The sequence below is a fragment of the Ylistrum balloti genome, unplaced genomic scaffold (genome assembly GCF_031769215.1).
Source record: "Ylistrum balloti isolate Yb309-2 unplaced genomic scaffold, AGI_CSIRO_Ybal_v1 Utg370208, whole genome shotgun sequence".
NCBI classification, from domain to species: domain Eukaryota; kingdom Metazoa; phylum Mollusca; class Bivalvia; order Pectinida; family Pectinidae; genus Ylistrum; species Ylistrum balloti.
In genome coordinates, this window is record NW_026782179.1 from 2141561 (window position 1) to 2272398 (window position 130838).

The 130838-nt window shown below is 34.9% G+C and overlaps 11 protein-coding genes across 11 annotated transcripts; 6 read left to right on the forward strand and 5 right to left on the reverse strand.

The window, feature by feature from the left end:
- The first annotated feature begins 1290 nt into the window (after window positions 1-1290).
- On the forward strand, window positions 1291-5781 carry LOC132551653 (uncharacterized). Its single transcript, XM_060215828.1, has one exon. It carries the CDS (start codon window positions 1291-1293, stop codon window positions 5779-5781), a length of 4491 nt encoding a protein of 1496 aa, XP_060071811.1.
- Window positions 5782-11767: 5986 nt separating this feature from the next.
- On the reverse strand, window positions 11768-18774 carry LOC132551598 (enkurin domain-containing protein 1-like). The gene is made up of 7 exons (XM_060215757.1): window positions 18722-18774; window positions 18277-18423; window positions 16373-16533; window positions 15126-15281; window positions 14503-14666; window positions 14150-14286; window positions 11768-13885 (listed from the first exon to the last, which is right to left on the reverse strand). The coding sequence occupies exons 2-7, from the start codon at window positions 18344-18346 to the stop codon at window positions 13728-13730; spliced, it is 846 nt and encodes a 281-aa protein (XP_060071740.1). The 5' UTR covers window positions 18347-18423; window positions 18722-18774; the 3' UTR covers window positions 11768-13727.
- A 219-nt stretch (window positions 18775-18993) lies between these two features.
- On the forward strand, window positions 18994-29962 carry LOC132551617 (uncharacterized protein C2orf81 homolog). Its single transcript, XM_060215794.1, has 11 exons — window positions 18994-19226; window positions 20149-20311; window positions 20694-20763; window positions 21071-21197; window positions 21479-21596; window positions 21781-21978; window positions 22550-22653; window positions 23694-23839; window positions 28297-28349; window positions 28783-28854; window positions 29227-29962. The coding sequence occupies exons 1-11, from the start codon at window positions 19108-19110 to the stop codon at window positions 29419-29421; spliced, it is 1365 nt and encodes a 454-aa protein (XP_060071777.1). The 5' UTR covers window positions 18994-19107; the 3' UTR covers window positions 29422-29962.
- A 1209-nt stretch (window positions 29963-31171) lies between these two features.
- LOC132551590 (mitochondrial import inner membrane translocase subunit Tim23-like) lies at window positions 31172-35679 on the reverse strand. Its single transcript, XM_060215745.1, has 7 exons — window positions 35557-35679; window positions 34932-34996; window positions 34429-34522; window positions 34065-34149; window positions 33737-33795; window positions 32931-33041; window positions 31172-32523 (listed from the first exon to the last, which is right to left on the reverse strand). Exons 1-7 carry the CDS (start codon window positions 35636-35638, stop codon window positions 32417-32419), a joined length of 603 nt encoding a protein of 200 aa, XP_060071728.1. The 5' UTR covers window positions 35639-35679; the 3' UTR covers window positions 31172-32416.
- Window positions 35680-37833: 2154 nt separating this feature from the next.
- Window positions 37834-48463, forward strand: LOC132551605 (H/ACA ribonucleoprotein complex non-core subunit NAF1-like). The gene is made up of 9 exons (XM_060215775.1): window positions 37834-38659; window positions 38894-38972; window positions 39984-40077; window positions 40891-40973; window positions 41310-41470; window positions 44877-44928; window positions 45573-45742; window positions 45980-46038; window positions 46157-48463. The coding sequence occupies exons 1-9, from the start codon at window positions 37887-37889 to the stop codon at window positions 46942-46944; spliced, it is 2259 nt and encodes a 752-aa protein (XP_060071758.1). The 5' UTR covers window positions 37834-37886; the 3' UTR covers window positions 46945-48463.
- A 1721-nt stretch (window positions 48464-50184) lies between these two features.
- On the reverse strand, window positions 50185-69058 carry LOC132551654 (sorting nexin-8-like). The gene is made up of 14 exons (XM_060215829.1): window positions 69037-69058; window positions 68771-68895; window positions 67529-67661; window positions 60940-61133; window positions 60567-60684; window positions 60156-60277; window positions 59498-59578; window positions 59014-59174; window positions 58577-58709; window positions 58241-58309; window positions 57537-57647; window positions 55134-55172; window positions 53834-53983; window positions 50185-53567 (listed from the first exon to the last, which is right to left on the reverse strand). Exons 1-14 carry the CDS (start codon window positions 69056-69058, stop codon window positions 53445-53447), a joined length of 1581 nt encoding a protein of 526 aa, XP_060071812.1. The 3' UTR covers window positions 50185-53444.
- A 264-nt stretch (window positions 69059-69322) lies between these two features.
- On the forward strand, window positions 69323-88019 carry LOC132551584 (IQ domain-containing protein E-like). The gene is made up of 25 exons (XM_060215737.1): window positions 69323-69538; window positions 69967-70023; window positions 70347-70386; window positions 71396-71446; window positions 71563-71670; window positions 71883-71972; window positions 72316-72459; window positions 72812-72885; window positions 73298-73375; window positions 73688-73723; window positions 74028-74149; window positions 74569-74691; window positions 74937-75073; window positions 75672-75730; window positions 75858-75945; window positions 76522-76663; window positions 77373-77450; window positions 78120-78270; window positions 78944-78980; window positions 81030-81124; window positions 82052-82150; window positions 84996-85162; window positions 85413-85594; window positions 85874-85902; window positions 86100-88019. Exons 1-25 carry the CDS (start codon window positions 69518-69520, stop codon window positions 86247-86249), a joined length of 2358 nt encoding a protein of 785 aa, XP_060071720.1. The 5' UTR covers window positions 69323-69517; the 3' UTR covers window positions 86250-88019.
- Window positions 88020-91594: 3575 nt separating this feature from the next.
- Window positions 91595-94370, reverse strand: LOC132551655 (uncharacterized). Its single transcript, XM_060215830.1, has 3 exons — window positions 94339-94370; window positions 93538-94076; window positions 91595-93441 (listed from the first exon to the last, which is right to left on the reverse strand). The coding sequence occupies exons 1-3, from the start codon at window positions 94368-94370 to the stop codon at window positions 91595-91597; spliced, it is 2418 nt and encodes an 805-aa protein (XP_060071813.1).
- On the reverse strand, window positions 94274-98574 carry LOC132551623 (coiled-coil domain-containing protein 166-like). Its single transcript, XM_060215799.1, has 7 exons — window positions 98433-98574; window positions 97577-97630; window positions 97129-97183; window positions 96546-96690; window positions 96279-96358; window positions 95646-95822; window positions 94274-95392 (listed from the first exon to the last, which is right to left on the reverse strand). Exons 1-7 carry the CDS (start codon window positions 98561-98563, stop codon window positions 95099-95101), a joined length of 936 nt encoding a protein of 311 aa, XP_060071782.1. The 5' UTR covers window positions 98564-98574; the 3' UTR covers window positions 94274-95098.
- A 225-nt stretch (window positions 98575-98799) lies between these two features.
- Window positions 98800-101232, forward strand: LOC132551663 (U7 snRNA-associated Sm-like protein LSm11). Its single transcript, XM_060215842.1, has 4 exons — window positions 98800-99157; window positions 99756-99895; window positions 100263-100334; window positions 100588-101232. Exons 1-4 carry the CDS (start codon window positions 98800-98802, stop codon window positions 101197-101199), a joined length of 1182 nt encoding a protein of 393 aa, XP_060071825.1. The 3' UTR covers window positions 101200-101232.
- A 7052-nt stretch (window positions 101233-108284) lies between these two features.
- On the forward strand, window positions 108285-110200 carry LOC132551667 (forkhead box protein J1-B-like). Its single transcript, XM_060215847.1, has 2 exons — window positions 108285-108833; window positions 109216-110200. Exons 1-2 carry the CDS (start codon window positions 108312-108314, stop codon window positions 110047-110049), a joined length of 1356 nt encoding a protein of 451 aa, XP_060071830.1. The 5' UTR covers window positions 108285-108311; the 3' UTR covers window positions 110050-110200.
- Window positions 110201-130838: the final 20638 nt, after the last annotated feature.

Genomic DNA, 130838 nt, shown 5'->3' on the forward strand with positions numbered 1-130838 from the left:
AATTAGTTGAATCCTTATTCTGAATTATTAAAAGGCACCGAAGTAAGATATTTGGCTGAAATGTTTTTAGTACAAGTCTTGACAATGTTTTTGAAAAGAAATGACCTTGACCTATATTCAAGGCCATAGTAATTGAATTTGTTAGCACTTTAAAAAACTTATTTTGATTAACCAAAAAGCACAGAGGCGTTGTATTTGGCTGGTAGGTTCTAAGAATTACTCCCCACAAATACTTTGAAAGGTCATTGACCTATATTTTGACCTTTGACCCCTTCAAAGGAAAGTTTGTTTGGATTCTATCTTTTAAACATCTAGTCATGGAAACTTGATGCTTAGGACATGGGTTAACCTTGGTAAGACAACTTGTTATGTATAAAAAGTAGGCTACTCTGACCTAGTTATATTTGACTTTCAACCTATAGCTACAGCAAAACAGAATTGTCCAGGCTCTATCTCTTACATCACTTGTCACTTGAACTTCATATCTCTTACATCACTTATCACTTGAACTTCATATTTGAAATACAGGTTCGTGATAGTGAATAGCTCTTGTGTATGAAAAGTAGATCACCCTGTCCCACATTTCAACCTTCGACATACTTAAAAAGTTTCTCCTGACTCCTGTCTCCTACACAACTCTTCAATGGAATTTCATACTTGGGGTATGGGTGTATTCTGGTGAGACAGTTTGTCATGTATCAAAAGTAGGTTACTTCGGACTACATTTCGACCTTTGACCTAAAGGAAAGAAAAATTTTGACCTGACTTTATCTCCTATAATACTTGTTACTGGAACTTCATACTTGGATTATGGGTTTGCTTCAGTGAGAAGTAAGTTACTGTGACCAACTGTTTTCTTTCGACTTGCATCAAAGGAAATGTTTGTCATGATTTTATCTCCTACACTGCTAATCTTGAATGTCATACTTTTGGTTTGGTTTTACCTGTGTAGGTCAGTGTGTCTGAAGGAGAGTATACTTTGCCAAAATGTCTTGTTTTGATTTGTTTTATTATGAATGAACTAAATGTCAAAGATGTGATTTGCTTTGGTATCAATTTTCTGAAGTTTGTGTAGATAATGGTGCTTAATGCATTTCTCCTCTCCTCCTTCAGTTTTGGCGATGAAGAAGTAAAGTATCTGAATCTAAAAGAAATCCATAGAGAAAATGTTAAAAATTTTCAGGGTTTTTTCTTGTCTGTGATGTTTAGTTTGAAAGCTTCAAATATAGTACACATTGATATGAGAATTATTTTTGCTTTCTGCTTTCAGGATTGTCCCCCACTGGAACCATGACTCATCCACCTAAGAAGAAGCTTTCATTGTCAGAAAGGTTTGGGACCATTGGACCTTTAGCTGACTATCGCAATAAGGCTCAGAAAAATTCAGAAATGGTCAGCAAGCTACAGCTGCAAATTACAGAGGTAGTGAGGAAACGCTCGGAGGGGTATGACAGAGAGTCACAAGCAAAAATGATAAGTAAGGAAATTTCTGATGTGCAACAAAGGTTTGATGATGCTCCTGTTGCCTGTCAAAAGTTCACACCATTTAAAGTTGAACTTAGAGTAAACATTGATAAAAAGCATGCTGAGCCCCAAAAGGGCAGTAAGATGAATGAAAAGGCATATTACAATGAAAATTTGGATACTCCCTTTAAAAGTCAACCGAATAAGACAAGTCCAAGCAAGGGGAATGAGAGTATAGCCAGCCATGTCTCTGTATTGGAACACCATACTCAAAATGATTCAGTGTCAAATGGCACTGCAGCAATTATGGCTGTCACAGAAAATGAATCTAAGATGAAGATCAATTTGCAGAAATCCTTAATCCCATGTACAAAGACTGAAAAAGATGTGAATATCCAGCCTTTACCTGAATTAAACCAGGACGCTTTATCATCTGAAACACATCAACCTTGTGACGTGAAAGTAAACTCAAATAACGCTTGGCTTCAAGGAAATTCTACACACCATTCACCACAAAACGCAGCTGTCAATCTGATATCAGTTGAGGAACAGCAAAAACAGAACCAAAATAGAACCCAGTGCATCAGAAAGACTCCTCAGTTAGGGAAAGACTGCTGTGATGTAGGAAACTATACAGAACCCAAAAATATGACAAAAGAACCATTTAACAAAGCAATCAGTGCAAAACCCATGCTTAGCTTCAATAATGGATATGGTGGAATGAACATGGCAAATCCAAATTCAATGAGAATTCCTCAGTCAGGGAAAGAGAGCTGTAATGAAGGGAACTATACTGAACCCAAAAATATGGCAAAAGAACCATTTAACAAAGCAATCGGTGCAAAACCCATGCCTAGTTTCAATAATGGGTATGTTGGAATGAACATTGCAAGTCCAAATTCAATGAGAAGGCAAGGTTCCAATACCAGTCCAAATTACAGCAAGGGGAAATATGCAAAGAAGACAAGTCCAATTTTCAAGCATGGAAAAGGTTCTAGTACATGTCCAAACTTTAACAAGGGAAAAGATTCTAATTACAAATCAATTAAAAAATACAATAAGGGTGAAAAATCAAAGACAAGTCCAAATTTTAACCAGGGGAAAGGTTTCAAGGCAGGTCCAAACTTTGACAAGGGGAAAGGATCAAAGACAAGTCCAAATCTTAACCAGGGAAAAGGTTTCAAGGCAGGTCCAAACTTTAACAAGGGGAAAGGATCAAAGACAAGTCCAAATTTTAACCAGGGGAAAGGTTTCAACTCAGGTCCAAACTTTGACAAGGGGAAAGGATCAAAGACCAGTCCAAATTTCAACAAAGGAAAAGGTTATAATTCAACTGCATCATTCAACAATGACAAAAGTAACAATACTAGTCCAATTTTCAACAGTGAAAAAAGGTCTAATACAAGTCCAAAATTTGACCAAGGGTTATTCTTGCAAAGCAGGCAAAATGTCCGTGAAAGACAAGACTGTAAAACAAGTCTATTTTACAGCTGGAAACCAGATTCTCAGACTGCTCCAAACTTCATTAAGGGACAAGACTTCAAGACCAGTCCTAACTACAGCCATATCCACAGTATTGAGACCAATACAAATGTGAGTATATGTTCTGAGTCAAGTCCTAATCTGAACAAAGGACAAGGATTTCAGACTAGTTTAAACTTTGATAAGAAAACAGGATTCCAAACTAGCCCAAATTTCAAACAGAATACTTTAAATTCAATTGGATGCAACACTTTCGGACTAAGTAATCAACTGCCTGGTGGGACTAATTTTCGGCAATATTATGGAGCAAATACTTTCTCCAGTGATGACCCTTGCACAGTTTATGACACTCGGGATAAATTCTACAATTATCAGAGAGGAAACCAGTTTTCAAAAGGTCAACAACAAAGAGACAATTTCCACAACGAACCTGGATTTGGAGGACAGCCAATTAATCAGCAAAGTTCATTTTCATCTATTCCTGCAAATCAAAGTATTGTCAACAAGGCAAGACCAAGTAATCAGGACAAAATTTCACAACCTTTTGTCCACTCTCCAAGTAAACAGTTTGACATAACAGGTGGTTTTGGGAAAAGACATGCATCTCCTGTTGCTTCCAATCAGTACATGGCACCGACAAAGAAAAGGATGTTGACCACTGATCCTTTGTATAAAGATGTTCCTTCTGTTCAAAACAGACTTCCATATGTGCAAGATAAGTTACCCAACACACCTATACAGGAAAATCCTTGCGGTGCTGTCTCCCATGGTAAAGTATATAATGGAAATGGCAATTTCCCTTATGGATATTACCCTGGTCATGTTGCAAATACTTCATTTCAAACACCAGTAATGAGTAATTATGGACTGGCTCTCCATGGCCCTTTCACACCAAAGACTCGAAATGCATCATCCCAGAATTGTTCATTAACCCTTGATAGTACTGATAGCAAATGTTACCATTTGAATGACCCTCAGGATTTGTCTCGAACAAAGCAGTACCTTTTCAACAAGATGTTTGATAAAAGTGATGCAGGAGATGGTACGAAAATCACTGAGGATACTGGAATTCCTGGAATGAATATGAAGCCTACTGGCGATGTTGTTAAACCTACTGGATTTTATAAGGAAATACTAAAGGAAAGTAGAGAAACAAGTCAAAATGAGAAGGAAGAAACTGAGCTTGTTTCCACTCTGCTAACACAATGCCAGGCAATGGCTCAAAAGGATGATGACAAACAAGCATTGCATACAATTTTTAACATTATCCACCAAGAAATGGGACATCAATCTTTTTTACCTCCCTCTGAGAAGAATAAGATTTCAAGCACTGCTCATGTACCATCCCAAACAAGAAGCACTTCTGAGGTATCTTGGGGCAGTGATGAACCTAAATTTAGTCCTGCCTCTTCAAGTCCAGATGCTGCTTCTAGACAGAATGGAAATAATCGGTTTGAGGGAAGAACACTTCTCAAAGGAGGAGTAAAGCCACGTCATATACCCAAAACTTTGATTAACAAACAAGATGATGATCCACCAAAGGATCCCAGATCTGTAAAGGATCTTAAAACAAAATCGGCATTAGCAAGAAAAATGAAGGATCTGCCTTTGCCTCCATTTTTCATTGAATTTGTTGCAACCAAGAAATATGACAAGAAAAAAAGTATTGAAACCAAAGTAAATGAAATGTCGAGACAAAATACTGAGAGTGTAAGTGAAGTCAATTTGGCAAATCCATCCACTGGCTTTGAAACCAAAGATACTAAAATTGGGATGGGAAACATTGACGGCTTGAATCCAGGATCAAATACAAGTGTACAGTATCAGCAAACAGCAAATGAGAAGCCAATTGTAGAAACCAAAACAGATGACTGTGGTCTTGATCCTGTGGAAATGGGAAAATCTGATTCGATATCACCCATCTTACCACGTATTACTGTCAGACTAGAGAAAGATGGGATTGTAACTGATAACAATTTGAACACGGAACAGAGTGATAATATTTGTTCTCGAGACCCTCGATTGAGAGCCACAAGCATTTCAAAGAAAAGAGAGGATAAAGCAATAGTTGATTTACCAGTGCTTAAGTATGAGGAATACACAGTTGAAAAACGTAAATCTTCAGATACTGTTTGTAAGAAGGTTGTTAAAGATTCTGAGCCAATACAATTTCAGGATTACAAAGGATGTACTGGGATGAAAGGAAACAAAGATTGCCTTCAGTCTCAACATAAAAACAGCCCACTTTCTTGTGGAGGTACTAATGGAAGGGAGACAAACATTGCCAGAAGTGCTTTTGAGAGAAATTTGCATCACTCAGATTCCAAGAATCCGAAAGAAGAGTTCTCTAGAAAGTTAACTACACAGCAACATAGGTATTCCATGACTGGCAACTCTCCTCCAAAAAGATACAGTCGATTTTCCAGTGAGCGTTCGTTGAGTAGATCTAGAAGTAGTTCTAGGAGCAGAGATGAAGAATGGACAGGAAAGGAAGTCTCTGTTAGAAGGACAAACAGAATTGACTACTCTTGTGCAAATATTTACTTGTCACATTCCTATAAAAGGGACACTGTTGTGTACAACTGTGACAAACAATGTGAGAGTTATGAAAACCAATTCCTAGAGAGGAATGAGCATGACAGGTGGAACAGAGAGAGACATTCTATGTCACCTGGTACTTGCAGGTATTTGAAAAGGAGAGATTTAGAGAGGAAGAGCTCTCCTCCATCTTCTGGGAATAGAAATGTATCCAGAAATAGGTACCAAGGTAGAAGGAATCGGAACTATTCTGAAGGCAGTGATTATCCAGAATTGTGCTTTTCTCCCTTGCGATAAACCCAAGGAGAGCAGTGTAGAATTGATAGTACATGTCCGAAGCAAGACTGTCACATTCATGTATTTTGTGTATGAGAGTGTCATAACAGACAGACTGCTGCATTTGTTTTCCTGAATGGAGAGATTATCCAGAACCTTGATAACTTTTTTTGCACTGAACTCCTACCCTTTTTTTGTGAATACAAGCAGTTTGGTCCATCTGAGATATCTTTGCTTTTTACTGAATATTTGAGATTAAGAACATTTTTTTCTGAAAGATTAATATTTCAATCAATGTCATATGACTTGGTACCTTTCTCATACTTGCTGTGGCATATTGAACAAATGATAAAACATTGTATGATAAATAGAGGGTAATATAAAACAGTAATTTGGATGAAAACTTTCTGATATTGAATATTCCAACATCTTGTTAAGCATCCCATAATGATTCCAATTTCAAATATAAAGGACTACAGCCTGTTTGTTGTATAGTGTTACCATTTAATTTAGTTTTTGTATAAGGTCAGATTAAATAATTTTCACAGCTCTACTGTATCTGATCATGATCATAATTTTTATGGTCTTCAGACAGAAAACAACAAAATATCCAAATATTATTTGATGTTTTCACGAAAAAATATCTTATCCAGTGAGAAAGCAACAATTTTGCTTTCAGTATTTATTCATTCAAATTTGAGCTTTTGTTATTGTTATTTCTTGAAAAGTATTGGATGGACTTTTAGGAATTTCATGTGTAGATCCCCATTGGTCCTTAGTTGTGTCCAATTGATTTACAACTGATCAGGAAACTAAATGACTGACAGGTGACCATCTTTGATTTTGATTAAAAAGTATGTTAGTGCTATTACTGAGGAGCACTGGATAGAACTTTATCAGAATTTGTATGTACCCCAGTATTTTCCCAAATTGGATATGTGGCATTTAAGAATTATTAAAAACAGGAGTGGGTGGAACTTAGTTCTATTTTGTTTTGATCTGTCTTTCCACAAACTTGTCCAGGATCTGTCTCCTTTTCTACTTGTCATTTGAACTACTTACTTGGGGTATGGGATCACCTTGGCATTGTTTCATGTATCAGGTCATAGGCCACTGACCTACATTTCAACCTTTGAAATACATCAAAAAGCCAAAGTTTGTTTGGCATATAATATCGCATTCATAAGGGTACTGTAATTTTCCCAATTGTCTTGTATTGGTTTAATAGTAGCTGTATTGTACATTTCATTTCCTCTCAAAACTGTATTATATCATCAGATGGGATATTTTCAGCATTTTCATATGTAGGTTATCATCTGTCCCTAGTTGTGCCCATTCAATTTTGAGTTTGATCAGTGAATCAAAATGGCTGATAGGCAACCATCTTGGATTTTGACAGGTGTAGTTTGTTATAGCTATTTCTTGAGGGGCACTTGCAAGATCATTTTTCAAACTTTCTGTATAAGTTCCCCATATTCCCAGGTGCCCATTTAATTTTTTTATGCTCAAGAAAACAAAGTGATCAGTCACAGTTTTTTTATTTTGGTATTTGAAGTTTCTTATTGCTATTTCTCTGAAAAATATTTGCTAGGTGGTTCTTAGATTACATATGTAGATAAAATATCAGTCTTCAATATAAATATATATTCAAATCACTGAACAATCCTGGTGAGCAATGCAGGCCCAATGGGGATCTTGTTCACAATATATTAGTGGTGTATCATGTTTGATATCTCTGATGTTTTTCAGCTATTTTAATTTGAATATTTATTGATTATTATATAGTGTGCATGTGTTGTCATTTTGTAATTTTATAATGATCCAAAATTACAGTGATGCTAAAAAATTCTCAAAAATCAAAAAAATGCTTCATATATTATAGATAGTTTATAAGTTATAAAAACTTGGTAGTATTGATGAATGTACTTATGGATATATTGATGATTGTATTGTTTTTTTTTAAGAAAATTTGATTGTTGTTAACTGCTGAAGTTGCCACCTGATGTTTTTTATTTGAAATTCCTTTGTGACTTACCTGTTAGGATTTTGCAGGAGATTCTTTATCATATGTGACCAAAAAAATTCAAAACTGCAACAGTTTTCTTTTCTCATATGTATACACTTGTTCAAGAATTCTTGTGACCATTGCAGACAAGACATCCTGTATCATTCTTAGGTTACTGTAAATCATTTTTATTTTGCATAGGATTTATTTTTACGTTGATACGCGTCAATTACGGTTTCAAGTCACTCACAATATTTGTACAAAACAAGTCTGGACAGCATTCATTTTATTTTGGTTACTGATATGGGAGTCTCACAGAGTTCTTGTCTCTAATAGCTCATCATTTGTGAATTTAAAGTAGTTTCTAGATAGCTTCATGAAATAATTGATCATAAATATGTCTGAAGGGATCAGTCTGCAAAATAAAGAAATCGCAAAATCTAAGTGATTAACAGTAATCCAGGGTTTATTTCCATGGTCTTTGTTGTACATTCAAAGTATAATAGGAGAGTCTAGAAACATTTCTTTATTATATTTTTGTTATCTTTGTTTATAGATATGTAAGTTCTCTGATAAACAACAGGATAGCCATGTATTTATGTATGGTACATACATCTGTATATACTGAAATACCATCTAAATGACTGTTGCAGGGAGTTAATGCCAAAGCAAACATAGATTTGTATCGGATTCCATTACCAAGTTTTTACTTCAGACATCTGTCAAAGCTGATATATAATGTTATGTTCAGATCAAACAAGAAGATTGAAATGCATAAAGAGTATTTTTCTGAATGTTTTGATATTTGAAATTTTCTAAGTTAAAAACCAATGTCAACCCTGCTTGTGTGCTTAATACATACAGCCATTACCAGTCATTTCACATAGTTGCTCAGATTGTTTTAGAAAGCAACATGAAAATAAATCAGAAAAAAATATTTTTCTATTTTAAGAAATGAGAAGACATTGAATTTAAACTTGTGATGTGAGTGTGTTCTGCCAAATACTGTACAGAGAACAATATTTTAAGAGAAACTTTTTAACATTTTAATATTTTATCATGAGAAGTCTTGTATTTTTTTTCAAACAGTTATGTATATGGTATTCAAATTGTTGAACATTGTGTTGGAATAAAACATGAATACATGGTTGATGAATATATTCTAACATTAAGGTTAGGTTTAGTAATCAGATGATATCAGAGGTAGTTAATTTCATTCCAATCACGTTAACTGTTCTAATGTCAGATATATTAATGTAGAGAATATTTTTATGCTGTTGCTGCTTCGTCCGTCCATTTGTCTCTCCGTCATAATTTTGTCCTGAGCATAACAAAAACATTTTATTAAGGCATCAACATAAAACTTCCTATGTAGATAGATCTCAACAAGAAGTGCTGTGCACAAGAACTGTCTCTCTCTTTTGCATAATTTAGGAGTTACTGCCATTCTCACACATAAATTTTGTCCCAATCAGGGAGCATAACCTTCTGACAGCCCTGTCATTGCTGTTTGCTTAAAAATTGGTGTATTTATATAAACTATGGATATACTCCCCCTAGTCATCTGTTCAAGGTTTTTCTTTTCTAACTGTCTGAAACAAGTTCACAAGATTGTGGTATTACTCTCCTGTGGTTAATGCTGAGAGTATAAATTCATACTTATAAAATATTTGAAGAGATATGATTCTTAAAGGTATCGTATTTATTTGAAGATGTGTAATTCAAAGGGCTAAGTACGTTCATGAGGTTTCATTTGTCATGCGATAGTCTGAAACATTGAATACAATTTGGCTGGACCTGACAACATTTTGTGTAAGTATTGAGGAATCAGTTTTGTTGTTATTGATATATTCACTATGTAGTGATACAAAAAATCATGGTAATGGTTGCTGGTTTATATTTTGAACACAAGTTAGTGCCTAGTTAAACATCATGAGAGAGTGGTATGAATATACAAGTTTTTGTGGCTTTTGATAGTTTTGAAGAGATGACAGATACAATTGTTTATGTAAAGTATTGTAAGCAAGTTCAAAATGTGATTGTTCATTTCTTGAAATTCTTTAGTACAAATGACTACTTTTAATTCTACTAATGTTGATTAAACATTTGTTAACATCAGATTGGCTTTTGGAAATCTTTTAATGGTTCAAGCTACTTGACATAATTGGGACATACATTTCCTTTGTTTCATTGGTTCAAGCTACTTGACATAATTGGGACATACATTTCCTTTGTTTCATACTATAATTCATAAAATATTGATTTGATAAAACTGATTGATACCATTAAGATATACTCTCATTTGAAAAAGTTGTACTTTGCATTCTCAGACATTATCTAGTTTAAAAGATGGAACTGTCTGAGACAGTCTATGTGTTGTGTAGCAAAGGAGGTCATCGTAACCTACATTTTGACCTTTGACCTACCTTGAAGAAAATGTCTGTCAAGGTCCCATCTCTGACACTTCTTGTCTCTGGAAATTCATACTTAGGGTATGGGTTCACTTCAGTGAGGCAGAGTGTCTGTGGGAGGTGATGGTTTGATTAATTTTGGTGCACATGATGTACATGGTCTATTTTTAACCCGCTATTATTCAATGTGCAAATCGCTTAAGTCTTTCAGTATTTCCTTAACAGCTCTTGTTATTGCCATTTCTGGAGAAGTACTGGATTGATTTTTAGACATCAAAGATATGCCTTATAAGATACACCTTGAACTATGAAACATACTTTGACACAAATATTCTTTTATTCCCTCACTAAAATTACCCAAATACAATAATATCCCCACTTCATTGAGTGCTTAACAACAGGTTGTTAATTATTTCCTTCAGTTCATGGAAATATTGGTACAATATGATATCAGTATCGTGAATTGGATGGATTAAAATCTTATATCATGACTTAAAACTCTTAAATATTACCTTACATTGGCAAACTTGTATTTATTTCCTGTCTGACAAATCAACACCATCCTCCAGATGAGCTATAAACTAACTGAATCAGATGTCCAGTTAAGCCTGTACTCTTTATGATGGTTGTTTTGATGCACTGTAAAATCTTATGAACATTTTATGACTACCCTTAGAAATAACCAGAATAAATAGACCTTTTAATGAAGTACAAGTAGGAGAGAGTTTATTTTTCATATAATTCATGTGAACTTTGATAAAAAGGTCAAGTTATGATTGAATTAAGGGTCAATGGCCCCCATGTATTCAGTTTTGTGGAATCAAGTCTACATTCTTTTGTCACTCCATATGAATTATCTTGACAATATGGAACTCAAATCAAGATGAAACCATTAACAAATTTCACCACTTGACATGACAGACCAAAATCCAATACAGCTGTACCTATTCTATCCAAAACAACAACTTCTGCAGTCTATGTTTAAGATCATTGGATTTAAAGCTTTTTTTTTCAGCCAAAATATCTCATTTTTAGCTCACCTGGCCCAAAGGGCCAAATGAGCTTATGCCATAGCGCGTCGTCCGTCTGTTTGTCCGTCGTCCATCAACTTTTCATTTAAACAACTTCTTCAGAAATACCGAAAGGCATAGAGTTATCATATTTGGCTGGAAAGTTCCTTCGATGAAGCCAAACAAAGTTTGCAAAAAGAAATGACCTGGACCCATATTCAAGGTCACAGAGGTCAAATGTGTAAGAACCTTTAAACGACTTCTTCCAAAATACCAGAAGGCCTAGAATCATTATATTTGGCTAGAAGGTTCCTTTGATGAAGCCCAACAAAGTTTGCAAAATAAATTACCTTTACTCATATTCAAGGTCACAGAGGTCAAATGTGTTAAAACCTTTAAATGACTTCTTCCAAAATACTGGAAGGCCTAGAATCATTATATTTGGCCAGTATGTTCCTTTTATGAAGTCCAAGAAAGTAAAAGAAATGACCTTGACCCATTGTCAAGGTCACAGGGGTCAACTGAAGAAATTTATATAGATAAATCTCAGCAAACAAAGAACAATACAAAGGAAGCCTGGTTTCTCTACTTATAATATCATTTATTTCATATGAAATGTTTATGAAATAGATTTGCTGTAAGTAAGTCAACAATACAAAACATGTTAAAATTCGTTGGTCTCTGTCAACAACCAATGAATACAAGATTCTGAAAAATATACAAAAAAATAAGAGACTCTGGAATGAATTCAGAAGTAAGTTCAGTAAAGCATAACAATGATACAAGTTCATTTTGTCCAGAAATGTACATCAAATGGTTTGTAATTACCACTGTTACTGTGGATTATATACAAATTCTCTCACCAAGATATACATGTCCAAAATTAATTTTGTTGATTCATCAGCAAGGACCAATTTTTAAACATCTGCTGTACAGATCCTTTTGAATCAGTATTGTGTATGTAAGTAAACTAGACAATCTGTCAACCAATCACATGCTTACCTCATTCCTTGGTGTACATGTAATATGTATTAATAGAATACAAAAGTTTGAATGCAACTGATTGAAGATCACTATTAAAACTGACTTTTTGGTCAAACTTCAAATACTGACATTTTTATTGTATAGTTTAACATCATTATTAACAAGGCAATTAAACAATACTAGAACAATGTTCATCCAATCAACATCAGGACGGTTCAATCAGCATACTTTGTATTGATAACATGTAATATTGATAAAGGAAGATACATTTTCCATTTCCCCCAACCCTAGTAGTACCTAACAATTTAGTTAATTTATTCCTTTCAGGGTTTTTCCCCCAAAAGATGTTTTGATGTTGAGCTACAACTACCCATGCCATGTAAGAATAGTTACAGTGTATACTATTTTGTTTATGTCTACAAAGGAGAGCTACAATAACAGGCACATTATACGTATGTCTGGGGGACATATCTATACATACTGGTACTCATCCAAAATCAGTACAGCATCAAAAATAAAGGTCATTATCATTCATTCAATACATTTATAGAACAATGTAATGTCAGGAAATGATTACAACATGATTCAATTAAAAAGAGAGACACTAAAATATCAAAATATTACATCAACTATTCTCCAAACCAAAGATGTTGGTCTTCATCAGAGCCTGGAAGTATTAAAAAAGTCTTATTTTATCCTTTCAAACAAAAAGTTTGTCTTTTATCTGTAACTTAAAACAACTTTTACTAAGTTTCACCGACTAAATTTGAAATGGGCAAAAAAAAAATTAATGCAACTAATGCAAGGTGACAAAAACCAAAACAATAACGAGCATGCCACCTAGGGACTCCCACAAGATATTGGCACTGCTACCATTTACCTCCTATATGGATTTTTTAAGGATGTTACCCTTTTGTATTATGGAAAAGAAATCAAAAGTACATGGTATAAAATCACGTTTTAACAGATTTAATACAAAATCAATAACGCCCAAAAGTTTAAGGTTAGTACTTCCACAGACATTTTGATATGCAACATGCGTCAGAAGGTAAAAGAAGAGTAATTATTTTGTAGGCATGAGGAAAAAATCCTGACAAACAAAAGAACTTTTGTAAAACTTCTACAATCAAAGGGCGAGGAAAAAAAAAGCGTGGGATGTCGAATAAGATACTGTAACTTGTTAATAACCAGCCATATACTTAATTCTAGCTAAGTATCTTGAGCCATGACAAAACGATATTAAGTAAAACCTCAGGAAGATTTGACAGACAGTACATCTACAGCCTGCCTGGTCCTTCAAATTTTAACGGACGGAATGCTAAATTAATTAAGACTTGTACTAACTAAAGTGAATGCATATCTGATAGGAGGTCTACAAGCATTTTTAGCAAGTGATTAGCCATCCACTTGGTATGTCTGATCTAGAAAATAAACTGTGAGTACGAAATAAAATCTAACAATGTCAAGTTTATCTACAAAATAAATACATGTATCTACACAGAATTCTGGCTTCAATAACACTGAAGTACAAAACAAATTGATTCCAAAAACCTGCTATCAGTCCACTTTCACAAACACCTTTGATCTGGAAAATATCTTTTTTGCCTCGTCTACTTCTGCAAGTTTTTTCTCAATTTCTTGTTTTTGTGAACGTATTCTAAAAGTGTCCATTCTTAAAGGCAATGCCGACATTTCACGCACTAGTTCTTCTTCCTCTGCAAATTAATGAAATAAACTTAGTGTTGATGACTCTTTGTCAAGTTCACAAAAATCGTTATCTCTTACTGTACTGGTTTATATATATATATATTTTTTTTTTCAGATTTCTTAACTAGACAATTTAACAGGTACCTCTACTCAGTAGGACCTAATCCAAATTTATGGAGCAAATATTTCTCTTTAACATCTGAAACATCATGTCTCATTGGTCACTATGACAATAAATCCAATTTTATAAAAGAAAATATCAAATGACCTACTTTTTATCAGCAGATTCAGTGTTGTACGCCTCTCAGTCTCTGGTAACTGTCTATGACCAGGGGGCATTTCTGGGTCTGGTATGTTAGCTATACGATCCTCCTCCTCTTTTTTCCATTGTGTTTTGCGTGATTGAAGGCTGAAGTAGTAAATTACCAGTTATCAGATTTTAAAAAAGCCCACATATTTGAGGATGACTCATTGACTACTGGAAACAACGAAAAAAATTTGGACAGAATGAAAAGTTGCCATAGTTAATATTATAAAAGGATAGGATAAAACTCACAAAGTTTAATTTACAGTGACTTTTTCTAATTATAACTCGAATAAATATTTTTTTTTAAACAAAACATACTATTTAGGAACCTCTCCAAATTTGTGATTCTGTGTAAATTGTTCATCTCTGCTCTTCTTAAGGTCGTCTAATGCTGTGAGGCTTGGACTCCTCACTATAGGAACCCTTTTGGCATTCATACCATTAATTTTTATGAAGTCAAAGTTATTCCTTGTCATCTTGACCTGAGAGAATAAGATGATGGTTAAGTATGTAAAATTCCCAAAATATTTACCATGCAGTTATGATTCAATCTTTGTAATACAGAAAACTAATGTATACCAAGGTAGCTATATGCCTGCATACTTATGTCATTACAATGGCACTTTTAAACAAAAGCATGATTTTTAATGCTTTGTTGTAGTCTATGGATATTGATTAAAAATTGTTTAGTGCAAACTCTGCCATCATCTGTCAATATTTACAAAGCAAATGCTAATGTGTACAATGTCGTACTATCAGGGCTCTCGATCTGTCAGATTTTGGGCTGAATATCCCAATGCAAAATAGTATCTTTTTTTCCCAATTTAGACCCCAAGTTTTCCCAATTCTAAGGAAAACACCATTATTTTCCCAATTCTAAGGGCCCCGGGCCCCAGTCCTAAAATGGGGTGTGAGAGCCCTGACTATACATATAAACCTACATCAACAGCTGAATTAGCACGAGGAACTGTCAGTTTTTCATCAGGTACATTAACTTCTGGAGTGCTAGGACGAGATGGAAACTTAACCGATGGGCCTGACCGAGAATGAGCTCTGGTGAAACAAGCAGAGTGTGGTCTAGGTGCATCTGGTTCACGCTGAAACAAGCAAACGTCATGTGTTATTATTGATAGAATGAATTTTTATTATTTCACCGGTCACACAGGCTGTTTGCTGTACAAATCAACCAGTGATACATTTAGGGAGTCTCCACTCTACACTTGTCACACACACACAAACAAAAACTGGATTTTGGCAAAGAAAATTATACTACATTATTTTTATATTCTAATATCAATGTTTAATTGAACCAAAGATAGGGACACTTCCACCATTTAGTGACTCACTAGGTCTCACAGTATGTGTCATTACATTGTTAAATACAAAAAGTTTGCAAAGGCTTATATAGATGAGGTGTTCCTCCCAATCTCAGATGCCAACTTTTTTATTTTCTATAATATTAGTTGTGGGGGCATAACTTGTGTAACAGTTTTTACAATGGGGATCAAATGCAAGCAATGACCTTTGAAATCTGTCAATGACCACCAAAATCTATTCAGGTGTAGAAGTCCTATGATGTGAATATGAGGTTCATTTCATCTCTTTTACACAAGCTTTCCATTTCAAAAGTCAATAGTAACCTTTCACTTTGACTGGTGACCTCTAATATCAAAACGGGTGTGATATCATATTGTGAATATACACTAAATCTGGTGTTAGGGATGGATTGATACAGTAATTTATGTAGGAATTTTTACTAGTGAGTCAAGAGCACCAATTCAAAACTTTTGATGAGATATAGCTATTAGGTTCTCAAAATCTGAGCGAATCTCACAGGAAAATCAAAACCAATGACTCCAATACTTGAGTTCCAAAAATCACTAGGATGGACACAAAGACAAAGTCATTACTTTATATCCATCCTTTATTAATGGGAAGTGTAATGAGAAAGTATAAAGGGAATTTGAAAATGCAAAGTGCGAGTTTGTAATTATTTTGTATCGGCAAATAACTTAGCATCACTTTCCTAAAGCATACCTAAGTAAATCATATCAATTCCCTGATATCTAGAATCAGATCAATTATGGTAGACACAAAGTATTTATCCTGTAGTAAATTCTTCAAACAGACCAGTTAAATTATCTAAACAATTTGTTTGTAAAAAGGTTCTTATCTTAGGCTTACATACCTCAATGTCACCCTTCACACGGGACTGAATATCACGATATTTATCAGACTTCCACAATGCCTTTACTGGTTTGTTGCTTTCTGCTTCTCGTTCCTTACTTTTTCTTTGTATTTGTCTCATTCGCCGTACATTGTCCATATAATGATTTTTTGATTTTGTATCTGTAACAAATGATTAATAAAAAGCTTGAATCGAAAATACATGTATATAGATAAGTATATTTTTGTGTGCTTTTTCTTCTACCCGGTAGGGGCATGTTATACAGTGATCATGATGGAGGACCCAAATCACATCAATTTCCCAAATCTCATTATTCAATAACTTCAGAGTACATAAACATACCTATGCAAAATATTTGTGTATACCTTATAATACATGGTAAAAACCAAAGAACAGTATCCGTTTACATATAATCATTGTTTTAAAAACAGATCTCAAAAGGATCTTGTTGCCCCTGTTGTGTGATCTTTATTCGTTATTTACAAGTTAGAACTTTTCCCTTGTTTTCTCTTCTTTCCTCTATTTTTGCTCTTAATGAAATTTAATTTTTTGTTTTTCTAACCAGAGCTTATATATGAAATTTCAAAAAGGTCAGTCAAGTACTTATTAAGAAACAGCGATAGCAATCTTTCACTCAAAATCCAAGAGAGTTACTTCAGGAATTTTATTTTCTGATCAGTCCCAAAATTGGATGGGCAAAACAAGGGACCAAGGAAGCCTACATAGGAAATTTGAGAAAGAGCAATCCAGCACATTTCAAGAAAAAGCGATATCAAACTTTTATTGTCAAAAATCAGATAGCCGTCTCTGGGCCATTTTGTTTTTCTAATCAGTCCTAACATAAAATGGGCACAACTAGGGCCCATGGGTAACCTACACAGGGAAGATCAAATCATCAATAATTCTCAAGAAATAGTGATAACAAACTGTCATTGTCAAATTCCAAATAGCTGATTGCCAATCAATCTGTTTTTCTAAGCAGTCCCAAAATCAAATGGGCACAACTAGAGACAAAGGGGAACTGACTTTTGAAATATGAGAAAGATCCATCCAGTACTTATAAAAGGATCTGTGTGTACAACTTCTTTTTTGGCCAAAGAAAGTAAACCTATAACTAGCCAAGGTTTTCTTCTCAGCCTTTCACACTATACATCAAAACAAATTTAAGACCTTTTTATGGATGTTGTCTCAGATGTACTTTTTGACTTATAAACTTTGTGGCAGACAACTTTGACTAACATGACCAGTGCTCGAATCGTAAAAGTGATTTAAACACTTGTTAGATTTTGGTTCTCATTCCAAAATTCAAATTAGAAAAGCTCTCCAACTACCAAGATAATCAGAATCCGACAAAAAAATGCTACCTTTGTAATATTGAAGAGATTTGAATATCATTATAAAGAGCAACACCACAATAACACTGTAAATATTTGCTATTCTTAGGGGGTGTTTGAGCAAAGGTTCTGATGTTAATCAATATCTGCTGATGTCATTTGACCAACTGCCAATAACTAAACAAGTGTATGTGATTATAATATAGTTGAAAATGTACATAACATGTTCCTTCTAAGCTTAAACAACAATAACTGAAATTGTTGAGAAGTATTCAGATTAAAACAACGAAAAAACTTGTTTTGTGTTCAAGCAATGGTAAGGTGAATATTTCAAAATGATTAATAAAAACCTGAGTACACTCATCAAAGTAATTGTTCTGTCTCTTTAAATTGTAAATCATCTTGTTTGATGTAGTTGTGAAACGACGAGGTTTCGAAATGTGCTGGGAATGAAAAGTTTTGGCATTCAGAATCTCTATGTTTTATCTTCTGTGTCCAGTGGTGATTGACTTGTCTAGGTCTGGACATAATGGTGAAAGTAGTGATAATATAATCAATTCCATTCCAAACCTGCTCCATATTTCTTTGTTGAACCGTATCCCTGTCCATTAACAAGCATCATTCCGCCTCCACCATGCATGATGACGCCTTCTGTCAGTTCTTAATTTATAAATAAATGTTTAAGTCTTCTCTGATCATATCACTCTGTCAATCTGTCTGAAATAAATATTACCAAAAACAATAAGCGTGAAAGAATTTAAGAAATCCTTATTGTGATGTATGCTATGTTTATTTGTCCATGAAGAAATCTATTTGTTTACATATCAGTCATCTCGAGTCGGACTGGAGATCACGACTCAAGTCCTAACACATTAACTACATGTGATCATATTTGTTTCTGAAACTTACTGTGAAGAAGCCACTTAGGTTGAAATAAAAAATAATATTGCAATGCAAAGGCTACATGTACGATACGCGCATGTCTTAGTCACAACGAATAGGAATAATAACAAACCGATGTTTTCAGTTCCAAGCGCAACGTCTGCCGTCCTCCATGTTGAATTCTACTTGGTAGTCACGTGATAAGCTAAGTTTTTTCCAAAATTCAATCAAAACACCAATATAAGGCAATATTTTGGTGATTTTTAAAGTATTAGAATGTATGCCATCCATGATGTCATTGCAAAGCAGTAATATATTGTTTTTAATTCAATTCTCGCGGAAACGGGAGGAAGTGTCGTCATGGATACGCAAACATCCGCTATCATGGACGACAGCGAGAAAACTAGTTGGGAAATTTAGCAATCATGTAGCGATGAATGGAATGGCTATTTTTCTTTAACAGCCACTAATGTTTGAGCTGATCAATTTATTCTGACTTACGTTTACTAACCCAGCATAATGTCGAGAGCAGCCGTTTCAAAATCGAGGGCCGACAAGGGTGCAAAGCCCGGACCACCTGCACACACACCTGTGGTAGCCCATGAAATCGTGCCTGGAAAATTTAATGATCAAGACTGGTACGTTCATTTAGAGTGGATATATATACATACACAATATACTGACTATTTATTGTCACTGTTTTCGTTGGATGACGTATAGGAAGGTTTAACGATCCCTCTCTCTTTTTAAGAATAAGACGTATTCTAATTTGTATTTGAAAGGACAAAAATCACATTCATACCTGTGGCTGTACACCAAGTCCGGTGGAGATAATGGGTAACTCCGAAATGTTTATGATAGGTTCCATATACAGTGTATCATTTGCATAGTCTTTCGTTACCAAACACAGGCGAATGAAGGTGTAATTTTTAAACGCTTATTTCAAGCTTAGAGGTTACTTTATAACAACGTCCCTTTTATTCACCAAGGTAACAAGAGTTTTGTCAAAGTTGCCATACATCCTCTCAACGGAAAGGATGCTCATGAATTGACTTGTACGTTGCGTAATGACAAATAACATTTCAGAAACATAGCACCTGTCTGCTACTTAAATCACAGTAGTCTGACATTCTATCAATTATGACGTGTAATAATCCACATAGGAATTCCATGTATTCTAATATTTTTATGATTGTATTCAGAAATTTAAAAAAAAAAAAAGATTATATATTATTTATACAGAATGTCAGAAATTTAGGAGATGCCCTTTAGTACTTAAAAAAGGAATTTCCTCATACGGTGTGTCTATTTTTTCCTATCCCTTTTATATGAACATCTGAAATACCAACCAGATTCCTTCAACTCATTGAAATAGGTCAAGATGAGATAGATCAGATAGTAGAATAATTTCAATGAAAAACCTTAATGTTAATTTTCCCAAACCCCATCAATCTGATACATTATTGCCAAAAATCAAGTAACTGCTTTTACAGGCAATATTTAGATATGGCTATGAGTGTTTATAAAGAAGATCATGTTTTGTTTTTTTGTTTTTTGCAGGACATTTATGGTGGAAAAAGATGGTTCTGAGGAATTTGTAGAGGATATAATTGATGAACTTGTGGATAATACTTTAGATGTTATATATGATAATTATGTTGGTCAACAGTTACTTCCTTTCACAGTCACTATGGCCAAGGATGCAATTTTACAAATAATAGAAGTAAGAATTCAATTTGCATGGGTCAAAGTTACAGAGAAAAAAAGGCAGAATTTAAATTAATGCAAGCTAAGATGACTGTTAGTATGACTGTTGTGTTGTGATTGCAAAAATTTCTTATTCAAAGACATGTTTTAGTCAACCTTCAAGTATTTCCCTTAGAGAGAATGAATCCAGATTTTGTGACTTTTATAAGTTTCATTTTGATACATCACAGTGATAATCTATAGCTAACATGTTGGCAACTTCTGATTAAAAAGTGTAACAATGGTTAATTAGTATATGAACGTTGAAATACAATCCATCTCAATTCTGATATCATTTCTGCTAGTTTTAGTGGATGTAACATGTCTCAGAAGGTACAGAAATGTTGATTTTTTTACAGTGGCAATTTTTATCACGAGACGAAGGTGAGCAAGATGTAGAAACAGATCAAGGATGGATGGAAGATGAAGGTAATTTTGTACTTCAGCATGTAAATACTGTAACATACAAAGGTAAAACACTCTATATGAGGGCTTATTTTACCACATTATTTTTTAATTTTGATATTAGAAATAAGGCAAAATTGTTTTTTGATGTCCCCTTTCTCTATATAAGGAATTTTGAATTCATTGTTTTTTTTATGTTTGGATAACTTATTCTAGAAACATAGATTGAACTTCTTTTATTTCTGATGGACAATTCTTCAAATTTTGCTATGAATTTTATGATTATGAAGAAATTGTGTCCTTTTGGTTATAAAATCAATTTGTTTTATAGAGCCTGATCCTGCTGTAACAGATTGTTGGGCACAGGGTTCTGTACCTAAAGCACTTGTTCCTGAAAAACCAATGACACCTGTTGAAGAAACAATTGAAGAAAATGTGGAAGAAGAGGCTGCAGCAGAGTATGTATATTTCATGTCTTCACAAGAACGAATATAATTCCTGCTGCGCATTAATGTTATTACATTAAATTTAAGTTAACAAAGTTAATTGATATTGATAAAAATGTATTTGTGTTTTCAATTCAGAACTTTTTTCACTTTTTAATTGGACTTTTAATATTATTTGTGAAATATTTTCATGTCAATTACAATACAACATAGATTCTTCATGTAATGACATACACTTCAAGATGAAAAAGGTGAAAGAAAAGGATTCAAGTCAATTGATTTTATACACACAGAGAAGTAGAAGAGGCACAGGTGGAAGAAGAAGAACCTCCAGAGCTGGCTGATAAAGTGTCTGATACAGAGGAGGGGCCAAATCAAGAGGAAGTCCAAAAAACCAAAGAAGAAGAAAAGGTTTGCTTCACCATATCATAACTGGTACAAAATTTAGAGCATTTGTACAAATAGTTGGTAATTTACTTCTCATTATGACAAAGCAGGGGATAGCTACACAAATACATGTTTACAAATTCACTTTGGAACTCTGCCAAATGAATATTGTTTATATTAACTTGCATCCATTTGAATATTTATTTAGAAGAAGAAGAGGACAAAATATAAGCCATACACAGGGCGAGTAAAGGCAGGGAAAGGCTTAAACCAGATGACTGAGTCTTTGGAGCAAACAGAAATGGCTATGATGTATGAGGAGTATGTGAAATCACAGGAGTATGAAGCTGCAGAGAAGGCCAGTGGACTTCTCAACATGCCAGTCTCATGCCACTCCATACTTAAGGTAAATCTGATTATCCTATCTGAATAAAAATGTATATACGACACATATGTTACCAGATTATAGTAACAAGTAAGTTACCACATTATAGTAACAAATAAGTTAACACATTATAGTAACAAGTAAGTTACCACAGTATAGTAACAAGTAAGTTACCACAATAGAGTAGCAAGTAAATTATCACATTATAGTAACAAGTTTACTATCATATTATAGTAACAAGTAAGTTACCACAATATAGTAACAAGTAAGTTACCACAATAGAGTAGCAAGTAAATTATCACATTATAGTAACAAGTTTACTATCATATTATAGTAACAAGTAAGTTACCACATTATAGTTACACGTAAACTACCACAATATAGTAACAAGTAAACTTCCAGACTGTAGTAACAAGTCAATTACCAAACTGTAGTAACAAGTAAAATACAAAATTGTTGTAATTAGTCAACTACTAACTTATGATAACCTGAATAAAGTAAATGAGCAGAGTTAGTGTTAATGTTTAGGGTACATATATATCTTTATTTGTTTTTTTAAGGTATTTTTAAAATAATATTCTTTCATTTCCAGGTCCAAGCTGGTCGGCCACCAGGAAACAAAGATGTCATGTATGATGATATGGGCAATGTTCTGGCGGTGATCAAACTAAATCCTGAAAAACTACCATCTCACAGGTATAACTTGTCATAATATAGACATCTCACAGGTATAACTTGTCATAATATAGACATCTCACAGGTATAACTTGTCATAATATAGATATCACACAGGTATAACTTGTCATAATATAGATATCACACAGGTATAACTTGTCATAATATAGACATCTCATAGGTATAACTTGTCATAATATAGACATCTCACAGGTATAACTTGTCATAATATAGACATCTCATAGGTATAACTTGTCATAATATAGATATCACAAAGGTATAACTTGTCATAATATGGATATCACACAGGTATAACTTGTCATAATATAGACATCTCACAGGTATAACTTGTCATAATATAGACATCTCACAGGTATAACTTGTCATAATATAGACATCTCACAGGTATAACTTGTCATAATATAGACATCTCACAGGTATAACTTGTCATAATATAGATATCACACAGGTATAACTTGTCATAATATAGACATCACACAGGTATAACTTGTCATAATATAGACATCTCACAGGTATAACTTGTCATAATATAGATATCACACAGGTATAACTTGTCATAATATAGATATCTCACAGGTATAACTTGTCATAATATAGACATCTCACAGGTATAACTTGTCATAATATAGACATCTCACAGGTATAACTTGTCATAATATAGACATCTCACAGGAATAACTTGTCATAACATGACATCTCACAGGGATGACTTGTCATAACATGACATCTCATGGGTATAACTACATAGATTTAAAAACAGTCATTACATGTTATGTGGACTTATAAGTAACTCGCATGGCATGCTGTCTCATGGTCATTAATTCTGTGAAGAGTCATGTTAATTTTTTGTACTCACTGTATTTCTCCCTGTCCTTTTGTCTGCCTGCAAACACCTAATTACAAAGTAAATGCCTTTTGTTAAAATTTTGTGTCCAAAGTGTAAGTTTTCTTGCATTTAATATAGGAAAATGATACTTTTGTTTGTATTTTGATCGACTCTGATGTATTTGTATGCTGATCAGTTGTTTTGTGTTCTTTAGAGTGAAGGTGAAATACCAAGTGGTAGATCCTGCTGTGGAGGCTGCCCAGGCTAGACTAGAGGCCATGAGGCATGGTCGGTACATGAGTAGAGCAATCCAGCGTAGACTTAAACGCAACAAAGTCGAGGAAATCAGGCCAGATGAAGGTAACTGTACAAGATGTGCTGGCGAGTGCCATATTTTAAAGAGGAGGATCTTGAATGAGCTTCCATTTCATGGGGTATTTATGAAAATTTTAAAATGGTTTCAATTTAGTGAGCTGTAGCGAACTAGATGGAAACCAATTGAGAAAATTCATAAATATTATATGATTATATAGCTCATTTGATATTCTTTTTATCATATGACACTGTAGACACCATTACCAGCAAAAATCCAGAATGACCAATCCCAAAATTTAGTCCTGCATGCTTTTGTCGCTATTCAGTCAGGATGGTATTAAACGTATTGTTTGTATTGACGTCACAATCAAAGTTGTTCAGGCCTGTCAGAATGTCACAGTGTTGTTACACATCAAAGTTAATGTGATGGTGTTATACAATGATATAACACAGTAGTCGTATGATAAAAAAATGAAGACAAAACACAACATGATAGTATTATACATAACAGTATTTGGATAATATATCAAAAACCTCACTGTACAGATGAGAAATTTTTCCATTTTTATAATATGTACACTAATTATTTTTCTTAAATCGCATGATAACTTTGAAACATTTTGTATCCAGTTTCACATGTCATTAGAAAATATATTTCTCAGAAAATTATTCAGTACTTGAAATATTATTTTAGATGTCATACAGAATGAACAATTTTGACTTATCATTCATTATAATTTGTGACATTCTGATTGGACTGGACTTTGATTGTGACATCATAATAGAATCAGCTGTATGACATCATGATGTCTAGTGAGAAGCCAGGACACAATTTTTAGATTGGTTATCAACCTGTTTTAGAATATTTACCAAATGTAGAATTCTAAAGCAGGAATCTAGGGGTCTTTTATTGATTCACTTGTTTTGTCTTTTTTTCTGCCATGAAAACCATCTTGGTGTAGGAAAAAGTCTTCAGGTGTGGACATACCAAGAATTGCTAGCAATTGAAATGTGTCAAAATCCCATCAAAGGAAATTATGGTGCTGTCTCTATACTCCCAACCTGCCACAGGCTAAACTACCATTCTGGTTCTTCTGCTAGTCAAGCAGTTCCCTTCGCATCAATAAGGGACAGCATTCCAGCAAGGCCTTGTGCAGAACTGGAAGATGAAGAACAGAAGGAATGTCTAATACACACACATAACAATTCAAATACTACACACACTCAAAATAGTTGTGATTTACAAACATATAACAATGCTGCCGAAAAAGATCACACAGGTATCATTGGGGGTGAAAATCACAGTATTCATGATCTTGTATCTATGATCATAGAACTTAAAGCTGATGTCAAAAAACTACATTCAAAGTTAGATGAAATGAGAAACTTACCAAAAGAAAAACTACAAACGGTGGACTGTGGTACACAAACTGGCCAATCAAAATGCTGTGGGAAAGGTGAAACAGAACACAGTGAGAAGCTTTACAGGGAATATGGCGAGAAAGGACAAATAGAATGTAGTGAGAAAGGTTATACAGAATCTGATGTGAACAGCCAAACAGAACTTGGTGAGAAACTTGTTATGACTTATGCTGAAGTTGTGTCACAGCGTTCAGTTACAGTGAGACAAAAACAGCAAAAGTAGCCTTCCATTTAAATCATCAGGGAACTATACCGCATCTTCAGTTCCACCATCAGTGGTGAGAAAGAGAATCATTTCATCGTCGCCCACACAATTGAACATGGAGAGTCCCTGTGAGGATATTGGAGTGGAAGGTAGAAGTAGCCCATATTGTACACTACTTGTTGGATCCTCTATTCTCAGATTGGTAGAGAGAAAGAAACTTCAGTTTAATATGGATGTCAGGACATACCGTGGTGCTAAGATTAACACTGTCAGGGAGAGATTGCTAACAATGACACTGTCGAACTATCGGCGTTTGATCATTCATGTAGGTGGAGATGACATCTCTAGTGGTCGTAGTGAACAGGACATACAGAGCGACTTTACTCATCTAACATCTTCCATTCATTCTACAAGCCCAGACATACAGATAGTATACGTGGCAATCACCCCACGGACAGACTGTGATGTTATTCCCACAAACAGAAATCTCCAGGAAATGTGCAATAAACAACACTTGGATTTCATTCCAAGCTACAGAGTATTTGTTGACAATGATAACTTTCAGAGAAATGGACTCTACAGTAGAGATGGTATTCATCTCACTAAATATGGAACGGCATTGTTTCTGAAAAACATTGATCGATCCTTATCTCACAGTATACTGAGAAGAAATCCTTCTGAGTCTTCAAATCATGAAAATGTATCTTAATTTCTCACAGACTTTGGGTAGAAATCAAAGCGAATGTGTCAATGTTTTTACATGTATTAAAGACAATCAGAACCAGATTTCCTAAATCATTGTTTATGTTTTAATGAAGCATTTGGGAAACTGAATTCAGTTTATTCTTGCAAAGTTAAACATATTTCATGTCAAAGATGAATTAAGACACCAGCAAAGACCATAAAGAGACCTAGCCATAGAACATTGGTCAGTAAAACAGTATGATGCTTTTATACAACATGATTCATGTAAATCAGATTTCTTACAATGAAGAGAGACAGAGAAAGCTATGTATACACCCAATGTTCCAGGTACACCTAATATTCCAGATATTGTTTATTTGTTTCTATGACTATGGCCAAGGGTCACTTTGATTTTAAAATACAATGTATTAACATGTTAGTAACAGATACTGGGTATGAGGGTGGAAGTGACACAGTTGGTCCTAACTTGGTTAGGAGATAAGATATTGAGAAAGAGGAAATGTCAGGTATTAAGGACATGTAGACAAATCAAAGTTTATAAGAATCAGCATGGTTTAGAGATGGAGAAAATCAGGGTTGTTGAAGCATGGTTTAGAGATAAATCAAATCAAAGGTAGTGAAATTTCACATTTTTAGAAGATATGAGGAAAATGAGTGGTGAGATACAGAATGGTTAGGAGATAAAGACAAAGACATAGTGGTGAGATACAGAATGGTTAGGAGATAAAGACAAAGACAGAGTGGTGAGATACAGAATGGTTAGGAGATAAAGACAAAGACAGAGTGGTGAGATACAGAATGGTTAGGAGATAAAGACAAAGACATAGTGGTGAGATACAGAATGGTTAGGAGATAAAGACAAAGACAGAGTGGTGAGATACAGAATGGTTAGGAGATAAAGTCAAAGACAGAATGGTGAGATACAGCATGGTTAGGAGATAAAGACAAAGACATAGTGGTGAGATACAGAATGGTTAGGAGATAAAGACAAAGACAGAGTGGTGAGATACAGAATGGTTAGGAGATAAAGACAAAGACAGAGTGGTGAGATACAGAATGGTTAGGAGATAAAGACAAAGACAGAGTGGTGAGATACAGAATGGTTAGGAGATAAAGACAAAGACAGAGTGGTGAGATACAGAATGGTTAGGAGATAAAGACAAAGACAGAGTGGTAAGATTAGCATTGTTAAGGCTGATTATAATGAATTGTGATCACAAGGAAATAATAAGACACTACTGTATTGATGGGAAGTAACACAAAACCCTGAGAAACAAGGAAGGATAGCTTGTGTAATGCAACAGAGGATAAAACATTGTGGTCTTTAATGCATGGATGGATGCCTCTGTGATAGGGCACAGGATTCCGTGCCAAATGCTCTTTGCTTCAAGGAAACCAATGGACAAAGCTAGAATCAGGATAAGAAATCGGGATCAATGTCACATTGTACCCATTAAATAATATTTTATTGAAATGACACCATGAAAATGGTGAACATGTTGGCCTCATTCATATAGGAACCATTCTTTTGAATTACCTTGGTGTGTTGTTGTGAATAGTTGGAGTAATCCTGGAAGGCTTGGTTCATTTAATTCTCATTTGGTAATGGTGTCATAAAAGTGTTACATGATAAGCTAATGTCACCTTTGGTGACCATTTGACTTATCAAGAATATTAACCAACTGATTACCGTAATATTGTGATTTTATAAGGTACACGTATAAGGTCAACAAATTCCAATGTATTTTACTTCATGATTGAATATAATGAACATCTTGTCAGTATTTAGAGAAATTCAATTTTAGATAATGCTACCAGTTTATAAGATGCATCAAATGGCATATAACAAATTCCTTTATATTCTGGATTTATACATCTGTTACTGATCCTCTGATAATAGTTTCTACATTCAAGTAGTGAAGTATTAACAACATAGTACACAAATACATTGTAACTAAAGCTAGTGTACTATATAAACATCATTTAATATTAATCCTTCATGGCTTCCAAGTAACTGTATATACATCAAATTACTCTAAAGTTATTTTATTTTGTAATTTACAGAGAGTAGCCAGGTTATACATATATAACAGTGTACATGATGTACACCTAGCCATTGTCACTATCAGATAAAGGCTTGTTGTTTAACATACAGTATTTTGTTTTCCAGATTTAGAAAATGGCTTTCAGAAAGATATGAAAACACCACTGCCTCCTCCACTGGTAAGTCTGCCCCCTCCTATGATATTGATGCAGTCTGTCATTTCACCTTCAAATACTGAGACTCTTTGCAAAATCAGAATATTATTGAATTTGACCTATACATTAATAACTTATGGAAAATATATTCCATAAAAAAACACAAAAAAGTTTGTTTTTCCTTTTAATAGACTCAGTATAAATCATAGTTATAAGTACAGGAATAGGTCTAGTCTGGAGATGCTAAAAATAGAAATTTCCAAGTCATTATCAGTTTTAGGTTCTGTTGAAAGGTCACAATTTTTTTCATACTAGGTATCAATATAATATTAACTTCAATGTTTGTCAGTGTTTGTAGCCACATTAGTAAGAGTTGGTAAGACTGGTTACAAAATAAAACAGCTCTAGTTTACAGTTATGTTCTCACTAATAAACAAATGTTTATTTAACATTGAAGACGGAAACCATGGAGATATCCCCTGGAGTTACAGTACGTGAGGGCGGCAGAGTAAGGAGAGGGCCAGCACGAGTGAGTTCATTCATTATTCTTTTCCTGTGTTAATTAGCCTTCATTGTTGGAACATGTGTTAAAGGAATCTTATGATGCCTGTGACTGCTAAAGTTAAAAAGATAATTGAATGTTCATTTGATGACAATGAATACCATCAAAATGTGAAGTTATAGATATTTAGTAGAAAACAACATTGCCAGTGTTATGTTGTATTCCAATATATCGTTCAATAATCTTTTTTAGGTTGGTGATGTACAAGTATTGAGTTAGTCATAATCCATTTGTTATGAATCTATAAAGAATGACAACAACAGAAGAGGGAAATTTCTAGATTCCTGTGGAAAGTAATGAACATCACACTGAAGTAATTTCTTGTTTCTTGTTTTTCAGTATGTACGAAAGGTTGATAAATTCACAGAGAGCCAACAATCCTTACGGCCAGTGGCTACCCGAACCACTGCTCCTTCTCTGGAGGTGGCTGACCTGTTAGATCGACAAACACCAATTCTTCGTGTGATGCGGGACTCGCCACCACTCCCACCCATTGTACCACACCCACCAGCACAATCAAGAATCCCAACGTAGTGTGCAGCCTTAAAACATCAACATAGAAATACAGAACTGATCATACAAAATAATTAAATGGAATGGCATGTAAGAAAATGTTATCATAGCTTTGTGTAGCAGCAGTATCATAGTCGATGGTGATTTTCAGAGACTTTGTTATTGCTAGATATATCTATCAGACATTTTCTCTTATAACTTCCAAAAATCTGGTGATCAGTCATTTAGATAAAAGTATATATAAGTAATGATATGAAATTGTATGGAAAAATGTACATATTTGTAAATAAAATACTTGTAAGATAAAGCTGTTGTCATGCAGTTAATTATACGGCTCATTATACTGTACATTGTATTTTATATATAAAGTCCAGTACACTTACATAATTATGTTCAGAATGTTAACTACATTGTATTCTTGCAGATGTGCTATATTTACATAGCAGATAATTCTTTACAACTATTAATAGTTTATATTACCTCTCTGTGATATTTTAATACCTTATCAAGTTGAATGTGCTGATATTAGCTGCAAGTGTCATGTTATTTTATGTTTTGATAATGTCAGAAGTTTTTTTTTTTATTTATAAGGGCCTATTCGGCTTTGTTTCTTTTAGAAGTTCTAATGTGAACCAAAGTAAGGCCTTTCTCTCTCAGAAAATCATTTCTACTTCCTGATTTATCATTCTAAACTTTCAAATTAAATGGACATATATTACATATTGATTTTTCTTTTCTTTTTTTTGGCTAATAAAGATTGAAGTAATTAATGTAGGCTATAATTCATGCAAATTTTACATGTTCTGCGAAATATTCTCAACTGATGCAACGGTTTGTTTAGATAATAAAACATGTGAGAAAATATCCAGTATCTTATTTATTTTTTGCTAGACACTGGGCCAAGTATTCCTAGTGTTTTATACCAGATTACAGAGGCAATCCCTCCAGGTCACCATTGATGTATGTAGGTTTGTAATGACTTGACAGACACATCAGATATACGTTACCTAAACTGTACAGTAATATTACTATTGAAAAAACATGGAAGATTACACAGTGTATGTTGAATATTACTCAAGTATCTGGGTCTCGAGAAGCTTGTTGAAGTTCAAGTGATTTTACTCATTTTGAGTCCCTTCCCTCCGAGTTCCTGGGAGCAAAGACCATATTATTAACAACTTTTGTGCATTTTTGACCAAGAATAATTCCAACAAAATTCTATTAAGAAATTTCTGAGATGTGGAAAATGTAAATTTCTTCAGATGCACGACCGACAAACCATAATGGAATGGTCACTTGAGACGTCTCCAGCAACCTTTTTATACGCCACCGGAGGCGGTCGTATACTGGCGTCATCTTCTCTATTCGTCCATTTCTTGTGAACGCAACTTCTCCTAAACTAATCATCAGATTTTAATGAAACTTGCTCAATGTCACTACTACAATGGGTAGATGTGCATAAAGGGGCGATTTTTTGGTTCGTTGATTTTTATAAGATTTATGCCATTTTCAACCTTGTATCTGTAGCTAGCTCATAGTGGAGCCTTGTGAATGCAACTCCTAAACTAATCCTCAGATTTTCACGAAACTTGCCCAATGTCACTACTACAATGGGTAGATGTGCATGAAGGGGTGATTTTTCGGTTATTTGATTTTTGGAAGATTTATGCCATTTTATTTTGATCTTTATATTTTGTGGCAGCGTATATTGTGTCCATGGCACTCTTGTTAATGGAATGACAGAATGCGCTAAATATAATTCGAAATACAATTATCACTTGCAAATTTATTACCAACAAACATGACAAAAATTCAAATAAATCAATATTTCAAATCTATACTTCAACTTTATTCCGAAATGTTTTAGTCAGAATTTCAAAGTTAAAAAAATTCTCAAAAGCTTCTCTATTATATTATATAATAATCTTTGATTTAAAACATTAAAGTGTAGTATCATCAGACCCACATGTTCGATTTCAAATCAGTGGGAGTCAATAAAATCCTGCATCTGATTCACAAATATCACATGTGTGAAGCCATTCAATAATGTTATGAAAACAAAGATATAGGAATGAATATTTAACTGAACTAGCCAGAGAATATCCAGACTTAAACCTGGTCAGGAACTATGTGAATAATGTATGTACCGGTACATAAAGGTATCATTTCTGAAGTTATTATAGTACAAGAAGGTCTTTCTGCAGGCCTTAGCTTTAAATCATGTCATACAGCAGGAAACAGAATGTGTTTGTACACATACTCAAGAAACAATGTTAATGTGAATTTTTCCAAACTATAGTGTAACGACATGAACATTTGCACACAAATAAAATGTCCATTTTATAACAGTTATAAAATGGCATATCTATACTAAAATTACAAATCATATTTATACAACCAATTGCTTGCTCACATGTCAAAACATCCACACACATCAACACCTTACATCTCATTAATCATTGTTTAACCATATGGTCCATACAACATTCTATCTACATTTACACACACGTGCACCACTCTCTCTCTCTCTCATTCTTACACTTCATTCAAATGTGTGATCTAATACATTTCTGACATACACACCCATTTCCTTATACATTGTATCAAAAATGTACTGAAAGGCATACATTGGGGATGATTTCTCACATAACATCCTCAACTGGCAATATGTTGCCTTCATATCTGAAGTAATATACATTAATTGATTGGTAATATCTCCTTTTTTAATATGACTAAGGTATAATGATAAGTTAAAAATAGGAAATGACTTATCCATGTGTTGTTTAACAGATTGGGCTTTCCTACTGTATTTTCAAGTCATTTTCAAAATTAAATTCAAATAGGAACTATAAGTGGAAGTGCTAAACTGCAGTTTAGTCTTCAGGGCATATCTTTACTGCAGAAATATATCAATCACAGAAGTTGTTCCATAAATAATAAACTAGAACCTGGGCAGTTTCTATCACACCAAATGCTAAAATGATATTGAATATTTGTCCATTTCAGTGTTGTGCACTCATCCATCCAGCATATAGCGTATTTTGTCAGTATTTTTCCATAAACAGAAAAGAGAAGCAAGTCCAAATCCAATAGCACCTCCCCTTAGCAGTTTTTTATGACCATCTGTGATTGAAAAAAAATATATTATCACTGATAAAAGTATGGTGTATAAACAAATTACCAAAGTACAGTAAAACCTTGTAGTTGGTGAGAAAACAAATTATTTACATCCAATGAAACCTCCTTGTTTGAATGTCATTATTTCAATAACTTAATTAATTATTGCTGACAGTTTTCAAATATTCATTTTCCTCAATTTTTAACAATGATATTAGCATATTTTTAACCTCAATTTTTAACCTGAAGTATAATACAGACATTTAATCCACATAAACATTGTTCAGTTATTGTTCTGGTTTCTGTTTTCCCATTATAAAATTGGATAAACTTAAACCAGGGCTGTTGTTTAAAGATTCAAATAGTGAAGCTCAGGCACAACATTTAAGATCTATCTTTGGAATGGAACTTACCAGCCATTCTGTAGAGAGCCCCTGTGGCGGTGGCAGATGTAAGGATATTCACCTCTCCTTCTACTCCTGTGGATTTAGCCACCACTATTCCAATTATACTGTATAGTACAGCTGTAACACATCAATACTTTTATTATCAAATGGACCTAATATAGTGTAAAAGTTAGTTTTTTAGTTACTTTCCAAACACTGTCTGTTTTACATTCCATATATTGTCTGTTTTACATTCATACACTGTCTGTTTTACAATCCTTATACTGTCTGTTTCACACTCCATAAATTATATTGTCTTGTTTTATACTCCATATATTGTCTATGTTACACTACATATACTGTCTGATTTACACTTCATATACTGCCTGTTTTACAGTCCATATACTGACTGTCTTACACTATAAATATTGTCTATTTTACACTCCATATACTGTCTGATTATTTCAGGTCAAACAACGCCGTTCTAGATAAGATATGAGGAGAAATATAGGATTTTTATGTACATGTATACAATTTAATTGATCTTTCACTGCTATATTTTGCCTAGCAAGTTACTTTAAAATGTCATACCAAAATTGTATCAATGATTCTATGTTATATAATGAGTTTTTATACCAAAATATTATATCAATGATTCTTTTTACACCAAAATGAATTATTAATGATTCCATGCAATATATTGAGCTTTAACCTATAATTCTAGTACAATGCCATATATTGAGCTTTTACACCTATAATTCTAGTACAATCTTTTCATAGAACTGTTATGACCAGACTGCTGCATCTTACATAAATACATAGAGGTGCCTTACCAATTGTTCCCAAGGCCTGTCCATGGAATGCTGCCCTCTTGCCAACTGTGTTTGCCCAGCTGTATATAAGAAGAATCAGATTTCAGTATGTTGTGAATCTCACAAATGAAATCCTTATATTGTTTCAGCAAGATATTTTTCTGAGCAAATAATCAAGTAAATAAACATTTATTGTAATTAATTCACTATATCCAGGCAATAAAGGAATCTGTTTGACTTTGAAAGTTTTTGAAGTAGAAAGTTTTATCTAGTTGATGACAGTTTTGATGTGATATTACAAATAAAAATCCACACAATTATGTCTTGACTTGAATGAGCAATCACTTACTCTGTATATCTAATCCTAGCTGTCACATCAGTCTGTCCATGTTTCTTCCACAGGTATGTTGCGTTCAAAGTTCCATATAAACCACCTGCACATTAAAAATCTCTTTCAATATACAAGATATTTTAAAATGATCAGGCAATTCATAAATACTGTTTTTCATTATAATGTTAAATTGATGATTTTCCTCCAAAAGAATACAATGATTTTACTCTATGTCGCTGTTTGAGGATATTGGTATCTTAAAAACAAGTGCTGAATAAACCACATCATTTTATCACTATTTTGCATGTGATATGGTATTTATTCTTTGTTACATGATGAGCCAAAGTTTTCTGAACATGATGAGTTAAATAAGATGTATTACCAGCGAGAACTGCACCACCTATTTGTGAAAAAGCTACTTCAAATCGGCCTCTCTGCTTATCAGCTCCTTCAGGAAATATGAATTCAGCTTCCCCCTGCAATATTGTTGATTAATTTTGAAAACATTACTTAAAAGAAAGCACTGTATATTAGTCCCAATGTGAGCATTGAAGTAAATAGAATGTGAATTCTCGTTTTACTGAAATATTGAAAATGTTTCACCTCAAAAGGCATGCTGCTTTTTTATGTTCATTTTCTTTATCTATAATTTAATTTCTGAACAGTCACTTCAGTTTTGTGATTACTATCTTATCAGTTAATACATCAAACTGATTCTGAAAGATATCATTTTTTAGCATGGAATATCAAGGTAGAAATGTGAATATTAGTGGTTACTGTTAAAGATTTATATTTAGAAATGCTTCATCTTAATGTAATTTTAGTTTAAACGATAACACAGGGGGTTTTCATTGAGATGTTTTGAATAAATACATAAATACTTACCGTTTTAATGTAATTGGGGTCAAAGTTCATATAAGGGGACATAACCCCAGCTTGGCCTGCAGTAACTGAAATAAAACATCAGAATACAATTTTTACACTAAAATTTTTTATGCCTTAGCTATAACTATATGATGCAGCAAGTCTCTATCCTGAACAAAATGAGCCTGTCCTTAACTAACAGACTGTCTAAAAAATCTCCATCTTTCTATTAATTTTGCAAGAAAACATTTGACTTAACAAGATGTTTGTAATTAGTATTTGAAATAAGTTCCTATAAGTTGTGCATCTCCTCCAAAAAATACTTTAGTCCTGCGTGGACATCAATGCTCATTTGAGTCATGTGGAACATCTGCTATAGGTAAAGAGTAAATTTACATTTTCTAGTCTGTGATCAAAAACAGTTACATTCATCCAACCCTTGTTGAGATAAATAACCGTTGTGTTGTCCTACATTGACTACCTAATCAAAATTAGACCTGAATAGCCCAAATTAAAATCTGATGAAATGATTATAAAACAATTACATTTACGTTGAACTTGGTGACATTGCTCAAAGACGGAGTTCTAACAGAAAGTCAGAATGTTGATTTGAACTTTGCCAAGTACATTTCTTATCAAAAATTACCTGGCACATTTAAAGTTGGGTCTCCTGATGAATATGGGGTGAAAAACCCTGGCCTGTTCGCTTTGCTTCGTTCTTGATCCATTTTAATTTACGTAAAACCACTCTTAGTGACAAGCATGTGGGCACTTACACCGGAAGCTAGCTTATTACGGAATCACTCGGATGTTTTCTAATAAATGAATCTACACAACCGATCAATACCGAATAACCTAAATATAATTTGGGATTTTTTTCGAATAAAATAAACTAATATGTCCTTAAAGCAGGCTACTTTATATTATATAAAGTAATTTCCGAACTTAAAATTAAAGTTAGAAAAAATATAACATTTCAAGTAATTTCTTGTTTGTAAGGTCAAGGGTTAAGGGTTCAAGGTTGACAAATCTCCACATGGTTCCGGTGAATGTTGTGTACAGCGTGATGCTTCAGGTAAAAATAACTTCTTTTACACCGAATGTCAAAAGCAAATACATTGTGAAAAATTAACAGTCATTTAAAAAAAATTCTATGCAGAATATTATTACTCTTATAATCTCAAAAACTGATGTACAAAGGTAGTCAGGCAGTTGTAAACATTATATGTTGACATACAGTCAGTGTTCAGATTTGGAAAACTGTTCATATGGACACTCTAATTTAGGCTAATTATACAAGTTGTTCAAGTGGACACCCTTCTTATAAGTTTCTGGTTACCATTTATTCAATAACGAATCTAATACATAAAGAATATCACATGTCTTCGTTTCTTTACTCATTTTCATGTCCTTCTCATAATTCAGTTTTATAAATCTTACAGGTAATAAGTAAATAAAAACGGGTGATGGAAAATGGTAAATGAAAAGTATCTAATCCCTTTTGTGAAAAATGTTCTGCCTCAGGAGCTCGCGGAGCTCACATTATTAACATCTAGGTCTCTAGCCATACGCTCTACCGCTCATCAAAATGCTAATAAGGCGACATGTGCTCTCAGCTTTTACACAATTTTCCTTAACATGTCTTTGCCATGTCAGTTTCAGATCCCATGTCAATAAGAATTATGTCTACTTAATGAGTGCCCTGGGAGGAATGAGTGTCCAGTGAGATTCAGATTGCAGGGGCCAATGTGTTTAAATTGTTTACCAACATTTTTATAGCCAGGAGACAGGATCATGATATATAGCCACAAACGTGCTATGCCAGCTTTATTAGAAATGAATGTCCATGATCTACCTTCACAGGAGTCAGACTTGGAAAAAAGCAAACTTGTAAACTACTTCACCCTGGTTATTAGACACAGCTAGAGTCATGATATTGTGTTCAAGATTGCAGATGGTATACACTGCTGGTGGACTATTATAGTCCCAGAGGTTTGCCATAACCTGTATACCACATTTTAATTCATACATATAATGGCATGGTTCAGAATATACACATTTAGTAGATTTTGACATTTCTTTAAATCACTTTGAATTTCCTCAGTCGCCTCCCAGTTTTAAAATTTAGGCCCTTAGCATCACTGATGAGTCCTAGAAGGACAAAGCAGCTGTATGATGCAATTTCAGGGTTTTCCATAAGAGCCGGCTACTTCGATCATTTGGCCGCCTACACCAATCCAGTTCCCTAATAATGGCTACACGTACACGACAGGCCAGCCTCCTACTTTCACTACACAGCCTACTACTAATAAAATTATGGAAAACCCTGAATTTAATTCATTGTTTGGCTCAGCTCTATCTTATCTGATCAAAATTTGTATTCAAAGGTACTATTTACTTGTGTCTTTTGTACAGTCTTCGTAGCATGTTGAAATGCAAGGTCACAGAGCTCAAATGTTTTAAAATAGAGTCATGATACTGAACTGGTAGCATGTTGGGATGAGGCAAAGGACTAACATGTTTGTTCAAGTAAATGACCTAGACCTACAAATTGTACTTTTAAGATCACATTAGCAAAATGTGCTAAAGTCTTCAGATGAATTGTTTTTAATAACCAAGAGTGAAAAAAAAGGCCTCTGGATTAGTAGCCAGTAGTATGCTTGTAGAAATGGCTATCTGTTTTGTTAACATCCAAATTCAAGGTTACAATAGTCATATATGTAAAAGTCTTCGAATGATCTCTCTTTGATACCAAGAGTTTATTTCACCTGCAACATGGTCGACTTGGTAGCACATGTACAAAATGTATGTTACTAATAGTAAAAATATCGATATCAGTGCACAAAATGTTTTCACCAGTCAAAAATTTTGTTTTTAATTTCTCTTTCAGATTTATGCTTAACCAAATGCACTGAGATACAAGTATACTGAGGTTAACTAATGCGAAACACTATTTAGACAACATTTTTTCACAATATGGAAGTGGTTGATGCCAAAGGAAACATTGGTGAAGATGCTGATGAAATGAACTGCAAAAACACCATTACCAATCACTCACCTTGTTCCATTCCTACTACAGACATTAGTGAAGTACTTACAGAAGGTGATGACAGCCAGATGATTGCAGAGGATACAAAACAAAACAAAGATATCTCTTCTGCTATGGAAAACAAGCTTGATGAGAAATCTGAAGGAGACAACCACAACACCCATGTCTGTGTAGATAGTACAGAATCTGGCATTGAAACAGCAGTAAATAACACAGAGAAAATTATGACTGAAAACCAGAATTCTGGGACAGTACAAGTGGACACAACATCGGGAACGCCAGTGGAAGGAGGGATGCCCCAATTGAATGGGGACAATGAAGCAAACAGGGTAGAAAATTTGGAAACCGCAGAAAATTTAGATAAAAAGGTTGAGACAATAGATGTGGAAATGCAAAATGAAATTGGGAAGTCATCAATGAATGAAGACATTACAGCAGAAACAGTAGAAAGCCTGGTAACTGCTAGTACTGAAAATGAAAATACAGAGACATCTACAGTGACGAGTTTAAAAGATGATTTCTTAGTAAATGGGCAGCACAGCAAAGAGACCACAAAACTAGCAGATGATGTATTGATGAATAAAGAGACAGATTACAGAGAACAGGAGAGTTCTGACAGTGACTCTGACAGCAGTAGTAGCAGTTCTAGCAGCAGCAGCAGTAGTGATGAAGAAGAACAAAACATATCTTCTCCAAAGAGGTATTCGAATGTTCTTGTGTTTTGATTGAGGTGTATTTCATTATACATACCACACAAAGTACATCTATACATATATGTGTGTATGGGGTTTCAGAATCAAACTTGTTTCTGTGCATGTTTTTCAACTCTTGCTTAGAACAGTAAAAAAACTTTAAGCTAATTGATAATGAGAAAGCAAGCATTGATGAAGTTATCTATATACATTGATTGATTCTAACCTGATCGTTATTTCAGACCAAATTCTGTAACAGAAAAGGGAAACAATAAATTCCTCTTTGAAGATCTCAAAACTGAAGGAGAAATCAGTCTAGAGGTAAGTTAACCATTGTTAGTTTACTAGTGTTAACTTGGGATCAATCTAGAGGTATGTTTACTAGTGTTAATTTGAATCAGTCTAGATATATGTTTACTAGTGTTAACTAAGGATCATCAGTTTACTAGTGTTAATTTGAATCAGTCTAGATATATGTTTACTAGTGTTAATTTGAATCAGTCTAGATATATGTTTACTAGTGTTAACTAAGGATTAGTCTAGAGGTATGTTTACTAGTGTTAACTAAGGATCAGTCTAGAGGTAAGTTTACTAGTGTTAACTTAGGATCAGTCTAGAGATATGTTTACTAGTGTTAATTTGAATCAGTCTAGATATATGTTTACTAGTGTTAACTAAGGATCAGTCTAGAGGTATGTTTACTAGTGTTAACTAAGGATCAGTCTAGAGGTAAGTTTACTAGTGTTAACTTAGGATCAGTCTAGAGATATGTTTACTAGTGTTAACTTAGGATCAGTATAGATGTATGTTTACTAGTGTTAACTTAGGATCAGTCTAGAGATATATATACTGGTGTTAACTTAGGATCAGTCTAGAGATATATATACTAGTGTTAACTTAGGATCAGTATAGATGTATGTTTACTGGTGATAACATAGGATCAGTCGAGATGTATGTTTACTGGTGATAACATAGGATCAGTATAGAGGTATGTTTACTGGTGATAACATAGGATCAGTCTAGAGGTATATATACTGGTGATAACATAGGATCAGTATAGATGTATGTTTACTGGTGATAACATAGGATCAGTATAGATGTATGTTTACTGGTGATAACTAAGGATCAGTCTAGAGGTATATATACTAGTGTCAACTTAAGATGTTTCTGTTGTCTATATGTTTGTGAATAGATACAACTTATTATGGATTACCTTAATCATACTATTTACATTTATTTGCAAATAGCTTGGTTGATTGAATGCATGCATTATTTATACTTTTTAATTGGTTTGCCAAGGCTAACATCTTTTGTTGACATTTTTCTGACCAGAACCTGCCACCTATAGAGGAGTTGTCCCTGGATATTGAGGAAGGACTGGAAATGGTGCCAGTGGGAACTGTATCAAGCGTACTTGGGGTTCTTGGTAAGTATTGTGATGCCATTTTTATGTCACATTTTATGGTATGATACAGAGATAATTTTAAAAAGACTAGGGTTCATTTCTTGTATTGCATGTTCACCCAGGGAAACTCCATTACTTCTGAGATCTGTACTCCAATTTTAAAAAGAAGGCTGGGTTTAGTATTAATTATCTCTTTGTAGTACTGCCATTCATCAATTTGTTCAAATCTTCACTACCATATTTCTTTTAACATCTCTGGAAGACAATGTCTTGTTAAGAAGTATTTTACTGGGACCTTTATTTTGGTAGCTTGTCAGCAATTTTCTTTTCCTGACCAGTCCCAAAATCAAAAGAGCACAACTATGGATCAAGGGTAACCAGCATATTAAATATGGGAAAGTTCCATGCTGTACTTCTTAAGAAATAGGATGATAAACTTTCATTGACAAAATCCAAGATGTCTGCCCAGCAACCGTTTTGTTTCCCAAAATTAAAACATCGCGAAAAAGGACCAACAGGAACATGTGAGGAGAAAAATCCATCCAGTGCTTCTGAAGAAATAGCAATAACAAGAGTTGTTAAAGGATGACAAAGGATGCAAGTCAATTTTAACAGCCCACCATCTGATGATATTGGGCTATTAAAAGCACATATAGAAAATTACTCGCAAAACTTGGGCCTCAAACTGGTTTCAAAGTGAATGTCCCACCTCTAGTCTAAAAGATTATTTGTACCAGACTAGCTGGTAAGATGAGTCAATCTTTCAACTTTTGTAGATGAAAAAGTTACAGTGCAATGTATATGTTTACCTTTATTTTTTGTTGTACACTTCAGCCATAATTCAGTCTGCAGTTGGAGTGCCTCCTCTTAATGATGACACCATTTTGTTCACTGAAGGGCCAAAGGTTTTAGGCAGGGTAGGTTCTTACTAACAGTTGTCAGTATATTATACTGGAGAACCTGGAGAGACCATACATTTATACCTGACATTAAATCATAGAATTCAAAATAGAAATAGTCTCAAGAATGACATAAAAAAAATCACATGGTACAAAAATAATCATTTGACCATTTTGAATAATAAGATTTCTTTTTGAAGAGGCAATTATCCAACCACTTTTTTTGATAAATTCATGATATTTAATATTTGATGTACTGTAAATACACGGATTCATGCTGTGTTTTCCAGATTATAAGTGACAACATTCTATTCTCTTGATAGTTGATTCTGTATGCTGCCATGTTATTTTCAGGTATTTGAAGTTTTTGGTCCTGTTAGTACCCCATGGTACTCTGTGAGATTTAACACCAAGGCCGATATCGAAGCAAAAGGAATTAAAACAGGGATGTCGGTATTCTATGCACCACAGAAAGAGGATTACACTAAATATGTGTTTGTCAGTTATCTGAAAAGGTAAGAGAAAATTTCAGTATCATCATAAGAAATTAGTGGATGCTTTGCATTGTTTCAGTCATATAAAACATTGTGTTTCTAGTGCTGCTAGTAACATCCATTCAGTTTGTAGTGACTTTTTATAAATTTCTTGTAGTTTCATTAGTTGAGGTTTTCTTATTTTTAGAGAAATACAATTTCAAAAGTGTGGCATGAAGAAGCCTGATACCAACTACAATAATCACTACTGTCAAATGATGTCATTAAAAAGCCACAATTAAACCATCATTATTGTTTATCATGAATTAAGAACATTATCCCTGGCAAAATGAAAACATTGATAATCAATGATATTTAATTTATTGACCATTAAATATGTTCTCTGAGAAGTAAAAAAAATCAAGTATTAAACTTTTGTACTGGTGATGATTTTTTTTTTTTTTTTGAAAGGTTATATTTGAGTAAGTCGGTTAAAATTTTCAAGGATATTTTCCTGAGTAAAGAGGGGTCGTGTGCTCCAATTTTTGTAATTTTCACCCAAGCAGAGATTTTTCAAGATCAAGAACAAGTATTTGTTTTTGTGTCCTGAAAACATAATACAATAATAATTAAAGTATTACTTTTTAGGTCATCTGACCCGAAGGGTCCGATGACCTATAGTCATCATGCTTCGTCCGTCGTCGTCCGCCGTGCGCCGTCCGCCGTGCGCCGTCCGTAAACTTTTCATTCAAACGACTTCTTCTCAAATACTAGAAGGTCTAGGGGGCTAATACTTGGCACAGAGGATACTGGCATGGAGCTCTACCAAGTTTGTTCAAATGAATGACCTTGACCCACTTTAAAGGTCACAGGGGTCAAATATGTTAAAATCTTTAAACAACTTCTTCTCATTAACCAAAAGGCTCAGAGTGTAGATATTGGGCCTGTGACATGCTGGGATGAAGGACTACCAAGTTTGTTCAAATGAATGACCTTGAACAACTTTCAAGGTCACAGGGGTCAAATATGTCAAAATCTTTAAATAACTTCTTCTCAAATACTAGAAGGCCTAGGGGGCTAATACTTGGCCCATAGCATGCTGGCATGGAGCCCTACAAAGTTTGTTCAAATGAATGACCTTGGCCCACTTTCAAGGTCACAGGGGTCAAATATGTTAAAATATACAAAGGACTTCATCTCAATAAGCAAAAGTCTATGAGTGCCGATATTGGGTCTGTAGCATGCTGGGAGGAAAGGCTACCAAGTTTATTTAAATGAATGACCTTGAACAACTTTCAAGGTCGCAGGGGTCAAATATGTCAAAATCTTTAAATAACTTCTTCTCAAATACTAGAAGGCCTAGGGGGCTAATACTTGGCCCATAGCATGCTGGCATGGAGCCCTACAAAGTTTGTTCAAATGAATGACCTTGGCCCACTTTCAAGGTCACAGGGGTCAAATATGTTAAAATATACAAAGGACTTCATCTCAATAAGCAAAAGTCTATGAGTGTAGATATTGGGTCTGTAGCATGCTGGGAGGAAAGGCTACCAAGTTTATTCAAAAGAATGACCTCAACCCACTTTCAAGGTCACAGGGGTCAAATATGTTAAAATATTTAAACAACTTCTTCTCATTAACCAAAAGGCTCAGAGTGTAGATATTGGGCCTGTGACATGCTGGGATGAAGGACTACCAAGTTTGTTCAAATGAATAACCTTGACCCACTTTAAAGGTCACAGGGGTCAAATATGTTAAAATCTTTAAACAACTTCTTCTCAATAACCAAAAGGCTCAGATTGCTGATATTGTGCCTGTGGCATGCTGGGATGAAGGGCTATCAAGTTTGTTTAAATGAATGACCTTGAACAACTTTCGAGGTCACAGGGGTCAAATATGTCAAAATCTTTAAATAACTTCTTCTCAAATACTAGAAGGCCTAGGGGGCTAATACTTGGCCCATAGCATGCTGGCATGGAGCCCTACAAAGTTTGTTCAAATGAATGACCTTGGCCCACTTTCAAGGTCACAGGGGTCAAATATGTTAAAATATACAAAGGACTTCATCTCAATAAGCATCTATGAGTGCCGATATTGGGTCTGTGGCATGCTGGGAGGAAAGGCTACCAAGTTTATTCAAATGAATGACCTCAACCCACTTTCAAGGTCACAGGGGTCAAATATGTTAAAATCTTTAAACAACTTCTTCTCATTAACCAAAAGGCTCAGAGTGTAGATATTGGGCCTGTGACATGCTGGGATGAAGGACTACCAAGTTTGTTCAAATGAATGACCTTGACCCACTTTAAAGGTCACAGGGGTCAAATATGTTAAAATCTTTAAACAACTTCTTCTCAATAACCAAAAGGCTCAGATTGCTGATATTGTGCCTGTGGCATGCTGGGATGAAGGGCTATCAAGTTTGTTTAAATGAATGACCTTGAACAACTTTCAAGGTCACAGGGGTCAAATATGTCAAAATCTTTAAATAACTTCTTCTCAAATACTAGAAGGCCTAGGGGGCTAATACTTGGCCCATAGCATGCTGGCATGGAGCCCTACAAAGTTTGTTCAAATGAATGACCTTGGCCCACTTTCAAGGTCACAGGGGTCAAATATGTTAAAATATACAAAGGACTTCATCTCAATAAGCAAAAGTCTATGAGTGCCGATATTGGGTCTGTAGCATGCTGGGAGGAAAGGCTACCAAGTTTATTCAAATGAATGACCTCAACCCACTTTCAAGGTCACAGGGGTCAAATATGTTAAAATATACAAACGACTTCTTCTCAACAAGCAAAAGTCCATGAGTGCTGATATTGGGCCTGTAAGATGCTTGGAGGAGAGGCTACCAAGTTTGTTCAAATGAATGACCTCAACCCACTTTCTAGGTTTGGCTTGCTTTTTGTCAGATGACCGTTAAGGCCCATGGGCCTCTTGTTAATGAATGTTACAACGGCTCGTTATTGATAATTAAAATATTTTTATTAATGAATAACAATATTATTAATGAACATTCATGATTTCATGAACTTCGTCTTATAGCGGATCATTTTGATGGTCATCATTTCCAGGACTGGCATTATGTGTGGTCAAATTGTGTATCATATCAAATTTTGATGGTTATTAATAATCTACCATTTTGTTGGTCATTATTTTAAGGACATATCATTTTGATTGCCATTATTATCATAAAGATATTGATATATATGTTGTAACATTGTAATTATTGTCATATTTTTCACTTCACAGTCTGAAGGCATTGTTTCATGATTGTTGATTTTAATGGAAATTACATGAAAAATGATAAGTACTTAATAAAATAATGGTGGATTTTAATGATGAATTTAATGGCTTTATTCAGTTCACTTTCACAAAAACAGATTAAATATTTTTAAAATATCTCAAATTTATGTAGCCTGATGAAAAAACTATTTGTATTTTCTAGCCTGAAAGGATCGGATGCGTCATGGAAAGATGACAATGAACCCCCAGAGAAGGTCATTACTCATTATTACATATAGTGTATATTCTTGTATTACCTGATCCAATGTAGGATGATATAAAGTTTTCTTATCACCTATACAAAGACAGATGTAATGTTGTTAATGTTGATATTAAAAACCATAATCACATTCACAGAATTTTGAGGTTTGTATAATCATATGAATATTAATGTAAAATATTATTTTAGTTGGTACATTAGCCAATACATAAGGGTATTCATAATGTTTTCAGTGAAGCTGTACTAAAGGTGACTAAAAAAACATTTTATTAGTACAATGGAGATGGCCAAACTTTTTATAATGATAATATGATAAACATTTATCAAAATGTCTTCAACATTTTAGAATGGTAGATATTTCTGAACAAGGTTAATATTTTTAAGTCAACTCTCAAGCATTTGACATTATTTCTTTAGTTTAAAATCATTTTTTTCAAGAAATTCAATCAAAACAAGTATTCTAACAGTATCTGCACTAATAGCAGAAGTTTTTTGATAATCTTAGAAAGCCATTGTACCATAGTCTCATAAATGCAGAATATTTTGCCATAATATGATAAACATATTATTATATTTTATTTGGGTAAATGTTTTTTCAATTATGTAACATAATGCAATTGATATTTGTTTTATCTTCAGTATATGGAATATTCTGATGACGAGGAGGAGAGAGCATCAAAGTCCAAATCAAGAGCTAAAGATCGATCCAAATTTAAAGATGAGGCTGATGGCAATGAAGGGGATCAGTTACCTGGTGCTAAGATAAGAAGGACCTCAGTGAGGGGAACTGGCAAGCCACAAAAATACTGGTAATTTCACTCTTCTTGAAAATATAGGACCTAGAAAACTATTTATATTTTTTCATTGTGATTCTACGTTTTCTAGCGGCCAGTAAGGATATATGTGTTAAAGTATAAAAGTTGTTTAGCATGCGACAAAAACATTGTAAACCTGGTGGTACAAGTTAGGTCAGATACAAGTGACAAATGATTACTGGCTTACTGTATGTTCATATCTATTAATGATTTGATATTGTTTCATTTCAGGAGAGACACTGAACAGCATGGGCAAACTGACAAAATGCAAAATAGCTGGAATAATGCAGGTTGGTTTGTGATACACATGCAACACTTCTCTAAGTGTCAAAAACTTAATCTTTTTTAATGCTTGGTAGTAAAAAATTTGTCCTGGACTCTGTATTCCTAATTTCCTGTTTTTACCAGGTGACAACAGGAGAGGTGCACACATTGGTTACAGTAACCAGCCAGTCCGAGGAACAGGCCCCAGATATGCTGGTCAAACATACAGCAGAGGAGGAGGTGGAACATCCCAACGCTTCCATTTCCCCAGACCTAGAGGTCAAGGGCCTTTTGGTGGACCAGCCAACTTCCATTCGGAGTCTCCCTATACCAGGAAAACAGGCCCTGGCCAATTTTATGAAAGCAGTAACAGAATTATCTCTCCTGGTAGATTTGGTTCTCCCAACACACAGAGAGTGCAAAACCCACCTGTTGGAAACACAAACTTTGGATCAAATTTCACAACTGGTGTTAATGCCTGGAACAACTCAGAGAGTTACAAACCGTTCCCATTGCCTGCACAAATCATTACTGACAACAGGCTAGTTAGAAACGAAGATAGTCAAATATCGAACTTTTCAACCCCTCCACCAGTTCACCACTCCAGTTACAACCAAAGTTGTGGGTTTGATATGAATCAGACACGTTTTCCACCACCACCACCACCACAATCTACACAACACATCACATTTCAACCACCTCCCCCTTCTTTAAATACTAACCCAAACCAAATTAATATACCACCTCCATTTTTACCTTCTTCCAATAATACGAAGAACAACACTTTTATTCACAATCCTTCAGTTCCTCCACCACCCCTACATCCAATACCCATGGGTAACCAGCAGTATATGAGACCCCCCTATCCCCAACAACCTCCAGTGTTTGGAGGACAGCCTCACTTTACCCAAGGTCCAAGTGGAAGACAATAGATAGGAAGTCTAGGTTTAATATTAATACACAGGTATGTTTAGTAGATACACATATTACGAACCTGGTTTAATTTGGATTATATTTTTCAGAAGATATATTATCCAAATGTAAGACGCTTTCTCAGTATAATGTGATGTTAATAGATGCACATAGACTTTATCAGCTGCTGGAAATGATCAGATTTATAAAGATAATGAAATAAAGTGAAATTGGGCTAGTGCACCTCCACATCTAGGATTTGACATTTCTTTTGATCACTTCTGATTTTCCTCATTCAATTTCAAGATTTAGGCCATACCATCACTGACGAGTCCTAGAAGGATGAAAAGCTACATGATGCCGTTTCATTTCTTATTCAACGCCACTGTATGGTATTCTTAATGAGTACAAGGATTGAGGTGCTATTCATATGTATGTCTTTTGTACAATCTTCTAATTCATTATTTTTTAAACAGCACATTTATTCATTTTATCCCACAGACCGACATGTAGTTTTTGACACCATTTAAAGAGCCAGACCCACTCCTTGACCGATATTGTTTTATATAAAAAAAAATCATGATTTTCTATTTTTCTTGGGTAGCAAAAGTTCTGACTAACCCTGTAATACCGCAATTTTAAAGTAAATTGCTACCAATCTAACGTAATAAATAGTTTTAAGAAACAATTCGAAATGACTCATTGCTAATTCATAATTATGCGGAAAGTCCTGCCCTCTGACACATGCGCAAAGAACTGTAAATAAATCTGCCGTCTTCCAACATGGCAGAAAGCGTGCGAGGGAAGCGGGGAAGAAAACGTGTTTTGACAGACTCTGAGGCGAAAAGAAGGAAGATGGCTAGTTCATAATCTGTGTCGCTCTCTGTTTAGCTCTCTCGTGTAGTATCACTCAAAAATCATATTCATAAATACAATTATCATCGAATATTCGCTTTAGATAGATCCATTTCGCGATGTTCTATATGTTTGATACCATATTGTAGCCCCCATTTGAGGGCCTCTTTGCAATTAATTGTAGTTTTTCTCGTATTCTGCACATTTTTGTGTCATATCTAAGCATTGAAAGATGTGATCAATACACATCTATTTACAAGTGATATAACATTGACGTACTACTCATCTCCTCCTCCAATTTTTGTTTTGGTTCTGCACATATCACGTGACTTTTCCTCATCAATATTCATATCCTGGTGTTGATTAAGGAGACTAATTCCAGCACCGATATCTCTGGTACCCTTTCAATTTCAAGTTCGAAACTTTATATATTATCTAATAGTATACAACAACATTTCCAGTTAGTAAAATATGATAAAATATCTATAACGAAGTGGGTCTGGCTCTTTAATAACTGTACATTGTACATCATTTTTGTCTCCATAGTTTACCAGTTGATGGCTCTAATGACCTTTTTATGTGTTGACGGGCCGTTAAGAATGTCATAATAATAATTGTCTCCATAGATTTTCATTTACCTGTTGTATAATTTGATAACCTCCAATAAAAGTCTATATCAAATCATTTTAATTTTTTTCATCTATTCAGATTAGTTCACCCCTGCTATGCAAACTTAACTAATTCTACAGCACTGCACTATGCCACACCACGCTTTGCCTCGCCATGTAAACCAACATAATTGTAAGGTACTACGCTACACTACACTACACTACACTACACCAAGCAAACCAACTTATTTCTAAGTGACTATGTTATTCTATACCACAATGGATTATCAATACTGAGGATTCCATTAGAGAGAAGTTTTATTCAATTTTCATTTTTGTGACCAGCCTTCATTAGCATCCTGAAGAAAAAATAAGGAAAAATTCAACTAGCCTGTTTTAAGTAGATCTTTAGACAAGCTTGACAAGACTTATCCCTAGCACATTAATGCAATTTCATTAAAAGGGTGTGTATACATTGGACATTTTATCTGCAATTGAACATTTTATTGAAAGGAACATAGTTTATTTAGTATACATGTATATCATTAAAATCAGAATCTGCCACTATTTTCACGTTGAGAAAAAGGAAAAGGTCACTTTATCTTGAATAGAAGAAGTTGGTCACATCTATCAGTTGTTTTCGTTTCCTAAACTAGGAGTCAGGAACATCTGAAGTGCATTCTATGCTATTTAGTAAAAGCGAGAAGCCCTCAACACACACTTGACTGATTAATACTCACAATGCATTCTATTGCATCAGATATTTACTTGGCTATTGATATGCAGAGATTTTGTTTTACATAGTCAATTTAACATCGATCGGTATCAGGTATATCCAAGTTCAAATTAAGTGGGCTCAACTGTATGGCCAACAGAAATATTAAAACCTTTTTGATTTTTTCATACTAAATGAATAATGTTGGCCACTATATCTACTTTTGGAAGGGAGAACTGAAGTACTATTGAGATTAAGATTACCTAGATAACAGTTTACGGAATGAAGATAAATGTGATTTAGAATTATCAGTGACAAAAAAATAAGACATCACTTCAAAGAAGTTTTATGCAGTTTGTTTATTATTTTAAAAACATAGTATATATATATATGTATGTATGTATGTATATTTGCCAGAATCAATTAGCTTCAGTAACGCATTTCAGAAATTAACAATCTTTCACTTACTTTTCTCATAAGAACAGGCCTCAGTTTCATTCAGTACACTTGCATTCATAATCTCTCTTACAATTAACATGTTGCCATTTTGGTACATATTCAGATACTCAGTCTTTCTTCATGTTACACATACAACAAACAGAATATGCATTTGATTATTTAACTATCACCCTTTTAACTCAAATCAATAAACAGTAAATGGAACTAAATCATTAGACTTGTCAGTATACAAATGTAGATGTGAACCTAATCTACTGTTGACAGACAGCATTGATTTTGATGCTAAAATTTCACAAAACGTAACTCTAAGATGAGGAAAAACAATCGGATGTTAATTATTTCTTTCCCTAAAACCGTTTTAATTGTTTTCGGGAGTTCATTCTTTCTTTTTTTTTTGCACAGATGATTTAGTTTATGTAATTGTCAACAAGTCAACGGCAATGATAGTTAGTTCTCGTACTTCCCATATTTGTAAATATTGGTTATTGTGAAATCCTGTAAGAACATCTGCACCATAATTTCTTACTGCCTATTATAAATACTTGGTCGTTACAACTCTATTTGTTTAAAGTACATGTAGTTTGATACTTGATACATTTTTGGAGGTTTTTTTTCACGAGAGAAAAAAAAAATTACATCCAATGTACTGTCACAACTGTATAATTTCTGCTAAACCTTGATAACACAAATTAAAAAAAATATATATCATACATCTATATTTCAAACTTAAGTGATTTCAGTGGCACATACTTATTATACAGGAAAGTAATTTTGATGAAATTATACCCAGGACTAGAACACATGGGGTTACAATTAGTGAGGGGCGAGTATTGAGAAGTATTGCGAAGGAAGAGAAAGGTTGCAGTGATGTGGGTGGACAAGAGCATTATACATCAATTGAATTTTACTTCTGAGGGCCTTAGCAGATGTGTTAACTCTACCGTAACATTCTTCTCTCCCTATTAGGCCAAGAACACTACATTTAAGGGACATTTAGGTAACTATGGGTGGAAAAGCAAAAAAAATTTAAAAAAAAAAGAAGGAAAATTAGAAGCAAAACAGAGCTCCATATATATGTATTTGTTTCTACAACATGTTTCTTGTATATATATATATATATAACATGGTTACTACAGTAACACTAAACGAACACTCCAGGTACTGGATCAGAGGTGGCAAAAAGAAAGGTATTTTGATCTTATGGTATTTTGCAACACTCTACAACAACAACTAAAGCACTTATTTATGATACATAATCATTTCTACAACATATTTGTCATAATCATTTCCTGGAGTGCACCACAAACCCACTGTCATGGTGGAATGACACATAACACCTGATGTTAGGTGTGATATCCGTTGCAAAGTATGACAAATGTCATGAGGTGGGACACCCGTCATGAAGTATGACATCTATCATGAGTTCTGACACCTGATACAAGGTTTGACTACTCCTGTCTCCTGTTGTGAGGTATGACATCTGTCATTAGGCTAGACATCTGCTTTGAGGTTTGACAAATACCTGGAGGTATGACACATGCCATGAGACATCGGAAATGCTGTGAGATAGTATACAACTGCTACGAGGTATGACACCGATCATGAGGTATGATTTTAACTGTGAGATATGAAACCTCTGGAGGGATGGGAGTTGTCTACTCTCCTGGACTTTTTACATTCTAATCTATTGTTAATATTGCCTCTAATGTCCATCATTTAACATGAATCAATGCTTGCTCATATTGTTTCAGAAATTCAATCATAACAGAGGGATGTTTTGGTTTTTATTAAATGGAGACAATTTAGAGGATTGATGACAATAATGTGAAAGAAACAGTTGTAAAAGTTCTGTAAACCACCATGATGATGGCGAGGTAAAGGTGATCATATCAATATAGACATGATGACCACATTGCTGTTACTTATTGCATTACCATCAAGCTTTTACCATCTAAGGAATAGGTCAATCATGGACTAATGTCTTGCTCAAACAAATGAAAACAGGTTTATATGTAGACCATGCACTCTGATTAACAATTCCTTATGATAGGAAAATGTGTTGCTTCACTGAAGCTGTGTCAGCTTCTATTTTTAAAGGTGTCTGAACTTACAGCAATCCTATGTATGTCGCACCTGATTCAGGGGATGTTACCCTTTCTACGAAAATTCAACACAATTTGCCATGCCATCTCGTGGCATGAATTAGTCACTGGCATAAAATCCATGCTATTTAGGATATCTTTGTCAAATAACAGTTATCTCCATCTCAAAATGTATTTTAAACTTTTCTTGTGAAGGAATTAAGCAATAATGAATTTTCATGTAAAATAATTTGGCTTTCACTGAAGTGATGAAAAAAACATCAGTTCTTAGATTAACAGAGCAGTAGATAATAACAAGGATCCTAGGAGTTTAAAAGTTTGTCACCAGGTATATTTAAAAAATGGAACAGTTTTTCATCAGAAACATATCTTCAGTTCTTTCATAAATTGTTGGATTGTCCAATTATATGCATTTGTGTTATAACATACTCTGGCCATTCTCACATTAATTTCTATGTTCATTAATATTCTAATTCATTGCATTATCAAGAACATATGCTACAAATAAATGAGCTATGTGGCTGGCCCACAGTATATAATAAACACAAACCTCACTATGTAAGTACAGTGAAGTCCTGACATAGAAAATCATTATACTTATAAGTTAAGCTTTGTTTCAAATTTTTCTAACATTACAACAGTATAAAATTTTACAACATGCAAATGCAAAAGAAAATGAAAATGATAATTAAATCTGCATTAACAATGCATGCATCCAATAACAGCTCTCTGGATAGAAGCAACAGTGTCACAAAGGAAAAAACAGGTCATTTATGGAAAATAAAGTTCAAATGAGAAAAAAATTAAAAAAAAAGGTAAAAGCCAAAAAAAAAAAAAAAAAAAACATGCACATTTGTCAGAAAAGTTCTCTGATTACTGGGGATATATAAAATGGGTGAAGCTGGTAATCTTAACATGGACATGCTACTTATGGAAATAATTCACATGCCAATGACTACTCACAAGGGATGGACTTATGTCTGACTAGCCAGTTTGTGTATTGATACAGGAGGGTGAGTGGAACTGATTCCATTACTCCTGTTACTATCATCATGTCATAATTATATCTATAGAGATGGTGTCAGTGCACTGACAATACAAAAGTCAGTAGTAACCAACTGATTTTAGTTAAAATTGTCCTAGGATGTACAAAACTGCGAAAAAGTACAGGAAATATAAAGTAAGCAATTACTGATCTGTCTTGATACGGCATTTATATCCCTTCTAAATGCTCTGCAGGTAAACTTACCATTTTGTTTTACCAAACAGTTTGCCTGTTAAGCATAATCATTCACAAAAAAAAAAAAAAGCTTTTATCAAGACAGTTCAATGCTTTAATGGTAGACCATGGGTCGATAATGGGCTGAGCTAGTGACAGTCTGTAGTGTCAGGTTTTCTACTGTACATACATTATGTATAATGGTAACCCTGGCCAGCCCGATAATCCCTACTGACCACGCTCCATCAACTGAGTTTATTAAATCTCATCTTAACAAGGCAGCAGAGACATATGTAATGTTTTAAACAGAATGAGGACATAACATCAATGACCTGTAGGGATCACATTGAGACATTAGGCTTAACACATCGTTTGTCTTTTCACACACAGACACCATCACTTCTGTTCATTACTAAGGATGGATTTGAAATGGAGTTGTAAGATCACAGTGATCCAGGGTGACCTTGAGAGATGTAGGGGCTCGGTATTGCTTGGCTGGATACACTGCCCCCTCATAATTTGATACAGTCTAGGAAACATTTCACACAAGTATTGCTTGTTTTCATAAGGTAATGCCTGCGTGGTTGTTGTTTAATGGTGTACCAACTGGAGAAGTCCGTGAGGATATTTCTTTGCCTATAACATTCTCTATGATAGGTCGAATCTCATTCCATACTCTGCTGAGCTGTAAGACATCAAACAAAAGCTAGTAATGTATGGCTTGGTCAATCAAAGTTATGGTCTGTACATTTTCTGAAGAAATGAATTTTACCATCTTCATTCAATATCCAATAAATTTTACTACAGAACATTTTTTCACTCCTACTTGAAATTTGGTTTTTCGATATACTGCGTACTTTTATACAAAACTCTACATCAAATCACCATATCTTGTAGAAGATATAGAAAACAGTTCAACAAATAAGGATGGGGTATGAAAGTTGAGTCTACCTCTGTGTGTGATTTTGCCTGTGTTTCAGCCATTGCACCAAGAACATCATAGAGTATCTCCACGTTTGCATAAATTAGCTGAGTCTCCATTTGCAGACAATGTAGACTGTAATAGTTCCTATTTTCCATGTTGGCAATCTGACTTTCTTGCTGAAAGTAAAATAATTGTCACTGATAGGAAATGAGCATTGAATACTGGTAGTTGTAACACTGAAGGTGTACTTTGTATAAAGTGAGCTGAAAATAACGACTACCCTCCATGGTAAGTGGTAACCTTCTACATCCATTGATAGCCATCAAAATCAAAAACCTTGATCAATGACCACCAGAATCTTAAATAGATATAGAATATGATTAAAAGCTTCACCAATGACCACTGCAATCGGATATAGATTGTGATTTAATAAGTCTATAAGGCGAAAATAAATCAAACTAGAAAATATCAGCAAGACATGAATGCCCAGCCCTAATGCATTTAAGTTATCAATGTGTGATGAATTTGCTGTGTGATGATCATCATAATATTTTGCGGTGTGACCTCGCTGCCATAAAAGCTTTTTAAATATCTTTTTCTGAATGAAAATTTCATTTAAACTGCATACAAAAGAAAGATATATTTACCTCAAACTTTTAATTACAACTACATAGTTGTCAAAGTAGTAGTTTGCGTAAATACATATATCTACAGGGGTTGCTGAATTAGAGAAAGCAAGATCTAGCTTGGAGCCATAAACAGTGACTGCTTGATGAATTGTGGTCTTTCTTTGTACGAAGTTTCATTAAAATCTTCCGAAGGGTTTATGAGGAATTGCTAAGACAAAATATTTGGCATAGAAAAATCTGAGTTCAAGGGCCATAAGTCATTTAAAAAAATTGAACAACATTCCCCTTGCAATATGCATATCTACACACTGTGACTTTTCTTTGTACTAAGTTTTATTAAAATCTCAAGAGGGTTCAGGATGAGTCACGAAGACAAAGTAACAGGGGACAGACCAAATGACCAGGATGACGGAAATGTGCCACACTATATGCCTTCGGCAGTGTATGACTTCATAATACTAGGGGGTAAATATGAACCAAATGTGATGAGACGTTCACAAAATATGACATTGATTTGAAATGAAACAGGTCACAATAGGGTAGAAAGACATGGTATGTTCCCCATAATATGGTAGGAGCATATTAAATTGTGTGGTTCACAAGATATTTTATACTGTTATGAAATATCACACACAATTTAGATATATACCATATTTACTAAGGAAGATATAAAGAAGATAGAGAAACTCAAACTCACTTGTAGTATTTTCTGCTCCAGCTGTTCAACTGCTCCTACCTACAAGGTAATACAGAAGATAGATACAGATTAATTTTATAAAGTCCTGCAAAATCTACCGTTATATATATTATTATTTATTACAAGAGAATCTGTTTATATAAATCAGCAAAGCCTTCAAGAGGAATCAAATATATCCAGATAAAATGGGAATCAGAGACATCCAGATAAAACAGGAATCAGGGATAGCCAGATAAAATGTGAATCAGAGACATCCAGATAAAACAGGAATCAGAGATGTCCAGATAAAATGTGAATCAGAGACATCCAGATAAAACAGGAATCAGAGATATCCAGATAAAATGTGAATCAGAGACATCCAGAAAAAACAGGATTCAGAGACATTCAGATAAAATGAGAATCAGAGACATCCAGATAAAACAGAAATCAGAGATATTCAGAAAAGATGGGAATCAGAGACATCCAGATAAAACAGGAATCAGAGATATTCAGATAAAATGGGAATCAGAGACATCCAGATAAAATGGGAATCAGAGACACCCAGATAAAACAGAAATCAGAGATATTCAGAAAAGATGGGAATCAGAGACATCCAGATAAAATGGGAATCAGAGATATTCAGATAAAATGGGAATCAGGGATAGCCAGATAAAATGTGAATCAGAGACATCCAGATAAAACAGGAATCAGAGATGTCCAGATAAAATGTGAATCAGAGACATCCAGATAAAACAGGAATCAGAGATATCCAGATAAAATGTGAATCAGAGACATCCAGAAAAAACAGGATTCAGAGACATTCAGATAAAATGAGAATCAGAGACATCCAGATAAAACAGAAATCAGAGATATTCAGAAAAGATGGGAATCAGAGACATCCAGATAAAATGGGAATCAGAGATATTCAGATAAAATGGGAATCAGAGACATCCAGATAAAATGGGAATCAGAGACATCCAGATAAAATGGGAATCAGAGACATCCAGATAAAATGGGAATCAGAGACATCCAGATAAAACAGAAATCAGAGATATTCAGAAAAGATGGGAATCAGAGACATCCAGATAAAATGGGAATCAGAGATATTCATATAAAATGGGAATCAGAGACATCCAGATAAAATGGGAATCAGAGACATCCAGATAAAATGGGAATCAGAGACACAAAAACAAAAGAAACAAAATAAAAAATATCAAGTTACACTGGGTATTTGAGATATCCACATAAAATGGGAGTCAGAGATATCAAGTTACACTGGGTATTTGAGATATCCACATAAAATGGGAGTCAGAGATATCAAGTTACACTGGGTATTTGAGATATCCACATAAAATGGGAGTCAGAGATATCAAGTTACACTGGGTATTTGAGATATCCACATAAAATGGGAGTCAGAGATATCAAGTAACACTGGGTATTTGAGATATCCACATAAAATGGGAGTCAGAGATATCAAGTTACACTGGGTATTTGAGATATCCACATAAAATGGGAGTCAGAGATATCAAGTTACACTGGGTATTTGAGATATCCACATAAAATGGGAGTCAGAGATATCAAGTAACACTGGGTATTTGAGATATCCACATAAAATGGGAGTCAGAGATATCAAGTTACACTGGGTATTTGAGATATCCACATAAAATGGGAGTCAGAGATATCAAGTTACACTGGGTATTTGAGATATCCACATAAATGGGAGTCAGAGATATCAAGTTACACTGGGTATTTGAGATATCCACATAAAATGGGAGTCAGAGATATCAAGTTACACTGGGTATTTGAGATATCCACATAAAATGGGAGTCCGAGATATCAAGTTACACTGGGTATTTGAGATATCCACATAAAATGGGAGTCAGAGATATCAAGTTACACTGGGTATTTGAGATATCCACATAAAATGGGAGTCAGAGATATCAAGTTACACTGGGTATTTGAGATATCCACATAAAATGGGAGTCAGAGATATCAAGTTACACTGGGTATTTGAGATATCCACATAAAATGGGAGTCAGAGATATCAAGTTACACTGGGTATTTGAGATATCCACATAAAATGGGAGTCAGAGATATCAAGTTACACTGGGTATTTGAGATATCCACATAAAATGGGAGTCAGAGATATCAAGTTACACTGGGTATTTGAGATATCCACATAAAATGGGAGTCAGAGATATCAAGTTACACTTGGTATTTGAGATTTCCTTATCAACTGGATTTTAAGACATCCAAATAAAGACATTTGAAATATTCAAATAAACTTGATATTTCTAAAATGAAATACAATTACTAATACTGAAATCATTACTTATCCCCAAACCTTACATAAATACATGATAAATTGTGAAAACCATCACAGTTTGAAACAAATTTTTGATTCGGCACTAAAATCCATCCTACCTCGGATGTTCCTACGGTGGCTGACATCTTCTTTTTCTTGTATTGACCCATCTTTTGGATGGCCCTCTGATGATCATGAAGTACACCTTTTTCATGTCTCTCACAGAGTTCCTACACATACAAAATACTCGTAAATTAAACTCAAAAATTTTAATACAAAACACTTGGTAGTAAATTAGTCACAAAACTTAGATACAAAATACTTGCAACAAAGGCTTACACAGAGCATGCTAAAAAATATTACTTGTGAAGCATAGGTTCTTGCTGTCATTTTAATAAAACTAAATATTATGTTTAATTTAATGTTGAATTTAAGTTTTAAAAAAAAAACCAGAAATATGTTATGATACATATTCCGCCCCCCATGCATGCACAAAAACCATTTTTAATCCACTGAACAAGAAGCAGTTATCTATGTAAAGATTAACCAAAGTGTGACAGAATTTCATACAGTCTAAGCACCTAGCCTTTTCTTATCATAGTTATCTATAGTAAAATTCCAGAGAAAAGGTTAATGGAATATCAATACATCAAGTAATACATAAATTAATTTTACTGCTAGAATATCACATGATATATTGTCAAAGTTAAGAATTACTTGAGATATCAGAAGAGTACACATGTACACAGAAGACAACTGCCAGACTGGGAAAATATTACCAAAATCCAGTAATATATACAACATATTTACAAACAACACTTACCTTGTATGACAAAAGTAAATCCTGAAAGAGCGCTAATTTTTCTACCACTCTCTCTGCTTCATCTGCAGCCTACAGTAAAATATAGAAAGTATTGATGTAGAAATTAATTCCCAATGAAATTTTGAAGCTGAATAAGATCAAAATATAACCAACATTTGTGGTATATAGCTTAATGACATTTATTGACAGTGAATGACTACAAAATGTCACAACGTGTAAAGGGAGATAACTCTCATGCAAAAAATGGTTAAACATGTATGGTTGTATATGACTTAATGTTGACATATTACTCTGCTAGCAGCTGCCTTTACCAACGAAAGGACTTGGTGTGTTTACCTCTTGAGAAGCTTTGTCTCCTAGACTGGCATACTCTACAGACAGGTGTTTAAACCCTTTCTTTAAACTTTCCCATGAGTCATTGGAACCTGTAGCCCATGTTGTCACAGATGTTGAGTCATTGCTCAATGAACTGAAACAGATTATTAACAAACCTTAAACATCCTCTGTGATCAATAACAGAAAAAAATGTTTTATTAATGTAGTATGGAAATGGATCCTAGTATGTGCTGTGTACAGATCCTTAGCCAATCAGTTCAAATGTAGTTCTAGATTGAAGCTTCAATACAAAAAATTCTCTATGTATGCCTTAAAACCTCATAAAAATTTCATCAACTGCAACCAATTAATGAGAATCTGAAATTTCATATCAATATTAGATAAATTTCAGGTCTACCTCTACAGAAATGATGGGAAACTTGGCCGATGGAAATTACCTTAATTCCTGTCCAAACTGTAACATATCACAAGCATAGCTGGTTGCTCTCATCACCATTCTCTCTGCGATGTCCTTCAGCTTAGAGACACTGTTACTCAGTATGCGTATATGCTCTTTACTGTTGCCAAGCTGGATCTGTGTATCCATAGGAACCAGGTCCTAACAATGAAAACATAATAAAATTGATCATTTCTAAAAAAAATTCATAATGAAATTCAGAATCTATTTTGTCAACCAGTTATCACAAGAAGTTATCAGGAGTTTTTTTTATTTACTTTCATGACTACAACAAAACTGAATAACAGACTACAACATGGAACAGATAAAATTCTATTTTTATTTTACATTCAAAAACATAATCAAAAAATTACAAACATTTTTTTACCAACTGAAATTCAAGAAAATAATTTTAGAAGTTTGTTAAACACATTGTATAGATATTTTGATATGAGAAGTCCTTATAAAAAAAATGTGATGCTCACCTTGGCCTGACTAGCTAAATTACTGGTCATAAATTCATCAGGGATTCCTCGGAAGGCTTCTTTTATCTTGTGTTGCATATCCTTAAAGTAAGCAAAAGAAACCAATTACAGCTTTAATCAACCAAAAACAGGACAAAACATTACTAAATCTCAGACGGACATTTGACAACAATTGTGATGTCTAACTATATCTACCATAAATAAAGAAAACAAGCGGTATTTGTCAGTTTACTTCTGCAGATATCACTGACACTTTCATAGCTGTATCCTGAGACATTCCAACCTTATAACTAGTATACAAACCACACATATGGGTCATACCTGTCCTCATAAGATGTTAACCACATCATAATTGATACATATTTTTCTCAAGTGAATGCTAAATATTTTGTATACACATTTATTCACATTGATAGTAATATTATTATTCCTAAAAATGAATAAAACCGGGTGGTTCTTGTTAGATGATAAAAGGAGAATGAATCTTGTTTTCATGAATGACAGATGAAGTGAGCATAGTCTAAAGGCTGGTAGATGAAAAGGGTACATGATTAAGGCTGACAGAAGAAATAGGTATAGTTTCAGGGCTTATAAATGAAATGGGTACAGGTTCAAGGCTGATAGATAAAATGGGTATGGGTTAACTACTTTTACTTACCGATCCATTGAAGGTAAAGAAGAACAAGACTAATTTGTCATCATAAATCTGTGGATGCCGGGCAATTAAGTTTAAAAATCTTCTCAGTGATTTTCTTCTTTGTTCAATAAACTCTCTGCTGGCTGTGAATGTAATTAATTTTATTAGTTGCCTGTACATACTGGGAAATTTTGGTATAAAGATCTGATCTCATCACACTTCAAATTAGAATAAAGCATCAGAACACATGGATAGATTTTTCTTTTGAAATGCAATGTGCATCAGAAATAACACAATTTGATTATGAGAGACAAATTACTTCATATTTTAAGTATGTACACTATTGTTTGTATTAAACTGATGTTATTTTAAATCCATTTTGGTTAAAAAGGTTCTGCATATTTTGTCTCTATCAACCATATGTATTCTTACCTCCCATCATTTTTTTAGGCGGAAGACTAGGGATCATTCTGTATGGGAATCGTGTCATTAACAGCTCATAAAAGGACACAAAGTCGTTGTATCTTCTGAGGACGGTTGCCTTACAATTCTGAGGGAAAGTTTTATATAGAATGAGGTCTAACACTTGTATCAAGAAATAAAATCAAATCACTTGTACAACTGTATTTATCAATCCCTCATTGCAGTGCTCATGAGTGAAAAACATTTTGCCCTTATTTGCATATCTGCTAAAGTTCTTAATATCTGATATTTCTTTATCTTCTGAAAAATACCAATTGAATTCATCTGATAATACTATACAGTTGTGGTAATGATAAGTCAGTGTTCTACTACAGACACGTACCTGGCTAGTTACTTCATATTCAACATGTTTTAAGATGAGGCCCTTTTTCTCTGGAACCAGTTCCACTTTCACAGTATCTAACTCACACAACTCTCGGAATGTAAATCCCAACACGGTGGGGGTTTTGGACCGTCTCATCTTTACACTAGTAGCTCGTAGGTCTCCTAGGTCTCCTAAACTAGGTTTTGGAAGCTCTGAAAGAAATGATGTCATGGTTGAAATACATTATATATACCACCAAGTTCCAGTGAGAATTCAAGAAACCTAAACAATATGAAAGTATGCCAGGCTGTCATATAATGAGTTCTCAGCAATCTGGTGTTTATCTGACAATTGGATGTGTAAGGATAAATCTCATTTAAGCTTGCTTTAGTCTTTGTAACTTCACAAATAAAAAATTAATGAATATGAATATAAAAGTAACCTTCTGATCAAGATAAACTTGTGACTGTCTGAATATGTCACAACACAATTGGATGCTGACAATCAATTCCGTAACCAAGCACTGGTCAAAAACAAGAAATATCTAAGATATGTATGTATTATGATTCTTAAACATAGTGCCACTGATGCAAGAGAGAATTCAAAATCACACCCATCCCACATCCCAAACATGTTTGTGACTGATGGGGGTGGGAGGGGGAGTGTCAGTTGAACACCATCTTTGCAAAAAGGTGTCAAGAGAATGATTTTGGTCTGTATTTGCAACAGGGTACTAGTACTTCTGGCAATTCTTTGCAATGAAAACATGAGTGCAATCATTATGGAGATGTTGGAGCATTTTTTCTTAGCTAAAACATTGGAAAAATGTTAGGTTCAGTAGCAAAAAATAAGGAAGGTCAGAGAAACAGAAACACTGATATTTCTTTAAATTCTTGGCCTAACCATTTTACAAATAGCTTAAAGGGACATTCCTTCACTCAAACTGCAGAAATTTGGTGTGCTATTATTTTATGCCTAAAAGAGTATCATATTGCCTATCAGCAATGATAATAGCATGGAACTGTAAATAGATGTATCATGTATCAACACTTCCTACGTAATCCAGTAATTATTATACTTCTGGCTGAAATAGAAATTTCACATGAATTTGTAATTTAATAACTTAGGTTATTTTGAGGCTTTGACTGCCATATTAAAGTTATTAACCTTCACTACTCCAGAAAAATCAATGTTTTCCATTAAATTTTACTTTGATAAACTAAAATAGCTTAAATGAAGGAGTGCCCCTTAAACATTGCAATTTATGACATGGGAATCTTCAAATAGCTTAGAATATCCATCAAATCTAAAAAGAGTAGGCCAAAAGCTGTAGGACTCAAAGTAAACACCAAATCTAAAGAGTAGGCCAAAAGCTGTAGGACTCATAGTAAACACCAAATCTAAAAAGAGTAGGCCAAAAGCTGTAGGACTCCTGGTATACATCAAATCTCAAATGAGTTGGCCAAAAGTTGTAGGATGAGGAAATGATATGGACAGACAGCATTGAAGCATGCCCTATCATGTTGAAACTTTTACATATCTATCAACAGCAATTACTTAAGATAAGAATGACATTATCAACACAGTGTTTTGTTTGTTATTATCATGCACTGATAACTATAATGTCAAACAACATTATATTATCTGAGAGTATCATATCACAGTCAAGCTAAACTGTTATGTATTCCTGGTGTCTGTAGAATATGTGTGTATATACTTATAAACCAATAGAGTTCCTCCAATGAAAAGAGCCTTGATATGCAAACTCTCCAGAATATCTGTGACCAAACTAGCATGTATCAAGCTTTTCTGAGTAGCATGCTTGTATCCAACTGATTCACAGGTAAAACTCTTCATGAGTACCAATTCTTGATAAAAGTTATTGGCATGGAAAAAAAACTTGGCTAGAATAGGTTGTTGTCCAGTAGTGTTTACTTCAAGTGATACAAATATTTTTCAGAGTACAATGTGCCAAAGTGATATGGATATTGAAAACTCTAAATTGAAAATGTTACTTAAGCTATTTAGAATGAAATGGGCTTAGTGATGCTCTGATCTACAAACCTTAGTTTTAGGGTGAAAATGGTACATGGAAGCTTTCAAGAAGACCGAGATCTGAGGTATTTTTGTTCACAGTAACGGAGACAAAGATGTTTTATATGCTTTTCATGGTGACAGTAATCTATATTGGTCTATTGCTCTTCAGAACATATAAGTTGACACTAAAAATGGGACAATATTAAGTTGGTTTGCATGGCCAACAATTATGGTAAAATGATCATACATTGTGTAAATCCTCTCTAGAATAAAACCCAGCTGAATCCACTTAACTAAATAAAGCAGTTTACAATAGTACTTCAAGTTACACACGAGAACTAAGGTACTTCAACTTTGTACCACAAACCTGTTTACTTCATGTAGGATAACTACTGTATACATTATACATAGATAATTCTTATATCCTTACCTACGGAGGCAGTTTATCAGTTAGTGGGCTGTCTTATGATCACCTCATATACACCATGACAGTGTTAACCTACTGAGGTGGTTATGTCAGTCAGAGGGATATCTTGTGATCACCTCACATACACCATGATGGTGTTTACGTACTGAGGTGGTTATGTCAGTCAGAGGGATATCTTGTGATCACCTCATATACACCATGACAGTGTTAACCTACTGAGGTGGTGATGTCAGTCAGAGGGATATCTTATGATCACCTCATATACACCATGATGGTGTTTACCTACTGAGGCAGTAATGTCAGTCAGAGGGATATCATATGATCACCTCGCATACACCATGATGGTGTTTACCTACTGAGGTGGTGATGTCAGTCGGAGGGATATCTTGTGATCACCTCACATACACCATGACAGTGTTAACCTACTGAGGTGGTGATGTCAGTCAGAGGGATATCTTGTGATCACCTCACATACACCATGATGGTGTTTACCTACTGAGGTGGTTATGTCAGTCGGAGGGATATCTTGTGATCACCTCATATACACCATGATGGTGTTACTTACTGAGGCAGTAATGTCAGTCAGAGGGATATCATATGATCACCTCGCATACACCATGATGGTGTTTACCTACTGAGGTGGTGATGTCAGTTTTATGACCATCTCAATCTTAAATTATATAATTTCCATATACTTAAAAATATACAAGGATATACACTGTATTTTGCAGTTTTATTGGAAGATCCTATATTGAATGGCATATGAAATATGAAAATGATAAACATTCTCTAATCTATCTTCTGATCTCACATCACAAATCACTAAATCACAAAATTAAAACATTGACAGGTCAGCAAGAGCTGTGTCATGTGGATATATATTCTCATAATCATCAAGAAGCTATTTCCTGATATCACTAAGGCTGGCATTAGACGTTTGGACTTCAAAAACAATCACAAGAAAAAAAAGGTAAAACCCTGTTCCTTGATCTTTAGTCAGGTGAGTTCTTGTCAAAGTTTAATTCTGACCAACTTTGACAGTTGACTTTTGATAGTGGTAGATTTCGACCTTTGATCAACTGATTCCTTGCTTAATTCTGACCAACAATGCTTCATAATGTTGTAACAAAATGTTCATCAGTAAAAATATATAAAATCTTACCTTGACCTTTGAACCCACTGACATAGACCTATGACCTTGTGACCTTGGCTTCTAGTCAACTGACATATTAATGCCAACCAACTTTTCTTACGGTGCCCTAATAAGTGTAGGACTATTTTAAGTGATCTCACTGAATATTTATAACTGGCTGTAAGTGTTTGTAAACAAACCCAGTTGTATACTACATGATGACTGATGAGTAGAATTGTATCTTTATCTGTACATATCTTATCACAGTCCAAACAACGCACTTGATAAGTATAGCCATGTCCATATACGTACACAGCATCTTATCTTAGTCATACACAGCTAGATATCATTGTACCGGTATGTATGAATGAGCAATTTTCCAATATATATACATGTACTACAAGAGTGCCATTCAAACTCCTTAACCATCACAGAATAAGTAGCTCATCAACCAATACACCAATGTTATCCACCACTGATCTATCTCAGTACCTGTGTAACATTCCTTTTGGCTTGTAATAAGTATTTCTACCTCTCTTGAACACAACGTATGTATAATAGACTTACATAACTTATCACAAACATCAGGTGGTTACAGGATACTATTACTAAAAATGTGAACTGCACAACCACCCTTTACCATGACATACCTGGTACATATATTAAAATCAGGTACATTAGTGTGACAATTCTTAATCTGATATCATGCACCTAGTTGCTATCTATGAGGATTTGTAATTCTGAATTTCAGAACACATAAAACCTCTCTCATTACATCAATATATTGTAAATGTTACTCTCAATCAGTTTCTAATTACAAATTTTAAGGAAACCTAAAACCTGTTTCTAGTTTTGTACAAAATCAAACAGTTAGCATTACCTCACCACTCCATCTCTAAACACAAACATGAATCTTTTTATAAAGCAGACTATCAACAAACATGTTTCATCAGTAATCTATCTTAGCACAATTCATGCTGAAAATATTGCTCAACTACATGACTATATGCTAATGGCACTTTCTTTATGCTCCTTATAAAGTAATTACTTGAAATGCACAAATTTATAATTGCACTAATTTAAATTTCACATGAAATTTAACTTTCAAGACAGATTTTATTTATGAAAAAGTTACCTAGACAAGTTAACTGAATACTGGAGGTATTTTTTTGAATATTACACACACAATGTCCCTTTTTGTCTTGTATTATCAAGATGTACCAGCAAATGTTAACAGATTTTTTCATCTTTAAACTTTAAACTGATATACATGTGTGTATGTACCATCTTGCCTAGCTAATAAGTGTTACTTTTGACCATTTTATCTAGACAAAAGACATCTAAAACCTAATCAAGTGTAGATAAACCATGATGGTGTCATCTTGTACTTATTTTTTAAATTTTAACTAGGTTTGCTTTATTGTTGCTTTATGTCCTATTTACATATCAATAGCCAGAGTCATTTACGGACAAACCAGGTCTGGGTGGTGGAGGAAAGCCAGAGTATGCGGAGAAAAACCAGCAACCTCCAACCAGTGCTTGGCAACTGCATTATGTTTACCTCAAACTCACAACCCAGAGGTGTAGGGTTAAAAACAGTCAGGCAACAAATCCATCATCGCAGCCCCTTTTTATTTCAAAATTTGTCAAATGAGACCTTTGACCTTAATCAATAACCCTTTCAACCTAATCAAGCAAGAAAAAGGATAGCAAAGATAGTATTTTTACTGAACTGTTTTACTGTGCTTGCCTTGTGATGTTCATATATATAAATAAATCTGGGGTCATAAGACAATTTATTTTTCAAAAATCACCTACAATAACAATGAAAATGATGGAGGTAACTCTACCACAGAGATAGGTTGATTTTAAACCATTTTTCATGTATAAAAAATTCAGTGCCTTTTTTAATAAAACCATTGCCATCCACTTGCTATTTCTGAATTAAGGGAGATAACTCATTTTATGCCCAATTGAGGGACTAAAACATGCAGGAATGCCTTACCCCTCTACCTATTCACCTCTGCTTTGAATCTTATTATTTTTTGGCTCATAATCATAAAATGAACATGTTATTTCTTGAACACCTTTTCCACTGAGAAGTATATCTTATATAGAGTCGACCACATGTAGTATATGGATGTGCCAACCAAATGTATAAAGTTAGTTTCAGAACCAAGACTTTCTCAAGGTTCTGAATCTAAATTCTACACCCGAGGTTAAAACATCCATTATCCCAAATATCAATATAGGCTTATTTTTCTCCCACCACATATGGGAATGTTGAGCAAGCAACAGCATTGCTGAATATAACACAATTTTTAGATTTCATACATATTTATGATTATTATTATTCATACTAAAAAAAAAGACCAGAAGAAAAGTATGGCATACCTAACATTATACATCAAATCTTAAGAGCAAGCTTGTGTAATAATTTCTATTGTTTGTGAAATTTAGTCAGTTGTTGATGGCAAGATTGTTGTGAGCAGGCAGGCAATGTAATGATGAGTTTTTGATTGTGACTTTACAAAGATGTCATCATCCCATTGTCATGTCATAATAGTAAGGATTATATATATGGAATCATGTAGGGTAGAATCATCCCACATGGGTGGGATAATTGTATACTTGTATAGGATAGAAATAGGTTATGATCAGACCTAGGAAGGTTCCTTGACATTCTAAATGGACAGCTAGCATGATGGATTCCTCAGATTGCCTGCAGTATATGAAGGCTATAGGGATGAAAATGTCACCAGACAACTGGATACCTGACTTTGTTCTTGGTCCATTCGCCAAATAGTGAACATTTTTCACATTCAGCCATTTGCACTCTTTGCTTGATAAAAGAAACAGGTGTTTTTGAAAACTTATAATTGCTCTTTGTGCTTCAGAAAATCAATGCCTTAAAACGTTACTATATACAAAAATGATTGATATCATTCCAAACATTTGCAGGTTTCTTTTACCTAGATGTTTAATAAGTAGCAATAAATTCTAAGGCTTACCTTGTCCTGAAAATGTTTCCAGAAGTTTTTCGTTGACTGATTTTCCTTGTTGGGCTAATGCTGTTAAAGCCAAAGCCTTGTATAGTCCTGTTCTAGACACTGATCCCTGTTTATTGTCCACTATATCCCAGATCTGCAATATTATCATTTTTTTCTAAGAAGTTCAGCTAAAAATGAGTCTGAATTTTCAAACATTTTTCTTTCTGATTTCACTTTGGAATCACAATATTTGACATAAAGAGTCTTTAATTTACAAAAAAAAAAAAAAAAACAATTATTTATTATTGATTATTCATTATGGAGAGAAATTATCCATGGTCAGTGCTACATTATAAAACTACCTGTATTGGGTTAATATTCTGGAAACATCTCTGATCATATAAAGGACAGGAAAGCACAAGAAAGAGAGAAAGTAATTCTTGAAAAAAGCAAAATAGGTGCAGTACATGTATATACGTTTTAGATAAAATGGTGAAAGGAAAATGATGACCTGTTTATAAACAGTCCATAAAAGCCTAGATTGAAGATGTGTTTTAATCAGAAAATGCATAAAAGATAGTGTTAAAATTCTTGTGATTCTTTTGACTGCTTATGGTCAGAGGCATTCCATGTTTGTCTTTGTTTACCCTCATCAAAACCTAGCTTATATTTTAAGACACTGGCCATGTATTATATTTTTCCTGTAACATTTTTTGGAAAATTCAGTCTATTGAAACTTCCAACAGTTTGTTGTTCAATCTTTGGTTACCAGTTCTGATTGTGTCCTTATCCTTTAAAAAGTTATTTATGTTTCTGATATTTCAGAAAGCAATTCTGTCGTATTAATGGACATGCTTTAAACAGTTGTTTTCCATCACTGCCAATACAGCATGAATATCTGTGACAGCTGTGTTCCAATAATGGCAACTTCAGTAGTATAAATACATATTATGACCATATGCCGTCAAGTACCTGTTAGTACTAAAAACATGCATTTCAAATCCATATCCACTTAATCCAAACAATAAAGAAATGTTATAGGGCACTTAAACACACGAATACACTTCCGGACGTGCTATAACCCTCACTAATTAGCTATCAGTGTGACACAGTTTTCTGTCACATCTCGTTAGAAACGACAGGGGCTCCGCCCACCACTTTCGCTTCAAGGCAAATAAGCCATGTGTCAGTCGACAGTTATTTGTATCACTGATGCATAAGAAACATTTAATTGATCAGTAAAGTTGAAATTAACTGAATTACCTGCGAAATAGTCTGTCTTGGCAAATTTGATTTTAACAAAAGTTGTACAAACAAGTCTTCGTTCACCTGTTCTCCATGCGGACACAATATTTCGTAAACTTCACGATAATAGGGCGGCACAGACCCTGCAAAGAAAAGAACGAGCAATTAAACATGTCATTAAATAAAGAAGGTTACCAATATATATTTATCAAATGTCATTTTGTGTCATTCCAAATATATCAGCGTAAATTTATGAAAACATCATTAAAATATAGCATCCTTACCGAACGACAGGTCGGCCGACATTTTGGCCTAATCATGTGACCAAAATGTTTTACTCTCTAAGCCATATTCGATATTATACATAAAACACTAAAAACTAAAACATTTTATACATACTTTAAACCTCCCCTTTGAATTTTGTTTTCTTATATAGCAAAGGTGTATACGTAGAAAAAAACTACGTTCTTTAAATGACAGGATATTGGTTTGAGATTATTTCTTATTTTCATTGGATGCAATGTTTACAAGGCAAATACCGCTCAACCTTGAACATGTACTCGTTTTCTATGGAATAATGTGATTATCAGAACAGTGGCATTGTTTTTGGCTAGTGTAACATCAAGTGATATTTTGGGAACATTTTAAAGTATATATGACTTGCGGATATGTCTTTTAATTGGAAAACCGGCTTGTTGGGAACTTGACATCAAGTTCAGGCACGAGGATTTCTGTCTGGCAACAGACCAATTGTGAAAGATTGTTATGGATAAGAAGAAATTAAAGGTATAATCAACAAATGCGTTGTATATATTAATGTTGCATATCATCAAATATATCATTGTCAGCGAAATGTTTCTTTTGTAAGGCAATTATTTCAAAATATACTTCTGATTTAGACCCCCCCCCGCCCGCCTTATTACGTCAACCATCGACTGCATGCTCTTCTCATCCTTGTATATCAGCAATAACGAATGTATCATTTATTGTATCACAGTTCATTTGAAAGGGGAATATCTTATTTACACAGAGTACCCCATCAGCGAATGAAACCTCCATTTGTAACTAAGTAAGTAAGTAGATGTATTTCATTAATGGGATCGTTCTGTATCTTTAGAATGGCATATTCATGAAAATAGTTGGCAACACTAGGATACTCAGTCCTTTGCAAATTTCACTTTTAAATTTAAGTTATAATTACTTTCTTTTGATAGAATTACTATGCAGATGAATATGATTCTGCAGATGATGATGAACTCCTTGAAACACTGGTAAATATATTTTATTGTATTTATACCACACAAATTAATTGATATGATAGTGTGTAATCATAAATGAATGACATGAAAAATTGATTTGCTTTTGGTAAATTTAATCATCGGTCCATTAATAAGCTTGGAAATTGATACTAAAGTTATCATTGTGGTTAACAATCTTTTCAATCGTAAGCAGTATAGATAACCTAACTCAACAGTGAGTTTGATTTCATAATGATAACTACTTTCATTATTAGATTGTAGATCACTTATATCTTATTTACATAAATACATTATACATGTGGAGATTGTTTAACCATAAGAATTTACTGTTTCAGATTGGAAGAAATCGCTCAAGTCCTAACAAGAAAAAACAAGGTAAATTTGTTTAAAACTCACTAAATATTTTCCAAGTAAATCTTGTTACATAAAAACATATCATATGGAAGCCTCTAGATTTTTAAATGCCACTCTTAAGGTTAACCTATTCGTAATTTGAGCACTTTTGGTCTTCTACCTATTAAATACAAGGTCAAAGATTAAGGTCTTTTATTATGAGTTGAAAATATACATATGATAACTTAAGCTTCACACACTTAAACTTTATACAGTGTTTTCTAAATGAAATGGAGGCTTATTATACATGTTAGTGTGTATGAAGTTAATGATCATCTGAGTGGAACTTTGCACAGTGCACCATAACTGAAACGAAAGTGACAACACTTACTTTACATAACATATTTAAGTCTTCAGCTAGTAAGTATCAAGGAACAAATCATGTTAATGTACTAAACAAAAGATGTGTTTTTCTTAAGTGAACATTTAGCTTTCCTTAATAAAAGTGTTCTTTAGTCATAGTTTTTCATGTCTTAAACATCACTGTCTCTTTGGTCAATCAAACATCACTAAATGCATTTTTTACAGAAACAAATATTGCTAGGGAATTTTATGTACAGCATCTGGAATTTTATATGACTGCCATTGACTTTGTTAGGTTTTGTCACCTGAAATGAATTCATTGCCATGATGACTGTTAAAGGGAATCCTGCTTTGACTTCAACAGGAAACTGCCTCAAAATATTAGATCATCGACTGATTACATTCAGAGTATGAGTTTAAGCTGGATCTGAATTCACTTTGATAACTATTTTTTTTTCAAAAACCGAAAGTGCATATGTCTCTTTATAATCCCTCTCTTCTCATGGCCATGGCATGTCCAGTTCTGTAGAATGCTTACAATATGATCTAGCATATGATATTGCAATGATGTAAAATTATATCATGAAGTATGGACATCCAGGAACTTAAGTCTGGAGAGACTATACTTACATGCATTTAGAAATTTGATTCAATGATTTCATAGTTTTCAAAACATTTTTTCTTTCAGCTCAAAATAAGAAAAATCTTAGGTCCCAGACACCAAAACCGAAGAAATCGGGTAAGTTTTGTACAATTTTAAGATTGATGAACTTTTTGTGATCGGTTTTCATGGTGAAGTGAATTTTTCATATATAAGTTGTAACCTGTATTCATTACCAGTGTTTCTGTTTACAGCTACTCCAAGAAACAATAAAAAAAAGACTAGAGATAGGGCACACAGTTGTCCTCCAGGTAAAACAGGGAGGGAACTCTGGTTATCTGCTATCAAAAACAGACATACTGGTAGGTACAAACATCAAGTGATATTACTTGTCAAAAGCAGAAATACTGCTTAAGTACAGTCATACTTCTACTTTTGAAATAAGCATTCAAATATATTATTGTATATGAATATAAGAACAATGTTTTTAAAAGAAAAATTTTTATCCTTTCACAGATTTTTTAAATAGCATATAAGTAACAAAATTTTAGACTTTTGTTCTAACTTTTGTCAGCTGGTCTTGTGAATTCCCGACACCCAGAAAGTCCTCGACACAAGACATCCACAGAATATTGGGTGGATACATTGCGTAAGACAGGCATTGGTGAGTACCATCATTAACAATTTTATGGCTACGCCCATAATTGATTATATTAGACCTCTGTTAATAGCTGATTACTCAAATTTAATGTGTCATTGTGCCGCCATTTTTAATCCTTTTTGGCTTGGAACTGAACTTAAAAAAAGTGTCAATCCAAAAAGTTTTTGAATGGGCTAAATGAATAGTCCAATTCTGTTGATAAAAAGAAATAATTGCAATCCATGAAACATGACAGACAATGGAATTCTTTATTACAAAATAAGTAAACAAAATAAATAAATAAAGAGGTCTGTGACTAATTTCTATTTAATCAGATACAACTTCATTGACAATTTGTTTTGGATAGGGCGCAGTACAGAGAGTACTGGTATGAACACATTCTCTGGCCTGAAAAAACCTAAAGAGAGAGACATGCCTTACCTTAGTACATCTTCCTATCTACGCCAGATTGTTGGTACAGAAAAGCCAAAGAAACATGATAACCCAACAAGTGAGTTCAAACGATTTCTGTAGTGTTGAGAAGCAACTCTTGAATTGATATTTATATTGTGGCTTGGTGGCTTATTTGTTGCACACATACCTTCTAAGGTTTAAGATTAAAGTTACTTTATATTTTCATAAAGTTATATGGAAGATATAGTGGAGACAAACTTCATATACGTTGAATTACATTTTTCTTCAAGACTAAGTTGTATCAATTAAGTCTCCTCCATTAGAAGGTCAATGCCTTTGTTCACACTAAACAACATACATGGAGGGAAGTTAATGCTACTAAGAAAGGAAGATTTTTTGATAATTATCTGAATACTTTTTGGTGTCTGTAAATTAATTTTCTTTTCCAGCAAAACCGCCTATAGGTACTCCTGCATATCGAACTCCTGAAGAATACTATGAGCAGATCCTTGAATTAAAGAAAGTAAGGTTTTTAAGGCCAAGAAAAAATTCAAAACATGTTTTCCATTGTGATATACCAGTGTGCATGTTCTGTTACAAATTACATATTGCTTTGCTATTTCATTTATTGGTATGCATATATACAGGCATGGCAGATATTTGCTGAGATAATAATTTATTGTATAAATGTTTTATGGATATTTAACTTCATGCCATCTTCATTCAATGACAACAGTAATTGCAAAATTAATTCTTCAACATATGAAATTGATATACAATATATCAATATTCATGAAATCCCTTGTGTATGTTACCATTTATATACAGTATACAAATGTATTCTTATAATAAAAAAAAAAAAATTTAAATTTCTGCAAAAAATGTTACACATTATTGTAATAAGTTAATATGTGAGAAAACTTACCTTTTTCCAGCAAATTCAAAATTTGACTCAGGACAATGGTACATTGAAGGCAAAAGCACGAAGGGCGGAAGAAGATAACATAAAAAAAGTAAGTGAACAATATGTTATCTGGAGATTTGATATCAATACACATAGCTAATTATCATTCTTCTTGGTAGAAGTGTGTTTGATTATAAAACAACAGAACACTCAGACCAGTCAATACACTTATTGTTTGAAGACATTTTATGCCAAAATTTCTTTCATTCAAGGTGAAAATACAATATTGATAAATATCTTACATGTTATCAGTGAATAGTGTGTGGGGTTTGAAAGCTTCATCATAATGCTTATCTGGTTGAATGTTTTGTGTGAGGATCTTTCAAGGAATTCATGCAATTTAAATGTGATTTTTTAATAGGAAAAAGAAATAGATGGTCTTCTTAACCCAACTAAGGTGAGATGAGTACTGCTTAATTGTTTGTACAGCAAATGTTGATATATTACTCCTTATTGTAACTGTTACCTTGCTAAGCTTCAACTTATCTCAACACAAATATTTCCTCTTTTTTGGTTTTTGGTATAATGAAATTGTTATATTGAAGTGTTGTAATCTGTTCTTGTATATGATATACAGCAACACAAAAGTCACTAAATCATGGTACAGAGTTACATTGATTTCTAGTAAAACAACAAAGGAATGTAAGAAGAGTATGATAAGTCTGATGATGTGATCATGAAATTGTGTTTGTGATAAACAGAGTGAAGAGATGAGACGAACATTGGGTGACAAGCGACCAGACTCTGGTGCGATGGTTCACAGCCTGAAACAGAAAATCTTAAAGCTGGAGACACAGCTCAGAGACAGAGAAGCAGCTTATACGTAAGATTACTGGAATGTGCTATCATTATTTTAAATGAATATGATCAAGAAAATGTTATCATTTTAAATAAAAAGAATCATAACAGACATTTTAGAATATCCTGCACTAATACTTATTAGTTAGAAAATACAACTTATTCAAATGGTTATTATACATATATCCTGATAAAGGCATTTCAATTATTTAACTACTACTGATTTTTTTGTTTTGTTTTTTTTTTGTTTTTTTTTTTTTTTTACAAAAATGTAGATTTGTTAGTACCAAAAATCTTATGAGATCTGGAAAAAACATAATGTAAGGAGATGCGTCACAATGCTTGAATTCACACTCTTTTGTGAAAGATTTCAGACTATAGAAATAACAGCTTACGGTTTGGGCTTAATGTATAATACTAAACATTTTCATATTTTTATTTCAGAAAACTGCAAGCTGATCTGAAAACTACTAAGATTGAGGAAATGAAAGTCCAGTTAGAAGCATGCTTTCATGAGATTGTTAGACTCCGACAGTCCAAGGATACAGGCTTAGAAAAATCAATCAAGTAATTCACATAGATACTTTTTGTATAACATTTTCTGATTTTAAATAAAGGTATTGGACAACAGACACTTTTTTTTTCTTTAGTACATGTATCTTACTTAAACTTTTGGAAATGATCAAAAACTAATTTTATCATACACTTTGAATTATTGAGTTTTGAAATCAATCCTAATATTTTAACTAAGCTATGAAAAAACAAAAATGAAGAGATGAAATTTCAAATTTTTGTATTTCTGTTTTATATAGACAAAAGACTGAAGGTGGAAAGATGGACAAAGCTGTGAAGGACACAATAATCCGACTAAATAAACAGATTGAGCAGCTTCGTTCTGAGAATAAAGGTCTGAAACAGGACCTGGAGCGGGACCTGGCTGGTACAACAGGTAGCATTTAGATGTAGTCATACATTCAACAAAACAAGTAGAGTGAGAGCAATTTTATAGGAAATAGTTCCAATTCTTATACATTTTAAACTTAGCAACTTCATTGGATAAGGCATGTATCATATGCACAAATATTATGTCATCATCATCTAGTTTGATAAACTTATACATGGAAATCATAACTCACACTGAAGTCTTATACATCCCTCAGTATGTGATACAAATATTCTGTCCTATAAGGAAATCATTAGAATCCCCTCTCATAGTTCTCAATGTAATAAGAATTGTTTGCAGTATTTTCCAATGGTCCTTAGAATCTCATGTCATATCTGAGCGTTTTTCCAATAAGTCTTCAGAATCTCCTATCACATCTCCAACAATTTGTTGACATCTTAATAATTCTTATGAATGGTTTATTTCAAGACAGTACATCTATAAAGCTTTTATAAATTAAATCACATCTTTGATATTATTTGTCCCATGATCCCTCTAATCATCATATCTCTGAATAGGCTTCCATTTAGAACAATATATGATCAGGACTTAATGATCATTTTAAATTGATTAAATACTGAAGTTTATGTTTTCATTGTTTCAGGTGATTTTGAAGACATGGACAGAAAGCAGCTCTTAAGTGCAATTAAAAAATTAGAAAAGGTAAAACAAATATGTGAATGTTTTAATTTTCAATGCATTTATAAATGTATTCAAACCTTTTGATGTACATGTATGTATAAAGCATATGTTACATTATTCATCTACAACAAAAAATTTCCGTCCTCAGAAATCAAAGAAAAGATATGATGATGATGACGACGATGATGATGAATCAATATACTCTACAGGCACAAGGAAAGTTGACATAAAGAAAGGTAAAGGTTACTTAGAAATCCATATTTGGCATGTTGTCATGTTCCTTTTTATGTCACCTCGTGACAAAATTTCAAGTGAAGTGTTGCGATCACCTTTGATTTGGTGTTGTGTTTAAATAAAATCCATTCGTCATCCCTGACCCTGAGATACTAGAATCAAACACTCCCATTTTATACCTGTAATCATTATATGCAATATATATTAGTTATATTGTGTCCAACTCTGGAATATATAAATGTGATCTTACACTAATGTCTGTTTCATGGCAAATATATATTTGCATTTCATGTTGTACTAGTAATCTTGCTTTGTTTATAAGGTTTTCATGTCACAAACACAACAATGAATATACTATATCCGATTTTTTAATGGCTATGAGGGTCAAATTTTTAACTGTTATAACGATATCTAATATTGCAGTTTTTTTTCCAAATAGAAACTTAGTATCTTAAATCTAGAGGATTATTTATAAAAAAAAAGTTAATAAAAAATCAATCGTTCAATACCTAATACAAAACACATTACTTTGAAAGTTTTGATATCTTCTGTGATAAATTGTGATTTGGTCCTTTTAGGGAAAATCACTCTAAAAGGAAATTTGGAGGAGCGACTAGACCAATTGGACAAGAGAGAAACCGAGTTATTAGATACTATCGGTAAACAGGCAGAGACCATCAAACGTCTCAAAATCTATCGCAAACGCTGTGAAGAAAAGGAGTAAGTTTTTGGCACTTTTTGGTTTTTATACTATTTAGATCATGTGGTTGTGTTGTTGTGACTGTTTTGCATTTAAAAGAAAAAAGATGATAATCTTCTGATAACACTGAATATGCAGATTTTTTTAATTGATTATTGTATTGTCATGTTAATTGATAAAAAAAAAAATCTCAACAGGCTACAGGTGGATTCTTCAAAATTTTATTACTTAGTCTGTCTACCTGTAGCCTCTAACCTGTTGAGATTGATTCTACTTGATTTAAGCTCACCCTTACTAATAAATCCCCTGCCTAACCTCAGGTATTGAAGTAAAAGGCAAAGGACCCTTTCATTCACCTTTCATAGTAACGACGGCATTGGCTCTAATTCTAATTAAAAATCATAATAGGAGATTCTCTTTTTAGGATTTTGTGTTTGTTTTATGATTGTTCGAGTATTGAAAGAATTGCTTAATGATATATTAATAGTTTTCTGGTGATGTCCTGAAGAAAAAAAACAATAGCAAAAAAAAACAAGAAAAGTTTTGAATTGTTATCATTTCTAGGTTATCATTTCACTGAATATCTTCATGGTTTTCCTGTTTTTTGTTTCCTTTAGCCCCACCGGATTATCATAGTTGATATGTACCCACATTCTCTACTCTTTTATAAACTTATATCCCATTTGTAGCTACCACCACTGAAATACTCCTGTTTGTTTTTCTTTTCAGCAAAGATATAAAGGCTCTTGAAGAAGAGCTCGGAGGTAGTGGTGGAATATCATCTCGACGGTCACCTACTCCTAGAACGTTTGTATTTTAGTTTCATACCATCTTTGTTCTAGATAAGATCAAAGTCATTTAAGGCTATAACCATAAAAGGAGGGGTAACAATTTGGTCAAAACTTCAGGAGTCAAAGCAGAAGGGTGTAAAATGAAAATTTCTTTGTTAAAATTCTTAAAAATTTGATATTAGAGTGAAAATTGTAGTTTTTGTATTTTCTGTGAAGAAAGTATAAATTCTTTAAAATCAACCTGATAGAAATTATCAGTTTCTGATAAAGTAAGTCACCATCTCATAATTTATGACATCTATTTTTCACATCAAATTGCTTTAAACTTATCTAAAAAAGTTCCATTATTGGTAACTAACCCTAAGATATCTTGACAACGATGAATACCACAAGAAGCGAACCATAATCTATACTGGACAAATTGCTGTCCCAACATGACCCAGGAGGGCCTGGTCAGAGCACCCAAAACATGTCACATTATGCATTTTCATTTTCAGTCAACTTTTTCTAGGCGACATGTGTGATTAAGAACAAATATACCAGAAGTGATCCCACTCAGTTTGGGATAAGAATGCGTTATGAAGATGTTAAGAAAATTTACATTATGGATTGGACAAGAACATTCTGACATCATAACTTTATAATGTTTTTCAATATTTAACTGATGACATATTTTATTGTGTAGTAGTCGTCCACCCTCTGGACGACGAGCGTCCATGGACAGCACAATGTCTGATGACCGTCGAAGCAGAAAGAAGAGTACTGATATTTCTCAGGACAATGCAGCACGCAAGATTCAACAAGGCTGGAAAAAGAAACAGGCTGATAGAGAAGAGGTAAAAACTTTTCCTAAAAAATACAACCTACTTAGATATCACGCTAAACCTTCATAATAGGGCCAATATTGTTGTGTTTTATTTAGATCTAGAGATAGTTTTACTGTAAATTGTTACTTAAAAGGAGAATAGACTCTTAAATATACAGTGCTTACTCAATGAAATAAAATACTGGTCTTAGTATTAACATCAAATCAAATGATAATACTGTTTGGTTGTCATACTGTTCATTGTGTGAATTTAGTTTATATATAATCATGTAAGTAAATTCTATGGTGTTAATCTTTTGTTTTGTCAATTTGCAATGTACCAAATTAAACTTCAGGTATGTTACAGGTCATCGATTTGTATTTTACCCATGTTATCTTTCTTTTGTTCTGTACAATTGAATTTGTCAAAGCTAACATCATAGGCATTTAGGATATCTAGAATGACTTGATCTGATTGCCATATACAGAGTACATTTTACACATTAAACAGCATATCTGTGAAATTTCTGTGACAGATATTATTCCTGTAGAATTGCATTTTTTAAATGAACTTTAATTTTCAAGAATTGAAACATCAAAATTATTTACTTGTTAATATATAGAGATTTAGAATAACTTAAGCCTGAATTCTATTCTGAGAGAAAACTGCATCCTGAACATTTGTTACACCTGTCTTTTTTTAGCAAGAGAAGGCAGATTACGAAAGGCGACTGAAGGCAGGTTTTATAATGCATTAAGTGTTTGGCTTAAAGGAACTTAACATTAAGTTCGATTGCAATGTTCTAACCCTGCATGTTCAGATAAGATGGTTTGTTCGCATGGTGTTATTTCTTGTGTGCAGCACTGGCATGTTTGTAATCACGTCTGATTGAAATGACAGGTTTAGTTTGTTTATAAAGTCTCTAAAGATGGTGGAGTAATAGACTAGGAAGTCCAAATGAAAAGTTTTAAGATATTTGTTTTGTGCATTGTAAATATATACATTTCATAAACGCGAAATCAAAACTCAAATGTATTTTAAGCAAAGATAATGATGTGATATTTAGTTAGAAATGATAAATCTGAATAACAGCATGTAATTAAACCTGTATATTCTATACTTAGTTGTGGATGTATGTGAAGATATTAGTGTTGTAACATACTACCTAGACAATAGATAAACTCCCAGTTTATATTAAATTGTTTTATGTGATAGAAGATTCTTTTACATTAGGACAGGACAGATAGCAGGGTCATTTCAGCTTTCCTTTAGACTGCCTGCTTACCTTCCAAAGCTTTATTTAGTATATCTTTCAGTTAGAATACTTTGTGCTGATATTTTACTCCAAGACATATGTATTTAGAAAAATTGCTAGCAATTAAAACTATTTGTCTGTGTTTCATTTGTATCTGTTACAGCAATTCAACAATGAGAATTACTTTCCTGTTAGAACTACTGTAAACATTCTTATTTTAGCACAGTCAAATTTTAACGTAACATCAATTTGAACATGTTAGTGCAATAAATCTTTACACTCACAAAATTTGCTGCATACATACATCACAGCAGTTAGTGCAGTATGTTAATGCAGAATCGTTAGTGAAGAAGTGGTAAATAAGATATCTGCCAAAATATGAATGTTTACAGTACTTTCTAACTTAGAAGACAGGTTTTGATATTAATCAGAAATGGCATTAATTTCTTAAAGCGACCAATATATGATATAAACTATAAGTTTTGGCTTGAAGGTTTGACAGGTTAATTTGTTTGTTATTGGTTGAAACCAGGTTTGTCACATCGGAAATGTATAAGGTACAGAGAGTAACTGCTACTGAAATTAGTGCAAAAAAGGGGCTTGTGTATGTACAGGCCAGTAATGTGTGCTATCACTTCATGACATTCAGTCTTCTTCTGTTTGATATCTAATTGAAACTGGAGTAGATAACTTCATGCTTTTCTTTGACATCAGTCGGTACCAGGCGTTTAAACAAATCTGTTCATACAGTTGTAGACTGTCTTTGATATAAAGCACCATACATGGTACCTCAGAGATGAAGAAAGTTATTCTACATCAGTAGTACACTTACATTTTTATTGTCTGAAATATTCACATTTGAATCACTCCAGTAACTTTTGGATTAAGAATTAGCACATTTGCTCAGTGAACTTTTGATACAATTCAGTACCTAACAGGTATAACTTGGTCAGTGGTGCTAAATACAGATGTTCTTCATTAAGTCACTTCAAAAAAGTCGGGAGTGGGGTGGGGGTCGGAATTATTTTTATTGTTCTGTTTATTACTTTCTATTTACATTGTTGTTCCTTTACATTGATACTTGTATTACATTATCGTACTATTTTGTGTTTGAAGTGGAGATTATAAAAAAAATTAAGGTATAGACAATTGTCTTGCATGCTTGAAATGTATGTTATGGTAATGTAGCTTGGTCTGCTGTTCTTTGTTGGAACCTTGTGTAAATTCCTCTGTGTGTTCATTTGTATCTTTCTGTATCTTTCTCCCATCATTAACAGAAAAATCATCAAATCCAACAGAGAATGGTTAGGAATATGATTCAAGAATGTTAACATTAACACTTTACTTAGAAAACAATCATTCTTATAACTCTCAGTCTGTGTTATTGTGCTGATTTGTGTGTGTGTGTAATATGACAAGGACTTTCATTGTTAATAAGAAAAAACATCATTTAGAGGGTAGATATGGGGAATTTATCCCATAAACATGTTTGTTGTAAAAAGAATTAAAAATGTCTTTTTTTTATTTTAGGCAGCTGAGCGACTACAAGAAAAACATGCAGTGCGCACCATAGAAAAGAACTGGACAAATTACAGAACTACAAAGAAAAGGAAAGATGAGGAGCAAGCAGTACGTTATGTTTTTTTCTACTTATAAAAATCTATCATAATATTGAAAGCATGTGAAACCAATGTTGACACTGACATTGAAATAAAAGTGAGTAAAGTACAGCACTACACTAGATAATAGTACTTTAGTGACTATTTTTAAGAAATGTACAGTGTTTCCCGTTTGTAAAGATCTGAGGTAATCCCCATTGCACTTTGACAATATTGAAAATACTGTTCTACAATATATACTTTGTTTATATTATGCATGAGTTACACAATTTTATATAACAAGAAGGAATTTCATTTCCTCTTTTATACGTTGCACTTTCTTTTCATTTAATTTGTTTGTCTATTTTTCAAACTAAATGAATAATGAGTTATTTTTTCCAAAAGAAGGATTATTAGGGAAGGTGTTATTGTGACATAAAAAAAATATTCGGTGATTTTACATGAAAGCTTGTCTTCAAAAATCTAGATAACAGGTATGCTTTGATACCAAAGTCTCCATTTCTTCATTTAATTAAAGCAGTTCTGATGGGTCTGACAAAATATTACAAACTTTGAATTCCAATAAGGATTAGTTGAAAAATTTGTATTCTAAATACCAACCAATGTTGTAATACATTCATTTCTTATTTACATTTTGTAATTTCTGGATTGCTGGACAATCAACATATTATTCTATCAGAAAATATGATCAAAAGACAGTTTTTGAGTTGTTGTTACATACTGGTTAGGTCCTTACAAAATGAGTGTATTTCTTGAGATACTCTAACTAAATGTTTCACAGTGTAATATGTGTACCACAAAATATGTTTGAAGCCAAACCATGCATGCTATGTATTTCTGAACCAGCACAATGATGTAAGTATTCTTAAAGCCTACTGTGGTTCTATCGCTTTGATTGTAAATTCCTCTCTCTCTATGCACTTGCAAATGCACACAGGTAAAAGTACAGAACTTCCGAGAAGAAAGAGCAGCAAAGAGAATCCAAAGAGAGTGGCTTGACCACAAAAAGCGTCAGTATGATGATGAACTGGAAAGTGTAGGTATCCAAAGAGTCATGTTACTATAGGGCAAGGGCAAAATGATACAATCTTGTTATAGATCTATAAAAACTATGTCAGAAGATGTATGCTTACATATTCATACCTATAAGATCTATGTCAGAAGATGTATGCTTACATATTCATACCTATAAGATCTATGTCAGAAGATGTATGCTTACATATTCATACCTATAAGATCTATGTCAGAAGATGAACGCTTACATATTCAGACCTATAAAATCTATGTAAGTATTTCTACTCTTACAAAGATCAACAAAACCTATGTGGGAAATTGAATCATTTTGCCAAAGTTTTGGTTATATAATTACACCTGCACCAACTCTACAATGATTGATTATGTTAATTACTTTTGCACATTGTCACAATAGATATTTCTAATTATTCATTTCACAGAAGAAAAAAATAATGCATGGTATATTGGTTGTTTTCAAATCACTTAGTGTTCAATTTGTCTTCACAGTCCTTATATTTTTCACTATAGTGTATAAGCAACTCTTGAATATTTCATAATATTCCACTGTAAAATATTATAAAAGTACTTCATGTTTTTCATTCTTGCAGCTGAGACTTAAGTCTTAATACTGAAAACTGGTTATTGACTTTAAAAAATATATGCATCGTTTTTTTAGTTATGTACAATAAGGCAACTGTTGTTTCTGTTTAGTCCTTATGAAAGAATGTAACAAGGTGTTATTTTTTCTATTTGCATCAACTTCAGCATCTGCATCATTATTGTATACCTACTTTTAAGGAAGTTGTGCTTTATGTGTGATAGATCAGGTTCTCAGAAAGTTTAAGTACTATACACTTAAGTCCACATCTGACCTGTAGTGAGATTATATGGTGTACATATTAATTCAAGATATCTTATTTTTGGATGAACAACATTAAAATTATTATTTCAACTTCTTCAGTAGTTCTGAAGTTGACTTACAACTGTGTATGTATCTTCAATGAAAAGTGCACAATTGATAAATAAAATAAAATAGGATTTAGTCTTATTCAGTCATAAATCTTTATACCCCAACTTCATCAAATTTTTGGATTCAATTTTGCTCCATCAATGAATCCACCCATCTGTCCAACAGTTTTGGTAACATATCTTAGCCAGCATTCAATGTATGGGCTTACAACTTGGTATGGACTCTGGTCAACAGTTTCCATAGCTTTTCTTGGTCAATGTTTACTGTCTAGATCCAAAACTTGGTATGGACTCCATCAGTCCAACAGTTTCCATAGCATGCATGAGCCAGCATTCATTGTATGGACTTAAGACGGTATGAATGTACATGACAAGAAGGCACTGCATTATGAACACTAAATGAAATTTCTATGACCTTGCATGATCATTGATCTCAGGCTGGACAGATCTCTGATTTTCACACTTTATGTATTTCAAAGACACTTAAGGGTCTATGTCATGTGTAAGAATGCAGGTATTTTGATGTCATTTTACCTTTTAATCCTTGATCCCATTTACAGATACAATATATTCCAAACTACTGTCAATTTTTATATTTAATTCATATCTTGACCATTATTTCATGCGTACATGATTTGGTATATAGGTACATTTGCAGAGCACTGTTACATACCAAACTGATGAATACCCTGACCTCTAATGAACTTTGACATTTGATCTGGAGTCTTTATGGCATTATCATCTTTGACCTTCATTAGTAGAAAAAAATTTTCAATATCGAAGGAAAGGATCTTAAAATTTATTTGATACATTAGTTATGTGTCATATACCAGATGTAGGCCACTGCAACCTATATAATGATAGCTGATGTTAATAAGGTAGACTTAGTTTCTGGGTCATATCTAAGGTAAACATTGTTTCTGGGTCATATCTAAGGTAAACATTGTTTTTGGGCCATATCTAAGGTAGACTTCATTTCTGGGTCATATATAAGGTAGACATTGTTTCTGGGTCATATATAAGGTAGACATTGTTTCTGGGTCATATCTAAGGTAAATAGTGTTTCTGAGTCATATATAAGGTAAATATTGTTTCTGGGTCATATCTAAGGTAAATATTGTTTCTGGGTCATATATAAGGTAAATATTGTTTCTGGGTCTTATCAAATGAAGACTTTGTTTCTGGGTCATATCTAAGGTAAACATGTTTCTGAGCCATATCTAAGGTAAACATTTTTTCTAGGTCATATCTGTTAAGCCTTATCATATAGAATCTCACAGATATGTATGGGAGTACATCTTGAGAAGTTAATGTGTTCTTGTTTGTCTGCTGGGTTTGTTACCCAATGAACAGGTAGGGCCATTTTGAGGCAGGTTGTGTCCCTCTCTTTAGACTTTTGATCCTCTGATAAGAAATGCTTCTGTAGTATTCTCGTGTGCTATTTTGCATTGGATAAAGATATGAGAGCATTTCATTGGATCCATCTAAACTATATAGAACATCTAGTTATCATCACAAGTAGAAAAACTCAACAAAATTTGCTGTGTATGAAATGTTAACTTTTTTTTAATTTTATATTTGCATATATTCATGATCTAGAAGACAAGGTTGCTTTCATTATCATTAAGCTACATTGATGTGGTCTTGATTTTCATGTATAGATTGTGAGGGGATAGGGGTTCTTGACAAGTAGATATTTGTAAAGCGAGTTTATTGAAGCAGGGACACTCAAGACAGAGAATATATAACAAAAGAATCAGAGTATCTATTGAGTTTTTTAAAATTATTTCTACTTTTCTGATTTTTCATGTCTTTTGGGACTTAGTCAAAGTAATAATGGCAAAATGAACATTTTCCTGGAATTCGCATAATTATTTTCTATATGACAATCTCCCCAGGCTACAGAGTTGATACAGGCATCCATGCGCGGTCATAAAGCCAGGAAGGGACGTATGCGACAGATGCGAGAATATGATGATGAGTACTCCGATGAATATGATGATGCTGTGAACTTGATTCAGTCCAGTTTTAAAGGTCATCTGGGTCGGAAGAAGAAACTGAAGAGGTAAAAGTTTGCCTTTATTGTTTGTTTGTTGGCAGTTATTTGCTTTTTTACAAGGCAAAATATTAAGATGGCTATTCTTGTTTGATCTTGTTTACAACAAAGTCATTGAATCAACTTGTGTTTAGTCTCATTTTGTTTTTTAAATTTTAAACTTGATTATGATGAACTTTTTTGTGATATCAATAAAACAAGAAACAACACTTATTAGATGTACTTTGTGATATGTTAACTGAAATGTTTTGCCTTACAGGTACGAGTATGATGATGACACCGGTGATGACTATGAACAGCTGTATTCAGGACGTCCAAGCTCAGCAAGTTACAAAAACCATTCCAGCTCCATGGACAGAGTTCGACCAGGTTCAGGGGAAAGGATTCGACCAGGTTCAGGGGAAAGGATTCGACCAGGTTCAGGAAGTCGCCCAAGCTCAGGTATAAAAGCTAATAAAACTTGTTGGATGTTACAGTAATCACAGCTCTCTGATGTAACTGAATTTTGCCAAATCAGAGAATTAGGTATTTCTGTATTCCCAGCACTGTGTAATGTGCAATATGTGTAGTATATTCTGTTTTATTAAGGAAAATAATATGTAACAAATTTAGTTTAAACACAATATACTAGATTTAAATCATTTTTATACATATATATTTTTAGAATTTTTAAAATTTATATAGTATTTAATTAACTGGTACATCTTTTTCTATTTCCAGCAATGTCAAGAGGAAGTATTTCCTCCAAGGTAAGCATAGAAGCAACATTTTTTTTTTTTTTATCTCATATCAATTTTTTAATAATTCATTGTTTAGATGAAAGATAGTATAATATATGTTAATTAGGACTGTTCATTAACTATTAAATTCATAATGCTGTTCTATGGATATAAATTACAGTTTTAATTGCTGATCGTTATTTTGAATGTTCGTTGTTTTGTTGTAGCGGAGTTTTACTGGAAGTGTTGGGAGAACAACAACAGCAAGCTATCATCAGAGAATGCCTGACCACAGTTCTGGTAGGACCACACCTACCGGTAGACTGCCATACCAACGAGCATCAGATTATGATGATGATGATGACATAGAATTTTAGTAGAATGATACTTCCTGATATGACATTTTACGGGCCTTTCAAAAGAGATGCCATCAGTGACATGTGAGAATGTAGGTCTGTAGAGGCCTTCATCAGGGTGATGGTTTTCTCTGTCTCATCTTATCATCCGTCCCAATCTTCTGCATATTCCATTTCCCAGTCTGTGATATTTCAATATATTGTACTTGTCCTCTTTATAGTGTAACAATGAATTTATGTTTATTTTAATGTTGTGACCATTTTGTATACAAAATAAATCTTGTGTAGGTAGTCAAATAGTCAGAATCATAAGAATGCTTGTTTAAACTTAAATAGATCTTTGTATTTCGTCACTTTAATTATGGACGTTTCTTAGAAAAGTGCTTCAACATACAATTTGTTAATTTAACAGTTGTAGACATTTTGTGGGACTTATTGTACTGAAATTATTGAAATTAACTACATGTATTACGATATTATCTGTCATGTTTTCTTGCTGTCATAGGTTCTCACAAAGGTACCTGGTATGTACTAAGATATATATGATATGTCATAGGTCCTTACAAAGGTTTCTTTATACAGAATTTTGCATTCCTATCAATGTTGTTTAACTTTATTATGAAAGAAGAATATGACAGATCTGTAGTTGCAGTGAGACAAGGGCATTCTGATAGAGACTGATACCTTTAAAATGTTTGTAGAAGTGTAGTGTTAACAATTAGCCTCATCTCCTTGGTTTATGTGACTCACTGGATCTAATGGAATAAGCACAAATTTTACTATACTAGTTGCATATATATAGTTAGAAATATTTCTTTAATAATGGTCTCATATTGAGAGTTCTACATATAAGTAGAAAGAACGATGAACCATACAGTGTTTGTTTCTACCTGCTGTTTGAGTAGGGATTTGGCTGTAGCTGTTTAGCAGGTTGTGATTCTTTTGTAGATCTATCTTGAATTTTAGCAATTGTTTCTATTGAAGTAAAAAGAAGAAAAAATAGCTTTATGTACAACTTCCTTAACCCTAGTGTGACCTCATATTCAGTAATTAAAAATAGAGATATTCCCAGGAATGAAATTTTTTCGGTTATGTCCTATTTTACTTTGAAAGTTACTGTATTTGTAAGTATCTTACAAGTATATTGACAGGTACCAGTTATATAAACAGAGAAGTTAAGTTGCCAAGTTCTGCGTTTTGTGAAGTTCCTTTTCTGCTTTCTCCACAACAATTTTCCCAGGTATTGCTTTAATAGGCTTTTTATCTCAATATTTCACTTATATATATATCACCTTAGTCAGAAACTTTGAAACTGTTTGCAGATTTTTGATATTTTTGACTATTTAAATATTCACTGCAATGAAAGAAATGTAGTCATGGTATTCATAAACATTTATACACTGACAACCAATACATTTATACACTGACAACCAATACATTTATACACTGACAACCAATACATTTATACACTGACAACCAATACATTTATACACTGACAACCAATACATTTATACACTGACAACCAATACATTTATACACTGACAACCAATACATTTATACACTGACAACCAATACATTTATACACTGACAACCAATACATTTATACACTGACAACCAATACATTTATACACTGACAACCAATACATTTATACACTGACAACCAATACATTTATACACTGACAACCAATACATTTATACACTGACAACCAATACATTTATACACTGACAACCAATACATTTATACACTGACAACCAATACATTTATACACTGACAACCAATACATTTATACACTGACAGTTGTTTGTATGAACCAATACATTTATACACTGACAACCAATACATTTATACACTGACAACCAATACATTTATACACTGACAACCAATACATTTATACACTGACAACCAATACATTTATACACTGACAACCAATACATTTATACACTGACAACCAATACATTTATACACTGACAACCAATACATTTATACACTGACAACCAATACATTTATACACTGACAACCAATACATTTAAATTCTGTCAACCAATCAAACAATTTAATTAATTTTATACAGAAATTGATATGGTTATGCTATTGTTAGTAATTCATCAGACAATATCAGGGTGCCTGAAAGGTTGGAACCATGATTCATCATTAACATGACTTTCACTTGTTTAGCAAGCAATTCATCATGAATTTACTATAGAATTTATTAAGGTATTTATTAATGTATAGACATTTTTGCATTAAGCTCAACCGTCCAGCTCATTCCTTCTGTATAACATAGACAAAATCCATAAGTAGTTTTAAGGATTAGCAATAAGTAGCAAAGTACTGAATATTCAGTTTGATGTGGTCAGTTTTGATTCATTTAGGTTAATCAAAACAGCAATTCCTATTTACAACAATACAAGTAGGATTTGATTGGTATTTAGATTTGAATGAGTATGCTGGTATACACTGGAGCTAAATAAGGGTAAGAAAGTATTACTTACTGTTAGATCTTGTATCTTTAAATATATTTATGACATTTTCTAAACAAATATTTTCTGAATGTTACAGAAAACTTCTAATAAAACAACTTTTTTACATCAACAGTTGTTTGTATTATTGAGCATTATTGTGTAATGTTTGGTTGACCTTGGCATGTCTACTGAAATATCATCTCTGTAGCATTGGCACAGAAGGTGAGGGAACTTAAACTCAGTAGAAGTCAGTGTTAAATTGAGCCAATATGAATCAGTATCACTGCTTAGTCGAACTGAAGATGTTTCTCAAATGACAGTTTTACTGAACAGTTTAAATACAGGAATCCATGTATTGTCATACTTGTAAATTGGTGACTTCTATGCTTTCAACATACACATATACATGTTACAACAAATGTAGTATGCAACTGATATTTATCATCAGCTTTTGACAGTTTATTATAGGTACACCAGTTAAATATATTTTGGCTGTTGTCAGGAGTTTGATGTACAAAAACCACCCGTAGAAAATTCCTCCACAAGAGAACATACTGGTTTTACTATGTATAAAGGAGTACAGATACCATCCTTAGAAAATTCTTTCACAAGACAACATCCTTAGAAAATTCCTTCATAAGACAACATCCTTAGAAAATTCCTTCATAATCGAACATATTGGTTTTACTATGTATAAAGGAGTACCAGTTTTACTTTGTATAAATTAGTACATACCACATGAAAAAGGAAAGTACATTATAAAACAAGTAACATGTATGGACCATGTGGTTATTCTGGACTGTGTGACTGAACTACACAGTGGTTGACTTGATGTGTGTGGCTATACTGAACTGTGTGCTATACTAGACTGTGTGGCTGTCCTGCAATGTGGCTGCTCTTGTCTCTGGCTATATATGGTAGTACTGGACTGTGTGGCAATACTGCATTGTGGATATACTAGGCTGTATCACTGCACTGAACTGTGTGACTGTACTAGACTGCGTGACTGTACTAGACTGCATGACTGTACTGGACTGTGTGGCTGTATTGGACTGAGTGACTGTATTGGACTGTGTGGCTGTACTTGTCTGCGTGACTGTATTGGACTGAGTGACTGTATTGGACTGAGTGACTGTATTGGACTGTGTGGCTGTACTAGTCTGCGTGACTGTATTGGACTGAGTGACTCTACTGGACTGAGTGACTCTACTGGACTGAGTGACTGTACTGGATAGAGTGACTGTATTGAACTGAGTGACTGTTTTGGACTGAAGGACTGTACTGGACTGAGTGACTGTATTGGACTGAGTGACTGAACTGAACTGTGTGGCAGTACTAGACTGCGTGACTGTACTGGACTGAGTGACTCTAATGGGCCGAGTGACTGTACTAGACTGTGTGGCTGTACTGAACTGTGGCTGTACTGGACTGTGTGACTGTACTAGACTGCGTGACTGTACTGAACTGTGTGGCTGTATTGAACTGAGTGACTGTATTGGAATGTGTGGCTATACTAGACTGTGTGGCTGTATTGGACTGTGTTGCTGTACTGAACTGTATGGCTGTATTGGACTGTGTTGCTGTACAGGACTGTGCGGCTGTATTGGACTGTGTGGCAGTACTAGACTGTGGCTGTATTGGACTGTCTGGCTGTACTAGACTGTCACTAGACTGTCTGGCTGTACTAGACTGTGTGGCTGATTTTGGACTGTGTGGCTGTACTAGACTGTGTGGCTGGACTGGACTGTTTCACTGTATTGGACTGTGTGGCTGTACTAGACTGTGTGGCTGTATTGGATTGTGTGGCTGTACTGGACTGTGTGGCAGTACTTGACTGTATAACTGTAGTGAACTGTGTGGCTGTACTGGATTGTGTGGCTATCAAGGACTGAGTCACAGTATTGGACTGAGCGACTGTACTGGACAGAGTGACTATTGAACTGAGTGACTGTACTAGACTGTGTGGCTGTATTGGACTGTGTGGCTGTACTAGATTGTGTGGCTGTATTGGACTGTGTTGCTGTACTGGACTGTGCGGCTGTATTGGACTGTGTGGCTGTACTAGACTGTGGCTGTATTGGACTGTGTGGCTGTACTGGACTGTGTGACTGTATTGGATTGTGTGGCTATACTGGACTGTGTGGCTGTACTGGACTGTGTAGCTGTACTAGACTGTGTGGCTGTATTGGACTGTGTTGCTGTACTGGACTGTGCGGCTGTATTGGACTGTGTGGCTGTACTTGTCTGCGTGACTGTATTGGACTGAGTGACTGTACTGGACTGTGTGGCTTTATTGGACTGAGTGACTGTATTGGACTGTGTGGCTGTACTAGTCTGCGTGACTGTATTGGACTGAGTGACTCTACTGGACTGAGTGACTCTACTGGACTGAGTGACTGTACTGGATAGAGTGACTGTATTGAACTGAGTGACTGTTTTGGACTGAAGGACTGTACTGGACTGAGTGACTGTATTGGACTGAGTGACTGAACTGAACTGTGTGGCAGTACTAGACTGCGTGACTGTACTGAAATGCATGACTGTAATGGACTGAGTGACTGTACTAGACTGTGTGGCTGTACTGAACTGTGGCTGTACTGGACTGTGTGACTGTACTAGACTGCGTGACTGTACTGAACTGTGTGGCTGTATTGAACTGAGTGACTGTATTGGAATGTGTGGCTATACTAGACTGTGTGGCTGTATTGGACTGTGTTACTGTACTGGACTGTACGGCTGTATTGGACTGTGTTGCTGTACTGAATTGTGTGGCTGTATTGGACTGTGTGGCTGTACTAGACTGTGTGGCTGTACTGGACTGTGTGACTGTACTGGACTGTGTGGCTCTACTGGACTGTATGGCTGTACTGGACTGTGTGACTGTATTGAACTGTGTGGTTGTACTAGACTGTGTGGCTGTATTGGACTGTGTGACTACTGGACTGTGTGGCTGTATTGGACTGAGTGACTGTATTGGACTGTGTGGCTGTACTGGACTGGGTAACTGTACTGAACTGGGTGACTGTACTAGACTGCGTGACTGAACTGAACTGTGTGGCTGTACTAGACTGTGTCGCTGTATTGGACTGTGTGGCTGTATTGGACTGAGTGACTATATTGGACTGTGTGACTGTCCTAGACTGTGTGGCTGTATTGGACTGTGTTGCTGTACTGGACTGTGCGGCTGTATTGGACTGTGTTGCTGTACTGGACTGTGCGGCTGTATTGGACTGTTTGACTGTACTAGACTGTGTGGCTGTATTGGACTGTTTGGCTGTACTAGACTGTGTGGCTGTATTGGACTGTGTTGCTGTACTGGACTGTGCGGCTGTACTAGACTGTGTGGCTGTATTGGACTGTCTGGCTGTACTGAATTGTGTGGCTGTATTGGACTGTATGGCTGTACTAGACTGTGTGGCTGTACTGGACTGTGTGGCTGTATTGGACTGAGTGACTGTATTGGCCTGTGTGACTGCACTAGACTTTGTGGTTGTATTGGACTGTGTGGCTGTACTAGATTGTGTGGCTGTACTGGACTGTGTGGGTGTACTGGACTGTGTGGCTGTATTGGACTGTGTGGCTGTACTGGACAGTGTGGCTGTACTAGACTGTGTGACTGTATTGGAATGTGTGGCTGTACTAGACTGTGTGACTGTACTAGACTGTGTGGCTGTATTGGACTGTGTTGCTGTATTGGACTGAGTGACTGTATTGGAATGTGCGGCTGTATTGGACTGTGTGGCTATACTAGACTGTGTGGCTGTATTGGACTGTCTGGCTGTACTGAATTGTGTGGCTGTATTGGACTGTGTGGCTGTACTAGACTGTGTGGCTGTACTGGACTGTGTGACTGTATTGGACTGTGTTGCTGTACTGGACTGTGCGGCTGTACTAGACTGTGTGGCTGTATTGGACTGTCTGGCTGTACTGAATTGTGTGGCTGTATTGGACTGTATGGCTGTACTAGACTGTGTGGCTGTACTGGACTGTGTGGCTGTACTAGACTGCGTGACTATACTGGACTGTGTGGCTGTATTGGACTGAGTGACTCTATTGGCCTGTGTGACTGCACTAGACTTTGTGGCTGTATTGGACTGTGTGGCTGTACTAGATTGTGTGGCTGTACTGGACTGTGTGGCTGTACTGGACTGTGTGGCTGTATTGGATTGTGTGGCTGTATTGGACTGTGTGGCTGTACTAGACTGTGTGGCTGTATTGGACTGTGTGGCTGTACTGGACTGTGTGGCTGTACTAGACTGTGTGACTGTATTGGAATGTGTGGCTGTACTAGACTGTGTGACTGTACTGGACTGTGTGACTGTATTGGAATGTGTGACTGTACTAGACTGTGTGACTGTACTAGACTGTGTGGCTGTATTGGACTGTGTGGCTGTATTGGAATGTGCGGCTGTATTGGACTGTGTGACTGTATTGGCCTGTGTGACTGTACTAGACTGTGTGGCTGTATTGGACTGAGTGACTCTACTGGACTGAGTGACTCTAATGGGCTGAGTGACTGTACTGGACTGAGTGACTATACTGGACTGAGTGACTGTACTGGATAGAGTGACTGTATTGAACTGAGTGACTGTTTTGGACTGAAGGACTGTACTGGACTGAGTGACTGTATTGGACTGAGTGACTGTATTGGACTGAGTGACTGTACTGGACTGGGTAACTGTACTGAACTGTGTGACTGTACTAGATTGTGTGACTGAACTGAACTGTGTGGCTGTACTAGACTGTGTCGCTGTATTGGACTGTGTGGCTGTATTGGACTGAGTGACTATATTGGACTGTGTGACTGTCCTAGACTATGTGGCTGTATTGGACTGTGTTGCTGTACTGGACTGTGCGGCTGTATTGGACTGTGTTGCTGTACTGGACTGTGCGGCTGTATTGGACTGTTTGACTGTACTAGACTGTGTGACTGTACTAGACTGTGTGGCTGTATTGGACTGTGTGACTGTACTGGACTGTGCGGCTGTATTGGACTGTGTTGCTGTACTGGACTGTGCGGCTGTATTGGACTGTTTGACTGTACTAGACTGTGTGACTGTACTAGACTGTGTGGCTGTATTGGACTGTGTTGCTGTACTAGACTGTGTGACTGTACTAGACTGTGTGGCTGTATTGGAATGTGTGACTGTACTAGACTGTGTGACTGTACTAGACTGTGTGGCTGTATTGGAATGTGTGACTGTACTAGACTGTGTGACTGTACTAGACTGTGTGGCTGTATTGGACTGTGTTGCTGTACTAGACTGTGTGACTGTACTAGACTGTGTGGCTGTATTGGACTGTGTTGCTGTACTAGACTGTGTGACTGTACTAGACTGTGTGGCTGTATTGGACTGTGTTGCTGTATTGGACTGTGTGGCTGTACTGAACTGAGTGACTCACAAACCTTAGTTTGTTGTAACCTGGTCAAAACAAGTATAGGTAATGTATGAAAATACATATTGTGCTACCTAAATCTGCAGAGTTACTCATGGATCATGGAAAACACTGAACAATATAAAACCTTTCTAAAATGATTTGTTTTATTCCTTTTTTCTAACATATTTCATGTACACTAATCTTCATGTTTTTTCAACTCTTAACAAAATATGTCCTTCTAAATTTTAATTTTTATAAGTATACCTACCATTTCTTGTGGATAAAAGTAAGCTGCTTCATTATAACTGTTAATCATCATGCACATAACATTGTATTATGCACATCCAGTTATGTCCAGTCTTTTTATACAGACAATCATTTGATGTAATTCACCCGACGTTTGATTATATCCTTGAACAAAACCAGATGATGTGCTATAATTATCTCTCACTGTCATATTTATTGCAATTATTGCAAATAGTAATTAAAACCAAATTACTTAGAATTATTGAAATCAGTTTCCGTTTGGAAATATTAGGAGCTTCCACTGCCAAGGATATTGGTATATCCAACACAACATTTTTATGACACCAATTTCAATGTAATACACATGAATGATCATCAATGACAAATTGTGAAATATCTTTTGTGTCCAGTGGAACGTCATTAATCTAGGCCTGAAAAGGCCAATAATTTCACTGCCTTCTGACATACGTGCAGAAATCTCACTTTCAGGCATACGTACAGTGATGCAAAAATCCTCAGCTCTAATCATTTGAAAAGAAATCTCGACACATAAACATATATGGAAATTACACTATCCAGACCTGTGCAGAAATCTCATTTTTAGAGTGCTGAAATTTAACTGCCTGTACTCATGTGCAGAAATATCACTGCCTGGAAAGATGATATGCAGAATTATCCTTTTCTAGGCAACCAGACTAACAAGGATCCACTGTTAAATTGATCAAGGTGTTGGATGGAGCCTGTCCGGAATAATGCACTTTAAGATAAGCTGACCACTGCGGTCACCCAGTTCCTACTGATGTCTGCAGATCAGGTTTTTGGTGTTCCTTCACAGGTTCGCCCTCTGTTACAAGTCCAAATGATTTGAGAACCTTATGTTGGCGTGTATTTCTCAGCTTTTTTAAGTCCTCAGAATACTGTTGTTCACGCAGTAATTGTTTCCTTTGCTCCTCCAGCTCACGTTTGTGCTCCTGATAGGCTCGAGTTGTCTTGATTAATTCTAGTAACTCCCTCCGTAGATTGCGGTTTTCCAGTTTGATTGCATTTGTATGGTCTGTGAGACACTGTATGGCCTCCTGAAATAGATTCCATTAAAGTATATATAAGTACTATTAGATAATACATACACATCTTATTAGCCTCTGATAATAATAGTTTTAATTTTCTGAAGAAGTTCTATGTTATTACCAGTATACTAGAGTTCGGGCAAGACTCTCCAAAGAAATAAAAACAGCACTGTCAACAGACTGCAGAAAGTATGGAAGAAAAGCTACCTGTCTCAAAAGTAACAAAACAGAATGGGAAAGGAAATGAAAAATATTAACTTACCTTGTTGGCCTTTTTCTGAAGAGTGGCAATTCTATTTTCAGAATCATTTTGGAATTCCTTTTTGTCTCTAAGGAAAGTGGACTTGAGTGACTGTATGGTTTCTGAGTGTTTTGTCCTCATCTGCATCACCTCTTTCTCCAGCTCCTTGATCTTGTTAAGTTGTTCTGTTTGTAAGGTCTGATGAAGAAATAGGCAAAGCGTCATAGAAAAACAGATGGTACATTTATACCAGTTAAAACAAATATCAATGTCTGCACTTGCTGGTGTCTTACCCAAATTCTGCATTGAACTGACTAAGCATCAGCTCTACACTGTAAAATGAGTCTCATCTGTAATTTCATCCAGGATCATTTTAAAATAATTTCAAGTTGTTACCGCCAAAGATTTGCCTTTTGGAGTCCTTGTTGTCATATGTACATGGCAAATATGTTGGCAACTATAAGACTTCCTGTTTATTCTTTTCTATATATAGTACTTTTTTTGTGTGAAATTGTAATTCCTGCACACTTTGTTTGATGAAATCAATTTAGGACTGGCTGACTGACCATTCACAAGTGTTTAACATTAGGTACTGATTGCCCTTGGAAAATAAGGAAACAGATGAAGTTTCCACAATTAGTAAAAGACACATACCTTAAGTGGTGTAAGGTCTGCTAATTCATCCTTTGTCTTTTTTAAAGAATTCTCTTTTTCCAGCAGCAAGAGTTGGAGAGCTGTCCAAGAGATTAAAGGTACTCTTAGTTGACACAAATGTATTCCTAAAGCCATGTCATTATTGTAAAGAAAATGAAAGAAAAGTAACATAAGTTAATTCTCTATACTGATGATCACAAAAAATGCTTCAATCCAGAATCTTAGTATACTGTTCCTATATTATGATAAAAATAAGACAAATCTTACCTTGTTTTTTCTCATCAAATTCCTTTTCCATGATTTCTTTTTCTAGAAGGATATTGCGGATTTGGTGTTTGTTATGATCACTTAGTGTGATGATGGTCGTCTGCCTCTTACTGGTCTTCTTCTCCATGTAACTCATGTATTCATGCTGTAATTAAAAGAATGGAATGGGGAATACTACAAAATGTACATACAGTGAAACCTCACCTAACGACCACCTCAAAATTACGACCACCCCGCTATTACGGGTACTTTTTATCAGTCCCTTTTTTTTCACTATATATCTTTGTATTGGTCGCTTCAGTATTACGACCACCCATGCTATTCCATACTACAACCACTTCTTACAGTCCCAACGACCACTAATTAACAATAATTGACCTCACAATAACAACCAAGTTCTGACCAGTGATTAAAGTTTATTATATATTAGATATATCTGAAACTAATTTACAAATTTCTGTGTATGCTGGTAAATTGTGCTGAGGGAGAAATAGATATAGACATTTTTTATAAGAATTCTTAGTACCATCCAATTCTTCTCAGCAAAAAGATTTGCAATGAAGAGTTGATGTGTTTTACTTACACTCTCATTGCGGACTCTGTTAGCTTCTTGCTGTAACCAATCATTCTCCTTTCGTCTGGATGTTTTGTTAAGGATCAGACAGTTCATTTATTTCAAATTCTAACTGCAGGTTAGAACTCTAAGCATATAAAAATTTACATTACTGATTAAAGTCAACCCATTATCACCAGAAAATAATTGATTATGCCAGTAATTTTACATATTACCTTTAATATCCCCGTTAAATTATAACTAGTTAGTATGCTCCTGACTGAAATCAGATTTTAAATCATATTTTATTCAAAACCTGATTCTTGGATTTTAGTATCCTATATTGATATATGTCCACCACATGGAAAGGGTCCCTGGTGAATAACATTGAGTATCTTCCCAGGAACATTACTCCATTCAGACACTTCAAGAGTATTGGTTCTCTCATTATAGACCTAATTATGAATAAAAAGGATACAGATCTTCTACTTTTTTTCGTGCATTTTCCAAATCTGATGTCACCTTGACCAACCTGAAAGTAAATAATGTATGCATGTAAACGATAAAAAATATAAAAAGGATAAGAAAGACCATCCAATTTCCCATTCCATGCACAATAGATGGATAAACAACTACATATTCACTATGATTGTTTGATGGGTGTAACCATAGTCTTCTTGCAGTAGTTTGTGGCTACTTGAACAACACAGGTGAGGTCTGTCAAATGCCATCCAGAACAAGTGGGGTGAAATATCCTACCAAAGGAAACAATTACAACAGCACAGACCAGTCAACTTCTCAGCTTACTGAGACACACAAACCACCATGGCTAAGGACTTTCCATCAACACTCTTATGATCTTCACCTGAGATTTTATATGCCAACTCTGTGTTACCCGAGCTATCACAGAGTTATAACATATAAACAATATCTAAAGGTAAGTTTTATTGAGCAATATTATGCACGCTGGATATCAAGTGATCAACAAAGTAAACTTTCAGAATAATCTAAAGCCATGTTTCGGTAGTAATATGACACGATCTGATGAAAAAGCTGTGGGTTGACATGACTTATGACCTAGAATAGATCTACTGCAGTAAGCCTGGCTTTAAAAATACCCACCCCTAAAAAGGGTTTCAAGTCAGAATAAGAATATTTCATCGTGATTGCTTAGACTAATTATAAATGCATATATGTCATGTCATTTTAGCCGTCTTACACGTGAATGCGGAAAAATCTCCACCATCCATACTACAGTATAAGTAGATTCGAGCTCAGATGACGGATGGTGCATAGAATGAACCAGGAAATCGCATCTTTAATACCATACTCACTCTTGTTGAAGAATAAGTTCTTTCTCAGTAGGTTCTGGGGTTGCTGGCTTTTGTTTCGGTTCATCGCCATCGTCATCTTTGCCACCCTTTCCTTTCTTCCCTTTCTTCCCACCTTTTTTCTTTGGAGGCATTTTAAAACCAACTACAAGAAATGGCGTCCTTGGTGACTACGGCAACAGGTGCTAGCTTTCGTTTTAGTTTCGTAATTCTCGTTTTCTTTTTTAATCATGAAAATATTTTGACTTATTTTATCTTCAATCCGTTAGATTATATTCGTTAGCAATAGTAACTATATAAATAATATGACAGATCAACTCAGAAAAATAAGTAATACGAAACCAAATGGTAAACTGTTCATTTTTAAAACATGGCGGCGCCCATGGACGAAAAACCGTCAAGAAGTAAACCCACTAAATTACCACCAGAAATTGATCTAACGTCTCCTCATTTTGATGCAGCGAAAGCCCTATTCTCAAGTCATGTACTTTTGCCATTTTCATCTGCAAAACCACTTGACAATTTAGCAAAATTTGAGAGTTGGTCTAAACAGTCTTCGAAAAAAGAGGCCTCTTTCAGTCATGGAAATCCACCAAGTCCACGCAAGCCGATACGAGCTGTGCCGGTGAGTCGGAAACCCCAGCAGCAACCAGCTTCCACTGAATTATCCAAACATTCTGGAAGACACAGGAATAAACTCAACAGAAATGTGATTACACGAATGAATGGTAAGCACGTGGTTGGGAACATCCACCTATTTAAAAAATAGTTGAAGATAGACTAGAACTCAATGCATGAAATTACGGGTTAAATCTGCTCTCGAGTAAAACATATGTTTGAATGTATAAAATAACTCCGAAGTCAAGTAATGTTACTCTCATGTCCATAGACCATGATTCATGTAAATATATATACACATTCAATATTTTTCAACTCTATTTGTGAATAAATATTTCCTACACTTTTCCCTGCAAAATAAAGGCAGCTTAATTTTTAATCTAAAAAGAATAGGCCTACGTATTATTTGCATATTGTCAACTTTATAAAAATATTGAATATAATGATGTATGTTTTAGTAAAGTTTTGTGCAATTGTATCCAATCATACAGAAACACGGTAACGGCTGGAACAAATTTCAAATTGTTATTGATCTTACTTTGAAAGATATTCTGTAAGTTAAAAGCAACACAGGATATATGAATGATTAATTTAGGTGTCAAGTTTCATGGATTTATCTTAAAAATTGGTAATAACTGTTCACTGTAAGTTCTATTATTCTTTCACTATAGCTGCTCAGAAGGATACACATATTTTTTTTCCTTGAAGCATATCAAAAGGGACCTTTAAATTTCCTGAGGGAGTGTGTGGAAAAGCGACATGTTGTGAAAGTTTGGACAAGAGGTGCATGTGAACTTAGAGGTTTCTGCACTGGTTATCTTGTGGCATTTGACAAATACTTCAACCTGGTAAAACATGTTCAAGTTTTGTATATAAAAATTAATTAATTTGAAAAGATATTATAATATAAAGAAATGGGTGTCATATTAACAACCTTTTTTCAATATAAAATGAAAACCACAATTTTGTTTACATAAAAAGTCACCAATAATCATTTGCTTACACAACAATGTAACAAGGGTTATCTCCCTTCAGTCCAATATTGATTTTTATATACATTAACTGATTGGGATGATAAAAGCTTTTCAGCTGAATTATTCAATATCATATACTTACAAAGAATAATTGCAAACCAAACAAAGAATATGATGGATGGAACTAGGCATCAGGAATCCCTTCTTATTGGAAAATCATGCATACAGATTTTTTTTCCAGGCATTGATGGATGTGGACGAAACCTACAGAAAACCAGTGAGTCGTGATAATCGCATACAAAAACATACAGAGGTAGGTAATTTGACAAATTAAAGATAAATGTACTTTATATATTGTATATAGAAATATGTGCTCAGATTAATAAAAACTAGTCAACATGTTACTAAATGCTATTTCTTATTTTGTTCTTAGCAAAATGCCCCAGCACTTGAAATGATATAAGACCTGGTAACAATGTCAGGTATAGTCAGTTATATGTATGTATCTGTATGATATATGTGTATTTTAACTTTAAATAACCCTTTTATTATTTCTGTATTGGTAGAAAGTACAACTGCTGGATGTTCCTGATCCTCAGAAGGGAAAGCTGCTTGCTTACACCGAGGAACCAAGTATTACACAGATTACCTTCACCTCTCAGCAACAATCAGTCAGTGATTCCGTAGACAGTAATGTGAATGCTATGGAAAATCTGAAAATCACAAATAAGGGAAAGTCACAAAAAACTCCCAACTCATCAGAAGAAAAGGACAGTATATCTTCTGTCAGCCATTGTGTAGCTAGTACCACAACTGATCGTGAAAAGTTAATGCAGACCAAGTGTTCTCAGGACATGCACCAAGAAAACGAAGAAAACAAAAAAGTTCCTGGGCATTTAGATAAGCTCTCTACCGATTTAAGTGAGAGACAAAATGATGAAAGTAGGTCAGATAAACAGACAAAGAAAGAAAATAAATTTTGTAAGAAAACAGAAATCCAGAGTAAAGATAAGGACAAGATATTATCATCATTTGATGCTGCCAAGGTGGCAAAGGTGTGGCAGGACACAGTGGCTAGAGATAAATCAAAACCTCCACTCAAACTCAAGTTCAGACATGTTAATCAGGTGTTTATCAGAGGAGATAATGTAGTGTCTGTTAGCCTTGTGTACAAATAATTCTTCCTGTTAATAAATTGTTATGTTTACACACATGCTTGTTGATGTGATAATTTTTCATCCTTAAGGGCAGGGAGTTGATGCAACTGCAATATACAGAACAGAATCATTGTTTCCTGTTGTCTATTCATTGCTTCAAGACCACATGACCAAATGCACTTCAGTCTGAAAACTGAATTCATGAAAACATCCAAACAGAGACAGCTACTGATTTATTTGTCCCCGACTGGGGGTTTACACTTTTGCATTGTGTCCTTGTGTCTATCTGTCCTTGTGCTGGCTTTTCTGTGCTCTATCTCCTACATTACTTGTCACTTCAACTTCATACTAAAAGTATGGGTTCACCTAGTCATGGCAGTGTGTCTTGTGTCAAAGGTAGGTTATTCTGACCTACAATTTGAGCTTTGACCTACATAATAGAAAAGGATTGTCTGAGCTCTATGCCATGTACATTGTTCTTTTTCATTTCAGGTGTGACATGATAATGTGGACAATGAAGGGTTCATGGTACAGTATCATCCAATAAACACTCATGTTTGGTCTTATGGATAATTACATTTATCGCTCGTCTTTTCACATTTGTTTTTTAGAAGGAGAAAAATTTTCAACACTTAAGCCATGAATATGAAAATGTAGCTGAAATCATAATGTTTAGAACAAGAGATCCAGCCATGATTTCTTTCTACCATCTCTGAACTAGACCTCGAAATTCAAGAAAAATTCTTTCTTTAAAAATATGGTCACTTTCTTGAAAACTCAACACCTATAATGTAAATCAGATTAAAGACCGAAGTTTCTCTTACTCTGGACAGGTGAATCAACACAGGATTGATTTCTGACCCCAAATAATGATGAAAACTGATTTTGATATGTAACAAAAATGGACTGTTTGCTATATATGAATGGAAGTTAGCAGATTTCATGCACTTATAAAAGGAGACATGCTAGAATAAGTTTGATTCAATGTCATGTCTCTGAAATGACTGACCTGATGTTATAACAGCTATAAATTATATGACTCCAAATGTCCTTGACAATCAACCCTGCTGATATTGGTCTACATTGAAGTGATTTCTTATATGATCGTAATAACTGACTTTTGATTCACATGGCTCATAGTGAACTTGATTTCTGACTCCTGTCTCTGAAAATCAGTAGGATTTATCATGTACTGAAGTAGAACTAACAATGTTAAGTTTGATTCTGATTTTTCATTCAGTTTTCTGGTACTTTGCCAATTTGCTGTCCAAAAAACTAAATCATGATATAGCATGTATTGATCTTAACCTTTGACCTTATGTCTTAGAAAATCAGTATAGTTCCTCACCTCTTGAAATGTTTCCATTTTGTAAATGTTTTTTTGGTTAATCATGAGAACATGTTCTACCAAAAATCACACAGACTACCCAACAGACAAATGACTACAATGTCATGTAACTGCAATTTATTACATAAAGATAACAAAGATAGATGTGTATCTGTTTAGAATAAAGAATGACCTTTCAACTGCAATGATCAGTAATTCCACCATCTAAAAAAATGTTTCGTAAATTATCCACCAGTAAATGGATAGAAAATCTGAGACCTTGACCTTTGACCAAGTACTTACCAGTATTCATTTTGTTCTGGTCACTTTTTGAAATCTCAAAACAAAATATTTACCCGTAAGAATAATTGAAATCTTACCTTTAACCCATTGGTCTATAGTAGCGTTAGTCAAGTGACTGTTGATAAACTTTGCCACATAATGCTATAACAAAGTTAATTTCAGAAATATATCTAAACCTTGACCTCTGACCTGGTGACCTTGGGCAGTTTCAGGTGTCTTTCCATTACTGTTTATTTTTTTTATTTATATCTAAATAAAATATTTATCAGGAGAAATATTTGATGAAAATCTACTTTTCGTGATGGCGATCATCGGCTGACAGCCGCAGTTTCTTTATTACATTACAATAAACAACGCAAGTTGGTGGTGTTTCAGTAAGATAACTTTCTGCAAAAGCTGTAGGTTTGGAAGAAGAAGTTGTATTGTAAATTGTGCCTTTACGTAATCTTTGATCTTGAGGTGAAAGTCACAGCGACCTACTTTCAGGGCACTTCACATTGCTGACGATGAACAGTTTTTACTGTCATTAGAACTTTTTACACAGTTCATAAGTTATTGACCGGACAGGTATGTTCTGAAAATTGTGCACTTTCTCCTTCTTGACCTTTGACTGACCTAATTTCAGTTAAAACAATATAGCCTGTGAGAGATGAAGATGCAGTTGTATAAAATTTCATCAAAATATATTTTGACGGTTCAAAAATGATGACCCAGACAAAAGTGTTCGGAAAAAATTGCACTTATGTGACTTTGAGATGAAGAATTTCAATTCACTGCACATCTGGTGTGTGGGCGTTAATTTGTGTTTCAATTTTTATCAAAATAATGTGTCTATATCATTAGTGAATGTAACCAGTCATGATATATGACACGAGAACACAGGACTCATATCTTGTATTCAAGTTCAATCTCGAAATAGATGCGATGAAATAATGATTTAATAAATAAATAGAGACAATAAGTCAAGGATGATAAAACCAGGAGTTCCGGAAGGTGGTAGCCTCTCATTTGCTCGATATAGAGACAGCAATGCATTATCATTCACCTATTGTCCCAATCATTCTAACCCCAGATATTCAACCCGGGAGATCCATGCCCAAATTGTTTTTTCTGAATGTTACTCTGCCTACTTCTGGCAATTATGATCCATCACCTCAAACAAAATAATTTTATTGTCTGAAGTAGATAAGTCTATTGCTAGTTTCTAATAGATTATGATATTTAATTACTCAATTACAAGTGTATGTGTTTGTCGTCATCTCTTAACAATACACATAAATATGCTATACATTTTATTATGAATAAACAATCAACAAAGTGTTTATACACATTACAGAGGGAAAAAACTCCGCACATCCCATATTCAAAATTCTATTATATAATTTGCAATTGAACATTGCTGAAGTGTAAAATATTGAAACATCATATCAGAGGTCAAATAATATTAATGAGACACAGTTGTATTACGTATCTGTGTAAAAGAAATGTACAGAAAATGGGAAAGCGAAATTTTTCCTGAAAGCATAACGGTGAAAAGAAAGATTTTTAAGTTATAAACTGAAAAGTTTCCTTAATAGGCATAAAAATTATGTTAGGCTAAAAAAAAGTCCATAAAAAAAACATCGTTCTTGTCGTCGCTTTCCATGTAATCATATTTTATTTGAGACTGGTCGGAGATAATTTAAAGCTGGGTTCGCTTCTCCAGTCAATATCATAAACGTTTAAATGTTCTTCCGTGAAATGCAGCGGAAAATAGTGATAATTCGTATGAACTCGTTTGAATTTTATAAATTCGTCCCGAATTCAATGTACACGACTGGTGTCTTTGTGATATTGATGCACCCCTCAGTCCGAAGTTCAGTAGCCTATGAAAGTTTATAAAATAGAATGAAGAAAGTCACTATTAAAAGAGTTTGTGACAATTGGAATTCAATGTAAAACAATGTTCCATAAACCATGCCTGTCAAGTAAAGCAACACAAAACAATTAAAAATTAAAATGTAATAACAAACTGATAAAGGTGAAAATTGAAAGGACATTTTAGAATTTTTACCGGAACTTAAACAGTATACGAGTCTGAAAAAAACTAAAATTCATCTGTTGCACTTAAGTTTGCTGTCACTGTATTATGTTTTTGTGTGAAAATTCGATTCGAAATCCTCCACGAGATTTTTACTAAGTTTTGTCTCACGGTAATATTAACGGCGAAAATGTAGGTAGGTGTGTATGTGTTCGGGTGACAACGAAAGTAGAGACGTTGAAATGAGATGAAAAATTAAAAAGATAAGGTTTAATTTATGGCTCCTGACAATGGAGCAACGGCGGGAAAGTAGTGGTTTTTAACACAAAATTTCACGAAATCTAGATTAGTGTTGTAATAGAAAAATCGCAATGAATATCGTTATATTCTTTTAATAAACGCAAACAAAATCCATTCATCACTGGTTACAATAAAGAATGTCCTTTATCTCAAAGCATACAGTAAAAGTATGCCAACGTGGACTAACTTTATTGCTGTACAATCTCTTGGGCATTGTCAGTAATTATGTGACGTGACAATAGTCGTCCTGATTTCCACTTTGTTACGAGTGCAATTAATATTGCCTTGTGAAGTTCATTTCTGTGTTGAATTCTAACTCACTTCATTAGTTTGTTTAATTTCATTACACTGTCCAACTCTAAACAATCGCGCTATTAATCCCCTGCGGTTATCGGTCACGCCTAATTAATAACTGCGTTTGATTACTGTAGGATAATTTATTATGTATAGACTAAGTCTTAAAAAGCTTAATACAAAATATGACAAAGAAAAAGGAAAATATCGACATGTTACTGAAACTAATCCAAACTCAGATGTGATGAAAATAACGTAAAATTCGAGGAAAAAAATTACATGGAGGCTCCTGAAAATGTACAAACGGGCTAAAACTAGGACGTTAAGCATCGTATGCTTCATTGACGACACCCACTTACGAGGATATTTATTCAAAAGTAATGAAAAACGTAAGAGATAGATGACTTCTTCATAAACAACATTGGTCTTATTCGACGTTATTTTCGTTCGATCTTGCTAATCGTAAAGTGATAAATGAAAGAACGCGCAAATATCTTTTGAATGGTTTCACAAAGAGGCACTGTACCAAATGCAATGACAAAAATTTAAATGCTCTAATGCTCGACTTCTTATCTTTAAAAAGCCCCGCGAAGATTTTCCCTTGAGGAGGTTCACTTTGACATACCGCGGGAAAACCCTCGCGGCCTTACAGACTACTACGCACATGGTAAACTGTTATGTGTGTCTTGGTTCCCGACTACAAAGCTTTGAAAAACAACACCCAAACAATACCTTCATATGCAAATTGTTATCGATTTGTATGTAAATTTTCTGAGATTGACCCATTTACTAAATTGTTAGTCCAATCAGTAGTATGATTAATGGCTTTGGCGTGGTAAGCTTGGCCAATCAAATAAAACGATAGATCGGAGCAGAACGTGTTTATTCCCGCTACCATAGCCGAATACACAACAATGCTGTAAGCCAATCAAAAACGAGATAATATTTACAAGCGTTTACCATGTTGCTACGATGTTTTGATTCATCCATCGAGTGCACAGGTAAAATCTTCATTCTGCAATGTGTACTGCCCGGGCACAGTAGCAGGTATCGGGGTAGAGACAAGCAGGGTAGCAATGGATATATGTAATTAGGCACATTGTGGATGTATGCAGTGTTACGTCCTTTGAAAGAATCGGCTCTTTTCATTTATGATCAGATTTAGCGGTTCTTCAACTGACAAGCTTGGACCTATCACCTTCATCACAGCACAGGTGAAAACGGTTTAGCGGGAAATAGCTACTCGTGAGCTGTTTTATCGGGCTCAAAAGTCACCCAGAGGTAAGTTTTAAGTGACCAATCATTTTTTTTTCAAGAAGTGAAAACAATGAGTGTAATATAAACAATTCCTTGTCGGAAGCAGAGCGTCTATATATCCCGTTTACCTGCCGTTAGGCGGTAACGGTACCGGTATTTAATAACACGTGTCATTACGTCTATAAATAGAGGTAAACACACAGGTACATGGCCATTCATATGTTAATACCATAGGTTGACGCTCTTTTCCAAGCATGTTCGTTCGCATTATCGGTTGTCCAAACTTGCTCTCGAGGTGACATTCTCATTAATGTCAGAGCTGGCCATACTTCAGTCACAGGGAATCATAGCAGTAGGCCAGTCTGAAATTTGTTTATTTTTATTTTTTTTTGGGGATATCTCTTAAATTGGAGTTACCGGAGCAATATTTACAAACAGGTAAGGTAATATTGATATGATAATATACTGATTATTTTTTCACATGAAAAAGTAAAGTAATGGTTAAATATATATTTTTCACAACATTCCAAACATTTTTAATTTGATGATTTTAATCTTTTATTTTTCTAAACAATTAAACACTGACAGTAAACTATTTTTTCTGTTATTATATTTTCAAAATATTTAAGATGAAACAAATTTCTAGTGTGCTTCATTCAATATAAATAAAGTAGATTTTTATATGACAAGAGACATGCAAGATATTTTTAATGCAGAAAAGCTGACATACAAGAAGAGATGGGAAAAGAAACTAAGTGCCTATTGATTTTTCATATAAGTATCATCAACAAGCAGGCTTGATATTTCACTCCTTCAGATGTGTTTATCATGTTAAGACTTGGCACTTTCCCATCAATTATGAATATTCAATCACAAATTAAAGATAAAACTCTTAAGAATGAAATAATGAGAATGCTATATTGTACCGGTCTAGTTTTCCTCACTTCTACCAACTTCAATTTTCGCAAAACAAAATAAATTGTAGTTACGGTATGTGAAGGTCAGGCAAAGATTTTGAAGTGTATTCAGCATTTAGAAATGAAATGAAAGGACTTTTCTTTCTTATGATGTTATATGATAATAAAATTTACAGAATTGTCAAATTCTACCAACAATCATCTCTAAATTACAAAAATGCCAGGGTTGACATATGTACCAACAAAATAAAAAAAAATTCATCTAAATTTTTATAAAGTTTTCGTGTATGAAATTGAGCAAAATAATACAATTCCATTTATTCATAAAGGAATTATTGTGACCTGAACAATTTTGTTTAAAATGGGCCTCTTTGTCAGAAAAGACCTTGATCCAGAGAATGCTGGAGTGTAAAGTACTACTAAAATGTACTTTGTGTTGTAAGAGTGCTCCTCATGTTATTGGGTGTTGTTTGTATTGTAGCTAATTATCTCATCAACTTGCGTACATGTTATGTTATACAAATTATTATATGTGCATGTAAAATGCCAAAGTAGATTTGAAATGATTTGTTTTCCAATGTATTTATAGTATGTTAAATTTTGTTTTTGTAGGTTTTAAACCTAAAATTGCTATAAGAAACGTCACACCCCCACCGCCAAGACGAAGTACCCACAAGCTTACACAGTCCAGCGGCACCAGCAGCTGACTGTCAAGATGCCGGCCAACAAGCGGGACACTCTGGCTGTCAAGTTCAGACAAAACTGGATGAACAAGTACCCATTGGATACATGCAGCAATGGGGGACTTAATCTGGACGATAGCCTCACTAGTCTTAACTGGTTGCAGAATCTCAACATCATGAAAATCACGACACCCACCCCACCCCCAAGTCCTGGTCCAGCACCTATATTGATGACAGAGAGCAACAACAACAATAACTTCAAAAATCTAAAAGTGAATCCCAATGCAGTGCTCAATGTATCCTGTGCACCACCGCAATGCAAATTAGAGACCAAGTTTCACCTTACAGACTCCGCCCCATCCACACCCACTTCCCTGGGTGGGGACACAATTGACTACAAAACAAATCCGTATGTAAAACCACCATACTCCTATGCTACTCTCATTTGTATGGCCATGAAGGAGACCAAGAAAAGCAAAATCACACTGTCAGCAATTTACAACTGGATCACAGACAACTTCATGTACTACAGATTAGCAGATCCAAGCTGGCAGGTAAGCTAGTTGTATTACCTATGTGTGTGCCTTTATATCGAAGACAATGGAATCACAGTCAACCCTCAGTGGCCTTAGGCATTTATGGTATTATGCATTTAAGTTGGAGATATGTGAAATCATCATTAATCTTACGGTTGACTTAGCTTTAAAAATTAGATCAGGTACAAATCTTTGTAATCGTATAAAACCGTTCAAACAATAGCATACTTAGAGATACTATTCATGATCCAGCTTAGTACCTGTTCAGATTACCACACAGTCAGTCAATCTAAATGGTGACTACTGATGCATCAGATCCTTAAATCAATGCTCAAATTAAACTTTTAAAATTTTTTCATGCTTAGGCCAGTTATTAATCAATGTGACAATTCTCTTACAGAATTCCATCCGACACAATTTGTCCTTGAATAAATGTTTCCAAAAAGTGCCACGAAGAAAGGATGAGCCTGGAAAGGGAGGTTTCTGGAGAATCAACCCAGATTACAATGACATGATTGAAAATGGCATTTTCAAAAAGCGAAGGAACAGTCGGGATGCTGCCTGTCCTCCCCCTCTCAAAAAAGTGAAGCGAGAGGATGATGATAGCTTGTCTAGCTGTAACAGTCTTGTCAACTTCAGTAAAGCTTCTAGAAAAGGTGGACAAAATGGACTCAGTATTCTGTTTCCGGGTCAGGAGGATGATTCCCTCAAAGGAGATTTCAACTGGACTTCTATATTAAATCAAGATATAGAGATTGGTGGTGTACGAGTGAAAACTGAGGATTTATTAGACAATACAAGTGAACAGGATCTTAGTCCATCTGCAGCAATGAGTCCTCCATCATCAGAGGCTAACTCTGATGACTTTAGTATAGAAGACTTGTTTGGTCAAGCTGACCTAAGTTCAGATGTTCCACTTGATTTCACTACAGAAAACCCATTAGATCTCACAGTTACAGGACAACCTATTAAAGCTCCTCAGTGGTGGGAGGAGAGTTTTAACCTCAGTGACCATCAAGGTGCATTAAAAGCAGCAGCTGAAGCCAGTAGTGGTCTTCATACACCTATCCACAATACCCCCTCGCCAGTTTCAATCAAGGATGACTTGGATGATGACCTAGCACATCCATGGGCAGAATCAGGGGGTTTTGCAGACATTGGCGAGGCCTTTGATGTAGACAATTTGTTTGACATTGGAAACATCCCTAGTCCACGTGTAAATTATCAGGAATGATGTTTGATTAAACTGGCCAGATTTGGGACATTTTAGTGCATATTTGCCCACAGTCTCCTCATTATGGGAAAAATGGAGTTAAATATGACATGTAATAAATTGTTTGACCTGAGGAACAGAATGTCTGTCAGGTCACACTGAGGCAGTACTGTGATATAGCTGTGTTTCACGAGTTGAGTGAGCTAGATTTAACCTTGAAAAGGGCTTTGTCACCCATGTGTTTGTAGCCGGCCAAGTGTGAACATAACGGGGTGTTTAAAATGATATTCTTCAAAATGGGAAGGTCTTTAAAAATGATTTAATACAAACAGTTTTCATTTTTATTGGTACAGATGAAGACTGCCTTTGTTCTGGGGGCTATTTACTAGTATACGGGGGAATTGATCAGTACTTAAATTTCTTTGAAGTAAAGAATGTTTGTTTCAAATTACTGATAGAGCTGTCCCAGGTACTTGGTGCTGTACATTCATAATGCATAATCGTTTCACATACGGATGAGTGTTGGGTAGTGAGGAAACTGGATGTGAGGATGGATGTTTGTGTATTTATTAAACGTGTGGCTAGTGTGAACGTGTGTGTTCTCTTTCACCCTCACGGTAGAATGCTTGTGTGTGGTTAATTTATTTCTTTATCAATGCATCTAAACATGTTTTATTCACCTGCCTCCTCTGAAAGTGCTATATATATACATATATATGTGGAACATTGGTTTGTATTTGTTTTGAAAGCATTTTCACCAGTACAAACTTGTATCGATAAATCAAGGAAAAAAAAAACGTTATTAAAGAAATTTTAAAAATGTGATATTCAAGAATATAAACTAGAACAGAAAAAAAATTCCTGAAGTTTTGAAATAACAGATGAAGTTTGAGGTAGTAATCACATCCATGTTGCCAGTATTACTATTGTCACAGTATTGATCGTGAAATACATCTTGTTTTTTGTTATCTGTAATCATGATCTGTAAAGTTTACAGGAAAAAAGTCTTTGATTCCGTCCCATTGTTATGTTAAAACTATAAATTGACATTTATGTTTACTTTTGGAAGTCAAATTTTATCTGAATTTGTCCAAATTGCCCTTGTCAGGAATCCGTCCAAGTATTTTTTCCTTTGACAGGACAAATATGGTGAATTCATATTTTTCTAAGAATATATTTTTAACATATGTTTACATAAATTTGTGTACATTTTTGAGAATGGAATACCTTTATAAATATTATTCCATCTTCTTTCATCTTTGTCAATTGATTGACTCAAGTCACATCCAATTTGGCTTGGTGAAATGAGCTATATTTTAAGGACTGATTTTTAATTGACTGAAGAAAATAATCTGATTACACTGCCAGATATAATACTTAACGTTGTAAATTTTGTGTGAGTTATATTTCAGTCAGAAGAAATTCCTTGTGTACATAAATGTATATTAAGTTGCCAAGCTTTATTTATCTGGTGTGAACACCTACTAAATGATCATCTGTGATACTGTTGCACATTCATTGTCCTACATTAGTCTCATGTTTGAAATATAGCTCTTGTCTGTGGTCTTAGGATGACAGAAACAGAATTAATGATCAGTCAGTCAAAAAAATATTCAATTACCTCTTTTTTTTTTTAATCACTATATTTCATTTCGAAGTTTTTTTTCAGGCAGAATTTAACGAAAAAAAAAAACTAATAAAATACAAACAAAGATTGCAATTTTAACTCCATATACCACTTGTATTCACCTCCTAGACTGACAGACAAGAGGTTGCTGGACGTTCCAGAATACCCTCAGTATTCCAACATTTATCAGTCATGTCACCTGTGATCATCCATACATCTGTGTTTACGTGTTGGTCTCTGCACTTCAGGGTTGTATTGAACTATTCATATTTATTGAAAATTAACAAAAAATAAAATGTTTTGTAAAAACAATACAATAGCTTTGTTGTTGATTTGCCTTGTTGACCTTCCATAGAATGACAAAGGAACAGAAATATGACCAGTCTTCAGTATTTTTCATTACAGTGCAGCCATAAAAAACTAATTTTATGACCATTTTTTTGTGATCAGGATTACCAAATTTCATCACTCATTTATATATGTTGCAGTTTCAAGAAAACATGAAGCACAAAATTGAAGTCAATGCACAAAATTTGGTTCCAATGAGAAAGTGTCCTATGATTACATTTGATAAGCATGTAACGGGCACATCTATATACATTTATACAGCAAAAATTTGACATACTTTGTAATAAGATCCTGTGGAACATGAAGAAAAATGATATCACTACAATGGGTTGTGTCATGACACTGGTTTATAATATCATGATGCCACACTATCACCTTACTGCAGTGGATGACTATGCCACATTGATGCGATATTATCACCTTATGCAGTGGATGATGTTGCAACATGATAATATATATAAACTTAATTTATTTTACAACAATTGCAAAAAAAGTATTTCCACATAGACTAATCACTCTTGCTGTCATGAATGCAAGCAAGTAAGGGTTCTTACAGTAATAAAAATTATATGATGGAGTCTCAATGACGATATTCCTATTGTGAAATACTTCCTTACTGTGGAAATTTTTTATTATTTTCTTACTGTCATTTGTATTTTCATATTTTGGTTTAAGGAACATTTTGGACAATATTGCAGTGCAAAAAAAGCCTTTAAAATCAACATGACCTTGGGGAACACAACACATAGTTTATTTTCTTTCTTTATTCATTATAAAGAAAAGATGACATTCAATATTTCCAGAGTTGAAAAACATTCATGTTGGACTCGTAAGAACATGATGAGAACCTACACCATTACATGATTGTGTTCATTTAACCCAGAGTACTAAGCATAATTCCACATCACCCTATGTTGGCAGTGTGTTGATCATATTAAGACTTATAGTCATAAATACATATAATCCTATTTACACTAATACCAGCTCTACCCACACCGGACACTACCCGATAAACATCTACAAGTTCACCTTGATATGGTCTGTTAGACACTGCAACAACGGAACACATGCCAAGACCTGCTTCATATTTTAATTACTAGTCGGTAAACAATGAAAAAACATAGATGTATATACATGTGACCTTTTTATACACTAAATATGCAATATATAAGTGGGTCATGTTTTGTCAACCATGTAGGACCATGTCCTGTTATTCAGTATTCCATTCAGTAGACAAACTGGTGTGTGAAAATTGATCTATAGATATCATGACACCACTACAAAAAGTGCAGGCATGTCCCACTCAGTGTAATAGATCAAGCCAAAATTGTCAGACCTCATGTAACCAATATCTACAGGATATTCAATACCATCCTGTAAATATTGATTCAAACAATGTGTAGGAATACATTTTTCATTATTACATTTGAAATAGCAGTGACTTGTTCACAGACATGATATAAACAAAGATATCACCAAACAGATTAATGTGTTTTACACAGGTGTCACTGAATAGAAAAGTGTGCATTTCTCATGCATCACCTAACAGAAAAGTGTGCATTTCTCATGCATCACCTAACAGAAAAGTGTGCATTTCTCATGCATCACCTAATAGAAAAGTGAGCTTTACCTGCACATGTGTCTCACAAACATGTGGAGCAGATATAATACATTGCTATGAATCGATGAAAAAAGATCACATTGATTCACTCAATTCACCAGTATGTTAATGAAATATGTGTCACACAACTGACTGATGAGTTAATGAAATATGTGTCACACAACTGACTGATGAGTTAATGAAATATGTGTCACACAACTGACTGATGAGTTAATGAAATATGTGTCACACAACTGACTGATGAGTTAATGAAATTTGTGTCACACAACTGGCTGATGAGTTTATGAAATTTGTGTCACACAACTGACTGATGAGTTTATGAAATTTGTGTCACAACTGACTGATGAGTTAAGGAAATATGTGTCACACAACTGACTGATGAGTTAATGAAATATGTGTCACACAACTGACTGATGAGTTAATGAAATATGTGTCACACAACTGACTGATGAGTTAATGAAATATGTGTCACACAACTGACTGATGAGTTAATGAAATATGTGTCACACAACTGACTGATGAGTTAATGAAATTTGTGTCACACAACTGACTGATGAGTTAATGAAATTTGTGTCACTTAATTCACTGGTGAGATTTTGGGATATGTATCACATAACATGCCATTATTTATCACTGATTTAAAGGATCAGGGTCTTTTTTTATGAGCGTGCCATTACAAAGGGTGATACAATGCCAATCAAATGCCATATTGATTACATTGGTGAAACCTGATACCTAGGTAGGTCAAATGTGTGCCCCCCCACTAAATATGCACATTATGCCTACATTCTTCTACATTTTTAATTAGTTAGCAAAAACCACTGGGATAGAACCATTAACAGTTAGTCTCATAAAACTATAAATTAATACATGATGCATGAAGTACCTGTATATATATATTTTGTTTCTGAGTATAGTTTAATGTGTTGGTGTTCAGGCAACTCGTAACTGCCTGGTGTGGATGCCATGTCCTTCAAACAATCCTTTTTTTACACGGCTGATTTTGTACAACGCAGTATTTATTCCTAGACAGATAAAAAACAACAGATGCAGGAAATTATCGTAAAGTACAATGTCATTGTTCAAAGCCAGGTTCTCTTGTTAATTAAATTCACAATTCACAAGACCATCAGTTAATACACAGGAAACACTATCTCCTGTTACATCTCTAATGAAGATACAAGAGAATATTGACTTGTGATGCTCATTTAGAAAATAGAATGGTACTGATAACAAGCAGCTAACAAATACCTGTCTATACTGAACACTGCCGAATCAGCAGAAGATCGCTACTTGCCATTAATTATGGATAGTCTACACTGCTCTGTGATTTTATCCCTAGTCAATCCTTACAAAGGACTAACTAGAGATAATCACCGCATTCAACCCTTGATACATCCTGCAGTCATGGGCTTGTTTACTGCTGAAGTTTTCTTCACTACCTGTAAAAAAAATAACTTTTCAAAATAAACCATAAAGGTATGTTTATAGCACTCATGAAGCAAATCAAAATTTACATCTGCAGACGAGGCAATTTGTACCTGTCTTAAAAGTTGATACAAAAACCATCCCTGAAACGCTGTAGAGATCATCTATTTACGACAGATTACTAAACCGACTGGAATCAATAATCCAATAAAGTTATCATATACTCAGTTTGACCTTGGTTGTACAGTTTGACCTTGGTTGTACAGTTTTACTTTGGTTGTGTAGTATGACTTTGGTTGTACTGTATGACTTTGGTTGTACAGTTTGACCTTGGATGTACAGTTTGACTTTGGTTGTACAGTTTGACCTTGGTTGTACAGTTTGACTCTGGTTGTACAGTTTGACCTAGGTTGTACAGTTTGACTTTGGTTGTACAGTTTAACTTTGGTTGTACAGTTTGACCTTGGTTGTGAAGTTTGACTTTGGTTGTACAGTTTGACCTTGGTTGTACAGTTTGACTTTGGTTGTACAGTCTGACCTTGGTTGTACAGTTTGACCTTGGTTGTGTAGTTTGACTTTGGTTGTACAGTTTGACTTTGGTTGTGTAGTTTGACTTTGGTTGTATAGTTTGACCTTGGTTGTGTAGTTTGACCTTGGTTGTACAGTTTGACTTTGGTTGTACAGTTTGACCTTGGTTGTACAGTTTGACTTTGGTTGTACAGTTTGACTTTTGTTGTACAGTTTGACTTTGATTGTACAGTTTGACCTTGGTTGTACAGTTTGACCTTGGTTGTACATTTTATCCTCGTTTGTTGACATCCTATTTTCTATTAAAAAAAGTATATATGTACTAAAGAGGAGCTATTTTTGGTGATTAACTTTTTACCATACTAGTTGAAATAGCTTAAATCTGAGTTGTTTATTCAATTCATGTATTTTACCAGAGGCTTTCTGTCATATCCTTCCTAGTGATCACATACATACATCAAAGTCAACCAATCATAATTTACCATCTTAATGATGCCTTTTCCCCTTAATTACAAAATTTGCATGTCAACCAATCACTGGCAACCATCTTAAAGATATTGTATAAGTTTCCTTTCTATTTTTGTATATCTTGCTTGAAATTCAGCCTTCATCAAACCTAGAACCTCTCGTTTAATATAGACCCACTCCCCATTGAATGAGATAAATAGACTCCCAAGCCAAAATCTCTACTTTGACCTAATTTTCATGGGCGTAGGTGAATGGAGAGAAATCAATTCAATGGGATGAACTTATATTAATTTCATATTGTGTTCAGAATTTTCTTTGGAATAGAACAAACCTAACAGGTTAACAGACTTTAGTAAGAGTGTCACGTACTCTTGTATAAACACTTGTACCGCATGACATGCCATAGCCACTACAGTACAACATGCCGTTCCCTATTTCTGAGAGACATCTGATAGAGGCTGACAGTACAATACAGGGTTGTTCTCCTGTATTTTCGTGACTTTGAACACTACACAATTGAAGTTACTAAATGATTCACTAACAGGGCCAAGTCTACGTCAAAGAATCACTGAATAAGTTAGGGTTTCCTTTGTACATCAAGAGAAAGTCCTATTAGGGTGTATTCTGATACAGAGGTGAAACTGCGGGGGATATGATCACGTATGTAACTGTATGCTATATATAGGTGTGCTGTCCCTGATGTATATCAACACCCATCATGGTTACAGAACCTTTGTATATCAAGCTTCATTCACTCACACAAAACAATATCTAAATCCATCCTTTTGCTTAACCCTTGAAACTGAAACAAAATAGGTACACTGTGAAATTTAAGTGACCACCCACAAATAGGTTACTCAAAATACCTGTCTTGAAAATGTCTTATTTAAAATCTTCCACTACAAGCTTTATGCTTATAAAGTTCAAACATCTTGATAATCCAGGCAATAACATGATTGAAAGATGCCCACCTCAGTCTGATCTAGAAAATGAAATAAATGCGATGTCAGGACAGGAAAACAAGGAAAAAATTTAAACTTTATTTTGTCTGTATCGTTTGTTTTCTATCTGTTAAAGAATAGAACAGAGGACAGACTGTCACAGAGAAAGGAGACATATCTCTTATAGTATCACACAGGAGACATACTGTCACAGAGAAAGGAGACCCATCTCTTACAGTATCACACAGGAGACAGACTGCCACAGAGAAAGGAGACCCATCTCTTACAGTATCACACAGGAGACAGACTGCCACAGAGAAAGGAGACCCATCTCTTACAGTATCACACAGGAGACAGACTGTCACATTGAAAGGAGACATATCTCTTACAGTATAACACAGGAGACAGACTGTCACAGAGAAAGGAGACCAGTCTCTTACAGTATAACACAGGAGTGTCATGAAGGAAACAGACAACTATTTATTCTGCTGATGGATATACTTGTGTTGGAATGATTAATCCATAATATATAACAGATTACTTGAGAAAATCAATACCCCTCGGTATAGTGTCTGTATGAATAACTCACCAGGTCTAATTTCCCTGACAAACATCTGAAGAGGCAAAGCAACTATGAAGCTATTTAATTCTCTTTGCTTTTCTTTATATATTTTACCATCACAAGAACAAGCTTCTTACGTTTAATTGAACAGGATATTTATTTTTTTGTGTTAAATTCAATAGGTATTGAACAAAGTAGAGAAAAAAAAACTGATATGTGGTTCTGATGATTACTATGTAAAACAACTAGTATTTTTACATCAATATTTCAAAATTTCCACAATGATATTACCAATACGAAATCATCAAAGAAGTTACAGAATTATTATAATTCTACCATTTTCTTCCATCAGTTAAAATGAATTGTTTACAAATCTGTTATCTATTGTCTGGTTTTATTACAAGTAGTAAACAAACAGTATAGAGTATGTGGCATATGACTGGAGATTCTTCATTTAGGACTTTCCCTGTTAACCTGGGCCCAAGAAAGTTGTATTGTTAGGATGTTCCCTGTTAACCTGAGCCCAAGAAAGTTGTATTGTTAGGATGTTCCCTGTTAACCTGGGCCCAAGAAAGTTGTATTGTTAGGATGTTCCCTGTTAACCTGGGCCCAAGCCCAAGAAAGGTTTATTGTAAAGGTGTTCCATGTTAACCTGGGCCCAAGAAAGGTGTATTGTAAGGGTGTTCCCTGTTAACCTGGGCCCAAGAAAGGTGTATTGTTAGGATGTTCCCTGTTAACCTGGGCCCAAGAAAGGTGTATTGTTAGTGAGTTCTGTGTTAACCTGGGCCCAAGAAAGGTTTATTGTAAGGGTGTTCCATGTTAACCTGGGCCAAAGAAAGGTGTATTGTTAGGGTGTTCCCTGTTAACCTGGGCACAAGAAAGGTGTATTTTTAGGGTGTTCCCTGTTAACCTGGGCCCAAGAAAGGTGTATTGTTAGGATGTTCACTGTTAACCTGGGCCCAAGAAAGGTGTATTGTTAGTGAGTTCTGTGTTAACCTGGGCCCAAGAAAGGTTTATTGTAAGGGTGTTCCCTGTTAACCTGGGCCAAAGAATGGTGTATTGTTAGGATGTTCACTGTTAACCTGGGCACAAGAAAGGTGTATTGTTAGGATGTTCACTGTTAACCTGGGCCCAAGAAAGGTGTATTGTTAGTGAGTTCTGTGTTAACCTGGGCCCAAGAAAGGTGTATTGTAAGGGTGTTCCATGTTAACCTGGGCCAAAGAATGGTGTATTGTTAGGGTGTTCCCTGTTAACCTGGGCACAAGAAAGGTGTATTTTAGACCTAGACCTAGGAAAGGCCAACTGTTTGAGGGTTTTGGTGTTACCTGTTCACCTAGACAGTGGAAAGGCCAACTGTTAGAGGGTTTGGGTGTTACCTGTTTACCTAGACCTAGGAAAGGCCAACTGTTTGGGTGTTTCCCATTAACTTCCATCTAAGAAACATATATATTGTTAAGGTGTTCCCAAGTCCCCACTCTCTTTTATAATAAATCTATGAATCATCAGTACAATACATTAAGTATAATTCTATAAATTAAAAAATGCCTTTGTATGTATTCATGTTAAACCGTTTACAAGTAAAGGGATTCCATGTATAGAAATCTCTCTGGCCAATTTCTATGTTGACATAATCTAAATCCTGTAGGATTTTCACCATACATTTCGTCAATACTCTCTGTTTATATGGCATTGCATAAGCAGCTTATATGTATCCTGAACAGGTCTTGACAGGAATGTGGCGGGTATCTTGTTTGCAGGAGGTACCTGCTGACGTGGTTTACCATTTAAATACCCTACAATAATGCTTCTCATATTCAACTCCTGATATCCAGAGTAGGTGAATAACAATGATATGTACCAGCAGGTATTTAATAATATAAAAGTGTTAACTCCAGGAGTGCTGAAATAATGAACCAAGTGACCTACATGATGTAACTTTAACATATATTTTTTCATTCTCTGTGTAAGACTATAGGATGATGACAGGAAAACACTACAGGCACTCCCACTCATCTTTTGATGAAATAGGAGTGATTGTATGACCAGCATGCCACACAGATGGACTACTGCTGGATAAACATTCAACACACCAGCGATTAAAAATACCTGTAATCCTGGAGTTGAATCAAAATATAACAGTATACCATTAGTTAGTTCCAAACATTCTAAAGTCCCTAGACAAGCTAATGGCAGTGCTGTTTTTTTTACCTTCAGGGATATTATTATCTATACAGTATCACATGACTTTGTTTCTTTTCTGTTACATATAAAACAGTAAACATCAAATAAACAATCGATATTTCAATCACTATTTTTTTATACCATATTCTTTTATCAAACTCTGAATACGTCATTGATCTACATATGTTACTACTTCCTACCACACTACAAGTTAATACATGTATATAATTGTCATGTTGGTTATGTCATTTCAATCATTATAACACATTTAATTATTCAGATCAATTGAAGCATTTTGATGCCTGCTACCTGTAGCTTTAATCAAAATTTTCTGAACTGCGTGTGGGTACTTCAGATAAAACCAACATACCTCCACTTCCTGTAGACCAAGTACTAGCTATAAATATTTATAGACAGGTACTGCAATTCATTTTGTTTGATAAACTGTAGGATATAAGCATTTTATAGACACCAGTATATATCTAATGCATATTTTACAAGTTTGTTTTACCCCTACAGTCTAGGTAAGGAGTCTATACAAGTCTGGTTTACACCTATAGTCTAGGTAAGGAGTCTATACAAGTCTGTTTTACCCCTATAGTCTAGGTAAGGAGTCTATACAAGTCTGTTTTACCCCTATAGTCTAGGTAAGGAGTCTATACAAGTCTGGTTTACACCTATAGTCTAGGTAAGGAGTCTATACAAGTCTGGTTTACACCTATAGTCTAGGTAAGGAGTCTATACAAGTCTGGTTTACACCTATAGTCTAGGTAAGGAGCCTATACAAGTCTGGTTTACCTACAGTCTAGGTAAGGAACCTATACAAGTCTGGTTTACCCCTATAGTCTAGGTAACCCCTATACAAGTCTGGTCTAGGTAAGGACTATACAAGTCTGTTTTACCCCTACAGTCTAGGTAAGGAGTCTATACAAGTCTGGTTTACACCTATAGTCTAGGTAAGGAGTCTATACAAGTCTGTTTTACCCCTACAGTCTAGGTAAGGAGTCTATACAAGTCTGGTTTACACCTATAGTCTAGGTAAGGAGCCTATACAAGTCTGGTTTACACCTATAGTCTAGGTAAGGAGCCTATACAAGTCTGGTTTACCTCTACAGTCTAGGTAAGGAGCCTATACAAGTCTGGTTTACACCTATAGTCTAGGTAAGGAGCCTATACAAGTCTGTTTTATACAAGTCTGTTTTACCCCTACAGTCTAGGTAAGGAGCCTATACAAGTCTGGTTTACACCTACAGTCTAGGTAAGGAGTCTATACAAGTCTGGTTTACCCCTATAGTCTAGGTAAGGAGTCTATACAAGTCTGGTTTACCCTACAGTCTAGGTAAGAGCCTATACAAGTCTAGTCCCCTATACAAGTCTGGTTTACCCCTACAGTCTAGGTAAGGAGCCTATACAAGTCTGGTTTACCCCTACAGTCTAGGTAAGGAGCCTATACAAGTCTGGTTTTACCCCTACAGTCTAGGTAAGGAGCCTATACAAGTCTGGTTTACACCTATAGTCTAGGTAAGGAGCCTATACCTATACAAGTCTGGTTTAGTCTGGTTTACCCTAGGAGCCTATACAAGTCTGTTTGTCTATGTAAGGAGCCTATACAAGTCTGTTTTACCCCTACAGTCTAGGTAAGGAGTCTATACAAGTCTGGTTTACACCTATAGTCTAGGTAAGGAGTCTATACAAGTCTGTTTTACCCCTACAGTCTATGTAAGGAGCCTATACAAGTCTGGTTTACCCCTACAGTCTAGGTAAGGAGCCTATACAAGTCTGGTTTACCCCTATAGTCTAGGTAAGGAGCCTATACAAGTCTGGTTTACACCTATAGTCTAGGTAAGGAGCCTATACAAGTCTGGTTTACCCCTACAGTCTATGTAAGGAGCCTATACAAGTCTGGTTTACCCCTACAGTCTAGGTAAGGAGCCTATACAAGTCTGTTTTACCCCTACAGTCTAGGTAAGGAGTCTATACAAGTCTGGTTTACCCCTACAGTCTAGGTAAGGAGTCTATACAAGTCTGGTTTACACCTATAGTCTAGGTAAGGAGCCTATACAAGTCTGGTTTACACCTACAGTCTAGGTAAGGAACCTATACAAGTCTGGTTTACCCCTATAGTCTAGGTAAGGAGTCTATACAAGTCTGTTTTACCCCTATAGTCCAAGTAAGGACCCTATACAAGTCTGGTTTACACCTATAGTCTAGGTAAGGAGCCTATACAAGTCTGGTTTACACCTACAGTCTAGGTAAGGAGCCTATACAAGTCTGGTTTACCCCTACAGTCTAGGTAAGGAGTCTATACAAGTCTGGTTTACCCCTACAGTCTAGGTAAGGAGTCTATACAAGTCTGGTTTACACCTATAGTCTAGGTAAGGAGTCTATACAAGTCTGGTTTACCCCTACAGTCTAGGTAAGGAGCCTATACAAGTCTGTTTTACCCCTATTTTACCCCTACAGTCTAGGTAAGGAGCCTATACAAGACCCCTATAGTCTATGTAAGGAGCCTATACAAGTCTGGTTTACCCCTACAGTCTATGTAAGGAGCCTATACAAGTCTGGTTTACACCTATAGTCTAGGTAAGGAGCCTATACAAGTCTGGTTTACACCTATAGTCTAGGTAAGGAGCCTATACAAGTCTGGTTTACCTATACCTACAGTCTAGGTAAGGAGCCTATACAAGTCTGGTTTACCCCTACAGTCTATGTAAGGAGCCTATACAAGTCTGTTTTACCCCTACAGTCTATGTAAGGAGCCTATACAAGTCTGTTTTACCCCTACAGTCTAGGTAAGGAGTCTATACAAGTCTGGTTTACACCTATAGTCTAGGTAAGGAGTCTATACAAGTCTGGTTTACACCTATAGTCTAGGTAAGGAGTCTATACAAGTCTGGTTTACACCTATAGTCTAGGTAAGGAGCCTATACAAGTCTGGTTTACCCCTACAGTCTAGGTAAGGAGCCTATACAAGTCTGGTTTACCCCTATAGTCTAGGTAAGGAGCCTATACAAGTCTGGTTTACACCTATAGTCTAGGTAAGGAGCCTATACAAGTCTGGTTTACCCCTATAGTCTAGGTAAGGAGCCTATACAAGTCTGTTTTACCCCTACAGTCTAGGTAAGGAGCCTATACAAGTCTGGTTTACACCTATAGTCTAGGTAAGGAGCCTATACAAGTCTGTTTTACCCCTACAGTCTAGGTAAGGAGCCTATACAAGTCTGGTTTACACCTATAGTCTAGGTAAGGAGCCTATACAAGTCTGGTTTACCCCTACAGTCTAGGTAAGGAGTCTATACAGGTAAGGAGTCTGGTTTACACCTACAGTCTAGGTAAGGAGCCTATACAAGTCTGTTTTACCCCTACAGTCTAGGTAAGGAGTCTATACAAGTCTGGTTTACCCCTATAGTCTAGGTAAGGAGCCTATACAAGTCTGGTTTACCCCTACAGTCTAGGTAAGGAGCCTATACAAGTCTGGTTTACCCCTAGTCAGTCTATGTAAGGAGCCTATACAAGTCTGGTATACCCCTATAGTCTAGGTAAGGAGCCTATACAAGTCTGGTTTACACCTATAGTCTAGGTAAGGAGCCTATACAAGTCTGGTTTACCCCTACAGTCTATGTAAGGAGCCTATACAAGTCTGGTTTACACCTGTAGTCTATGTAAGGAGCCTATACAAGTCTGGTTTACCCCTATAGTCTAGGTAAGGAGTCTATATAAGTCTGGTTTACCCCTACAGTCTAGGTAAGGAGTCTATACAAGTCTGGTTTACCCCTATAGTCTAGGTAAGGAGCCTATACAAGTCTGTTTTACCCCTATAGTCTAGGTAAGGAGCCTATACAAGTCTGGTTTACACCTATAGTTTAGGTAAGGGCCTATACAAGTCTGGTTTACCCCTAAGTCTAGGTAAGGAGCCTATACAAGTCTGGTTTACCCCTATAGTCTAGGTAAGGAGCCTATACAAGTACACCTATAGTCTAGGTAAGGAGTTTAGTCTGGTTTACACCTATAGTCTAGGTAAGGAGCCTATACAAGTCTGGTTTACACCTATAGTCTAGGTAAGGAGCCTATACAAGTCTGGTTTACCCCTATAGTCTAGGTAAGGAGCCTATACAAGTCTGGTTTACCCCTACAGTCTAGGTAAGGAGTCTATACAAGTCTGGTTTACCCCTACAGTCTAGGTAAGGAGTCTATACAAGTCTGTTTTACCCCTACAGTCTAGGTAAGGAGTCTATACAAGTCTGTTTTACCCCTATAGTCTAGGTAAGGAGCCTATACAAGTCTGGTTTACACCTATAGTCTAGGTAAGGAGCCTATACAAGTCTGGTTTACAAGTCTGGTATACACCTATAGTCTAGGTAAGGAGCCTATACAAGTCTGGTTTACACCTATAGTCTAGGTAAGGAGCCTATACAAGTCTGTTTTACCCCTATAGTTTAGGTAAGGAGTCTATACAAGTCTGTTTTACCCCTATAGTCTATGTAAGGAGTCTATACAAGTCTGTTTTACCCCTATAGTCCAAGTAAGGAGCCTATACAAGTCTGGTTTACACCTATAGTCTAGGTAAGGAGCCTATACAAGTCTGGTTTACACCTATAGTCTAGGTAAGGAGCCTATACAAGTCTGTTTTACCCCTACAGTCTATGTAAGGAGCCTATACAAGTCTGGTATACACCTATAGTCTAGGTAAGGAGCCTATACAAGTCTGGTTTACACCTATAGTCTAGGTAAGGAGCCTATACGTAAGGAGCCTATACAAGTCTGTTTTACACCTATAGTCTAGGTAAGGAGTCTATACAAGTCTGGTTTACACCTATAGTCTAGGTAAGGAGCCTATACAAGTCTGTTTTACCCCTACAGTCTAGGTAAGGAGCCTATACAAGTCTGTTTTACCCCTATAGTCTAGGTAAGGAGTCTATACAAGTGTGTTTTACCCCTATAGTCTATGTAAGGAGCCTATACAAGTCTGTTTTAACCCTACAGTCTAGGTAAGGAGCCTATACAAGTCTGGTTTACCCCTATAGTCTAGGTAAGGAGCCTATACAAGTCTGGTTTACCCCTATAGTCTAGGTAAGGAGCCTATACAAGTCTGGTTTACACCTATAGTCTAGGTAAGGAGCCTATACAAGTCTGTTTTACCCCTACAGTCTATGTAAGGAGCCTATACAAGTCTGTTTTACCCCTACAGTCTATGTAAGGAGCCTATACAAGTCTGGTTTACCCCTACAGTCTATGTAAGGAGCCTATACAAGTCTGGTTTACACCTGTAGTCTAGGTAAGGAGCCTATACAAGTCTGGTTTACACCTATAGTCTAGGTAAGGAGCCTATACAAGTCTGTTTTACCCCTACAGTCTAGGTAAGGAGCCTATACAAGTCTGTTTTACCCCTACAGTCTAGGTAAGGAGCCTATACAAGTCTGGTTTACACCTATAGTCTAGGTAAGGAGCCTATACAAGTCTGGTTTACACCTATAGTCTAGGTAAGGAGCCTATACAAGTCTGGTTTACACCTATAGTCTAGGTAAGGAGCCTATACAAGTCTGTTTTACCCTACAGTCTAGGTAAGGAACCTATACAAGTTTGGTTTACACCTATGGTCTAGGTAAGGAACCTATACAAGTCTGGTTTACCCCTATAGTATGGGTGGTTGGGTGGCGCAGTGGTAACGCACTCGCCTTTCACCTAGCCGACTGGGGTTCGATTCCCGGAACGGACGTGAAAAGGTAAGGGGTCACCTGCCCGACCACGTGGGTTTTCCCCGAATACTCTGGTTTCCTCCCACAATAAGACCCCTCGTGCGCTTACATCCGGGCCAACAAGAGTGTTTAGTTGTCATAACTTGTTTCGCAATTGTTGTTAAATAAATAAAGTTTATATATTATAAGGAGCTTATACAAGTCTGTTTTACCCCTATAGTCTACGTAAGGTGCCTGTACAAGTCTGGTTTACACCTAAGGTCTAAGTTAGGAGTCTATAAAAGCAAAGTCCACCCCGATGGTATAAGCAAGGACTCTATACAAGCCTGATCCACCCCGATAGTGTAAGCAAGGACACTATACAAGCCTGATTCACCCCTAAAATCTCAGTAAGCAAGGACTCTATACAAGCCTGATCCACCCCTAATGTCTGACTACCTAAGTAAGGACTCTATACAAGCCTGATCCACCCCTAATGTCTGACTACCTAAGTAAGGACTCTATACAAGCCTGATCCACCCCTAAAGTCTGACTACCTAACCCCTAAAGTCTGACTACCTAAGTAAGGACTCTATACAAGCCTGATCCACCCCTAAAGTCTGACTACCTAAGTAAGGACTCTATACAAGCCTGATCCACCCCTATAGTGTAAGCAAGGACTCTATACAAGCCTGATCCACCCCTATAGTGTAAGCAAGGACTCTATACAAGCCTGATCCACCCCTATAGTGTAAGCATGGACTCTATACAAGCCTGATCCACCCCTATAGTGTAAGCAAGGACTCTATACAAGCCTGATCCACCCCTATAGTGTAAGTAAGGACTCTATACAAGCCTGATCCACCCCTATAGTGTAAGCAAGGACTCTATACAAGCCTGATCCACCCCTATAGTGTAAGTAAGGACTCTATACGAGCCTGATCCACCCCTATAGTGTAAGTAAGGACTCTATACAAGCCTGATCCACCCCTAAAGTCTGACTACCTAAGTAAGGACTCTATACAAACCTGATCCACCCCTAAAGTCTGACTACCTAAGTAAGGACTCTATACAAGCCTGATCCACCCCTATAGTGTAAGTAAGGACTCTATACAAGCCTGATCCACCCCTAAAGTCTGACTACCTAAGTAAGGACTCTATACAAGCCTGATCCACCCCTAAAGTCTGACTACCTAAGTAAGGACTCTATACAAGCCTGATCCACCCCTAAAGTCTGACTACCTAAGTAAGGACTCTATAAAAGTCAGGTCCACCCCTTGAATGAATACTTAAGTAGTTGATACTTGTCAATAACTACATGTATGGGTCTATTTAAAAAAACAAAGACCAACATACCCAATATATCAATGAAATTAAACATTGATCTATTGATACTCGGCTCGGCAATAATACACAGAATATATCCGTTAATTTACGAAGGCCATTGTATTTTGTCAGTGACCTACACCATCTTTCTTCCACTTAATGAAGGAAGTCTATTGAATTATAGTTATCAGAGATATCATCTACGGTCTGTGTGACCAGTGCACAATACCTCTAAATTAATAACCCAAGCCCATTCTGTGGTGTATGTCATATACAATAATGAACAAGTTCAATGCCCTTTTGTACACAAAGGTATATAATTATTTTAATTATTCATTTGGTTGTTAATTTACAAAACGGATACTTCTGGTATCATTAATAACTTGACTAACATTTGAGGTATACCACTACATGTATATCCTGTATTTCGGAAAAAATCTATTGTCAGATTTGAAATTAAAAAAATATTTAATCAAATAAAGAATACAGCATGTATTAATTTGCCCAAATTTTTTTTTCTCTCAAAAACATTGAAATGAGACATTCACAATTATGTCTTCATATTAGCAGTTGAATGGTGATGTCAAGACATGTTCATGTAGATCTTAACAACAGAAAAAAAATCCATAATCTCGAAAATTTTGTTACTGTGTATATAACACTAGAAAGTAGATCCTTTTCATTTCCGTTCTTTCTATTTGTCACGTAGCGGCAGATTGTTATCATACACACACCTACGAAGTCATTACAAACTAATAGGAAATTTAACACTGACACAGTTGACTGGTTAAGAGCACACTCCCCTGTCACAGGCTGCTGAACAAGTAGAAAGACAGCCATGTAGGACCTTTAAAGAGAAAATCATTCAAAACCGACTTTTGTTAATTTAAATTCATTCAATATTGGTCTGACATGGAAATGGTTTTTAGACATTAACTCCTTTAGTGATTGGGTTTGTGTTTCCTATATTGAATTACATTGTTTTCGTGCACATTATTCTAACGGCAAAGTTGATTGTTATTTGAAGTTTGACTGTACCAAATATTTGTACTGTAATGATAGCAACAGGTGACAGTTAAATTCACCATTCATACAGAAGAAATACGGTATTGAAAATCCACAAACCAGGATTCCTTTAAAGATAAGGGAATTAAAGACACACATACGTCATAGATTTAAAGTCCACATTATCAAGAAATAAAAACAATTGATAAAATCAGAGTAAGTCTCCATTGAATGATCCAAGTTGGATTCCTCCTTTATCTGTTGACAGGTTCACAAACATTGTTAATCCATATATCATGTTCTCTACAGTGTACTCCTGCTATAGACATGAGTTAAAAGTGCCATTGTCAGAACCCTGGGACAGTTATGTAAGTAGTGCTGTAACTTGTATTCATAGTGATGTCACAGGATGGTATTTCAATGACATCAGCTATACATGTGAATTAAAAGAATCATTTTCTTTTTTCAGAACCACACAATGCATCCCACAGTTCTTCAGATTCAATTTTGTGCAGAGTTCTATAGATATATTTTGACAGTAATAAGTGCTCATCTGCTTCATTGAGCTACAAATTTACTTGTATATCTGTCAATATGTTCTCTTACAGATTGCCATCAACCAGTACAATTTAGGATATTTTTTTAAAGCAAACTGCATTATATAGCTGTATACATTAAAAAAACTAACAGCTATCCAAATATTTAAAGGGAATTATGTTTAATGTTTCAGAAATACTACATGCCATATCAGGTTATTATAATATGCTTTAATAAATCATTCAAATCAAAACGCTTGTTGTTTTGTATCCTATATGCAAAATAGCCAAGGAGAATGCCTTTCAAATTATTTTAATGCATGATCAAAACGTAAACCAAAGCAACATATCAAGTATTTCTAGTATAACAATTGTCTTCCAAAAATGTACCTACACATAAACTTGATGTTCCTATATGAAACAGTACAGCAGAAATGCCCTCAAAATCCCTTTTGCATAATGAAAGGCAAAGATTGAAAATAGGCCAGTGATTTATGTGTAGATTTGTCTTCCCATCACCCTTTGTGGTACATCTAACCATTACCCTTTGTGGTACATCTGACCATTACCCTTTGTGGTACATCTTCCCATCACCCTTTGTGGTACATCTTCCCATCACCCTTTGTGGTACATCTAACCATTACGCTTTGTGGTACATCTTCCCATCACCCTTTGTGGTACATCTTCCCATCACCCTTTGTGGTACATCTTCCCATCACCCTTTGTGGTACATCTTCCCATCACCCCTTGTGGTACATCTTCCTATCACCCTTTGTGTTACATCTTCCCATCACCCTTTGTGGTACATCTTCCCATCACCCTTTGTGGTATGTCTTCCCATCACCCTTTGTGGTACATCTGTCCATTACTCTTTGTGGTTCATCTTCCCATCACCCTTTGTGGTACATCTTCCGATCACCCTTTGTGGTACATCTAACCATTACCCTTTGTGGTACATCTAACCATCACCCTTTGTGGTACATCTTCTGATAACCCTTTGTGGTACATCTGACCATAACCCTTTGTGGTACATCTTCCCACCACCCCTTGTGGTACATCTAACCATTACACTTTGTGGTACATCTTACCATCACCCCTTGTGGTACATCTTCCCATCACTCCTTGTGGTACATCTAACCATTACCTTTTGTGGTACATCTTCCCATCACCCTTTGTGGTACATCTTCCCACCACCCCTTGTGGTACATCTAGCCATTACGCTTTGTGGTACATCTTCCCATCACCCTTTGTGGTACATCTTCCCATCACCCCTTGTGGTACATCTAACCATCACCCCTTGTGGTACATCTTCCTATCACCCTTTGTGTTACATCTTCCCATCACCCTTTGTGGTACATCTTCCCATCACCCTTTGTGGTATGTCTTCCCATCACCCTTTGTGGTACATCTGTCCATTACTCTTTGTGGTACATCTTCCCATCACCCTTTGTGGTACATCTTCCGATCACCCTTTGTGGTACATCTAACCATTACCCTTTGTGGTACATCTAACCATCACCCTTTGTGGTACATCTTCTGATAACCCTTTGTGGTACATCTGACCATAACCCTTTGTGGTACATCTTCCCACCACCCCTTGTGGTACATCTAACCATTACACTTTGTGGTACATCTTACCATCACCCCTTGTGGTACATCTTCCCATCACTCCTTGTGGTACATCTAACCATTACCTTTTGTGGTACATCTTCCCATCACCCTTTGTGGTACATCTTCCCACCACCCCTTGTGGTACATCTAGCCATTACGCTTTGTGGTACATCTTCCCATCACCCTTTGTGGTACATCTTCCCATCACCCCTTGTGGTACATCTAACCATCACCCCTTGTGGTACATCTTCCCATCACCCTTTGTGGTACATCTTCCCATCACCCTTTGTGGTACATCTTCCCATCACCCTTTGTGGTACATCTAACCATCACCCTTTGTGGTACATCTTCCCATCACCCTTTGTGGTACATCTATCCATCACCCTTTGTGGTACATCTTCCCATCATCCTTTGTGGTACATCTTCCCATCATCCTTTGTGGTACATCTTCCCATCATCCTTTGTATTGCAGATTTCTCTGGGGTTATATTTCAGACATTTACTTTCTACTTGGAGGGGTATGACTTCCTTATAGAACAGACACTGACTTCACACTTGGAATGGTTATATGTTAAGGCACTGACTTCCTGTTTGGCGGGTTTAGATACATTGACTTCACATTTGGAGGGGTAATATCCTTGACAATGAGTTCCTGTTTAGGAAGATTAGATTTTTAATTTCTATTTTTGAGTTTTATGTTTAAGTCACTGACTTAAGCAGGGTAATATAATAGATTCTTATTTCCTATCTTGAAGGGTTATTTAAGCAATTGATTTCTGTTCTGAGTGGTAAGTTATACATAACTTAAAATTTTCAATGGTTGTATAGTATGATACTGAATTCTTTTCTGGAAGGCTTTTAAATACTAACTGCCTTGCTGGTTAAAAAAAATCCTATACTATTCTTTGAAGACTGACAGCACCAATATCCCATATGCTTCTAAGATTATCATC

Bases quoted from the DNA above. Each gene is read 5' to 3' on its own strand.
- LOC132551653 (XM_060215828.1), top strand. From the start codon at position 1,291: ATGACTCATCCACCTAAGAAGAAGCTTTCATTGTCAGAAAGGTTTGGG.
- LOC132551598 (XM_060215757.1), bottom strand. From the start codon at position 18,346: ATGCATGGTGGAGGCGGAATGATGCTTGTTAATGGACAGGGATACGGT. The intron at 16,534-18,276 runs GTTTGGAATGGA...CATTTGTTACAG, and splicing joins AACAAAGAAATATGGAGCAG to ATACAAAATCAAAAAATCAT. The intron at 14,287-14,502 runs GTATGTTTTGTT...TTACTACTTCAG, and splicing joins TTTGGAGAGGTTCCTAAATA to CCTTCAATCACGCAAAACAC.
- LOC132551617 (XM_060215794.1), top strand. From the start codon at position 19,108: ATGTCGAGAGCAGCCGTTTCAAAATCGAGGGCCGACAAGGGTGCAAAG. The intron at 21,198-21,478 runs GTATGTATATTT...TTATACACACAG, and splicing joins GAAGAAGAGGCTGCAGCAGA to AGAAGTAGAAGAGGCACAGG. The intron at 22,654-23,693 runs GTATAACTTGTC...TGTGTTCTTTAG, and splicing joins GAAAAACTACCATCTCACAG to AGTGAAGGTGAAATACCAAG.
- LOC132551590 (XM_060215745.1), bottom strand. From the start codon at position 35,638: ATGGATCAAGAACGAAGCAAAGCGAACAGGCCAGGGTTTTTCACCCCA. The intron at 34,150-34,428 runs GTAATACATCTT...TTTAATGTGCAG, and splicing joins AGGTGGTGCAGTTCTCGCTG to GTGGTTTATATGGAACTTTG. The intron at 32,524-32,930 runs GTAAGTTCCATT...TTTCAATCACAG, and splicing joins GGCTCTCTACAGAATGGCTG to ATGGTCATAAAAAACTGCTA.
- LOC132551605 (XM_060215775.1), top strand. From the start codon at position 37,887: ATGGAAGTGGTTGATGCCAAAGGAAACATTGGTGAAGATGCTGATGAA. The intron at 41,471-44,876 runs GTAAGAGAAAAT...TGTATTTTCTAG, and splicing joins TTTGTCAGTTATCTGAAAAG to CCTGAAAGGATCGGATGCGT. The intron at 44,929-45,572 runs GTCATTACTCAT...TTTTATCTTCAG, and splicing joins ACAATGAACCCCCAGAGAAG to TATATGGAATATTCTGATGA.
- LOC132551654 (XM_060215829.1), bottom strand. From the start codon at position 69,058: ATGTCGGCCGACCTGTCGTTCG. The intron at 59,175-59,497 runs GTGAGCATCACA...TTTCATTGTTAG, and splicing joins ATTTAGCTAGTCAGGCCAAG to GACCTGGTTCCTATGGATAC. The intron at 55,173-57,536 runs GTAGGATGGATT...ATTACCTTGTAG, and splicing joins CCACCGTAGGAACATCCGAG to GTAGGAGCAGTTGAACAGCT.
- LOC132551584 (XM_060215737.1), top strand. From the start codon at position 69,518: ATGGATAAGAAGAAATTAAAG. The intron at 75,731-75,857 runs GTAAAACAAATA...TTCCGTCCTCAG, and splicing joins CAATTAAAAAATTAGAAAAG to AAATCAAAGAAAAGATATGA. The intron at 85,163-85,412 runs GTAAAAGTTTGC...TTTGCCTTACAG, and splicing joins CGGAAGAAGAAACTGAAGAG to GTACGAGTATGATGATGACA.
- LOC132551655 (XM_060215830.1), bottom strand. From the start codon at position 94,370: ATGAAGCAGCTTACTTTTATCCACAAGAAATG. The intron at 94,077-94,338 runs GTAGGTATACTT...CACTCAGTTCAG, and splicing joins ACTTTTATCCACAAGAAATG to TACAGCCACACAGTCCAATA. The intron at 93,442-93,537 runs GTACAGCAACAC...AGTCCAATACAG, and splicing joins CAATACAGCCGCACAGTCCA to CGACACAGTCTAGTACAGCC.
- LOC132551623 (XM_060215799.1), bottom strand. From the start codon at position 98,563: ATGCCTCCAAAGAAAAAAGGTGGGAAGAAAGGGAAGAAAGGAAAGGGT. The intron at 96,691-97,128 runs GTAAGTAAAACA...TTTTAATTACAG, and splicing joins ACAGAGTCCGCAATGAGAGT to CATGAATACATGAGTTACAT. The intron at 95,393-95,645 runs GTAAGTTAATAT...AATCTATTTCAG, and splicing joins TTCAGAAAAAGGCCAACAAG to GAGGCCATACAGTGTCTCAC.
- LOC132551663 (XM_060215842.1), top strand. From the start codon at position 98,800: ATGGCGGCGCCCATGGACGAAAAACCGTCAAGAAGTAAACCCACTAAA. The intron at 99,158-99,755 runs GTAAGCACGTGG...TTTTCCTTGAAG, and splicing joins TGTGATTACACGAATGAATG to CATATCAAAAGGGACCTTTA. The intron at 99,896-100,262 runs GTAAAACATGTT...TTTTTTTTCCAG, and splicing joins TTGACAAATACTTCAACCTG to GCATTGATGGATGTGGACGA.
- LOC132551667 (XM_060215847.1), top strand. From the start codon at position 108,312: ATGCCGGCCAACAAGCGGGACACTCTGGCTGTCAAGTTCAGACAAAAC. The intron at 108,834-109,215 runs GTAAGCTAGTTG...ATTCTCTTACAG, and splicing joins TAGCAGATCCAAGCTGGCAG to AATTCCATCCGACACAATTT.